This window comes from Ornithorhynchus anatinus, chromosome X1 (assembly GCF_004115215.2).
Source record: "Ornithorhynchus anatinus isolate Pmale09 chromosome X1, mOrnAna1.pri.v4, whole genome shotgun sequence".
In the NCBI taxonomy this organism is placed as follows: Eukaryota; Metazoa; Chordata; class Mammalia; order Monotremata; family Ornithorhynchidae; genus Ornithorhynchus; species Ornithorhynchus anatinus.
This window is the reverse complement of record NC_041749.1, coordinates 36,572,062-36,692,205: the sequence shown is the minus strand read 5'-3', so window position 1 is coordinate 36,692,205 and position 120,144 is coordinate 36,572,062. Positions and strand designations below refer to the sequence as shown.

The following is a 120,144-nucleotide window of genomic DNA, read 5'->3' as shown; positions in this document are numbered from 1 at the left end:
CCAACGCGCGCGGGCGGGCCGGGCCTCGGCGAGGCCAGGCTACCATCCCATGATGCCCTGGGGGAGGGCGGCCATGGTTTGCCCACGAGGCCTAAGTGACCCCTTCACAAGCCACCATTCCCTGGAAATTGGGAATTTCCTGGGTTGTTGGTTTTTTTTTCTCCTCTTATTAATAATGCTGGTATTTGTTAAGCGCTTACTATGTGCAGAGCACTGTTCTAAGCGCTGGGGGAGATGCAGGGTCATCAGGTGGTCCCACATGAGGCTCACAGTTAATCCCCATTTTATTCATTCATTCATTCTGTAGTATTTATTGAGCGCTTCCTATGTGCAGACCACTGTTCTAAGCGCTGGGGAAGATCCAGGGTCATCAGGTTGTCCCACGTGAGGCTCCCAGGCTTCATCCCCATTTTATTCATTCATTCAATAGTATTTATTGAGCGCTTCCTATGTGCAGAGCACTGGACTAAGCGCTTGGAACGGACAATTCGGCAACAGACAGAGACAATCCCTGCCCAGTGACGGGCTCCCAGTCTAATCGGGGGAGACAGACGGACAAAAACAAGACAACCTGATCCCCATTTTCCAGATGAGGTCACCGAAGCCCAGAGAAGTGAAGTGACTCGCCCACAGTCACCCAGCTGACAAGGGGCAGAGCGGGGATTCGAACCCATGACCTCTGACTCCCAAGCCCAGGCTCTTTCCACTGAGCCAGGCTTAATAATAATAATGTTGGTATTTAAGTGCTTACTACTAATAATAATAATGTTGGTATTTGTTAAGCACTCACTATGTGCCGAGCACTGTTCTAAGCGCTGGGGTAGACATGGGGAATCAGGTTGTCCCACGTGGGGCTCACAGTCTTAATCCCCATTTTCCAGATGAGGGAACTGAGGCCCAGAGAAGTGAAGTGTCTTGCCCACAGTCACGCAGCTGACAAGTGGCGGAGCTGGAATTCGAACCCATGACCTCTGACTCCCAAGCCCGGGCTCTTTCCCCTGAGCCAGGCTTAATAATAATAATGTTGGTATTTAAGCGCTTACTATGTGCTGAGCACTGTTCTGAGCGCTGGGGGAGATCCACGGTCATCAGGTTGTCCCACGGGAGGCTCACAGTCTTCATCCCCATTTTCCAGATGAGGGAATAGAGGCCCAGAGAAGTGAAGTGTCTTGCCCACAGTCACGCAGCTGACAAGTGGCGGAGCTGGGATTCGAACCCATGACCTCTGACTCCCAAGCCCGGGCTCTTTCCACTGAGCCACGCTGCTTCTTTATTATTATTACCTAATCTATCTAATCTAACCTAATCTATTATTACCTTTCCGTAGCCAAAGTAGGCCCACGCACACCCCCCCACCAGGGATTTACAATTATTCATCAGCGAGCTATTTGGACATCACCCCGTAGCCTCTTATTAGCTAATGCTCTTTCTTCGCAAGCGAGGAAGCTGAATTGCACAAAGAAACACATTCTTTTGAGGCCTCGCAGAAGTCCCAGGACCAGATCCAGGATGCCAGGCAGCGATGCCATCCAGGGTAACTGGGATCATTCATTCCATAAACATGTAATAATAATAATTATGGTCTTTGTTAAGCGCTTACTATGTTCCAGGCACTGTTCTAAAAATAATAATAATAATTGTGGTATTTGTTAAGCGCTTACTATGTGCAAAGCACCGTTCTAAGCCCTGGGGGATACCAGGTGATCAGGTTGTCCCACGTGGGGCTCACAGTTTTTTTAATCCCCATTTGACAGATGAGGTAACTGAGGCTGAGAGAAGTTCAGTGACTTGCCCAAGGTCACACAGCTGACTAGCGGCAGAGTGGGGATTCGAACCCATGACCTCTGACTCCCAAACCCGCACTCTTTCCACTGAGCCACGCTGCTTCTCTAAGTGCTGGGTAGAAACAAGGTCATCAGGTTGTCCCACGTGAGGCCCACAGTCTTCATCCCCATTTTCCAGATGAGGGAACTGAGGCCCAGAGAAGTGAAGTGACTCGCCCAGAGTCACCCCGCTGACAGGTGGCAGAGCGGGGATTCGAACCCATGACCTCTGACTCCCAAGCCCGGGCTCTTTCCACTGAGCCTCGCTGCGGCATGCTGAGGGGGTCACATACCCTTGAATAATAATAATAATAATAATGTTGGTATTTGTTAAGCGCTTACTATGGGCAGAGCACTGTTCTAAGCGCGGGGGGAGATCCAGGGTCATCAGGTTGTCCCACATGAGGCTCACAGTCTTCATCCCCATTTTACAGATGAGGTGACTGAGGCCCAGAGAAGGGAAGTGACTTGCCCACAGTCACATGGCTGACAAGTGGCGGAGCCGGCATTCAAACTCATGACCTCTCTGTCCTTGATTAATAATAATAATAATGTTGGCATTTGTTGAGCGCTTACTATGTGCCAAGTACTGTTCATTCATTCAATCGTATTCATTCATTCATTCAATAGTATTTATTGAGCGCTTACTATGTGCCAAGTACTGTTCATTCATTCAATCGTATTCATTCATTCATTCAATAGTATTTATTGAGCGCTTACTATGTGCCAAGTACTGTTCATTCATTCAATCATATTTATTCATTCATTCATTCAATAGTATTTATTGAGCGCTTACTATGTGCCAAGCACTGTTCATTCATTCAATCGTGTTCATTCATTCATTCAATAGTGTTTATTGAGCGCTTACTATGGGCAGAGCACTGTACTAAGCGCTTGGAATGGACAAATCATGAACAGATAGAGACGGTCCCTGCCCTTTGACGGGCTTACGGTCTAATCGGGGGAGACGGGCAGAACAAAAACAATAGCAATAACTAGGTGCAGAGCACTGTGCTAAGCGCTTGGAATCCAAGCGCTGGGGTAGCTACAAGGTATTTGGGTTGTCCCACGTGGGGCTCCCAGTCTTCGTCCCCATTTTACAGAGGAGGGAACCGAGGCACAGAGACGTGATTTGCCCAAGGTCACACGGCTAAGCGGCAGAGTTCGAACCCATGACCTCTGACTCCCAAGCCCGGGCTCTTTCCACTGAGCCCCGCTGCTTCTCGCTGCGGAGTTTACCGCCTAAATAATAGTCAACCAGAATAGCAAACGTCCCCATAATGAAAACAACCCAAGCATAAATATGGGGAAATCCGACATGACTCTTGGGGCCCAATTGTCCAGTCCAAGAGCTTAGTACAGTGCTCTGCACATCGTAAGCGCTCAATAAATACTATTGAATGACTATCTGTCCAGTCCTTTGTGGAAAGAACATCCACCCTGGAATCAGGAAGCCTGGGTTGTCGATTGTAAGATCCTTGAAAGCAGGGATTGGTCCTGGACAGGGAATGTGTCGGTTTATTGTTGTCCCGCACTCTCCCGAGCGCTTAGTCCAGTGCTCTGCCCACAGTGAGCGCTCAATAAATCCGATTGAATGCATGCATACCAACTCTGTTGAATTGCACTCTCCCCAGTGCTTCGTACAGTCCTCAAACACAGTAGAAGCAGCGTGGCTCAGGGGAAAGAGCCCGGGCTTGGGAGTCAGAGGTCATGGGTTCGAATCCCGGCTCCGCCACTTGGCAGCAGGGTGACCGTGGGCGAGTCACTTCCCTTCTCTGGGCCGCAGTGACCTCATCTGGAAAATGGGGATGAAGCCCGGGAGCCCCCCGTGGGACAACCTGATGACCCCGTCTCTCCCCCAGCGCTTAGAACAGTGCTCTGCACCTAGTAAGCGCTTAACAAATACCAACATTATTATTATTATTATTATTATTATTAAAGAGGGACAATCCCCGCCCGCGACGAGCTCACAGTCTAGAGAGATTAGAGAAGCAGCATGGTATAGTGCGTGGCTCAGTGGAAAGAGCCCGGGCCTGGGAGTCAGAGATCATGGGTTCGAATCCCGGCCCTGCCACTGTAGGCAAGTCACTTCACTTCTCTGTGCCTCAGTTCCCTCGTCTGTCAAATGGGGATTAACTGGGAGCCTCACGTGGGACGACCTGATGCCCCTGTCTCTCCCCCAGCGCTTAGAACAGTGCTCGGCACGTAGGAAGCGCTTAACAAATACCAACATTATTATTATTATTAATCCCGGCTCTGCCACTTGTCTGCTGTGTGACCTGGGTAAGTCACTTTACCTCTCTGGGCCTCGGGTACCTCATCGGTAAAAGGGGGGTTGAGACTGAGATCGAGTCCCTCTAGACTGCCAGTTCGATCTGGGCAGGGATTGCACTTGCCCAAGCGCTTACCACAGTGCTCTGCACACAGGAAGCGCTCAATAAATACAACAGAATGAATGAATGAGTGAATGACTGGGAGCCCCATATAGGACAGGGACGGGGGTCCAACCCGATTTGCTCGTATCCACCCCAGCGCTTAGTACGGTGCCTGGCACAGAGTATGCGCTCAACAAACACCACGGTCATTAGTATTAGCGGAGAAAACCATCGATACGAATGAACAGACGTCAATACGAATCAATCAAATGGCAGCTCTTCGTGGAAGTGCAGTGGGGGAGGGAAGGGGGGGAAGAAGAAAAGGAGCAAATCAGGGTGACGCCGAAGGGAGTGGAAGACGAGGAAAAGTGGGGCTTGATAGAATAAAACGAATAGATGATATGGCAGAAATGAAGCGCTTTTTTCCAGCAGGCAATGGAGCCGTGGGGCCTTGGGCGAGCCGCCGCCCTTCTCTGCGCCCCGCTCCCCTCGTCGGTCAGATGGGGCCTCCTGAGACCGTGAGCCCTACGCGGGATGACCCGGGATGACCCCGGCGCTTGGAACGGGGCTTGGCACATGGTAGGGTAGGTGCTGCGTAGATGCCATCCTTATTGATTGATTTTTATTTATTAACAAGGGCTGGGGTTGGGCGCAGGCAATCTGGGACGGCCTCTTGGAGGAGATTTTTGGAAGGATCCTTCCGACCCGGTCCGACCGCTTACTTCTATCGCCCGGGGGGTAGAGGTGGAAATATATACCTATGGGTATATATTACATACAGGCACGTATAGATACACATATACCTATATGCATATAAACACCCATGGGGGGTGAGTGTGTGTGTGTGTGTATCTCTATAGGTACCTACCCTATAGGTATATATTACATACAGGCACGCACACACACACACACACCCCTATAGGTATATATTACATACAGGCATACACACACACACACACATATACACACACATACATACATATATATATACACATACACACAAACACACACATATATATATATGCCCTATAGGTGTGTGTATGAATGTATGTGTATCTCCGTATATATACAGATATATATATACACATATGTATGTGTATATATATATGTATATATCTGTATATATATACACACATACACACAAACATATATATGCATACATACATATATACACACACACACACACACGTATGCCCTATAGGTGTGTGTATGAATGTATATGTATCTCCGTATATATGCAGATAGATATATATATATATATATATATAGATATATAGATATATCTATATATATATATATATATATATATATATAGGTGTGTCTATATATATATATATATATTTCTATAGAGAGAGAGAGATATGTGTGTGTGCGTGTATATATATAAGCATGCCTACCTATAGGTAAATATTACCTATAGGTAAATATTACATATAGGTATGTATACCTATATGTATATATATACATGTAGAGATAGAGATGCATATATATATGGTGTGTATTTATGTATGTGTGTATGTATGTATTTATTTGTTTATTTATGTATATATTATTTATATATTTATTTAAATTGAGCTTGTGTGCCTTCACAGATGCCCCCCAAACTGATGTGGGTCTTTATTTCTTCATATATTTATATATTTAAATTAAGCTTGTGTGCCTTCACAGATGCCCCCCAAACTGATGTGGGTATAAAACATGTTTTAGGACCACGTGAGCACAGAGAGCCCATTCGAGGCTCCATAATAATAACAGTAATAATGACGGTACTTCTTAAGCGCTTACTCTGGGCCAAGCCCTGTTCTAAGCGCTGGGGGAGATTCAAGGTCATCGGGGGGTCCCACGTGGGGCTCACGGTCTTCATCCCCATTTTACAGATGAGGGAACTGAGGCCCAGAGAAGCGAAGCGACTGGAGCCCGTTGTTGGGCAGGGATTGTCTTTAATAACAATAATAATAATAATAAAATTATGGTATTTGTTAAGTGCTTACTATGTGCCAAGCCCTGTTCCAAGCGCTGGGGGAGATACAAGGGAATCAGGTTAGTAAGCGCTCAGTAAATACTATTGAATGAATAAATACGATCCAAGGAATGAACTCAGCCACGCTGCTTCTCTTATCTGTTGCCGGAGCGCTTAGTAAAGCGCTCTGCACCCCGTCGGTGCTCAATAAATACGATCGAATGAATGAACCCAGCCACGCTGCTTCTCTCATCTGTGGCCGAAGCGCTTAGGACAGTGCTCTGCACATAGGAAGCGCTCAATAAATACGGCTGAATGAAGGAACCCAGCCATGCTGCTTCTCTGATCTGTGGCCAAAGCGCTTAGGACAGTGCTCTGCACATAGTAAACGCTCAATAGATGATTGCATGCATGAACCGAGCCATGCTGCTGCTTTTACGTCGCCGAAGCGCTTAGTACAGTGCTCTGCACAGAGAAGCAGCGTGGCTCAGTGGAAAAGAGCCCGGGCTTCGGAGTCAGAGGTCATGAGTTCGATTTGTGACTCTGCCACTCGTCAGCTGTGTGACTGTGGGCGAGTCCCTTCACTTCTCTGGGCCTCAGTGACCTCAGCTGTAAAATGGGGATGAAGACTGTGAGCCTCACGTGGGACAACGTGATGACCCTGGATCTCCCCCAGCGCTTAGAACAGTGCTCTGCCCATAGTAAGCGCTTAACAAATACCGACATTATTAAACACGATTGAATGAATGAATGAATGAACTCAGCCACGCGGCTTCTCTGATCTGTCTCCGAGGCGCTCAGTACAGCGCTCTGCACCCCGTAAGCGCTCCACACGATTGAATGAACGGGACCCAGCCACGCTGCTCCTCGGATCTGTCCCCGAGGCGCTCAGTACAGTGCTCTGCACCTAGTAAGCGCTCCAACAAGACGATGGAATGAACGACCGAGCTGGCCCTGGGTCCTCCAGCCGAGAAGGGGCGGGATTAGAACCCAGGCCCCGTGACTCCCGGGGCTGGGCTCCAGCCACCCTTGCCGCGCTGAGTCATTCACGCAATCAATAGTATCGATTGAGCGCTTACTAGGTGCACAGCACTGTACTAAGCGCTCGGAATGGACAATCGGGCAACAGAGAGGGACCAGCCCGGCCCGACGAGGGGCTTCACGGTCTAATCAGTCTGATCGATCAGTCTAATCGATCAGACTGGGAGCCCGCCAGTGGGGCGGGGACCGTCTCTCTCTGTCGCCGATCGGCACCTGCCAAGCGCTTAGCACAGTGCTCCGCACCTAGTAAGCGCTCCACTCCGTACGACTGAACGAACCTCTCTGGGCCTCAGTTCCCTCATCTGTCAAATGGGGATGAAGACCGTGAGCCTCACGTGGGGCGACCTCATTCCCCTTTCTCTCCCCCAGCGCTTAGAACAGTGCTCGGCACAGAGTAAGCGCTCAATAAATACTATTGAATGAATGAATCAAATGGGGATGAAGCCTGGGAGCCTCCCGCGGGACCAACTGATGACCTGCACCTCCCCCAGCGCTTAGAACAGTGCTCTGCACACAGTAAGCGCTTAACAAGCACCAACATCATTATTATTATTCTAAATACTATTAAATAAATGAATAAATCAAATGGGGATGCAGCCTGGGAGCCTCCCGCGGGACCAACTGATGCCCCTGCATCTCCCCCAGCGCTTAGAACAGTGCTCTGCACACAGTAAGCGCTTAACAAGCACCAACATCATTATTATTATTCTAAATACTATTAAAGAAATGAATAAATCAAATGGGGATGCAGCCTGGGAGCCTCCCGTGGCACCACCTGATGCCCCTGCATCTCCCCCAGCGCTTAGACCAGTGCTCTGCACACAGTAAGCGCTTAACAGATACCAACATCATTATTATTATTCTAAATACTATTGAATGAATCAAATGGGGATGCAGCTTGGGAGCCTCCCGCGGGACCAACTGATGACCTGCATCTCCCTCAGCGCTTAGAGCAGGGCTCTGCACAGAGTAAGCGCTTAACAGACACCAACATCATTATTATTATTATTCTAAATACTATTGAATCAATGAATGAATCAAATGGGGATGCAGCCTGGGAGCCTCCCGCGGGAGCAACTGATGACCTGCATCTCCCCCCGCGCTTAGAGCAGGGCTCTGCACACAGTAAGCGCTTAACCAATGCCATCGTTATCATTCATTCAACCGTATTTCGGGAGCGCCGGCTCTGCGCGCAGCCCTGCGCTAAGCGCTCGGGGAGACCCCCCCCCCCGTCCCCCCCCCCGGTCCCCCGGGTCGCACGGATCGTCGCTAAGCCAAGGGGACAAAAGGGGGGAGGGGGCCGCGGGCGGGTCGGGACGGACGGCGCGCGGCCCCTTTAAGAGCGCCCCCTCCCCTCCCCCCCGCGGGAGCGGCCGCGCTCCGTCCACCTAACTTGCTGGGGCGGGCGGCCCGACGCGCCGCCATTGGCCGCGGCGGCGGGGCCGGGCGGCGCCCATTGGCCGGGCGGGCCGTCGGTCGCGCGGAGGTCCCGCCCCCCCGCCGAGGGCGTCGGGGTAGGCTGCGCGGCGGGCCAAGGGCCTCCAGTTCCGGTTAGGCCCCGGGCGGACGGAGGGAGGGAGGGAGGGACGGAGGGGCCGAGGCCGAGGCCGGCGGGCGTTGGAGGCCATGTCCGCTCCCCGCCCCGCGCCGCGCTGAGGGCCGCGCACTCGCCGCCCCCGCCGCCGCCGCCATGCTCATAGACGACGTCGATGCCCTCAAGTCCTGGCTCGCCAAGTTACTGGAGCCCATGTGAGTCCGGCCCCGGCCCCGGCCCCGGCGGGAGGGGGGGAGGGGGGGAGGGGAGCGGGCTCCAGGGGCTGCCGAGCGGGGAGCCTCCCGGGCCTCTGCGCCGCCCGCTACACTTCCCCCCCCCCCCCCCCCCCCCCCATTCTCCTCTCCCACCGCCCTACTTCCCCCCCTCCCCGTCCCACCCCAAATTCTCCCCCTCCCCCTCTCGTCTCACCCCTAGTTTTCCCCACCCTAAATTCTCCCCACCCCCCCCCCAGTTTTCCCCACCCCTAATTCTCCCCCAATTCTCCCCCTCCCCTTCTCATCCCACCCCCCAATTTCCCCACCCCCTTCTCGTCCCACCCCTAGTTTTCCCCACCTTAAATTCTCCCCCTCCCCTTTTCATCCCACCCCCCCCACTTCTCCCCCTCCCCTTCTTATCCCCCCCCAATTCTCCCCCACCCCCTCCCCGTCCCACCCCTAGTTTTCCCCACCTTAAATTCTCCCCCTCCCCTTTTCATCCCACCCCCCCCCCAATTCTCCCTCTCCCCCTCTCATCTCACCCCTAGTTTTCCCCACCCTAAATTCATCCCACCCCCCAATTCCCCCCACTCCTAATTCTCCCCCTCCCCTTCTCATCCCACCCCCCAATTTCCCCACCCCCTCCTCGTCCCACCCCTAGTTTTCCCCACCCTAAATTCTCCCCCTCCCCTTTTCATCCCACCCCCCGATTCTCCCCATCCCCTTCTTACCCCCCCCCCAATTCTCCCCCTCCCATCCCACCCCCAGTTTTCCGCACCCAAAATTCTCCCCATCCCTTTCTCATCCCACCCCTCGATTCTCCCCACCCCCTCCCCATCTCACCCCCCGATTCTCCCCACCCCCTCCCCATTTCACCCCCCAATTCTCCCCATCCCCCTCTCATTCCACCCCCCAATTCCCCTCACCCCCCTCCCCACCCCCAATTCCTCCCATCCCCTTCTTATCCCCCCTCCTCAATCTCCCCCCATCCTCCCCCCCCCCCCACCCCTCTAAGCTCCGAGCTCCTGTCAGACTGTAAGCTCCTGGTGGGCAGGGCACGCGCCTCTCGTCGTCATCACTGATCGTATTTACTGAGGGCTTACCTTGTGCAAAGCGCTCTGTCCATCACAACGTCAAACCCGTTTCCTTGCCCCCTACGAGGTCCCGGGGTACCGTTGTATCGTCCTCTCCCGAGTGCTTGGCACAGTGCTCTGCACGTGGTAAGCGCCCAGTGCACGTGACTGAGTGAAACCTGAAAGTTTGGGCCCCTTCCCAAGTTGGGGCGGGGGCGGGGGGCAAGTGGGACCACCCCCCAGAGAGGGGTGATCTGCCTGGGGGATCATTGGGGGCGGGGGGTGATGAGGAGGAGAGAACCGATGTAAATATCTGAAAGTATTTGTGTATATTAATGTCTGTGAGCTCATTGTGAGCAGGGAATGTGTCTGTTTATTGTTATATTGGGCTCTCCCAAGCGCTCACTACAGTGTTTTGCGCTCAGTAAATACGACTAAGTGAATGAATGAAGTGGCAGGCAACCCTTGTCACTATTGTTTGATCTCCCCCTCCCCCCCCCCTTTTTTTTCTGGAAGAGAGGGTTGTACATGTAGGAAAGACGGGGAAAAATCAAGGATTTCTGGGATGCGGAGTGGTCGGTATCTGGTTCAAGTGGGCGAGCCCGTCATCGTCTCGCTCTGTTGCCTGATCGTCCATTCCGAGCGCCTAGTACGGCGCCCTGCACATAGTGAGCGCTCCATAAGTACCGTCGAGTGAAGGGGGTCGGGGGGGGTATCGAAAGGCTCGGCGAATAGATGTAGTCGGTGGGGCGGGTTTGGGGTTCGGGATGGGAGCTCGGCTGGGAGAGATTCCAGAAAGTGGGGGCAAATGAAATTTAAAAAATGTATCCGATTCTAGTCTTCGAGGCGTGTGTTAAGTTAGGAAATGCTAGTGGGTAAAATAGAGAGGAGGCCCGATGGCTAATTCTCCTCGCGGGCCCCGGCTGGCCGTAACGTAACAGCTGCCGCTCCCGTTGCTCTTCCGTTGACGCTTTTTCACGTTAGCTTTCGTCTTATTGTTTATCGGCCGATTATGGGCCGAATATTAATAAAATCAGACTCACGTGTTGCGGGGGGGGGGGGCCGGGTTTTTTTTCCTTTCCTCCCTACTCCCAGGATGAAGACTTACAGGTTAAAAAGACAGAATTGGCAAGCCAGAACCCCCAAAACCAGAAAAACGACCAATACCCACCCAGATAAAGATACAACCTTTTTCCCGCTGGGGGCCGAAATAACTTTTGAGGCTCAGCTCGGAGATTTCCTCGGAGGGAGTGCTTTAAACGCCGCCGGTGGCCGCGGTTAGCCAGATTGTATGGGATTTCTAAAGTATTTTGCATTTCAGAGTACTTATGAGTAGGAGGTGAATTGTATTACGGTGATTCAAAATGAAATGAATCGCGAAGCAGCGTGGCCTAGTAGGTAGAGCACGGGCCCCGGGAGTCGGGGGGGGGGGACCCGAGTTCGAATCCCGGCTCCGCGACCTCGGGCAAGTCGCTTCTCTGTGCCTCGGCTATCCCGGCGGGGAAATGGGGATTAAGACTGTGAGCCCCGTAAGGGACGGGGACCGGGTCGCCACCGATCAGCTTGTATCTTCCCCCGGCGCTTAGTACGGTGCCTGGCATGTAGTGGATGCTTGACGGATGCCACTTTAAAAAAAAAAAAAAACAACTCTTCATTTATTTGGAGCTCTAAGTGCAAATTTTAACATCTATTTGAATGCAGGAGTTGTTTTCTAAAAGTCAGTTGCCTAAAAATTGCAATAGACGCTAAAGTAGAACTGTTCGCCCGAGAGAAAAATAGACTTGAAGTGAAATGTAGACGTAGATTACGGCGGTGGTGGTTTTATTATTTATTTATTTTTTTCCGCATTTTCAGTTGTGAAAATACAAATGTGCCCGAGCAGATCTTAGAACGGGCATTAGTCATTAGGTCTTTCAAAGTACGTGAGTTGGAGCGGCGGCCGTCCTTCGGAGCGGGCCGAGCGGATCTCGTCGCGAGACCCGTAAGCCCCCTGTGGGTAAGGAACACGTCGACCGGTCCCGCCGGGCCGCGGTCTCCCGAGCGTTTAGCGCTGTGCTCTGCACACGTTAAGCGCTCGGAGACGAGACCCCGTGTTCCTGTTGCATTTCCTCGCCCCTTGCGTCTCGTAGGTCCTCGCGGGCGCGAGTTAGGCCTTCCCTTCAGCCCCCTTTCGATCGAAGAACTACCCGTGGGCCGGCTACGAGGCGAGCGGGACAGGTTGAACTTGTGGTCCGGCACCCTACCGGGTCGTGGGCTCCAACAGGACGGGGGTGACAGCTGTGATTTCTCTTGTGTTTCCCCGCTGCCCTTCCCACACGCCCAACCGTCGTTACTGGTTCAAACCCACCGGATAACCCGCGCCCAGTCGGGTGGGAATGGCGGCCCGAATGGGTTTCGAAGGGGGCCATTTGGAGCGTGATACGCGCGGCCCTTCCTCGGCGCTCGGTTCCCGTCCCTCTTTCGGCCAGAACGGGATTAGGGACGGGGCGGGGGGACGTTCTTCCCCACGCCCGAACCCGTCCGACCTCGGCCTCCGCTGCCTTATCGAAGCAGCCGCTCGCGTGCGTGGCGGCGGCGCGGCCGAGTCCCCGCGGCCCGCGTTGGCGACGCCGAGGCTCCGCGGGCGGATCCGCCTGTCCCGCCGTCTTTGTGGAACGGGAAACGGTCCGTTCTCACCTCGCCGGGCCGAGGGCATCCGGGTCGCCCACCTGGAGCGGGGCGAACCGGCTTCCGCCCTCCGCTCCGCGCTCCGTGTTTTACGGTTGCGTGACTTGGATTTGGAGTCGGGCTGGAGCGGTCCCGCCCAATCAAAGCGGTGATACCCGTCTAGGTAGGGCCTACTGTGGGCGAAGCACCGGACTGGGCATCCTGAGACCGATTTGTCCATTCCAAGCGCTTAGTACGGTGCTCTGCACGTAGTAGGCGCTCAATAAACACTACCGAATGAACCGCGGGCTGAATGTGCGTCGCTGACCGTGGCGGCGTGAGGCTGCCCACTGGAGACGATTCCTAAGGGTGAAAACGTCAGAAGAGAAGTTCTTTAAAAAAAAAAAAAACAGAAAAAGTGGCGGCGTTTCCTGAAAGAGCTTCCACAGATTTAGAAGGAATTTGTTTTATATACAGCTTGGTGGGTGTCCACGGGTATTTCGCCTTCCGCCGGTTCGTTTAAAAACACTCTATTTTTAATTCGCCTGTTGTGATACCCCCATCGCCGGCATTTTTGTCTACTTAGTAACAGGCGTTTTAAAGCGATTATTGGCATTTACCGGTCCATCTGGGCGATTGAATCTGGATTTGATCCAGTGAATATAGGCGAGGACCATGCAGCAGAACGCCTCTGTTCCGGTTCCAGGTCCGTATCCGATTCACCGTTTGACCTCGGAGAGGTCGTCTCCCCTTTCTCGGCCCGAGTACCCGTGTCCGTGAAATAAGGGAATGATGATGTTGGTGTTCGTTAAGCGCTTACTAGGTGCAGAGCACTGTGCTAAGCGCCGGGGGAGATACGGGGTCCTCAGGTTGTCCCTCGCGAGGCTCCCCATTTTCCAGATGAGGTCACCGAGGCCCAGAGGGGCGAAGTGACTTGCCCACAGTCACCCGGCTGCCGAGTGGCAGAGCCGGGATTCGAACCCCTGACCTCTGACTCCCGAGCCCGGGCTCTTTCCACTGTGCCACGCCGCCTCACGGGGTCTGACGAAGTGTCCCAAATGCTTTGCCTCAGAAAGAAGCACCCTGTAAATACCAGGTGCTGTGATTGGGATGTGATTTGGGGAGCTATTATCCGAGTTTATTAAATCATTTTTGACTCTATTCGTGTTAAAGGCCAAAGAGGGGTGTGTGTGTGTGTGTGTTTTGGAATGTTTGCCGGTCCTTAGCCTTCGGGCTCATTATGGGCAGGGAGTGCGTCTATTCTTTTGTGTTGTATTCTCCCGAGCGCTTAGTACAGTGCCCAACTCACAGTCAGCCCTCGGTGGATAAGACTGCGGGGAATGCATCTATTATTTGCTGTTCTCCCGAGCGCTCAGTAGAGCGCCCAGCACACAGTCAGCGCTCAGTGGATGAGCCTGCAGGGAATGCGTCGGTTATTTTGTGTTGTATCCTCCCGAGCGCTTAGTAGAGCGCTCAGCACACGGCGCTCAATGGGTGAGCCTGCAGGGAATGCGTCTATTATTTTGTGTTGTATTCTCCCCAGCGCTTAGTACAGTGCCCAGCGCCCGGTCAGCGCCCAGTGGATAAGACCGCAGGGAGCGCGTCTATCCTTCTGTGTTGTATCCTCCCGAGCGCTCAGTAGAGCGCCCAGCACACGGCGCTCAGTGGATAAGACCGCAGGGAACGCGTCTATTCTTCTGTGTTGTATCCTCCCGAGCGCTCAGTAGAGCGCCCAGCGCGCAGGCAGCGCTCAATGGATAAGACGGATTGCTTGAATCAACAACAACAATCCGAAACGTCCCTTCTGTTTAAGGTCCTTGCATTAGAGCCACAGACCGTGATAAGGTTTTCAACGAGCAGTCTCTGTAGTGTCTAACCCCGTGGCCTCCTGGAAATAATAATAATAATAATAATACTAATAATAACGATGGCATCTGTCAAGCGCTTACTACGCGCAAAGCGTCCTCCTAAGGGCTGGGAGGATACGAGGTGATCAGTTTGCCCCACCTGGGGCTCCCGGTCTTAATGCCCGTTTTCCAGATGAGGTAACCGAGGCACCGAGAAGCCAAGCGACTCGCCCAAAGTCCCACAGCTGACAAGCGGCAGAAGGGGGATTTGAACCCACGACCGCTGACTCCCGGGCTCTGCCCACTGAGCCTCTGCCATTCGTCAGCTGTGTGACGGTGGGCAAGTCACTTCACTTCTCCGGGCCTCGGTTCCCTCATCTGTCGAATGGGGGGATTAAAAGCGTGAGCCTCACGGGGGACAACCCGGCGACCCCGTATCTCCCCCGGCGCTGAGAACGGTGGTCGGCACCTAGTAAGGGCTTAATAAATGCCGACGTGATTATTATTATTCTCTAAAGAGCGCAGGCTTGGGAGTCAGAGGATCTGGGTTCTAATTTGGGTTCCCCCGCTGGCCGCCGAATGTCTCCGTGCCTCGGCTTCCTCATCTGTAGAATGAGTTGTGGTGCTCGTTAGGCGCGTACTGTGTGTCAGGCACTGGGGTCGGCACCTGTTCTCCCTTCCCTTTAGACCGTGAGCTATATCTGGGACAAGGGGTGGTGTCCTACCTGGTTACCCACCCAGCGCTCGGCGCTTGGGAGTCAGAGGACGCGGGTTCTAATCCCACCTCCCCCACTTGTCTGCCGCGTGACCCGGGGCAGGCCGCTCAACCTCTCGGGGCCTCGGCGACCTCATCTGTAAAACGGGGACGAAGACCGCGAGCCCCGGGTGGGACGGCCTGATGACCTCCTATCTACCCCAGCGCTTAGAACAGTGCTCGGCACGCAGTGAGCGCTTGACAGATACCGTCGTCCTTGTTACGGCGTGGCTCGGTGGAGGGAGCCCGGGCTTGGGAGGCGGAGGTCATGGGTTCGAATCCCGGCTCGGCCACTTGTCAGCCGGGTGACCGTGGGCGAGTCACTTCACGTCTCTGGGCCTCGGTTACCTCATCTGTAAAATGGGGATGGAGACCGTGAGCCTCACGCGGGACGACCCGGTGACCCTGGATCTCCCCCAGCGCTTAGAACGGTGCCCTGCACGTAGTGAGCGCTTAACGAATACCAACGTTATCATCACTGTTATTATTACTAACCAAATACCACAGTCATTATTATCATCATTATCCGTATCGCCGTGTGTCACGTGTCGGTCTGTTTAGTCATGTTTTGCGTCCTCGGGATTGGGAAGAAAGATTGCAATTTTTTTTCATGGCCCTCGTTAAGGGCTTACTATGGGCCAGGTACTGTATTAAGCACCAGAGTGTGGGCAGGGTGTCTGTGGTCGTATTCTCATGAGAAGCAGCGTGGCTCAGTGGAAAGAGCACGGGCTTTGGAGTCAGAGGTCATGGGTTCAAATCCCGGCTCGGCCACTTGTCAGCTGAGTGACTTTGGGCAAGTCACTTAACTTCTCGGTGCCTCAGTTACCTCATCTGTAAATGGGGATGAAGACTGTGAGCCCCACGTGGGACAACCCGATTCCCCTGTGTCTACCCCAGCGCTTAGAACGGTGCTCGGCACATAGTAAGCGCTTACCAAATACCAACATTATTATTATTATTATTCTCCCAAGCACTTGGTACAGTGCTCTGCGCGCAGTGAGTGCTCGGTAAATACGATCGAATGAATTAAAGCCAGATAATCGGGTTGGATAAAGTTCCTGTCCCACACGGGGCGCACCGTCGAAGTAGGATTTAAATCCCGATTTTACAGAAGGGGTCACTGAGGCCCAGAGGAGGGAAACGACTCGCCCAAGGCCACACAGCAGGCAAGTGGCGGAGCCGGGATTAGGACCCTTAGGTTCCACTCCCGGCTCCGCCACGTGTCAGCCGTGTGACTGTGGGCGAGTCGCTTCCCTCCTCTGGGCCTCAGTGACCTCATCTGGAAAATGGGGATGAAGACTGGGAGCCCCGCGTGGGACGACCCGATTCCCCCGTGTCTACCCCGGCGCTTAGAACGGTGCTCGGCACATAGGAAGCGCTTAACAAATACCAACATCATTATTCTCTGCCCCCCGCCGGGCCCAGGCTCTTCTCCCGGGCCGCCCTGCTTCCCAATTTGTGTTCCACGGATGGTCCGTAATTAGGGTTAGAGAGAAAAACAGCCCCAGGTTCGGAGTTCCAGTGACGTCGCGGGCCGAGCGGTGTGGCCTGGTGGAAGGAGCGCCGCCTTGGGGAGTCGGAGGACCTGGATGCTCATCCCAGCTCCCCCACCCATCTGCCGTGTGACCTTAGGCAAGGCACTGCACCTCTCTGGGCCTCAGTTACCGTATCTGTAAAATGGGGATTAAGACCGTGAGTCCTCCGTGGACAGAGATCGAGTCCGACCGGATTATCTGGTAGAATGATGATGATAATGTTGGTATTTGTTAAGCGCTTACGATGTGCAGAGCACTGTTCTGAGCGCTGGGGCAGATACAGGGTCATCGGGTCGTCCCGCGTGAGGCGCGCAGTCTTCATCCCCGTTTTCCAGATGAGGTAACTGAGGCCCAGAGAAGCGAAGCGACTCGCCCAGAGTCACCCGGCTGACAGGTGGCAGAGCCGGGAGTCGAACTCATGACCCCCGACTCCGAAGCCCAGGCGCTTTCCACTGAGCCACGCTGGTATCTACCCCAGCGCGTAGTATAGTTCCGCGGAACGTGATGAGCGCCTAACAGATACCACGATTCTTAGTCCCCAAAGCCTAAAGTGATGGAAAAAGGAACGCCGAGAGGAAGGTCGATTTATGTCTCCGAAGGAGCGACCGCTTTGGGGGTAAGGGATCGGGCTGGAGACGTATTAACCCTCGATGCCATTGATGTGCTGGAGATTTAAATGGTTTACTCGGTGGCCTCGTGCACTCCTGCGGAATAGCACCTTCCGAGCAGCAGTCACGGCATTTCTTGTAGGAGTAGAGTTATGTGCCAAGCAATGTGCCGAGTGCTGGGGTAGGCCTGCCGTAATGATAATGTTGGTATTCGTTAAGCGCTTACTATGTGCAGAGCACCGTTCTAAGCGCTGGGCGAGATCCAGGGTCATCGGGTCGTCCCACGTGAGGCTCACAGTTAATCCCCATTTTCCAGATGAGGGAACTGAGGCACCGAGAGGCGAAGCGACTCGCCCACAGTCACAAAGCTGACAAGTGGCAGGGCCGGGAGTCGAACCCATGACCCCCGACTCCGAAGCCCGGGCTCTTTCCGCTGAGCCACGCTGCTTCTCTCCAATCGGACACAGTCCCTGCCCCACGGGGGGCTCCTGATCCAAGAGGAAGGGAGAGCAGATGTCTTTATTAGATGTCTTTATTAGATGTCTTTATTCGATGTCTTTAAGAGAAGCAGCGTGGCTCAGTGGAAAGAGCCCGGGCTTGGGAGTCAGAGGTCATGGGTTCGAATCCCGGCTCGGCCACCTGGCAGCTGGGTGACTGTGGGCAGGTCGCTTCGCTTCTCTGTGCCTCAGTGACCTCATCTGGAAAATGGGGATTCACGTGGGACGACCCGATGACCCTGGATCTACCCCAGCGCTTAGAACGGTGCCCTGCACCTAGTAAGCGCTTAACAAGTACCAAGATTATTGTTTATTTCCATTTTATAGGTGCAGAACCCGAGGCACCGAGAGGTTAGCCGGTCGTATTTATTGAGCGTCCACTGTGTTCGGAGCACTGTACCGAGCGCTCGGGGGAGTACAATACGACAGACGTACTGCCCGCCCGCAACGAGCTCACGGTCTAGAGGTCAAGCGATTTATCTACGGTCATCCCTCGGGTATCTCGCCCGTCTGGACTTGAGAACCCGTGTCCGCCAGCCCCCACGTCGCACTCCCTTCCTAATAAGAAGAGATCCCTTGATTTTTATTCATTTTTTTGGTCCCTTTTGTTTCAAACTTTACACTCCCCGATTTTGGAATCTTTAAATTCTTTAAACTGGGGCTTGACTGGATTTTTTCCACCCTGAGGTGGGAAGACCGTAACGATCACCCGGTTAATGGATGAGCTAAAGGGTCGACCGGTGACGTTGAAATAGTACGTAAAGATTCTTCTTTGGGTTTGTTCACGGTTCATTCACTCGGTAATATTTATAGTGTCGAGTGCTTACTGTGTGCAGAGCACTGTACTGAGTACTTGGGAGAGTCTCTAGACTCTCTGGCTCGTTGCGGGCAGGGAATGCGTCTATTGTTATATTGTACTCTTCCAAGCCCTCGGTAAATGCACACAGTGAGCGCTCAATAAATACGATCGAAGGAATGGAAGTTGATGGGCCCGTCCCCCACCCGCAGAGCGTCGAGCACCGTGCCAGGTGGTTCAGGGGGACCCGTCGAGGAACCCCAAGAATCAAGAATTCGCACCTGATGGTGGAACGTGAGCGGCTGGGCTTCTTTAAATTGCAAGATAAATCAGTCGATCAAAGGTATTTAAGGAGCGCGTGCTGTGTGCAGAGCGCTGTACTGAGCGCCTGGGAGAGTGCAGTACAACAGAGTTAGCAGGCACTTTCCCTGCCCATAGCAAGCTTAAAGTCTAGAGGGTGTTTTGTGTCGCCGAGGAACGTTTCATTTTTTTTTCTAGTTCCGCTAGGCACGCGAGATGGTGGCGTATTGCACAGGAGAAGAATCAGAACAGGGAAGGTTTAGGTGCGAAAGCATATTTTGAGGAATTTCTGCGTTTTCCCTGTCCGGTTTGGCTTAGGATTTTCAGTAATCTTCGGCGGAGAGTCACTCCGGAGGTTCATTCCCAAAGCAGGATATCTTTCCAAAGAGTCCACCGCTCTCCTCGAAGAAATTATCTCTTCCTCAGACTCGTGGGACAGATGTCCCGGTGACTCGACCCAGGCGCTCAACCGTGATTCTGTTGGTTGGAGACCCTCCAACCCATTTTTGGAGGTATATGAAATTCATTTTGATCCAAGGTAATGTGGGAATTAAAATGACTCTACACTGAGCTCTACAAGGCGCATCAGCATGATCCTCGATATAAAATAGCAATCTAACGTTTGGTCCCCGGGGGAAAAAAAAAACCCCAGACATCGCCATTTGGGAAAACCGTTGCTTCGGTCTCCTGGCCAAACTGCATCCGGCTGTCGGATTGGGACCGAAGAGCTCAGCCCAGCATTTGATACCGCAGATGTGAGTGACTCATCCATCCGTCAATCAGTGGCATGTATCGGGCGCTTTCTATGTGCAGAGCACTGTACTAAGCGCTTGGGAGAGGACGATACAACGGCTCGATCGGTGGGCGGCGCTTGTCGGCTCTATCCTTGTCATAAGTAATACGTGATGGGTTATAAAAGAAAAACGTTATGAAAATAGAGCGTCAGGACTCAGGAGCTGGTCAGAAGAGTAGGGATTCAGAAAACTTTACACTTCTAGCAGCTTTCTAGCCGTTTCTGGAGTAGCAAAGCGTGGATTCAGCATTGTCATACCCGATGAAACCGACCACCCGACGAAACCAAGCCTTTGAGAACGGGGCAGCTCGCTTGTTTCGGCGTCATTTTCAGAAGTCGACTGTCCGAGACGGCACCGCGGGGAGCCGGGTCCCCCGGGTCTCCAACGAACAGAATCGTGGTGGAGCGTCTGGGCCGGGTCCCCGTCACCGGGACCTCCGTCCCCACGATTCTGAGGGAAAGAAAATTTCTTCGAGGAGAGCGGTTGGACTCACCGGAAGGAGAGCGAGAGCTATTTCGGTGCCCGTGTTGGCGGCAGGTCTGAAATGCGAAAAAAATGCCAAGACCACATGACCCCCCCAAGCAGAGATGCCTTCTCGGGAGGCACTTCCTCCCACGGTGGCTCGGGCGACAGGCCCAGATTTACTCATCCCGGTCTCTGACAAGGCCCGAGAGTTTCCAGTTGGGGCCGGGAAGGCCCCGAATTAATCAGTGCTATTTACTGAGCCTCTCCTGGGTGCAGAGCAGTGTATTAAACGCTTCAGAGAATACGGTACAACTGAGTTTGCACGACACAACCTGGGTTCTGATCCCGGCTCCGCCGCGTGTCCGCCGTGCGACCTTGGGCGAATTCACTTCTCCGTGCCTCAGCTTCCTCATCCGTAAAATGGGGATCGATCCTACTTAGCCTCCGAGCCCCGTGTGGGACGGGGACCGTGTCCAACCTGATGAACCTGCAGCTGTTCCGGCGTTCGGAGCAGTGCTTGGCGCATCGTAAGCGCTCAACAAGTACCAGATCGTCACACCATCATCATTAATATTATCCAACAGAGTTTGTGGACCCGTTCCCCGCCCACGGCGACCCTAAATACGAGCAGTCTCTTAGTTCCCTGGAGCCTGGTCCCGCCCCGGCCTTCTTCTCCCATCAAATCCTGGCCCCGATTCCCGGCCTAAAGCGCGAAAGGAAAAGTTGGCGCCTATTGTACCGAGTAATCCGATAACAGTTGTCATCTCCTCTTCCGGCCATATGGCGACCACAAACGTGGAACCATCATCTGCCGCCTCCCAAATAAGACATCGCCACGATAAGCCCGCTTCTCCAAATCGTGTGGCCTAGTGGAAGAAACCCGGGCCCGAGAGTCGGAGGACCTGCCTTCTAAGCCCGGCTGGTGCCGCTTCTCGGCCGTGTGGTCTTGGACAAATCACTCGACTTTGTCTGTGCCTCGGCGTCCTCATGATAATGTTGGTATTTGTTAAGCGCTTACTAGAGCACCGTTCGAAGCGCTGGGGTAGACACAAGGGGATCAGGCTGTCCCACGTGGGGCTCGCAGTCTTCATCCCCATTTTACAGATGAGGCACGGAGAAAAGTGAGGGGTCAAGTCCGGTCCGTCCTCCCCCTGAAACTGTGAGCCCCGGATGGGACGGAGAGTGCCCGCCCTGATGAACTTCTCTCTATCCCAGCGCTTACTACGGTGCTTGGTACGTAGTAAGCACTGAATCATAATAATGTCGGTATTTGTTAAGCGCTCACTATGCGCAGAGCACTGTTCTAAGCGCTGGGGTAGACGCAGGGGAATCAGGTTGTCCCACGTGGGGCTCACAGTCTTCATCCCCATTTTACAGACGAGGGAACCGAGGCACAGAGAAGTGAAGCGACTCGCCCACAGTCACCCAGCCGACAAGCGGCAGAGCCGGGGGCCGAACCCGTGACCTCTGACTCCGAAGCCCGGGCTCTTTCCCACTGAGCCACGCTGCTTCCTGTATTCACGTGACCGAATACCGCTATTATTACGGAGGCACAGAGAAACGTCTCGTTAATCGTGTCGTCGTCCAGCTGCGGGATGTGAAGAATTGATTATTGTGCTCGGTGTGAGCTGCTCTGTCTTGCCGTAAACTCAGAAATGTGGAACCGCACAGAGCGGAGATGTTCTGAGCGCCTCAAATAAGCATGATGTCCTAAATGATGCTTGTTGTTGTTTTGCTCTCCCAAGTGCTCGGCACGGCGGTCTGCGCACAGTAAGAGCTCAGTCGATACGACCGATGGGTTGATGAAGTATAATCCCTTTGCCCCGCGGATTCTTTCGAGTTTAATGAGACGGGGAAAGTTTAAAACCTCTCTGTGGCTCCGTGAGAAGCAGCGGAGGCTTAGTTGAAAGAGCATGGGCTTGGGAGTCCAGAGGACATGGGTTCGAACCTCCGCTCCGCCACTCAATAACGTTGGTATTTGTTTAGCGCTTACTACGTGCAGAGCACTGTTCTAAGCGCTGGGGGAGATACAGGGTCATCAGGTTGTCCCACGTGAGGCCCACAGTTAATCCCCATTTTCCAGATGAGGTAACTGAAGCACAGAGAAGTTAAGCGACACTCGCCCACGGTCCCACAGCTGACAGGCGGCCGTGCCGGGAGTCGGACCCATGACCTCTGACTCCGAAGCCCGGGCTCTTTCCACTGAGCCACGCTGCCTCCCCTAACTTGTCCGTGCCTCAGTTGTCTCCTCCATAAAATGGGGGTTAAGATTGTGAGCCCCGCGTGGGACAATCTGATCACCTTGCATCTTCCCCGGCACGTAGAATAGTGCTTGGCGCGTAGTGAGCGCTTAACAAATTCCATCATTATTATTATTATTATTATTAACCCTTTCCTTGTAGGGTGAGCAGTCAATGCCCAGGGGAGTCAAGTTAGGCGTGTAACAGCTGTAGCCTTATTCTACCTAATTCTCCACGGCCAGGTCCGAAGACACGAGGAACACCGAGGTTGGCGCGGCCGGACCGGCTCTGAAATGTTACTGGGAAATCCTGGCCCGAGTGTTCCTCTACTTCCTGATTACTGCACCTTTAGTTGGGTCCAAAAGGCTCTTAGAAGCCGAGAGCTCATAAGGGGCCACCTGGAGCAGCCGTGGCCAGTTAAAATAATCTTCCGGCCAGGGGCTACCCAACGCCGTCAGAGGTCTTCGCAGTGCTCCAGAGCGTGTTCTGAATGTGCCCAGATAAAGAGAGGTGCCTGTGATTGAGCTATTTAAGTCAGCCTTGCACCCTGACGAGACCCTGGAGGCCGAGGAGGTGCCGGTTTGCGTTAGGAAAGGGTGGGCAGGGCACGGGTCTACGTGTTATAGGGTACTCTCCCAACCTCAGAACGGCGCGTTCCGCCCAGCAGGCCCTCAGTAAATGCCGTTCATCGATTGACCCGTCTTCACCCGAAAGAATTTTTTTCACTTACCATTCCGCCACCCAGGCCGTAAGTACGCTGGTCCATCGCCGGACCGGTTTCGGGGAAGTGGAAAAGCGTTTAAGGAAGGGTCGTGTTCTCCTCTGGGGGGCCTGGGACACGCGTGACATCCGGGTTCAGACCAAACTACAGGTCTACGAAGAATGTGCGCGCGTTTCCCTACGACAGAGGTCGCGTGGCCCAGCGGATAGAGCAGCGGCCTGGGAGTCGGAAGGACCTAGGTTCTGATCCCGGCTCTGCCGCTGTCAGCTGCGTGATCTTGGGCAAGTCACTTAACCTCTCTGGGCTTCGGTGCCCTCATCTGTAAAATGGGACTGAATAACGCAAACCCCCTACGGGACGGGGGCCGTGTCCAACCTAACTGTCAGTACAGTGCCTGACACAAAGTAAACGCTCAACAGATACCATAGTCATTAGACTGTAACAGACATATTCCCTGGCCACGGCGAGCTTACAGTCTAGACGGGGAGACTGGACATTAAGAGAAATAAATTACAGATACGGACATCAGTGCGGTGGGGCTGGGTGGGAGGATGAATAAAGGGAGCGAGTCAGGGGGGCGCAGGAGGGAGTGGAAGGAGAGGAAAGGGGGGCTTAGTCGGGGAAGGCTTCTTGGAGGAGATGGGCCCTCAATAGGCTTTGGGGTGGGGGAGAATAATCATCTGTCGGATATGAGGAGGGAGGGCGTTCCAGGCCAGAAGCAGGACGGGGGCGAGCGGCCTGCGGTGAGATAGGTGAGATTGGGGTACGGTGAGTAGGTTGGCGTCAGGGAGCCCTAGAAGTGTGCGAGCTGGTTTGTGGTGGGAAGAGAGTAAGGAGATGAGGTAGGAGGGGGCAAAGTGGCTCTTTGTGAATAGAGGCCTCTATTATGAACTATCAAATCATAAGATAGTTCAGTTATGCAATGTAGACGGGCTGTTGGCTGTTCCCCTTTGCAGCCGACTCCGGCCCCGATTCCTCGTGCCATCAGTTCCATTCATTTCGTTTCTATCATCTCTCCTCCAAGAGGCTTTCTCTGACAAGCCCCTCGTTTCCTCTTCTCCCCACTCCCTGTGCTCTTGCAATTGGATTTACACCCCTCGTTCACCCCTCCCTCAACCCTGCAGCACTTATATGCCTATCCATAATTCCCTGATATTAATGTCTGTCTCCCCCTTAACACTATAAGCTCGTCGTGGACAGGGAAAGCGTCTGCCGGCTCTGTTATATGATACTCTCCCAAGCGCTTAGTTCGGTGACTTGCACGGCCACCGTCAGTCATTCACTCAGTTGAATTTACTGAGCACTTATAATGTGCAAAGCACTGTACCAAACTCTTGGGAGAGAACAATGTATAACAGTAGACAGACACGGTCGATCCTATTTATTGAGCTCTTACGGTGTGCGGAGCGTGTGCACGTAAGTCCTCAATAAAAGCGATTGATTAATAGCAGTCCCCATAATAAGACTTTTTTTTCATTCATTCATTCATTCAGTTGTATTTATTGAGCGCTTACTGTGGGCAGAGCACTGTCCTAAGCGCTGGGAAAGTACAATTCAGCAGTGAAGGGAGACCATCCCTGCCCACACCAGGCTAGTGATGATGCTGATGCTATTTCTTAAGCGCTTACTATGCGCCAAGTGCTGTTCGAAGCGCTGGAGTAGATAGGAGTTGATCAGGTGGTCCCACGTGGGGCTCACCGTCTTAATCCCCACTTTCCAGACGAGGTCACCGAGGCCCAGAGAAGTTAGGCGACTTGCCCCGAGTCACACAGCTGACAAGTGGTGGAGCCGGGATTCAAATCCACGACCTCTGACTTCTAAGCCCGGGCTCTCTCCACTAAGCCGTGCTGCTTCTCTAGTGATGGGGCTACTGAATTTTAGGGACTGTATTAGTTCCAGCCAGCTCCCACTTCTAGTTCCTCTACAAAGTTTACCTCGTTTGAGCACTTCCCTTCCTCTCCCCCCAAGTATTTTGACTGGGCTTGAACAGTGGGATCACAGCCCATCGCAACTGAACGTAAGTGGCAGATCTGTTTAGCACAGATAATGGCCGATCTGTTAACACAGGCATTTCTAATTTCTAGTCCATTAACAGCAGGCGCCGATTTGCTGAGTAGGGAGTGAAAGATGACACCGGGGGAAAAATCAGCTCAGTTCTCCCTGGCTTCCTCGCCAATCTGACATTAAGGAAGACTCCCTCGGCCGCGCTTACCTGCGCCGGTGCGCGCACGCAAGCAGTTTCTTACGTAACGTGACACACCAAACCCCAAACAAGCTCATGTTGCCAGAGGAGCATCCACTAAGTCCCTGACTCTCTTCAATCCGAATCGAAACCACCCTTTCCATCCTGCCTCACGTACGCACGCGAGAAAATATCGCATTTTTGGTTCCTGTTTTCATGCCTGTTTGAGGGAGCTATTGTATCGTCGCTGTTTTTAAATGTGTTTCTTTTGTATGGGTTAGTTTCTTGGCTCTTGGAAACACGCTTTCAAGCACTTTCCATTATCGCTATGGGAAACGAGTCGGTTTTGCAGATTTTCACTTCCTCTCTTTCCATTGCTCCATTTAGGAGTGTTAATCGGGATATAGTAGTAACGAAGAACTCTCATTCTGGCGGCTAAAGAGCCTGAGTTATCAATATCAAATGCTTAGAGAGGAATAGTTTTCCACAGTCTTTATTAACAGTTTTCTGTATTGCATTTTGCCCTCGATATCGGGCCCATTTCTATAGTATGTGCATAATAGTAATAGTAATTGTGGTGTTTAAGCGCTTACCCCGTGCCGAGCCTTGTGCCGAAGGCTGGGGTAGATCCAGGATAATCGGGTCCCACATGGGGCTCACAGTGTAAATTGGAGGGAGAACGGGGATTGAATCCCCATTTTAGGGAACTGAGGCGCAGAGAAGTGAAGTGATTTGCCCGAGGTCACACAGCAGGTATGTGGCAGAGCTGGGACTAGACCCCAAGTCCTCTGACTCCCAGGCCCGGGCTCTTTCCACGAAGCCGCGCCGCTTCCCAATTATTAAAAATACCGCTTCCCGTTTATTAAAACAAAAGCTTGCTCCTCTTTTGTCATGGGCAATGTTTAAAGTTTGGTATCTGTCAAGCGAGTAGGCGTGCTTCATTTCTTCACTATCACTAGGAGTTCTTTTCTTGGTTTTACACTTCTTCCGAGATGGAATAAATGTGTGAAAGCTCAGTTAGTATGAAAGTGCTGAGCTCTCTCCTCCTCTCCGCCCCGCCTCTGGTCTTAACAGAAGCTAGACGAGAGGGTCCCGTCGTCAGCGAGGGATTCGGAAGGAGGAGCCCAATAACCTGTGGTTCGTTCTTTGTTCTTACTGATATAGTTTGATAATAACAAGGGTGGTATTTGGTAAATGCCGGGGTAGATACGAGCAGAATGAACCGGACACAGTCCCTGTCCCACATGGAACTCGCCGTCTTAATCCCCATTTTACAGGTGAGGTCCCTGAGGTCCAGAAAAGTGAAGTGACTTGCCTCAAGTCACGCAAGCAAGCAAAGTGGCGGAGCCGGGATGAGAAGCCAGGTCCCAACTCCCAGGATTGAGGGCAGCAAGCATGCTTTCATTGTGGGTCCTGAAGAGAGAAGCCTTTATGCGTGGTATACAATGTTATGGATCCTATGACCAGTCAATGTTTTAGAGTTTTCTGGCTCACCGTCCAACTCAGGTGAACCAAGAGAGTGGGAAGTGTGGAGAATCCATCAAAGGTTTCTCGTGGCCAGGTTTGCCGCATCCCCAGGTCTGCTGCTTGGGTGGCACACCCGAGCCGGGAGGGGCGGAGGGAACCAGCCTTGGCTGCCAGGCTTTTGGGGCGAGGGGAGAAGGATTTGGGGCCCAGGTGCATCCCCTGCAGCACCCCGGTTGTGATGGAACACTGGAACCGATACATCTCCGGCCTTCGCTCCACCAGGGTGTTGAGCCGGACTGGACACGCCAAGCCCTGGTGGCTGTACAAACCCTACCCCGTGCCCTAACTCCTGTAATAATAATGATCGTGACAATTGTGGTATTTAAGCACTTACTATGCGCCGGGCACTCTACTAAGCGCTGGGGTTGATGCAAGTAAATGATGTTGGAAGCAGTTCCTCTCCCACGTGGGACATGGGTTCGAATCCCAGCTCTGCCACTTGTCAGCTGTGTGACCGTGGGCAAGTCACTTCACTTCTCTGGGCCTCAGTGACCTCATCTGTCAAATGGGGACTGTGAGCCTCACGTGGGACAACCTGGTTACCCTGTATCTCCCCCAGTGCTTAGAACAGTGCTCTGCGCATAGTAAGCACTTAACAAACACCAACGTTATCATTATTATTATTATTATTATTACTATTATTATTATTATTCCAGAACCAGCCCTGACGTTACTGGGCCGTAGGTAAGTCAAAACAAGCTGGAAGGGGAGAAAGATTTCCTTGTGTGACTGGATTTTTTTCTTTTTTTATCCTGAGGTTACAAAATCAATCTGAAAACTCCATAGCATGTGGCAGAATAATATAATTGAACTCTTTTGGGAAGAAAGCTTATGGACTTAAACTTTTTGATTCACTCAGCGATATTTATTGGGCAATTACTCTGTGCAGAACTCTCTACTAAGCCCTGGGGAGAGTATAATAGAGTTAGTAGACACAATCCCTGCTCTCAAGCACTTTGCTCTGTTGCCTGGGAAGATAGGTATTAAAAATGAATTCCAGGTAAGGGAAGCAGTCGAGTGAAAGGGTATGCACGTCAGTACTGTGGGAAGGATTCAGGGGTACAGTGTAAAAAAAAAAAATAAATCGTGGCATAGATTTTACCGGTGTTGCAGAAACCTGCGTTGCATTTAGTTATTTAGATGTGGCTTGTACCTGTGACTTTCCAAAAGTGGGATGCCTTTTAGAGGCTACAACGTAATCAGATGAAGTTATTTTCTGCAGAGTGATTTTATTTTCTTCTTTCCGCTCATACCAGATGCGATGCAGACCCATCAGCCTTAGCAAACTATGTGGTAGCATTGGTCAAGAAGGACAAACCTGAGAAAGAATTAAAAGCCTTCTGCGCTGATCAGCTGGACGTCTTTCTGCAAAAAGGTAATTCGTGTTTCGCGACCTGTAGATGTATTGCAATTACCGGAGCCAGAAACGTCAAGAGAGAAGACCGAAAGAATCCCAACTAATTTGGGAAATTTGTGCGCGGAGTCCTGTGTTTGCAAATGAGAAAGAGGTGTCACTTGGGGGAAAAAGAGAACTCCGTTTTCCCTCTACCCTCTGTACTTACACTAAACTATAAATTGTCCTGTAGTCATTCTACAATACAACGAGCTTGCAGTATTCTTTTAACCCCCTTTCTTTTTTGTGGTAAGGGAGGGGGACAGATAGGGCATCTTTTCTTTCTTTCTTTTCTCTTTTGTGCATCCATTGAAAGGCATGAGGATTGTCAAGTTGAGGAGAACCTCTGGTATCATTTGGGTAATGAAGAGATTGAAATCATTCTTGATCCTGAGAAAGGGGATAGCTGTTTCACAAACACTTTTTTTTTTTTTTGTGTACGTGCAGTCTTCGAGTAGGGAAGTAAATGAAATTTTCAGTTCCGTAGATCCTCTAAGATCCAGAGATGAGCATTTCTCTTCCCGAAACCTTTGGGACAGTGAGAGACGCTGTGCCTCGATACGAAATGGTGATTAAATCTGAACCCCAAAAGAGAGGTGGAACCATGGAAACTTAAATCCAAACACATGTTTCTTAAGACCTTTGGAGGAAGGAAGCAAATCACTCACTGTTTGCTCAACAGGTTGGAGTCATTTCTCAAAGCGTTCGGAAAAGTACGAGTTGATTTGCTGCTTCTTTGGAAAATGCCTCCGGCTGTAATGATCCTCATGAGATCTCCGGTTGCCGCGCTTAAATTTGCTTTCTGGACTTGATGATGATGATGGCATTTGTTAAGCGCTTACTGTGTGCAAAGCACTGTTCTAAGCGCTGGGGAGGATTCAAGGTGATCAGATTGTCCCACGCGGGGCTCACAGTCTTAATCCCCATTTTACAGATGAGGTAACTGAGGCACAGAGAAGTGAAGTGACTTGCCCAAAGTCACACACCTGACAAGCGGCAGAGCTGGGATTTGAACCCATGCCCTCTGGCTCCCAAGCCCGGGCTCTTTCCACTGAGCCACGCTGCTTCTCTAGGCAGCTCCTAGCACTTCAGTGGGGTGCCCCTCGGTACTTCATTTTGGGCCCTTTTTGTATTCCCGCTCGTACACTCTCATCCCAGCGCTTAGTACAGTGCTCTGCACCCAGTCACTTAATACCATTACTGCTACTGCTCTCTTCACGGGTGAGTAAAACCGCTCACCCCTAGATCTGGATCTCCAGCTCTGCCTCCTGACTTGTTTCCAGCTTTGCCGAAGTGTCTTCACCCGGCTGTCTCACCACCACTTCAAACGTAACCTTGTTGAAAAGCGAACTCCCCCTGCCCCCTCCTTAATCGGTGGTATTTGTTGAGCACTTACTGTGTACAGAGCACCGAACCGAGCACTTGGCAGAGTACAGTAGAGTAGGCAGATCTGATCCCTGTCCTTGAGGAGCTTAAACTTCATTTGCGTCTCTCAGTCAGCTCCCCCTTTTACACGGGGATTGGGCCCCACGTGAGACAGGGATTGCGTCCAACCCTATTTGCTTCTATCCATCCCAGCACTTAATACAGTACCCGGCACATAATAAGCGCTTCCCAAATACCATTTGGTATTTACAAGCGTACCCCACGATAAACCCGTGAGTTATTACCGGTACATCTCTGTTTTCATCGAATGGCTGTATCATGGGGTGTATTTTTCCATACGGTTTCATATGAAACCTGTTAGGTTCTGTTCCAGAACCAGCCCCGACGTTACCGGGCCGTAGGTAAGTCAAAACGAGCTGGAAGGGGAGAAATATTTCCTTGAATGAGTGGATTTTTTTTTTTTTATCCTGAGGTTACAAAATCAATCTGAAAACTCCATAGCATGTGGCAGAATAATATAAACGAACCTGTAGCCTTAGAACCCCCTTTGATCCTTCTCATTCACCCAAATTCTGCCAGCTCCTCCTCAGTAATACTTCTCAACTCTCTCTTTTCCTCTCTTCCTTCAGAAACAATACCCATTAAGTCATTTCATGTATGCATTATGACTATCCCCAGCCTGCTTGCCTCCTGTATGTGTCTGTCTCTACTCTTATATGCATATATATAAAATATAAATCTAGCACTCAACAAATAACAGACTTCTAAGCACTGAGAAAGATACAAACTTATCAGGGTGGACACAGCCCCTTTCACATATGGGGCTTACAGTCTCTGTAGGAAGGGTTAGGATTTAATCTCCATTTCACAGATGAGGAAACTGAGGCGCAGAGAATTTAAGCGACTTGCCCAAAGTCACACAGCCGACAAGTGGCGGAGTTGGGATTAGAACCCAGGTCCTCTGATACCCTGGGCTCTTTCTGCTAAGCCACGCTGCCTGTCAGTAGATCCTAAAATAAGCCAAGTTTTTAAACCTGGAGGAATCTTAATCAAGTGCCAGTTTTTAAATAGTTCGGCCTTAAGATAAACAGGTATTCTCCATGATATTTGCAATCCAAATATTAATCCTTGTTGCATTTTTTTTTCCTGTTTTTTCAGAAACCTCAGGTTTTGTGGATAAGCTTTTTGAAAGCCTGTATACGAAGAACTACCTGCCTCCGTTGGAAACAGCAAAACCAGAGCCAAAGCCCACTGTTCCGGAAAAGGGGGAGGTGAAAGAAGAGGTAAAGTTGCTGTTAACCCAGAGTCTCTCGAATCCCACGTGGGCTCCAAAGCCTTATTGCAAATATTGGAACATTTCCCCAGTTGTGCACCTTTGCAAAGCCAAATTGGGGTCCCAAAGACTGCCCAAATACTTCCAACGGTCAAAGGAAATTCTACCGTGGGGTTCCTTTGCCGCTGCTGGCCGTTTTTTGTTCAGATCAGTTTTTACGTCGATTTCGTTCTTCATTTTTTTCCCTCTGGTTGCCCTGAAAATGACGCTGGAGCGTCTCTCGGGAGCCCGGGAAGGGCCTCAGCCCTGTGGCTTCAGGGCCGAGTCCCTTTGCGGAGGAATTGATTACAGCGAGGGTGGTTGGCTCAGCGCCGGTCGGACTCCCTGGCCCCCGCCGAGCCTTTTCCGTCCAAAACCCATTTCCGACCAAGCGGCTACAGCTTAGAGCCGGTAGTTGTGCCGGACGGCCGCCGCAGGCTTTTTCTGCCCCCGTGAGCCAGCTGTTTTTTCAGGGTTTCTGTCAGTCGTATTTATTGAGCACCTACTGTGTGCAGAGCACTGTACTAAGCCCTTAGGAGAGTACGATATAACGGGTGCACCCCGTGCCCACGACGAGCCTACAGTCTATAAGGACTGCTGGGCCTACCCGCCTCGTAAATCACCCTAAGCGGCTCCTGGGTCCAAAACGGTCATCTCGGATGGCCCAGTGGGATGCCAGACCCTGGATTAGAACCCGGGACTCCTGGGTTTTGTTTTTTGATTTTTAATGGGATGTGCTAAGCACTTAACTATATGTCAAACACTGTTGTAAGCGCTGGGGTAGACCCTGGTTAAGTCGGACACTGTCGTCGTCCCGCGGGAGGCTCACAGTCTGAGGTTTGCAGAGCCAATAGCAGGGGTGCTCTAAGAATACGATGTGAGAAGCAGTGCGGTCTAATGGACAGATCCCGGGCCTGGGGGCCAGAAGGACCCGGGTTCTATTCATTCATTCATTCAATAGTATTTATTGAGCGCCTGCTATGTGCAGAGCACTGTACTAAGCGCTTGGAATGTAGAATTCAGCAACGGATACAAGTCCCTGCCCGACGACGGGCTCACGGTCTAATCGGGGGAGACAGACAAAAACAATAGCAATAAATAAAATCAAGGGGATGTACATCTCATTAACAAAATAAATAGGGTAATAAAAATATATACAAATGAGCAGACGAGCACAGTGCTGAGGGGAGGGGAAGGGAGAGGGGGAGGAGCAGAGGGAAAGGGGGGGAAAAGGGGGCTTAGCAGAGGGAAAAGGGGAAGCTCAGTCCCGGCTCCACCACTGGTCTGCTGTGTGACCTTGGGCAAGTCACCTCTCTGTGCCGCAGTTCCCTCATCTGGAAAATGGGGTTGAAGACCGTGAGCCCCACGTGGGACGTGGGCTCTCTCCAACCTCGTCTCTACTCCAGCGCTTAGAACAGCGCCCGGCTGGTAGTTAGCGCTTAACAAAAACCACTCAAAGACATTATGTACGTTATTCTGATTTGAATGATTCGGCATTAAAGTAAAATGCCTATGATTGGGAAGGTTGAATGAGACCTCTTCGTGGCTCAGTGAGAAGCAGCGTGGCTCAGTGGAAAAAGCATGGGCTTTGGAGTCAGAGGTCATGGGTTCAAATCCCGGCTCGGCCACTTGTCAACTGGGTGACTTTGGGCAAGTCACTTAACTTCTCTGGGCCTCAGTTCCCTCATCTGTAAAATGGGGATTAAGACTGTGAGCCCCACGTGGGACAACCTGATTCCCCCTGTGTCTACCCCAGCGCTTAGAACAGTGCTCGGCACATAGTAAGCGCTTAACAGATACCAACATTATTATTATTATTATTAAACCTCTTCTCCAGTCCTCACCTACCCACTTGTGGCGTTTTGTATACTATATTTGATATTAACATTTATAAATGAACTTTTATTGCTATATTCGAGTATATAATGTCAAAAGCTCACTCAGCCGACGGCTTTCAGAGCCCCTCTGTGGGAACGTCTCAAAAAACGTAACTTCCGACCCGAATCTCTTCAGATAATTGATGAGTTTCTGCAACATATTCATCCTATTTTCAATAAATTATAGGCTGGTATGTAGAAATAATTATAGCAGTGACTGTGATTTTGAACAAAGGGGAATAAATCTGATCCCCCTTAGTTTAAAAAGAGATAATGCTAAGTGGTGTAGCTACCCTGCTTTACATATAATTGCAAAATATAATTCAGAGTCACGGCTGATGGTTTTAATTCCCGGAAAAGTATCGGTAGCTCTCCTCGGCGTGCCCGATTCCCTCCAGCGTTTCTGCTGCTCCCCAAGATTTCGAAATGAGCGGAACATTTTGAAGGGTACCAGGCTGACGGGATAATTGTGTTGAATTTATGAGCGGAAGGCTTCCGCTCACTGGAGGAGGGAGGCACAATGTAATAGTGGAAAGACAAGTCTGAGTTCCGCCTGTGACGGGAGAGGAATCGGTCGAAGTGCTGCCGTTTGCAGGGCAAGAGGAAGAATTTCAGTCGTGTGCTGTGCGGATTGTTCCTTCGCCCCGCGGGCTCTCTCTATCATCCGTGGTATTCGCCGAGCGCTTGCTGTGTGCAGAGCACTGTCCTGAGCGCTTGGGGGAATTGCGTGGCTAGAGAAGCAGCGTGGCTCAGCGGAAGGAGCCCGGGCTTGGGAGTCAGAGGTCGTAGGTTCGAGTCCCGGCTCCGCCACTTGGCAGCTGTGTGACTGCGGGCAAGTCACTTCACTTCTCTGGGCCTCAGTTACCGCATATGGAAGATGGGGATTAACTGTGAGCCTCAGGTGGGGCAACCTGATCACCCTGTATCTCCCCCAGCGCTTAGAACAGTGCTCTGCACATAGTAAGCGCTTAACAGATACCAACGTTATTATTATCATCATCAACTCTCCCGAGAGTTCGTGCCACAGTTTGGTAGACACGTTCCCATTGGTCCCCCGTGGACTTGCACCTGCACCACACCGAATCGTTGGGGCCACTTCGGCTAATGCCGATTTGCCGGACGACGCTATCGACACCTGCCTGGAGGAGAACCCTAACTGATGGGTCCCAACCTGGCTAAAGTAGGGGGTTCTCCTGTTAGGCCACATGGCGTACTGTGGCTGTGAAATCTCGTGGCTCAGTGGAAAGAGCACGGGCTTTGGAGTCAGAGGTCATGGGTCCGAATCCCGGCTCTGCCGCTTGTCAGCTGTGTGACTTTGGGCAACTTAACTTCTCTGAGCCTCAGTTCCCTCATCTGTAAAATGGGGATTAAGACCGTGAGCCCCACGCGAGACAACCTCATTCCCTTGTGTCTCCCCCAGCGCTTAGAACAGTGCCCTGCACATAGTAAGCGCTTAACAAATACCAACATTATTAACATTATTAAATCTTGAGCTTGGCAGTGAGCGGAGGAACCTTAGTGTGGTAGATGGTGGGGGCGGGTACTAGTGGACACCGCGGTGAAACCTAGGCCGCGACAGGAGGTAGGGCAGAATGCGCTTTTCGGAGTCCAGGGAAAAAGGAGAATTTTGTATCCATTTTGCTTCAGGGGAGGTGATCGAAAGTCCTCGGGAATTGAGCCGTCCTGGTTTACAGAGGGAGGTCTGAGGACCATTTGCCAAGTGGCACCAAGGAGAAAGTCTTCTTTAAGCATACCTTATTCCGCAGAATAAAAAGGAACTTATTTCCAGTGGAAGCGCTCGACTGCTGTTTACCGCCCGACTGAGAGGAGTATAAATTCCGTCATTTAAATTTGCCGTGATTGTGCTCCATAAAAGAAATTCTCTGAGTAAAAAAGATGGTTCCCCTGAATTTTTCCATGCCAGCGGTGTAACTTTAGTATCCGAATAAATCGATATACGAAAGAATTGAATACGTAAAATGGTTGCCATATTTTGGCTGCCATTTTAGGTAAACCACGTCATAGTAGTAGTATTTGCCTTTTCATTTGGGTGTGTACTTTGTAGGGCCAGAAACATTATGAAATTTATTATTAGAAGTGGTAATATTAAGCACCGGTGGGATTCTGTACCGAGGGCTAGGAAAAAATGGCAGGTTTTATTTATTCATTTTTGGTATTTGTTAATAATGTCGGTATTTGTTAAGCGCTTACTATGTGCAGAGCACTGTTCTAAGCGCTGGGGTAGATACAGGGTCATCGGGTCGTTCCACGAGAGGCTCACGGTTAATCCCCATTTTACAGAAGAGGTAACTGAGGCCCAGAGAAGTGAAGTGACTTGCCCACAGTCACCCAGCTGCCAAGTGGCAGAGCCGGGATTCGAACCCCTGACCTCTGACTCCCAAGTCCGGGCTCTTTCCACGGAGCCACGCCGCTTCTCTAAAATCCTTTACTATGTGCTAGGCACTGTACTAAGCTCTGGTGAGACTGTGTCCAACTCCCTAGCCCTTCAGGAGTCACAATCTAATAATAATAAACGATAAATGATAATGTTGATCGTTATAATTATTAAATTATCTAAATTATAATAATCTCTAAAAATGTGGAGAAGGGTCTAAGCGCCTAGCGAGCACCAAGCACTGTGCTAAGTGCCGAGATAGATGCAAGGTAATCAAATCAGACGGTCTCTGTTCCACACCGGGGTTCACCGTCTAAGGTGAAGGGAGAGCCAGAACTTTATCCCCACTTTACAGATGAGGAAACGCTGAGAGATGATCTTGACAAGCCTCCCCCAGAAGATGTCGTTCCGTCTTCTAATGTTTTGGAAACCACTTTAAGCGATTCGATTGCATAACGGAGCTGAGAATTTTAGGGTAGGGACAGAAGCAAGGACGTCCCAAAGTGTCTTGAGGTGGAGGAAGGTCAAGGAATCCAGTAGCCTCTGAGCAGAGGAGAGATAGAGGCATTTTTTTTGTTGTTTATTGTGGTATTTGGCAATAATTATCATCGTGGTCCTTGTTAAGCGCTTAATATGCGCCAAGCACTGTTCTAAGCGCTGGGGTAGATACAAGGTAATCAGGTTGGACACAGCGCAACAGTTGATGAGTTTGTTTTCTCGGGCAGTTCATTTCCTAGCCGTGGTCATCTGCATGTTGGACCACTGTCATCTAGCAGAGTCCCAGCTAGGCTCCACATCTTCAGCCCAGATATTGCCTTGGGACCTAAAAGGGCGTGTGGGCCTCATTAGCCAAGAAGAGGGAGGAAAGAGCGGTTTTCCCACATTTATAGAGATCTCTGGGCCCTCTAAATCCTGGCATCGAAGCAGAGTGGCCTAGCGGATAGAGCACGGGCTGGGAAACTCAGAATACCTGGGTCCGCCGCACGACCCTGGTCCGGGCACTTCTGTGCTTCAGTTACCTCATCTGTAAAATGGCGATGAAGACTGTGAGCCCTGTGTGGGACAGTGACCTTGACCAACCCGATTAACGTGTATCTACCACAGTGCTTAATACAGTGCCTGGGACATAGCGCTTAACAAGTTCCTTAAAAAAAACAAAGTTGCAGGTGCACAAAGGAACGACAGCCACTCACTGTGCTTTCCCACCGGCCATCCCAGCATTTGGAGTCTGTATATGGGGCCGTGATCAGCCCAGACCCCGGCAGGGTGTTTTTTCGTTTTGTTGGTTTTTTGTTTTCATTTTTTTAATGAAGCCCGGCCCCTGGACCGCCGTCAGGGACCTGTGGGCGGAAGCAGCCTATTTCGGCGCTCTGGCGGATCACTGGGCTCTAAATGAACTCTCAGTACTTAACATCCATTTGCCGGCGTCATGTCCGCGCCGCCAGAGCTCAGATACGATAGGGAACGTGCGTTTGGCTCTCCCAAGCCTCTGGCACGATGCTCCTCTGTTCGGCAGACGCCTCCGAACGTGGCAGTTCCTCTTACAACACGTGGAATCGTTCGGCTTGTTCTAACGGTTATTTCTCTACAGGTATTTCAGGAGGCGGCAGAAGAAGAGCGAGACGTCCGAAAAAAGAAATACTCCAGTCCCCAAAAGATCGTTTCCGAGTCCAGCGAACGAAGGTTTGTATTTCCCTTTAGATTACATAACAGATCTCCCCGCCCCCCGTTCGCCTTGCGGAGGCCTGAAATAGTGGGAATAGCTGACTACCCTCCCTGTCCCCATCAGGAAGAAGGAGACGAGAGTGCTCAATAAATAGCATTGATCGATCGATGCCTCTCCTCAAGTGCCGCTCTCTTGTCTTTGTTCCCGATGACTCCCCTGTTTTCTGTTCCCTTTCTTCTCTGCCGCTAAACACCATTACCGCGAGCCCAGAGGTGGAGCAGTCGGTCTCCTTTGAGAGTAGGATGAAGTGTTCCATCGGTGTGGCCGGGTTAGGGATGCTCCAGTTCAGAGCCGTCCCTATTTAGCCCCTCTTCCTGAAGTGTGAGCCCTGGGCTGCTGTGTCATCGTCGCTGCAAAGATCGTTTTTTAGGGGACGATGTCTCGTTGCAGTTCTCCCTGCGTATCCCTCGTGCCTCCTGCGATTTTTTTTTTTCTCCCCCTTCCCACCCCTCCTCTAATTTTGGATTCGCCTCCGTTCGTTCTTTCACCCCTCCCAGGGAAGTGAAGCTGGGGATATTTTTCTTCCTGTGCTTTCTTTTCCCCCCTCCCCGCCTCCGTAATGGATCAGAGGGACTAGGCGGTCATCTTTTAGGTGCCTTTTGGAAGAGGGCGGAAGTTATGAAGATAGGGAATACGAGGAGGAGAGAGCTTTACAGACCAAACCGGTTCGAGGGCGTGGCTTTCGAAGCCAGGGTATGGCTTATATATCCGTCTATTATAGGACCCGGGAAAAAAAAAGAGAAGATGGGAAGTGGAGAGAGTACGACAGATACTATGAGCGCAGTGAATTATACCGAGATAAGTACGACTGGAGAAGAGGCAGAAGTAAAAGCCGGAGTAAAAGCCGAGGATTAAGTCGCAGTCGGAGTCGAAGCCGGGGGAGAAGCAAAGACCGGGATCCGAACCGAAATGTTGGTGAGTAGGAAGAGCCGCTGCGAAACGTTAATCCAGAAATCCTCCCGCCTGAGGGCACTGGTAATCTGCTGTTTTGAGGCACTGGAATCGGGTGTGTGTGTGTTATATATATCCGAGCGGAGTCAAAATTGATTTATCCATTTTTGTAGGTAATATTAGGCAGAGGAGTTGGACCAGAAATGTATTGATTTATAAAATAGTCTAGTAAAAGTGTAATTTTTTGGTCATTTTGTGCCGGGATGTTTATACTAGGTCTCTTAAGAGTTGATGTGTCTACTACAAATAGGTTATTAGGTGTTTAGAATTCAGAATTGATTAACTGTAAAGAATGCAAAGCGATCAACAGTTATTCTAACCTTGGCTCCCTGGGATTTCGACTTTGCTGTCTTGGGCAAAAGTCGCCGTGAAGGGCTATGACTCTTCAGTAAACGAACCGGGATCGTTGTTGCTCAGGAATAGAGTCCGTCATTCGTCAAAATATGGAGGTCATGTGACGACAGCATCTCCTGCTGAGTGTCAGGTCGATGATTCCGTTGGCTTTTATTTTTGGAAAGGTTAATTGTGAACCCAATGGGCGATGTTTTCATTTAGTCCGTGGGGCCAACTCCAGCCCCGGTTCGGAATGATGTCATTCTGCCCCATTTGAAAAACCAGCCCGACTCATCTCTGCTGTATCTGTTTGTCTGTCTGTGTGTTTGTCCGCTTCTCCCTAAAGCAGAGCACAGGGAAAGATCAAAATTCAAGAGCGAAAGGAACGACCTGGAGAGTTCTTACGTCCCTGCGTCGGCCCCCCCCAGTAACTCTTCTGAACAGTATTCCACCGGGGCCCAGTCTATCCCCAGCGCTGTTACTGTGATTGCACCTGCTCGCCACCCTGAGAACACGACAGAAAGCTGGTCTAATTACTATAACAATCATAGCTCTTCCAATTCCTTTGGCAGAAACCCACCACCAAAGAGACGATGTAGAGATTACGATGGTAAAATGACTTGAATTCTTTTCCCCCCCCTACGCAAGCCACAAAAGAGTCGAACGGCGGTTGAAAACTAAATGTCGCACAGATTACCGCCTACCGTTTAATGACGTGTGAATCTGTGTTTTACTGAGATGGAGACGGAGAAAAAAACTCCTCTCCCAACAGCGTGTTTTCTTGTCGGGTTTTATGTTCCGGGGGCCTGGCCGGGAAAAAGATTTGTACCGTGCTGATTGCTCTTGCTCTCGGTAGTCTCCCGAAGTAAAGATTTCAGAGTGGGCCTGACCCCCTAAAAAGGCTCCTGAAGCTTAAATGAGTCTCCTGCTTTCAAGTGGTTTCCTCGACCTGCCACTGATATAATTAGAGGCAATAAACGTGGGGATTTAATGTCAGTGTTTTTGATTTCACAATGCAGTGCAGATCAACTAGGCGACCCAGACCCGATCTGTGTCCCTCATCTTCCCCCTCTCATCCCGTTGTAGCTTGAAATATCTCTAAGCGTTTCTGGGAATGATGCAGGACGACGATAATTAGACCGCCTCGTGGCTCTGACACGGCACGGTACTGGACAAGACCCTTAGACCAACAGAGGTTCCGTCCGTAACTATGAAGTGTGGACGATCTCACCTGCCAGAATCTGGTTCTTTTTGACTCAGTAATATCAGGAGCACCTTGAAATCTCTAATGAAAATTACCGTGTCAGTGTTAAGTGGTGTTCTGTAGTTAGTTTTAGTGGAATGTAAATGGTTAGTAACGGGATTCTGTTTTTTTTGTTTTTGTTTTCTGTTGTTTTTTTTGGTTGCAGAAAGAGGCTTTTGTGTACTTGGTGATCTTTGTCAGTTTGATCACGGAAATGATCCCCTAGTAGTTGACGAAGTCGCTCTGCCAAGTATGATCCCTTTCCCGCCCCCACCCCCCGGACTGCCTCCCCCTCCTCCTCCTGGGATATTACTGCCGCCATTGCCCGGCCCGGGTCCGGGGCCCGGCCCGGGTCCGGGGCCCGGTCCGGGGCCCGGCCCCGGCCCCGGCCCCGGTCCCGGCCCCGTGCCTGGTCCCGGCCCGGGCTCGGGTCATAATATGAGACTTCCAGTACCCCAAGGACACGGTCAACCTCCACCTTCTGTTGTGCTTCCAGTACCAAGTAAGTTCCACTATTGCTTGTCTTTTTCGCTCCTTAATTAAAATCACATATCTAACTCTTTTGTCCAAGGACTGAATACTTCCAACCGCAGCCGCTCCTCGGTGTTACGGTTCTGCTCTCCAAAAAACGTGACTCTTAAGCAAAATGATTTTCAGAGAGTCTCAAGAAATGACGTAAATGAGGGTCTGTAGGTTCCGGGGAGATTTTTTTTCTGCCCCACCGGAAGGACGTAAAGAACAAGCTTAATGGGAAATCATTAATTCACTTAATGGTAAAATGGGTGTTGCCTAGTGGATAGAGCACGGGCCTGGGGGTCAGAAGGACCTGGGTCCTAATCCCGGCTCTGCCACTTGTCCCCTTCCTGTGTGACCTTGGGCAAGTCGCTTCACTTCTCTGGGCCTCAGTTATCTCAGCCGTAGAATGGGGAGCAAGTCCGTGAGCCCCTTGTGGGATAGGGACTATCCAACCTAATTAGTTTGTATCTACCCCAGCACTTAATACAGTCCCCGGAGCATAGTGAGTGCTTAAAAATACCACTAAAAGATAATCATATATAATAGTGGCACTTTTGCCGTACTATATGTCATTCACCGGACTGAGCCCTGTGGGAAATACAGGATAATCAGATTGTACAGTTTCTGTGTCTCAGTGTGCGGCGGGGTGAACGAACAGGTATTTTCTCCCCCTCTTAGAGATGAGGAAACTGAGGCCCTGAGAAGTTAAGTGACTCGCCCAAGGTCACACAGCAGGGAACTGGTGAAGCTAGGGGAAGAACCCATGTCTCTTGACTCCTAGCCCCGTGATCTCTCCACCGGGCCCCATCGCCTTCCGTACTATATTTTTGAAATGATAGAGTCAGAGCGAAGAAGGAGTTTAATCGTCGTTTTCTTACTGTCGCTACTTGTTACTCCACTATTACCCTCTGGGTATTTTGGACTCACGATGCTAAAGATTCAATTATAATTAGTTAGAACTCAGTGCCGTCTGTCCTTTTCTAATGCAGGAGTTAGTCTTGAGGAACGTCACGCTTAGGAGACTATAAACTCCTCAGAGACAAGGATTTTGTCTTCTGTTTCACTATCCTACCTTTTTTTTCTTTAAAAAAAAAAAAAAGCATTTCATTGCCTACTATGGGTCAGGCACTGTACTAAGCACTGGGGTAGTTACAAGTTAATCAGGTCCCACATTGGGGCTCACAGTCTTAATCCCAATTTTACAGGCGAGATAACCGAAAAGCACAGAGAAGTGATGTGGCTTGCCCAAGGTCACACAGCAGACTATTGCAGAAGGACAACCCAGGTCCTTCTGACTTCCAGGCCCACGTCCTTCCGTAGGCCACACAGCTTCCCGCTACTTAGTACAGTTCCCCGCACGCAGGCATTCAGCAAATACCATTACGGGTCGATTGAGAAATCGAGTTATACTTCTTACCCTCTGATATCCTGCACGTGCACCCCACATTTCTTCCGCCAGCGTGTCGCATTAGGATAGACGCACGTCGTCTGAAGAGAGCCCTCTCATTATCAGTAAGATTTGATCTAAAATGTGACTGGAAAGCAGTCTTTTAGGAGATCTGACTCACGTTCGTAAAGCGTAACTGCTGCCATATTGATGTGGGAGACTTCCTCGTCTTGGCACAGGCGATGGCATTCTAACCCTGGGCGACTTTTAAGTACGATTTCGAACGGATCAGTGACTTAGCAACAGCGTGAACTCCAGGAACTTGCACATTCAAAAACTGGAACTATAACAGAGTCATAATTTTCCTCGTTTCCATTTATGACCTTTCCGATTTCCGAATAGCTGTTACAGCAGCCCTGAAAGAAACCTGAAGATCAGGCTTGACAATGGATTGCCTCGTGCTTAAGTGCCAGAATAGGTTTTGCATTCTAACCGATCACTTGTGATGAGGCAATTAATGAATTCACAGGAAAGCCAAATGCAAATTTCAATGCGAACTAGGCCTGCCAGGATGGACGGGGGTTCGAATCTCGTTAGTTACGGTAGCGTTCAGTTTTATGAACGCCAATTATACTAATGTCTGTCTCCCCTTCTAGACTGTAAGCATGCTGTGGGCAGGGAATGTGTGTTATTGTCGTGTTGTGTTCTCCCAAGCATGTAGTACAGTGCCCTGCACACAGCAAGCACTCAATAAATATGATGGGTTGCTTTGGTCGGAATGTACGCGTTCACGTCGTAGGTATAAGTAATCATCGCCTTTTAAAGATACTAACAAAAACACTAGTGTGAGCATTATTTCCGAGGTGAAAATACTTGGTTATACTCTTGGAGGTAAAGAGTCACTGCTAAATTTGGAGGAAATGGGGAACTGGTTTTCTTGCTTTGTTTAAGTGAAAGACACCTGTGTAAAAACAAAACCACTGCCATTAGACAATCTTTTTAAAAAAGTTTTTCACTGCAAACAGTGAACAGATTTCCTTTTTATTCCCACCTGCTTTAAATGTGGCCCTATTTGGAATGCAATACTTTTATATTTTAAAAAGCTTCCATTGAAACTTCCACTGAAGCACGAATCCTGCCCTTAATGCCTGTGAGGTTAAATCTACCCCCAAAGCCACATAGTTACTCCTGTGTCGGAGATTTCATTTCCTTAGGTCCCCTATGGAAAGCACATCTTAACAAGTGGAAGCTCAGATGAAGGCAAATATGACTCGGGGGAGTTGGCAAAAGGAGGAAGAGAAAGACTAGAGTCTAGTGTGCGTTATCTTAATCTTGCCAAAGAACATCCTCGAGACTATTATGGGTAGACTGAAAACTGCCTACGAAAATGCTGATGGTACTGAAACTTTGCCCAGTCGAGCAGATTATAGCGCTAGGAGCTTCGTGTCGTTCAAGCATGAATGTGCATACCGCCGCTGTGTCGAACGTGCTTGGTATTGGACTGCAGCCCCCTTAACTCCATTGCGCGGTGTCGTTCTAGGACCACCTATCACACAGTCAAGCCTGATAAATAATCGCGACCAGCCTGGGACGAGCGCAGTGCCCAATATCGTACCTGTGGGAGCAAGACTACCTCCTCCGTTACCCCAGAACCTACTTTATACAGTATCAGAACGTAAGGAATCCTCTCTTTCTGGCTTCTGGGCCGGCTGTGTCTTCTGCTAGCAGTAGAGCTTTTTTGTGTCGAATCTGTGGCGTCAAGCTTGGCGGCGGCTGCTCGGAGCACATGTAGAAGGTGGCTCACTCCGTGGTTACTTCCCACGTAATCGCTTTCTATCTGGATTTTTACCTGGTCGGCTGCGGACCGTGGGAGCGTTCATAGGGGGCTCGAGGTGAGGAGAATGGGAACGCCTCACACTCTAACGTAAAACGATCTGAAAAAATACGGCCGCATCCTTTCCGTTCCCTACGGAGAGTTTTATCCCGACAGAGCATGTGTGCAAAAGAATATCCCTGTCGACTGGGCCTCGGGAGATGTTTGCTTTCATTTTCGGTAACTGTAACCTGATCGAAACTGGCCTACCAAACTAGAGACGGGTTGTCAAGCTGTTTTCTGCTCTTTCGCCTTTTTCTTTTAACTCACGCTTAACCGTAAATGTCCATTTTGCTTCTTGTGTCCTCTCTCCCTTTCATTTCTTGAGTAGTTTTTAGTCTGCACCTTCCTAATTGCAGAAAGCTATAGGATTTCATAAGACTGTTTACAAGCACGGTTTTAAATAGTTGGTCAAGTACTTATCACTAGCGAATATGGCAAGTGAAGAAGAAAGACGTTTTCCATTGAAAAATGATTTCTTTAATCATGTGACCAAATTTTGCAACTTCAGTTTTTACCTATTTTAAAAGTTGGAGAAAATCTAAAGATTTTTCCTATTTTTGAACTCTTATTCAGGGATTAGTTTTACATGTAGGTTTATCCCATCTCATTCTCATTACTGTACTCGGGATTCCAGTGACACTCGCATCACTTATATATGACATTATATTATAGATATTATACATGAAATTACTATTTCTGTTATTTTAAAATTCCTTTTGGTTGTAGTTTTGAAATAGTGTAGGTAGAAGAGTGGAATTCTTCAGTAAAAAGTCTGCCTCTTTCAGTGGGTTCATACAGGTCTTCACCTTGATTAGAATTTGACCAGTGGGATTTCCGAATGCTCTGGGCACATTCATCTGAACTTTTTAAGCACCTACTTTGAACTCACCTTGCGACCGAAATGTCTTCTACAGTCACTCTTGATTTCCATGCAACAGATTCTTAAACTCATGGGAAGTGTTTAGCTTCAGAATCCAGGTGGTGGGACTGAGAAGATCCTTAGGGGAAGAATCTTTTAAGAATCAGTCTTTATCAAGCGCAATCGCAGACATTTTGGGAGTCGTGGGAAAGGGCCATCTGGATAGGGGTGTGTGAATTTCCACCTTGGGACATAGACAAGGTTTGGTTTTGGATTTTTCTGTTCATTTTTTTTTTTTTTGGTTGGTTGGTTGCTTTTTTGGTTGGATTTTTTTTAAAGTCCCAAACTTGCTTGTATTTTTTTTTTCTTTAAAGATATTCATTTTTGTTGTTGTTGTTGTCTTCACATCTGGAGAAATTCAGAAGCCTAGAGAATGTCTGCTACCATTCTGGCACATACAGGTCTTTAGTGTCCTTTTGGGAAAAAAAAAAATTCAGTCCCACTGTTTTCATCATCCTTCCTCTGTTACCTGTTTCTTGACGTTTCATACCTGGAGCGTTATAACTTTTTCCAGTATTCCATTCCAACCATCCCAGCAATCTTCTTGGAGCGAGATTTGATTTTCTAATCCAGTATTACCCTAGATACTAATACTAAGATACAGCGTAATTGTATTCCTATGGAAAAGAAAATGGAAATTTATATTTAGAGCATAGCCACGTCATGCTCATTTAGGAAGAGAAATCACTACTTTCCATTTTAAAAAAAGCCCCAAAAGTTGTCCCAATTACCTACCCAAATCAGAATATTTTAGAATCTGATAAGCCAGCAGTGTGATGATCTTATTTAATTAGAAAAACGATGAAGAGCAGGGTGGTCTAGTGGATAGAGAGTAGGCCTGGAAGCCTGAAGGACCTGGGTTCTAATCCCAGCACCACCAGTCTGCCACGTGACCTTGGGCAAATCGCTCAATTTCTCTGCCTCAGTTACCTCATCTGCAGAATGGAGACTGTGAGCCCCTTGTGGGACATGGACTGTGTCCAATCTGAGTAGCTTGCAACTACCCCAGTGCTTAGTACAGTGCCTAGCACATATGAGCGCTTAACAGATGCCGTTAAAAGAAAAGAACCTCAATAACGATTGAGACTTCAGGACTGGAAAGCTATATGAGGGAACTGATTGCAGTAATAGCGGTTTTGAGTTTGACTGGCTACTGGAGGTGGTGCCCGTTTGGAGAGTCTGCTCTGACATCTCTTTGCTATTCAAAGGCCATTTCTTTAAAAACTCGTCGCTTCAAGAGAAGCCAACAGCATGTGCGCCTCTCTTCGGGGTAGACATTTTTTCAAAGAAAGTTTTAATTTTGGCCCAGCTCGGCCCAGGCCGACTGCTGTAATGTCAGTGACGATGGAGCGTTTCTGACAGGTCCGCATAAGGAATTTCCCACTAATCCTGCTTGTGAGGCCACTCCTGGAATCCGGACGTCGCCTCGTCTGTTTAATTAACGGATCACATTTTAGGCTTTTCCAGCCTCTCCTCTCTTCTCAGGCTTCAGAGCAGCTGTCCTTTCCTCCACCATATTCTCATCTCTCCACACTGCTGCTACTGTCGCCTTGAATAGCCCTGGCAGGCCGGGAGCAGCGTGGGGTGGGAGAGGAAGAGGGACCCAGGCCCTCGGTACCCCGAGACCCCTGACTATCATTTGGGTCGCCTCCTAGGTCACAGAGTTGACAGTCACCAAACGCATCCTGTTCAGTTTTAAACCCGCCTCTCGTTTCCCAACCGTTCTGGGATTAAAAAGCACGAAGAGCAAATCCCCGTTTCATTTAGCTAAGCAACAGAACAGGGCACAAAAGAAAGAGGTGGGTTTCCTTGACGTTTTTCAACCTAGTGGGTCACATTCGTCTGCGCACACTTAAGACATGGGTTTGAAACGGAGGAACAGCCACTTGAAATCTTTGCCAAAAGCATTCTCTAAAATGTTTGTAGAGGGGAGTTTAAAAATGGCACCAATTCAACATTTGATTTGGCTAGGTTTTGTATGTAGGCCACTTAGGGATGCCAGAAGCGATCCTTCACCGTTCCAAATGATGTCGGCTTCCGGGCGACGGATAATGGGAAAGACTACTATAATCAGCCTGACCCCTTGCCATTTCCCTAAAGGCACGGAACCAGATTATTTCCCCCAGTGCTGGGTCAGGTAGGGAAGATGCCCAGTCCGTAAAGCGGGCGTCCAAGGGGTTCTGATGTTACTGATTTGTCAGGAAGAGGGCTCCCGGCTCCACTGAGCCTAGAGGTGGGAAATGGGGTTCCTGGGCATACAGTTCCAACCACTTTGATGGCGAACTGAGAATCGGAGTTGGGAAATACAGAGGGAGTTAGCGTTTCAGAGTTCAGAGCAGTGGTGGCCCTTCTCCACAGGTAGTAAATCACGACAGAGGTGCCCTAATGCACTTTCTGACGATAGTCCGGGAACTGCGTGGGGTCCACCCCCATTAGGTTGCAGGAGAGGATCTTAAGGTAGGAGAGCGGTCTTCCCGGATGCAGGTTAGGCTGGGAGGAATAACAACAAAAATTATAACAGTGGCGTGTGTTAATCGCTTAGTGTGGGCCGAGCCCTGTTCTAAGCAGTGGGGTAGGTAATCAGGTTGAACACGGCCCCTGTCCCAAACGGGTAGGAGGGAGGAGGATCCAACCCCCTTTTTATAGACGAGGAAACCGAGGCACCGGGAAGCTAAATGCCTTGCTCAAGAGGCTCTGCCACTTGCCTGCTGCGTGACCTCGTGCAAGTCGCTTCACTTCTCCGCGCCTCAGTTTCCTCAGCTGCAAAAGCTGGATTCAGTACCTGATCTCCCTTCCATTTAGACTGTGAGCCCCATGTGGAACAGGAGCTGGGTCCAACCTGACGTATCTGTCAGTTTCCCAGTACTTGGAACCGTGCTCGACACATAGTAAATGCTTAATAAATGCCATTAAAAAAAAAAAAGCGGCAGAGCCGGAATTAACACCCAGGTCCTGTGACTCCCAGTCGACTCCTTGTTCCTTCCCCTAGGCCAAAACCCAGGGCCTCAATTACCGAAATGCAGCCCCATTTTGTGGTCTCTACACAGAGACACTACGTCATCATCAATGCTATTTCTTGAGAGGCCGGTTCTTGGGAGAGTAGCACGCGGCAACATTGGCAGACACATTCCCTACCCACAGCGAGCTTACAGTCTATCGGGAATCGTATATCTCCTCCCTCCTACTTAGATTGTGACCCGCGTGTGGGACACAGTCCCTGCCCTTGACCCACAGCATTCACAAATACCATAATTATCATTCTCTTACTGATGCTAAGTCAGGCTCTTTAGAGCTTAGGAGATTTGCAGGATATGGACCCCTCCGATCCTGGCGGGGACTGATCTCAGACCCCGTTTTGGGACAAAGCCAGAGTCAGTCCGTGTACACTGTGGTCGCTCAGAAAGTCACTCCACGAGAGCACCATCGCACATCAGAGTCTTTCCTGCGCAAGTACATCCACCCTATCAACTTCCGATGTGGGGCTACTCCCGACTCTGCCCCGTAGTTAATCGGTGGCATCGATCGAGCGCTTACTTGTGTGCGGAGCACCGCACTGTACGCTTAGGAGAGTTGTCTTACAGAGTTTTACACGATTCAGCTGTCCACCAGGAGCTTACAGGCGAGGAGTAAAGGTCAGTAAAGTACGTTACGGCTATGTACGTGAGTGCCGTGGGGCTGATGGTAGGGCGAGTTCAAGTGCTTGAAGGGTGTAGGTGTGACGCAGAAGGGAAAGGGAGAAGAGGAAATGAGGGCTTAGTTGGGGAAGACCTCTCGGAGATGTGATTTTAGTGAGGCTTTGAAGGTGGGGAGAGAAGTAGCCTGTCACTCGTGAAGGGAGGAGGGGGTTCCGGGCCAGAAGGAGGATGTGGGCAAGGGGTAGGTGGTGAGAAGTGAGATCTAGGTACAGTGAGTAGGTTGGCGTTAGATCAGTCGGTCAATCGGCCGTATTTATTGAGTGCTTATTATGTGCAGAGCACTGTACTGAGCTCTTGAGAGAGTACAGTACAACAGAATTACCGTCAGAGGAACAGAGAGTACAGGCTGGGTTGTAGGAGTGTCGCATGGCCAGATAGGAGGGAGTAAGGTAGGATTCGTGTGGCTTGGCAGGAGGGTATGAGGAAGAAGGTTTCTCTGAATGAGGAAGTATCATTTAGGAAATCATTCATTCAGTCGTATTTATTGAGCGCTCACTCTGTGCAGAGCACTTTTCTGAGTGCTTGAGAAGTACATCAAAACATCGCCTAGATCTAGAACCGTTACATTCATCACCAGAAACTTTGGTGTCGTCGGTATAAAACAAGACATTTTCAGGGTGAATTGCTTTGAGATCTCGTCCCATATTGCCATGCTTTTCCAGCTCCATTACTTCGTTCAGCATTCCTGCTTTCGGCAAGTGCGGTTCTGATCATAACGGGCCCCTGAATTAAAAAATGGACTCAAAGGAGTTTAGCATTTGAGGCGTGCAGTCTAGTTCTCGTCTGCTGTTAACTCTCTTTGGGCTTCAGCTTTTTTATCCCCCCTCTATGCTGTGAATGTTTGTTTCCTGGACAACAAAATTCAAAGTTGTTTTTTAGCCAGATCAATCCATCGGTGTATTGACGGAGCGCTATCTGTGCGCCGGGCATCAGCAGCGATGGTATTTACTGTGTGCAGAGCATTTTACTAAGCGCTCGGGGGAGTACAGTACAACAGAGTCGGTAGAGTCGGTATGAGGAGCAGCGTGGCTCAGTGGAAAGAGCCTGGGCTTTGGAGTCAGAGGTCATGAGTTCGAATCCCAGCTCTGCCACTCGTCAGCTGTGTGACTGTGGGCGGGTCACTTAACTTCTCTGGGCCCCAGTTACCTCATCTGTAAAATGGGGATGAAGACTGTGAGCCCCACGTGGGACAACCCGAATCCCCTGTGTCTGCCCCAGCGCTTAGAACAGTGCTCTGCACAGAGTAAGCGCTTAACAAATACCAACATTATTATTATTATTATTATTATTAGACCCATCTGCCCACAAGGAGCATACAGTCTAGAGGACTCTTAGCGGATTTTAAAAAGTGCACATTATTGTTAGAGCCGGTGCGTGTTTAAACATGTTTCAAAATCAGTTGCCCTAAGGGCCTAGTTAATGTATCTCGGAGGCCCATTTAGGCTACACCACCGGGTCCTTTGGGCTCGTACACCTCATAGTCTTTCGCAGGGGACTGTACCACTGAGTTATCCAGTAGTCTAGAATAGCTCTGTGAACAGCTCGGACTGCTGGGTTTACTGTAACTAAATAGGTGACTGAATTCAAAGATTTTATTGTTCCGGAGCGAGGGATGAGTGTCCGGGACAGCATCTTGTCGTCTCCCTCCCCGCCCCCCCCCCCTCCAGACCGCAACACCAGGTGACACGATGTGTGAGCGGGCAAGGGGAAGGAGTGGCCAAAGCCAGCCGAAGCCCCTCGCAGTTCGGAGCCTCCTAGCTCCATAACCGTTCGAATCATCACCCGCACCTTTCGTTCTGCTTCCTGTCGCGCATGCCGTGAAATTATACGTGCAGCATAGCTTTAGAGAGCGCTTGTCCAAGGACCAAACCATTCCAGTTTTGACTCTAGCAACATCCGGCTACTCCCGAGCCCTCTCTTCTCCTGAAAGGAAAAAGTAAAAAGGGTCTCATCTTACCCGTGTGCTGTAACGCATCTTAACCCATTGCATGTCTGTCCTCGCCCCGGAGCATTTCAACGTCGTCGTCCTCATCCGCTCAAATAATTTCCTTCCTCTTGGCTCCAAGTCTCCGTGCCGAACGAAGCCCTTCTGCAACCCTCCAATCCCAGCTGCCCTCCGATTCTTTCTTCTCTAGGTCAGCCCATGTACTCTCGCGAGCATGGTGCTGCTGCATCTGAGCGACTTCAGTTGGGGACCCCGCCTCCTCTCTTGGCAGCTCGCTTGGTGCCTCCTCGCAACCTCATGGGATCCTCCATTGGGTACCATACCTCAGTCTCCAGCCCTGCCCCTCTCGTCCCAGGTAAGCTCGGCCTCGGGTGGCCGTCCTGTGGCCGGCCCGTGGCTTCCCTCTAACTTCAGGTGGCCATCCGAAGGGGTTGCCCGCGCCCTCCCCCGCCCCTCCCCCCCCCCCCGCTTGTTGCCTTAACTCCGCGTTGCCTTGGAAGTTCTCCCCTTCCCTTATATTCTGCTCCTTCCGAACTTCTTGAGTCTGTTGAATGATCTGGACTCCCGTCCCCGGAGGGCGGCCTAGTAATCAGGTCTCTGGGATCTGTCTCCTCTCCAGGGCCATCTGTGTTTATCTTCACTGCTTCTCAGTAAAAGAAGCGAGCGAGAGAGAGAACAAGAGCGGGAGAGAGCTTGAGAGAGAGTGTGTGTGAATGTGTGTGTATATAGCGGGATGAGGGTTTCCTGTTGAGAAAGAGGGACGACTAACAATCTCTGCACGTCTTGGTGTCAGAAGTATATTATGGAGAAAAGAGGTGATCTCTTCCGGCTTGCTTTGCTATGGGAAGGAGCTGGCCTCCGTAATGCAAGGTCCTCTTTTTTTTTCCGTTCTAATCCTCAACTGATTGAGGGATCCTGGGTGATGGGTAGAAAAAGCTGGTGACTCCATTTTGCCACCCATGGCAAAGACCGTTCTTCATTGTATGGTCCCAGAGAAGCTTGATTCCCAACACCTTAATGGAAAGTATTTTTCCAAGTCACATGGCTTGTATATGCAGTTATTAAAACTTTTACATTTCTGCGTATCGCAGCTCTTAGACTGTCTGCCGATGATTTCCCTTGCCACTTACAAATCAAGGTATGGGTTACGGCTGATTCTTCACAACGCCACGCTACTTGGAAATGCAGGGCGTGAGCTTGTGGGTGTTAGCCCAGTCTGTAGCGTTCATGCTTGGACTTGTCTAGAATTATAATTGTCCAGATTTCGTTGAAATACTTTACCTGAAAGAGGCAATAAGAAAGGAATTGTTTCCAATGGAGTTTTAGCCTGCAAATGAAATTCAGCCCTCCAGACAGAGGGAAATTGCGGTCCAGATTGAACGCGGAAAACAGTAGCGTGGCTAAGGAGCTTAGGTGCCCTCCTCCGTGTAGGTGACGAAGGGGTCTCAGCTTCTGGGGGGAGATCGGACAGCTGCACCCCTCCGAACCGGAGAGGGATCAGAGTTGGAGCTCCTGCCCGAAGGAGGAATAACAACGATGACGATGATGGTATTTGTTAAGCACTTACTGTGTGCCAAGCACTGTTCTGAGCCCTGGGACAGGAAGATGACGAGGATGTCGCCGCTGCTCTTCCGGTCATTGCGAGGTTAGGTGTGAGCGGGATTCCTTGTACTTCCTCCCTGGTCCGGTCTTCCAGTCTTGTAGACTGTGAGCCCGTTGTTGGGGAGGGATGGTCTCTATCTGTTGCCGAATTGTACTTTCCAAGCGCTTAGTACAGTGCCGTGTTCACGGTAAGTGCTCAATAAATAGGATCGAATGACTGAATGAATGACTGAATGAATGGTCCCTGTGGGAAGGAATCCTTGGCTTGCCCCACCCCATCCAGGGACTTTTTGGCAGGGTGGAGAGGGGTCTCCCGCTGGGGACGGGACACGGTTTGGCACTGCGGACCGGCTGCAGCGATGGCACCGGCTCCGCAGGCCGGCTCGGGAGCTGCGCGGCACCGGAGCCGGGGTTGACGGGGCCCGGCCCTAGGCTTGACGGCACTCGTGAAGTCGTGCGGGGCGCCCGCGGCGGCCGACCCGGCGGATCCCCGGACTCTCAGGCGGATAGGGTTGAGGATGAAGCTGGCAGGCGTGCCGTTCCTCTTGGTGAAGCTTCGGGTTGTGGTGAGCAACGTTGTCCGGCTCGGTGCTGAGCCAGGACCCCATTGGTAGCGGAGGGGGAAACGCTCTTTGGTATCTTCCCAGTTGGCCTCGCTGCTCCATTGCCTCCCTCTCCTCCTCTCTCCTTCCTCCCCCGCACCTCTCCCCCTGCCCTCTCAAACGTCCAGCGGTGATGCTCGGCCCTCCGAGGAAGTCCCTTTCCAGGGTTGGGCAGAAGCCCTCAACGACCCAAAGACTGATTTTGGAGCCTTGCCTAACCTCCAGGGAGGCCCACGAGGTGAACGGTCCCTCTGGTCATCCTGAAGGCTCAGTCCATCCTCCCCGCAGCCCCCCAACCCTCAAGGTGCAAGTGTGGAAGAGTAGTCGGCCCTTTTTTCGGCGGCCGACTGTAAAAGGCAGCGGGGTGGTCAGATAGATGTGAGGACTGCTCCCTTCTTCAGCGTGATTAACCCAGTAAATGATATGGATCAAACCCTCCAATTTTGTTGCCCGCATTAGGTTTGCGGAGGCTTTCGAGTTAGTGCGCGACAGGCTGCCGGGCCTGGAATTAGGGCGCTCGATCCTTACCAGTGGGATCGGTCAGTCAATCCTATTCGTTAAGTGCTTTACTGTGTACAGAGCACAGTGCTAAGCACTTAGGAGAGTACAATATAACAGACACATTCCCCTTCCACAACAAATTTACCATCTAGAAGGGAGGAGACGTGGCAGTTTACTTCCCAGGGAGCAGCACCCGTGCTCTGTCCTTCCTGAGCTCCAGCCACGTCAATCAATCAGTGGTATCTATCGAGCGCTTAATTTGTGCAAAGCACTGTACAACAGAGTTGGCGGACCCATTCCCTGCCCGCAGTGAGCTTGCAGCCAAGTCTCTGGTGGGGCAGGAAGGTCCGGAGACAAGGGGACGGTGTGTGGCTGTCATGATTCTCTTGGAAAGTGAAAGTTGATCTGTAGGGATTTTCCCTGCAGGATTGCTCCCTGAGGAAAATCCCCAGGGACAATCCAAAATTTTATGAAAAAAAGCCACAATCTCATTTCTCCCTGCCTTTCCCCTTGTGCTGCCTAGGCTGCCCCAACTCCCAGCTAGCTAAGCCAATCCCCAGATCCCAGATCATTGTAAACTGGAATTCTGGAGTGACTTCCAGGGATTCATCACATCATGTGTGGTGTCACTTAAAGGCAGAGACTGGGCTGTCTCTGGCCAAGCTTCTTTTAATTCTCCTCTCCCCATCGTCTTTTCTCCCTTCTTTTCTCCCCCCACCGACTTCCTCTCCGGGAAAGTGAAACCTTCCACTTGAGGTCTCCAGGCAAATGCCCGACTGCTCTCTGGGGAAGTCTGCCTCTGTTTACAAGCAGTGGGAACCAGGTTTTTGTTTTGCTGTTGGGGAACAAAAACTCCTTGTGGACTTCAGACGAACCCTATTGAACTAAAAATTAAAGCATAAATATTTCTTCCCATGGAGAAATTACAGAGTGATCTGAATGTAAAATGCCACGGAGAACTGTTAAATATAAAGGCTAGATATGGCTGGATGGAAATTCTGGGTGGAAATTTGGTTTATGTTGGACGTTCTTGTAAACTCCAGCTTCTGGACTGAATAAACTGCCTTTCAGTTGACCTCTTCAGAAAGTCCAACAGGCGTCCAATTTCTGGCCTATTTGGTATCTGATTGAAATTGCTTTTGCAACCTTCTTATTAACAAATAAAATGGCACTGATGGAAGAAGAGGCAAGTTTCCAGATCCTAAATCCTCTGGGTAGTCAAGAAGCTAGGCTGTAAATGTTCTCAATCATTTCTATGGCTTTAAAGAAGTCAAAGCCAACTCTCAAAAAATGCAACTTTCACAGAGTCCTTTGTGTGAGGGAATGCTTAAGTGCCTTGAAAGAACGTGCTTTTTTACTCTAATCAAGGTAGTGGGAAAACTAGAATTATTAAATAACTAACATGGGCATGATTAGGCCAAATTATATTTGATTCATTTACTTAACCAGGGAGCATTTAAGTCGCTGACAGTTGTTAGGGAAAAATGCTAATGAAATTTAAGTATTCGAACTCTTTTTTACATGGGAAGCTCTCAGGTGTGGAGATTTTTCCACATAGCAAGCATAGGTGGAAATCCTTGAATTTTTGGGTCGCGCAGTTTCTCTCCTTACATTGACAAGAAAGATGCATGGCCACTACTATTTTACTTGAAGAAAAATGTGGTGAAAGAAAGTAAAATAAATGTCCACATGTTTAGCATTTGGAAACTTAAGGGTGGTTTAACCCTCCTCTCTTGTTTTTCTTTCCACTAGATACTTATGAGCCAGATGGCTATAACCCAGAAGCTCCTAGTATTACCAGTTCTGGTAGATCTCAGTATCGGCAATTCTTTTCAAGAACACAGACACAGCGTCCAAACCTGATTGGGCTAACATCTGGTGATATGGATGCAAATCCAAGAGGTTAGAAAACTTTGACTGATTTCTTTGACAGTTTTAAGACTCTTCCTGCCTGAGCCCTTGAGTCCTTTAGCATTCCCATGTCGGAACGTGCTGTAGGTTTAAATGTTGGAAACACAGCAGCGTAATTGAAAACTTGATTCCCTTGTCTCAAACCACGGTAGGTAGCTTTCTGGGAGGTATAGTCAACTCTGCATTGTATTTGCAAGTCCTTGTTGCTTAATTCTCTTTACATTTTGTTCAATGAATCCGAGCTGATTTCCCTTTGAAAATCACAATTTTTAAGATTAAACAAAGGGGCAGCTAGAATACGCAGTCCATTCTCCAAGGTTGCCTGTTTTACTACTCATTTTGGAGACAAAGTGACAGCAGAGTTCAGGAGTTTTTCTTCATTGCACGTCCTCCTATATGCGCATGACATCAGAGTGGGAATATTGTATTGTGAGTTTTCCCTCTCATGGGGTTCGTAAAAGCATGACCCCCCCCCCCCCCCCCCCACCAGTAGTAGAACTGACTGTATTTACTTTTATAATGCCAAGAGCAGCGTTAACGCTTAATTCTTTTTTCTCATCAGCCCTGAAGTCTAAGAATCGCCTTTGCATTTTATTAAAGAAAACCACAAAGCAGGCCACTGTAAAGCACATGTAGGCTAACAGCAAATTTAGTGGATCCCTGTTTTGATTTTTTTGTACAAATCATTTTTGTCACCCCCGAGAAAATTAAATGAATGCAATTAGGCCCACCCCGAGCAATTCCAAGTTCCAGTCATTACTCATCTCTTTACTTGAAGAGGCAGCATGGTCCTGTGGGGGTGAGATCAGGACTTGGACCCAGGAGTCCCAGATTCCGTTGTACAGTAGTGATTTTGGACAAGGCGCTGTAACTCTCTTTACCTCATTTTCCCCTGTGAATTGGGAGTAACATCTCCGTACCCTCTACCGCACAGGGATGATGTGAGGACCAAGGTGAAAATTGAAGTGAATATGTTTTGGAAGTAAAAGTAGTTGGAAGTTGAGGATTCCATGATTTACATATTCTGTGCAATTCAGTTTTCTGTGTGACTTGATCAACAGAAATCTGCATGAGATTCGGTGCGTTTCTCCGTCACAGGCCCATCTTGTCTCGGGGGCGTTATGTGGTGCTTTGGCTCCCAGGCTCTCTGGCTGCTCACCGGAGACCCTTAGGACCGGCTCTGGGCAGTGTCGCCGATGCCGCGAGCCATCGGCAGCTAGTGCTGCAGTCTGTATGGGAGTCCACAGAGATTGCAAGGGAATATCCAGAGTGAGGTGTATCCGGTGTCTTTCCCATTCCTCTTTCTTATGGTTGTGATCAATTAAAGGAGGAAAGGAGCCACCAGCGCCTACCTCTTCTGCGTAAAACCTCATCCCATGGGCTTCAACCCATCAGCTCTGCTTCCTTTACCTCTTCAATTTCCTGCCTATGTGTTGCTTGAGCTCTGCAGAAACTCATGTAGATGCCCCAGATTCTGTTCCGTTTTCACTGTTTCTAACTCCTGTTTCCTTCATTTTTCCATCCCATCTGAAAACTGTATATAGCATATTTGCACCTCTCTAAATTAACAGACTATTTCATAGCTTATTTCCTGCAGTAATACCTTGCGATAGAAATACCAGACATCCCGTGTACCTCCACACAATCTAATTCTACCGTTCTCATCACCTCCCTCTAACGTTCCACACTCATCTCTGAGTTCAGACCCTCCTCTTCCCACCCTCAGCCATTGCACTCTCTCCCTTCTGCCTCCCTGCCTCCATCTTATCACCTGCTCAGCATCAGCATCTCAAACCTTCCTCTCCTCCCATACATTCTCTCCACCATCAATCAACCCTCCCCCCCCCCCCCCCCCAGTCTCCCCAATCGCTTTGTCTCCACTCGGCCCACAATCATCCGCCACAGGCAGCTGCGTAAAGACGCCATCTCACCCGCTGTAGTGTGGATGTATATGGGGCGGTTAGAGATGCTGCTCCTGAGGAGAAGCGCATTATTCCGGTGACTCCTCAGTTGGCATGCCTGCCGGGGTGGCCACCATTTTGATTTTAGGAGCGATGGCTGTTGGGAACAGGATTAGGAGAAGGCTAGGTGCTGGGATCCTCCTTGCTGCCACCTGAATGAATTCCCGACACTCTGCTGGGGGAAAGAAGGGAGATGATTTATCTAGGCGGGTGGTATAATGCACTGTTTTGATGGCCCGCCTCCCCCAGTTCCACTCTTGGCTTCCGCCTTGCTTCCGCCAATCCCAGACTTCATCCCTTTCCTCACGTTTGCCTCTGACTCCTTTCTCTCTGCCCCTCCATTCCTCAGGTGCTCCAACTGTGGGCAACTGAGGGTGGGACAAAATGAAGCCTTATCGATATGAGATTAACCTCTGGGTGGCTCTTTTTCCCCCATACATGCCCGTCCCGGATAGCTCCCATACAGAATAGACCCCAGGGGCCGTACCCACTCCTTAACCTGACAGCATTTGTTAACTAGTGGAACCAAGAGAATTTCCTTTCAAAGTTCACTCAGAACAGTCTTCCAAATAGCCCCTTGCGGATGCACAAGTAGGTCTGGTCGGGCAACTAGCTGGGAAGGCAAGGAATGAGGGAGAATCTCCCCTATTCTGTCAGGTATTTATCCAGGTTGCTAGAGCAGTCCAGGAAGAGATGAGGGATCCAAAGTTCTTCTACCGTGGTGCAGCCTGGGGTTCTCCTTTTGGTCCTAGGTAGGGCTGAGGAATCTGCCCCCCTAGCTTCGAGTTAACAGATATTGTTGGAATAAGGAACCAAGGGAAGGGAAGAGGAATGGTGGAGATGAGAGCATATGGGCCCTGGAAAGAATGTCTTTGATCACACATTTCATGGTCCTGTCCTCACTCGGCTCCTGTGGTCGCTGCGGCTGCCCTTCTGCCGTCTACTGGAGGGTCAGTTGGAAAGCACCTCCACCCTCTTCCTCAGCACGGGTCCGTGTGGTCCTAAACCACTGCTTGATACCGTCTGCCCTTTCCGCCGGAGGAAGGCTGTTCGAGGCCGGCTCCTCCCTCTAGGCCTGAGTAATCCCAACTTTGCCAGTCATGCAGCAAATATAGCAAATACCCATTGTCTGAAAGTGGTTTTTTTTTTTTTCCTTTCAATCTTCCTATTTCCCACTGGAGTTTTTCCTATTCACTTCCCTAAACTAAATAATAGCCCCATTTTACGATTAGTCACAGCAGTTTTTACTCTAATGCTATTCACCAGGTTGTGATTGCTGTGGTGAAGTCTCTCGGCTAATAGTATTGCTAACCGTGTTTTGTTTTTAGTTCCTTTAAAAAAAGATTTCTGATAGGCATGTCAAGAAAATGTTTTCTTTAAGGGAAATGGTGGGGATTACATATGAGGCGCTTCATATTTGCTGTGAATCCAGACATTCTGATGATTTGGACCGTAATGAGCGGCTTGCAGAACGAATGATACGGTGAATTTTATTTCCCGCAGCGGCTAATATTGTGATTCAGACGGAACCTCCAGCTCCTGTTTCAATTAACAGCAACATAACCAGGGTAGTGCTGGAACCTGACAGCCGAAAAAGAGCGATGAGTAGTTTGGAAGGACCGTTGGCAAAGAAGCCCTGGATGGGAAAGTAAGAACTTGGAAGGGGCTGTTCAGTTCCTCAGTACCTTCACGGAGTTGTTTCTCTTGATTGTGAATCCAGCGAAGTAATCTGAGGAAATCAGCAGTGGTGGGTGGGGACATGTCCTTAGGAGTTGGCGTGGTCTTTAGTAGGTCTTTTCAAGAACTGAGTTCTTGGATTTCTTGCCACGTAATCTGAAGCCGAGTTGCCAACTCTCTAGGGGGCTTAAGAACAGCTGCCCCCACCCGCCCCCGCCAACCCCCCGAAACTTTTTAAGGTAAACTCCGAGCCTCCCTCATCGTAGATCTCTGACAAGGCCTAAGAGGTTTTTTTTTCTGTCAGGACTGAAAAACCCCCCAAATGATGACTTTCTGAATTGTTACCCCCTCATTGTTCCCATTCTCCTAAAATCCCTGTCCCCTTTCCTCCCCGATATTCAGAGTGAAAAGTTGGCATAGGATCTGGAGCCATTCATTTCCTTTTGATCCCTGGCTTCACCCCCAGCCCCCTGCTCAATGAGGAAATGGATACCGGCCCCATCCCTGTTTCACAGGGAAGTTGGGAACATTTCCCTCACAGTTTACCTCCTCAGGAAAATGCACCCTACAGATACGAGATGAGTCTCTGCAAAACGGCATTTGAGTAGGTTGCACACCCCCCTACTTGGTTAGGGAAGATGAGTGCTGCCTCGAATGTATTAACCTTTACTCTTTCTAGGCAAGGGAATAATAACCAGAGTAAGCCCGCATTCCTGAGAAAGAATCAGTACACGAACACCAAATTGGAGGTCAGGAAAATCCCCCAGGAATTGAACAACATCACCAAGCTCAATGAACACTTCTGCAAATTTGGAACCATTGTTAACATCCAGGTAAGGCGGCAGTTGGGAGTTGGGCGGTTTCCACTCTCTGGGGCTGACTTGGTGGTAGGGAACATACCCCCTAGATCATGGGTCGGGTTGCTTATCAGATTTCCTTGGCTTGCGAGATGGTGGTATCGTCTACCCGAGTATTGATGTCTCATTGTGAGCGTTGGGACTCTGGCTTTTTGCCTGGAAGAGTTTGATTAACCTTGGTAGGAAGACTCAAAGGGAAGGGTAGCTGCAGGAGTCCTGCTGTAGGATTCCTTTTTTTTTTTTCAGATGAATGTCTTTAATCTTGCTTTGTAAAAGCATTTAGAAAGTGTAGCAAGCCCCCATCTTTTATATTTCCCAGTCTTCCCTTCTCCTCTCCCTTCCACCTAGGAGTTAGCCAGGGAATAAAACTCGTTTAGCGCAAATGGTTACTCACCTTTGCACAAAGAGTTTGGCAACTTCCACCGTCCACTGAGCCGCTTCAGGCGGTGTGGGCCAGCAGATGAAGGAAAGCTCTGTCAGCGCTGAGAGCAGGCGTTGCGACCCAGCTAAGGCTCCTTGCACATAAAACCTGGGGTTTTATCCGCTATTAAATAGTGGATTGTTTATCATGTAGGCTTCTTGCCATTTAGAAACCCGAGTTCAGGGTATGGGGTTGTGCTGCTCTTGAGGGTGTCTCGAGGGTCAGAAACATCGTTGCCTCTCAGAAGCATCACACTTTCTCATCTAGGCTGCCATGTATACTTGATGGTATTCTGTGACAAGACCCTAACCGAAACCTTAATGAGAGTCACTCAGATTAGGAAAATGCTAAATATAACTAGCACTCGTTCTGTCAGAAGATAGTACCATAGTTTGTCTTTAAACAATAAATTGTCTGCGGCCTTGAAACTGTGAGTTCTAATAGTACTCTTGACCCTATTTGCCTCTGCAGTTCTCTACCGTAAAAATGGATTCGCTTAATACACACTCGTGCACACCTCTGGTCATATCCCAGCCCCTCACTTCCTCTCTGTTGCGACAGGGAAAGCTACCTAGAGCACAGTGAGTGGAGGAGGATAGACTGTTGTCAGAGGTCGGCCACATCCAGGGCAGAGCCAATTTTCAAGAGTCTGGCAGAGAACCGCCCGGAGCAACCATTTCTCTTGCTCTCTTTACAGTGAGGTGGTATCTTACTTTCAGAATAAGCTTTCCCCTTTACGCAGCAATGTCAACTGACCGTGCCTTGTTTCCACTGAGCCTTTATGATAATCTGTGATGGGCAAGTAATGATTCAAACCATCACACCCACCGACTGGATCCAACCCTATTCCCAATATTAAAACCTGAAATCTAATCCCTTCCCTAACCTTTGCCTTAACTTCATTGTATCTTATGGGAATTGATTTAGCGAATGATTGAATTTGGATTTCTGGCATTGTTGCCAGAGTATTTTTTTGGATACCTTATTATTAATAGATTTTTGACAATCTACCATCAAACCAGTTTTGGTTTTTTTTAAAGTGGTATTTGTTAAACGCTTACTAGGTGCTGGGCACTGTACTCATCGCTGGGGTAGATAAAAGGTAATCAGGCTGGACACGTCTCAGGGGAGGCTCAGTGTTTTAAATCTCATTTTGCACATAATAATAATGTTGGTATTTGTTAAGCGCTTACTATGTGCAGAGCACTGTTCTAAGCGCTGGGGTAGATACAGGGTAATCAGATCGTCCCACATGAGGCTCGCAGTTAATCCCCATTTTACAGATGAAGTAACTGAGGCACAGAGAAGTTAAGTGACTTGCCCACAGTCACACAGCTGACAAGTGGTAGAGCCAGGATTCGAACCCATGACCTCTGACTCCCAAGCCCGGACTCCTGAGGGAACCGAGGCAGAGAGATGTCAAGGGCTTTGCCCAGGGTCACCCAGCAGGGAAGTGGTGGAGCCAGGAGTAGAACCCAGATCCTGTGACTCCCAGTCCCGTGCTATTTCCACACTCAGGATCTGGAAAACTGTTTCCCTTTACAAATTGAAATTTGTAAATTTCAATTACATTTGAAATTTGGCTTTAACCGTTTGGCTGTAACCATTTTCAAATGCTGACTATGTAGGCCGTAAAATCATGGGCCGGTCCTCGGTTGTACTCCATTTTAAAGCCTCAAAACCCAGAAAGATAGGTGCTGAGATGGGAACTATAGTTAAACCTTAGTTAAACCTTCGAGGTTCCTTTCCTTTCTCTGCATATCTCAGCCCTTCTGAGACAGAACAGTGGTTTACTAGCCTCCTTTTTACATTTTAGGGCCCCGCCCAGGGTGGGCCAAGGACTAAGTTGGGGACTAAATCCTCCTCCCTCCAATTTAGACTCTGAGTCCCCTGCAGGACAGGGGCCATGTCCAACTAATTCATTTGTATCTACCCCAGCGCTTGGAAAAGTGACATATAGGAAGCACTTAACGAATATCATTAAAAAACAAAACCGATGGGATAGACCACAGAGTAACGGAGTTCTGTGCTCCTGTTTGGAGCCTCCTCTGTGCCGGCAGAGTAAAGGAAGCAAGAGAGAGACACCTGGACCCAGACTTGTGGCATTTATTGTAGCATTTCATGTGTGTGAAAGGGTTGCCCATGCTCAGCTGTGCCCCGGCCTTCCCTGGAACTACAAGACCCTGCCACCTTTAGGGACAGCTGGCATCCCTGACTCCACCTCCACCGGCAAACAAGGCCTGCCCTAGCCAGGATTTCATCACAAGATTGTGTGGCAACTCCCGGGACTTTTTTCAGACCGGGCGGGCCCGTACCTCAGGGCTCTTCCTCACCGATAGGCTCAAGGTGAAAGTCCAACTTGTTTGACCATGAAGGTGTTAATGACTGTCTTTCTTGAGGGCAAATTATTCCTTCAGACTCAGTCATATTTATTGACTGCTTATTGTGTCCCGAGCACTGTACTAAGCGCTTGGGAGAGTACAATCAAGTATTCAGTAGTATTTATTGAGTGCTTCCTATTTGCAGAGCCACTGTACTAAGCAGTCGGAAGAACACAGTGCGACAGAATTAGCAGACACGCTCCCTGTCCACAACAAGCTAACAGTCGAGAGGGGAATATTTTTTTAATGATATTTATTAAGCACTTACTAGGTGTCTTGTAGTGTTCTTAACACTGAAGTAGATACAAGATAATGAGATGGGACAGAGTCCCTGTCCCACATGGGGCTCACAGTCTAATTCGAAGGGAGGGGCATTTAATCCCCATTTTACAGATGAGGTAACTGAGGCACGGAGAAGTGAAGTGACTTGCCCACAGTCACAGAGCTGACAAGTGGTGGAGCTGGGATTAGAACGCAGGTTCTCTGACTCCCAGGTCCATGCTCCACTGGGCATTGCCATTTTTCAAAGGAAAGGAAACTGTTTCCATTCCCTGGCCCGAAGGACCTTAAAGCCTAATGGGATAGGTATAAATATATTATTACTTTTGTAGTTCAAGTAATTCAGTAGACGTATTAACAATCTCAAACGTGAGGGAGTTCTTGGATTATGTAGATGTTGACAGTAGACGTATTAACAGTCTCAAATATGAGGGAGTTCTTGGATTATGTAGATGTTGACTTTGATGGGAGAGTGGCTTGTGACTGTCTTGTTACAGCTGAGAGAGTGTACTAGGGGTGAAGAATCTTCCTTAGTAAGCTCATTATGGGCAGGGAATGTGTCTGTGAATTCTGTTGCATTCTCCCAAGTGATAATGATATTAAGCACTTATTTCGTGTCAAGCATCTAAGTGCTGGGGTAGATAGAAGTTAAATGAGTCTGGACACAGTCCCTATCCTGCATGGGGCTCACAGCCTTAATCCCCATTTTACTGATGAGGTAACTGAGGCAAAGAGAAATGAAATGGCTTGCCCAAAGTCACGCAGCAGGCTAATGTCAAAGCCGGAATTAGAACCCAGGCCCGTGCTCTATCCACTAGACCATACTGCTTTCCTCATTACAAGCCCTGCACATAATAAGCCCTCAAAAATTGCCATTCGTTAATTGATGGACATCACGAGGGACGAAGAATCTTCCCTAGTAAGCTTATTATGGACAGGGAACTTATCCGCTAATTCTGTTGTATTGTAGTCTCCCAAATGCTTAGTACCATGCTCTGCACGTAGTAAGCACTCAGTAAATACCATTGAGTGATTGTCTGTGGATACGGGAGAAAGGATTTACCAAAGTCCTCCTCTTCACGGTATGAGCCTTTCTCTTTTCACAGTTATCCTGGTGCGATTCTTAAATCTGCGTATAGTAATAGTATTGGTGTTGATGCCATGCGCTCAGCATTAGGGTAGTCGAATTGGGCCCGATCCCTGTCCCACTTAAGGCTCCCAATCTAAGAGGGAGGGGTAAGAGATATTGTGGTCCCATTAGACAGCTGCGAAATCTGAAGCCCGGAGTGGTTAATAACCGTGGTAACCGCCGCCCGTCGGCCCATCTCCGGCCGGGGAGCCGGCTCGGGGGAGACTGAGGCCGGCAGCCGCTCGACTCCCCGGGCACGCCACGCCACCGCCGTGGCAGCGGAGGGCGGGGAGGGCCGGGGAGGAGCGGGAATTTGCCCACGGCCACCCAGCGAGCCAGTGGCCGGGGAGCGACCGAATCTCCCTCCCCCAAGCCACGCTTCCCTTTTCGTTTCCTCCTCCGTCTGTAATCTGCCTTCCTCCCCCGCCCTCCAGGTTGCTTTCAAAGGTGATCCTGAAGCGGCTCTCATTCAGTATCTCACAAACGACGAAGCCCGGAAAGCCATTTCAAGCACGGAGGCCGTTCTGAATAACCGGTTTATAAGGGTGCTGTGGCACCGGGACAACAACGAGCAGCAGTCGCTGCCACTGGCGCCCCAGCAGCTTCTTCTCCATCAGCAGCAGCAACAGCAGCCTCCATCTCTCCCTCACCTGGCCCAGCAGCATCATCACCTCCAGCAGCACCTCCATCAGCAGCAAGCCCTCGCGGCTCCGTCCCCCACCTCCGCGGCTCATGGAGGCGGCCCCAAGGTACGGACGCTCTCTCCGAACTCGCGAAGGGGGGCGGGGGCGGAGGGCGGGCCGCGGGGTCCGGGAAAGGGGGCTCCACCTGGGCCGACGCCGCCCCTCAGAAAACGGCGTCTTCCTTTCGGTCTACGCAGGTCATGGCCAAACCCCAGGGGCCGGCGACCTACGTTCTCAATAAAGTTCCCGTAAAACATCGCCTCGGGCCGGCAAGCGGAAACCAGGGGGACGGGCCGCATTTGGTGAACCAGTCTGGAAGTACCGGAGATGAGTCCCAGGTAGGGGTTCCCCGGTCCGCATCCAACGGTGTTGGGGGAATCCACGGTAAAAGGACGAGGGGTTAATGAACAGGCTCCTTCCTTGGGGCGGAGAACCTGAGAAGCAGCCTGGAATAGTATAAACCCGTCACTGGGCAGGGATTGTCTCTATCCGTTGCCGAATTGTACATTCCAAGCGCTGAGTACAGTGCTCTGCACATACTGAGTGCCCAATAAATGCTATTGAATGAATGAATAGTGAATAGAGCACAGGCCTGGAAGGCGGAAGGTCATCGGTTCTAAATCCGGCTCCACCACTTGTCTGCTGTGTGGCCTTGGGCAAGTCACTTTACTTCTGGGTGCCTCAGTTACCTCTTCTGTAAAATGGGGGTTGAGACTGTGAGCCCCACGTGGGACAGGGACTGTGTCCAACCTGATTTGCTTGTATCCACCCCAGCGCTTAGTACAATGCTTGGCAAGTAGTAAGCGCTTAGCCAATGCCACAGTTATTAACTCTTAGATGGTACTCTGCCAAGGGCTCAGTACAGTGCTCCACACAGAATACACATGATGAAATCATCGATTCGCTCTCCGATGGGCAATTTTCAGATGATTATCTACAATTTGGGGCTTCAGGGATCCTGGCCATAAAATAGATTGAGGTACTTCTTGGCAGTTTTTCTCTATCCTCCCATGTCAAGTAAAAGTATTATCGGTTTTGACACGTCTTAGGAAAATGCCCAATTTGAACATATTAGCAACTTTTGAATAACTTGGAAGCTAGAAAATTCCTCGTGTTTAGATTTTTTCAGAACATAGATGTCTGTTTTTTAGGAACGTGTTTTTTTTTTAACAACATAGATATTTCAGAACATAGATATCTGTTTTTTAGGAACGTGTTTTTTTTTAACAACATAGATATCTGGTGGATTTTTTTTTTTTTTTAACTGTTGATAAAATCTAAATTTGAGATCAGGGCTGCAAGATGTAGATTTGAGTGTCATCTGCATAGAGTTGGTAGTTGAAACCATGGGAGTGTATGAGTTCTCCAAGGGCGTGGGTGTAGAGGGAAAGTAGAAGGAGAGTAGAAGTCACCTAACCCGCCTGGACCTGTTTGCATGCCTAGAAAATGGGGATTAGGTACCTGCTCTTTGTACAGCTTAGATTGTGAGGTTCACCTGGGACAGGGTTTGTGTCCCATCTAATTATTCTGTACCTATTTCAGTGGTTAGCACAGTGCTTGGCACCTAATAGATGCTTAGTAAATTCCTTAGCTGATTATAACGATCGTAACAGCTAGTTGGAGCACAGGTGATAATTGTCAACAAGAAAATGGCTTATTAAAAGAATGAGGCAAATTCACATATATATATGTGCATATATATATGGGTATATATACTTATTAATGGAGTTTCTTTCTGAATCAAAGTATATTCATACATAAGTTCCTTCTCTGAATACTTTTGGCTCCCTTACAACATACGAAACTTCTTACAAGGCACACAATTTACCAAGTAAAAGCAAAATGATATAGAAATGTCCAATATACTTTTAAGGAACTATTTCTAAGCTAACCCCCAGAATTCACTTTGCCATATTTCTGTATTTTAGACATTTTCCACTTTGGGTCATACAAAAATGGTATATAGCTCCACAAACTTGAAGACATCTTCAAAATCTGGTGCAGGAACCAAATCCCATGATGTACACGAAGCTCTCAAAAAGAAACAGGTAATTTTTTTTTTTGATCAGCACTTCAAAAGTGAGGACTTTTACCTTTGTGCATTGATTTTCAAGGGAAATGAGTTCTTCCAACTTTGTGACACCAATGACACTTGGCAATTTTGAAATAAGATTTGCTCATTCACCGATAAATGGAAGTCATTCTTGTTGAAGGCTCCAAAGCCATTCAGGATTACTGAGAATGAGCGAATAGAAGATGGTTAAAGTTTGGAATTCAGTTTGAAAAAATGATATCAGTAAAAGGCTAGATGTTAAGTGGTAATCAGAAAAGGACTTTGTGCCGAGTGAAGGCTACTTTTTGGAGATTTGATTTCAGGTGAAGTAGAATGGAAGCTTAAAGTTGTACTTTGATTAGATCAAAGATCCACTGGACAGAAATGTGATGTGAAGGAAAGCCCTCTTTAGATCGGAATGTTCCAAACAACGTATTCAGAGATGAGATTCCATTTTTATTTTTGACCGCAAATATTTTTCCCCATTGTCAAGATTATTTCCACTTATTTACACAGGAGGCGATGAAGCTACAACAAGATATGAGGAAAAAGAGACAGGAAATGTTAGAAAAACAAATTGAATGCCAGAAGGTAAGATGAATACCCAATGTGAAGCTGCTTTAGATTGATATTCCGTGATTTTTTTTAAAGCTATCTAATTAGCTTAATCCTTGTTTTAATGTTACATAATTAATAATAATGTTAGTATTTGTTAAAGGCTTACTCTGTGCAGAACACTGTTCTAAGCGCTGGGGTAGATATAGAGTCATCAGGTTGTCCCACGAGAGGCTCACAGTTAATCCCCATTTTACAGATGTGGTAACTGAGGCACAGAGAAGTGAAGTGACCTGCCCACAGTCAGCTGACAAGTGGCAGAGCTGGGATTCGAACCCATGACCCCTGACTCCCAAGCCCAGGCTCTTTCCACTGAGCCATAATTGCTTACTGTTTGTCAAACACTGTTCTAAGCGCTGGAGTAGATATGGTACTTAGGCTTTACGCCATTAGATTACTGTGAATATGAATAATATGTTTATAACACGTATGTAATTTAATTTCGTAGATGCTCATATCCAAGCTGGAGAAAAACAAGAACATGAAACCGGAAGAAAGGGCAAACATAATGAAGACTTTGAAGGAACTAGGGGAGAAGATTTCACAGTTGAAGGATGAATTAAAAACATCATCTACAGCCTCTGCCCCATCAAAATTGAAGTCTAAGACAGAGGTGCACACTTTTGCATGCTTATAGGTCTTTTGTGGTGATTTATTCTTATGTATAACAAAATAGGAAAGATATTTACCCTTTGTATCAATTGAAGAGGGATTTCTTTGAATAGGAGACGCTATTGTTTGTTGTTGAGAGTTTTCTGGTGGTGTGTTCAAACTGAAAACACCACGTGAAATATTCCAAAAATATAATCACAGGTAACAACAGTAAGCGGAAGTGTGGTGCGGTGAGTCAACCTAAAAATAAGTGCACGCACACACTGCCTCAGTCCCCTCTTTAGGTTTTTCCCTTGCAAAGTATTGAATCAGAATCCTGTTGAGTTTGCCTGCAGAAGAGCAGAGACCAATCAGAAAATGAGCGTAATAGAAATGTCATTAGTATTACAGTATTCGTTAAGCGCTTACTATGTGCCAAACACTGTTCTAAGCGCTGGACTCGGGAAAGAGAAGGCTGGGGAGAGGGCAGCCTGTGGCTGCCTGCTGAGGAGGAAGAGAAGAGATGGACACTGCACTGTGGTGGAGGTTGTCTTCTCTCTCAAACTTCTCTTGAAGAGTGAAGCACCTCAACGTGACCCAAACAGGAAGTTTGCTTGTAGAAAAGGAAAGATCAAACAGAAAGGTAGCACCGTGAGGTCAGGCAGGTGGAAATCCTTTGGAGCTTTCGGTTATTCAAGGGGCCCCACTGCCCCTCTCTACTAGAACAGTTGATGTCCCTCTCTACTAGAATAATCGGTGTCCTCCTACGTTTAGAACCGTTTAGAATTTAACTATCTGAGTGCATTAGGGTTCTTCAGTGGAAAACAAGAGAAGAGGAGGGAGGGAGAAGAGAGATTTTTTTTTTTGCCAGGAAAGGTATTGGCAATTCTGATTTCATGTGTAGGAAAGTGGAATTGTCAAGATTGCATTTTTAATAATAATAATAATAGAGATCTGATTTCTTTAAAATAATGCTCTTCCATGATGGAGCGGTGGTACCTTATACAGTTGGCACTGCTGAGCAATTTCCCTCACGACACCGGCAGCGGTGCCAACTTTTCGTGGCTGTGCTTGGCAAGGGTGAACGGGTTTTTAATGGGGATGGTGCTGGGAGGGAACAGGTTTCAAGGAACTAGTAGTCCAGAAAGCCTCTATTTTGGGTCTTTTCTGCCCCGAATGGAAACTCTTGGATCCTTTCCGGGACCAGGGATGAACAAGCCTGGGAATATATGAAAAAAAAAACCCTGTAGGAGCAATCATTCCTGTGGTCCCTACGAGGTGGGCAGCTATGGACACCACCGGCGAAATTCCATTACAAAGAACTTCACCACAGGCTTCTGTTGTGCAGTGTTTTCTGAGCTTGAGCCCCATTTAGACTCCTCCTGTCTTGATAACACTACTACAAATAATATTGATGACGATGGTATTTAAGCACTTACTAGGTGCACTGTTCTGCGCACAGGGGTAGGTATAAGATAGGTTGGACAAAGACCCTGTCCCACAGTGGGCTGACGGTCTAAGTGGGAGGGAGAATAGAGAGAATAACACCCCATTTTACAGATGAGGAAACGGAGGCCCAGAGAAGTGGTGACTTGCTCAAGGTCACCCCAGCAGGCAAGTGGCAGAGCCGACATTAGAACCCAGGTTTTCTGACTCCCAGACCCGTGGTCTTTCAGCTAGGCCGTGCTGCTCCCCGATCCTGATTTCTTGTTCCTTTCAATCCACTTGCCTTCTTTTACCCCCATCCCCCTCTCAGTGTGGATCTTTCCCTTGACCTGTCACATTCACGTTTCAGCTACGTGTGTCTCTTCTCTTTCCTGATTCCCCAGCCTCTTCTCTTCAGTGCCAGGTACCTCTCCTAGTGTTTCCTAAAGCAGGGAACCCCCCTGCTCTGTTTAATCTTCCCAATCCATTGCCTCATCTGGAAATTTAGAAACCTCTTAGCTGTACTGAGTCCTACCATCTACTTGGTTTATTCGGTTCGTCTCGTCCTTCTCGCCCTCCTCTAGCTGCAGCCAGTTTTGGAGGATGCTGAGCAAACTATCCTGACCCCAGCTCTTTGGGGAAGCAGTGTGACTAGTGGGAAGAGCCCAGTCCTGGGACCTGGGTTCTAATTCCACCTCCTCCACTTACCTGGTGTGTGATCTTGGGCAAGTCACTTAACTTCCCTGTGCCTCAGTTACCTCAACTGTAAAATTGGGATTAAATCCTCTTCCCTCCGATTTAGATTGTGAGCCCCATGGGGGACAGGGACTATGTCCAATCTGATTGTGTTCTATCTACCCCAGCACTTAGTTCAGTGTTTGGCACTTGCTTAACAAGTACCACAAAAAATAAAATAAAATAAAAAGCTACCCCGCGGAGCAGGAATGAACCAGAAAAGGGGTTCATTGTACTGGTATTTTTTTCAGTTTATTATATCATTTACAGAGTACTATTGCTTTGGATCCTCAGTCTTGCATTGCTGTAATTCTTTAAGAGATTTACCTGTATAACTATCTAATAGCTTGTTCCCTAATCCATAACAAATGGTGATTTTTCCAAAAGACCATTTTTAATAAATCTATCATAAAACGGATAGCACATAATGATCACTTTGCCCGCTACACTAACTTTGTGGATGTTTTTCAAAAGCCATTTCTCCGTGCGTAGGAGAACCCGAGTTGGTGTATTTTTGGTTAGTTTTGACTCGCAGTATTTATTTTTCTGAAGGCACAGAAGGAGCTCTTAGATGCAGAAATGGACTTCCACAAGAGACTATCTTCTGGAGAAGATACAACAGAATTAAGGAAGAAACTCAATCAATTGCAAGTTGAGGTGAGATGAGGGAGGGGTGGCCCATTTCTCTTGTAGGTGAAGTTTTTTCCCTTCTTCTAAGAGATAACGATAACACCGCACTTCTTCTTCGTTTGGAAACAGGCTGCCCGTTTAGGGATCTTACCCATAGGACGAGGAAAGGCCACGTCTTCCCAAGGCAGAGGACGCGGCCGAGGTCGCGGAGCCAGAGGGAGGGGCTCACTGAACCACATGGTGGTAGATCATCGCCCCAAAGCATTAACCATCGCGGGCTTCATCGAGGAGGAGAAAGATGAATTGCTACAGCACTTCTCAGTGAGTTTCTCGTATTTGATGAATAGCAGCTGGAATCTGCATTCCTTCAGACCTTTCTGTGGCTCGAAAAATGAGGAGACCCGCTCCGTTCGACATTTTATAGCCTACAGATAGAACAGTAGATGATTTCTTGAAATACCATAAATTCACTGGCGGTGACAAGGTCTTCCAGTGAGCATTTAGTTGTGCGTTGCCTTACACGAAACAGCCTTTATTTAATCTGTGCGGCAAGAGAAAGTAAAGCCGTTAAGTCCGAAGGGAACAAAATGACTTGCAGGGTTAAAATCTACAATTGTACCTAAGGAATTGTAGCCGGTTCTCCATAGGCGTTTCACTGTGTGTTGGGGATAGAACACAGTTGAGAAATAGAGGAACGTTCTCCTCCTGGAGAGAACACGATGAAAGCTGTAAGCTCCTCTCTGGACCGTAAACTCCCTTTCCGCTGTTCCGACACCATTTTTCTGCTGCTATGCTTCCAGCCGCCTTGCTTCCGACAGCCTCTTGAGAGACAGGGAGAAGAATTGTGACCCTATCAAAATGCTTTGTTGGCCAAATGAATGCTGTTCATCTTTAAAGTTCACATTCCGAATGATATTTAAATATTCAGCCACAATTCGCTTGCCGAATAAGTTTGGGGTCGAGGTAAAGGATTTGTCAACTTGTCCTGCAAAAGTAATGCTTTGCTGTGAATAGCAGGATTATCACCAATTTCCCCACCATTCATGCCACAAAGCTGCATATGCAGCAGATAGGGAAATTTGTTTGCAGCCTATACTGAATCCAGAGAACAATTAAAGACTGAATGTTTTCCATTTTTAGATCATAAAAGTATCCTCATTCTTCCTACCTTCATTCGGTTTTGAAACACCAAGTACCATTTAGAGTATGCGTGTAAATACAATTATAATTCAAGTTTGTGCACGTGGATTCAACTTGGGAATTAGTAATTAGGAATCATGAAACAAGGCCGACAGAAAGGGGAAACTAAGAACTAGTTTTGACGTAGCCTAAAATCAGGTTGTAATAGTAATGCTATTAAGGACTTATTTTGTGTAAAGCGCTAGGGTAGATAAAATGGTATTAGATCGGTACTTGAGGTTCCTGCTCCCAGACCTCATCGTATAATGTTTTCTTTGGAAAGAGGATGAAAATAGACAAGTATATATAAATATTCAAACTCAACATATTCATCACAGACTATGATGTCCAGTTTTTTCACGTTGCTGTGGTCACCAGTTGGACCTCCTCCTGAAGGCTATTTGAAATTTGTAATAATACTTAATTATATAAAGAATAAATGTGAACTTGGAAAGTAATTTGGATTTAATATTTTAAAAATAATCCTGAGGTTGTAGTTGCTGCCACAATAATTCTGCAGTATCCGTGGCTTATCTCAAATTAGCTATTGAGACTTGGGAGGGAAAAGAACATGTAATTCCAAAAATGTGTGAAGGTGTTGGAAGAATTATTTGTGTCTGGAGTATTTGGCATTTCAAAAGTTTTTGTTTTTGGTTTTTAGTTTTCATACAAATTTGAAGATGCCGTTGGCATTTGTACCCCATTCAGGAAATGTAATTTACTTCTGATTATAGCTACAATAAACCCTTCAAACTGCTAGCTCTTCATCTTTACCTTTCTCTTTTGTAGAAATTTGGTGATATTGAAGACCTACAAGAAGAGGAATCCCCTTTAAGTGTAGTTTTAACATTCAAGTCTCGGTCAGAAGCTGAAAATGTAAGTAGAAAAATAGAGCTTTGTGTGTTTGTTTTCATAGGGTGACCTAGATTATTCTTTGGATAGGAAAATTTAAGAAAACTTATATTAAAGGGAAGCTTTTTAAGGAAATATTTTATTGTCACAGAAATATTTTAGAACATTTTTTATATGTTCCAGAGTAATATAAAAGAGCATTAATATTTGTACCTGACCTTTTCAAATCAGGTCCAGTTAAACATGATTTTTTTTTCCCACTTATTGACATAGCTTAGTTTTATGAGTAGCAGCTATCTAGCCGATATGCTATAATATAAAAAATTTCTCCTTGCCCGGGTGATTTCACTAATTCTTCTCCATCCTCCATGTTGGATATTCTAGAACTTTATAAAAAGCCATCTGAATACCACTGATGTAATTACCGCAGACTTCTCAGATAGCAATCAGCCTTTTCTTACTGCTTTTCCATGTTGACTTGACCTGTTCTCATCTTCCATATGATGAAAAAAGTCCTTTAGCTTCCAGAATGGTTCGTCACTATTTCCCAAAAGGTCATGGAATGTATGGCATGAATGTAATTTTCCTCTTTATTCATCTGACCTACATTTTTATGAGACAACTAATGAGGAAGAGCATATCCTGAATTTAGTGGTCAGGGATGGTCTAAACTCTAATTTACTGTGGTTTGACTATCGCATGAATAGTGTTTTAAGGAATTTTAGTAATGGAAGAGCTGTGATTTGCTTATTGATTTTGCCACTGGTTACTAAATCAGCCATTAAAATTGGAAGAACTCCCTTGGATGCAGCGATTTAGTCTGCAACTTGTCTGTGAGGCAAGATCTAGAAGGGGGAGGCGAAGACTCCAAGTAATAGGCATCAGTCTTTCACTTTGAGAATTGAGGGGCTAAGAAGGGGACAGGGATTTTAAGTGGGGAGTCAATGGGAGCAGGAGGAAGGCTTCAAAGAGCTGACAAGCCAGAAAACCCCCATTTTGGATCCTTTGGATGGTTAATTCTCATGTCTTACCAGAGACTTGGGATGGCAAAGCCTGGGAGACAAGCTTGAACTGCTGCGGGGCCTTGGGAAGGAGTTGTCAACACCCCCATTACTCCATGAGGCTGACATCTACGGCTATGAGTTGCCTATTAATTTTGCTTTTAATAAGGGTGTTTATGTTGCAAAATGAGCTGGTTTCTCTGGGTATTTGTCAGAGTGATTGTCGAGTCTCTTTTTTTTAAAAAATTTTACTCTTTAGGAAAAGTGTAGCTTCTATAAATTCTCAGTCAACTTCTGGTGTTTGTTTACCAGAAGCTCACTGAGAATTTATAGAAACTGCAACTTTAAAGTTAAAAGATTTGAACGGATGGAGATAAAATTGTGAACTTTGCAGGAAGTGTAGATGCATAGTATGCAGTGTACAGACTGACCTGGGTTGTAGATTCAGACTAGAAACCGTTGTGATCCCCTCTTAAATGGAAAAAAAAAATACCAGGGCTTCAGCTGCAAAGACAAGTGGAACTGCAAGAGGACCGACTTTTTGAGGGCATTAAGGTTTCTCTGGCAAGTTCTTTATGCTTATTTAGGCATAGCCATTTCCCTGTACTATTGGCAATTACGCTGTGGTTGTACTCTTTGCGAAACACTGGAAATCTTCCAACTGGAGCGTCAGCTCTTGAGTTAACCGTTTTTCTGGCACACCCAGTAAGAAAGCAGTTTATAAAATGGGAAGCAGCGTGGCCTAGTGGATAAAGGATGGGCCTGGGAGTCAGAAGGACCTGAGTCCTAATCCCAGCTCTGCCAATGTGCTGCTGTGTGACCTTGGGGAAGTCACCTAACTTCTTCATGCTTCAGTTATATAATCTGTAAAATGGGGATTAAAGCTGTGAGTCCTATGTAGGCCGTGGACTTTGTCCAACCTGATTAGCTTTTGCGTACCCCAGCACTTACTACGTGCCAGGTATTATTCTAAGCCCTGAAGCAGATCTAGTGAAATTGAACGAGACACAGTCCCTATCTCACTTGGGGCTCAGAGACTAAAGGTTCCACATTTTAAAGATGAAGAAACTGAGGCCCAGAGCCGTTAAGTGACTTGCTCAAGGTCACAAGGCAGGAAACGGGCGGAGTAGGAATTAGAACCCAGGCCTCCCAACTCCCAGTTCTGTTCTCTTTCCATTAGGCCATACTGCTTCTCACTAAATGCTATGCCGCAGCACTAAGTGAGATTCATCGCGGGCCATTAACAGAAAGACGTGCAGTCTCCTTCAGCCGGGAGTTCCCTTCTCGACCTCCACACACATCTCAGACCACACTGAAAATGACGGGCTTGCCCGTTGTTCTCAGACAGAAGACTCTCACGATTGAGGAAAGAAGCTAGATCTGACTAATAATAGTAATGTTATTTGTTAAGCGCTTACTATGTGTCAAGTACTGTTGTAAGCGCTGGGGAAGATAGAAGGTAATCAGGTTGTCCCACATGGGGCTCACAGTCGTACTCCCCATTTTACCGATAAGGTAACTGAGACACAGAGAAGCTATGTGGCTTGCCCAAGGTCACCCAGCAGACAAGTGGCGGAGCCGGGATTAGAACCCACGTCCTCTGACTCCCAAACCTGGGACCTTGCAACTAGGCCGTGCTGCGTCTCCCCAGGCCGTGACTAGAAATCCCAGAGACTCGACCCCTCTCCTACCAGAAAGATCATTGCAGGAGTTCCCTCTGAATGTATCTTTCTCTGGCCGAGCTGTTCCTGGATCGTCACTTGTGTGCTCTGTGACCTCGGGCAAGTCACTTGACTTCTCTGTGCCTGGTTCCCTCATCTGTAAAGTGGGGATTAAGACTCTGAGCCTCATGTGGGAGATGGACTGTGTCCAACCTGAGTAGCTTATATCTATCCTGGCGCTTAGTATAGTGCCTGGCACATAGTGAGTGCTTAACAAACAACATAAAAAAAAGTGTGTCAGCAAGGGTTTAGAGCAGCGAAGCCCAGTTGATGTCACCTTTCTCTTTTGATGGCTACAACAAAAAATATGAAGAACATGAATCCCTTTATATGGCCTTCCCTTACAATGCGCTACCTTCTAAAATACTTTAAGGTGGAGGTAACTCATTTTTAAATTTAACTTTGAGACACCTAAATGTCTTAGTAAAGAGCACTGTACATTTAATCAAGAGGAAAATGGTACGTCTTTGAAGCGTAAATCAATCTTAAATATTAAAGAGTGAATACTCCACCTTTCAGGATTTAGTAAAGTTTTGGTTATAGGTAAATCTTTTTTTTTTTTTTGACTATTAATGCTAGTTAATGTCATATATATTTGCATCATTGTCCCTTTAAGGCACATTTCATTTTTGAAGGATAAGGAATTCATCTGTGTACATGTTTTGTTTTTTTCTAAAATACCTTCTAGGCTGCTAACCAAGGATCAAAATTCAAGGACCGTAGATTGCAGATATCATGGCATAAACCTAAGGTACCATCTGTATCCACAGAAACTGAGGAGGAGGAAGTCAAAGAAGAGGTAAAATTAGCCCCCCCCCCACCCTTTTCCATTCTTTAAGACAAAGATTATCCGTTTTGAATAGGAATGAAGCAGAATGTCATATAGTCTTGTAAAATTGGCTTCAGGTTTTTTTATTTTAAAGGAGTGGATTCATTTCAAAAAGAAATCATAAAATAAAGTGTATGTTTATTACCTATAAAAGTTAGGTAAGGATGTGCTATCCTTTCTAGAAGTGGTATAGACCTGTCCTAGATTCATAAATGTTTTTAAAATTTGAAATTAGAAATGAACCAGAAGGTGAATGTAGGCACCCCCTCCCCACAAAAGCTCTACACTTAACAACTTAACCGTTCTCTGCTCTAGAGCCAAGATTGTCTAATTGGAAGCTGTTGGAGGGGAAACGTACAGATTTGGTTAACAGTATAGAATGGTTCAGAGCTCTCTTGCCCCTACAGAGTGATGACACCCATAGCCAAGACTATTGGCTATGAATTTCATGTTTTTTCCCTGAAATCCAGCAAGCATTTGAAAATTAAGGACATATGCTTTGCTTTCCTTCTTTTAGATGTAACAGTGAAATTATTAACCCAAAGCTACCATTTTTTATTTTGTTTTTTCCTAGTTAATAGTAATTTTGAGAAGCAGTGTGGCCTAGTGGATAGAGCACGGAGTCAGAAGGACCTGGGTTCTAGTCATTCATTCAGTAGTGTTGATTGAGCGCTTACTATGTGCAGAGCACTGTACTAAGCGCTTGGGATGTACAGTTCGGCAACAGATAGAGACAATCCCTGCCCAATAATGGGCTCACAGTCTAATCCCACCTCTGCTGTGTGACCTTGGACAAATCACTTAGCTTCTGTGTGCCTCACTTACCTGATCTGTAAATTGGGGATTAAGACTGTGAGCCCCATGTGGGACAGGGACTATGTCCAACCTGTTTAGTTTGCGTGTACTCTGGCGTTCAGTACAGTGCCTGGCACATAGTCGGCGCTTAACAGATATCATAAAAAAAAGTTTTATTCATTATATTCATTCATTCATTCAATAGTATTTATTGAGCGCTTACTATGTGCAGAGCACTGTACTAAGCGCTTGGGATGAACAAGTCGGCAACAGATAGAGACAGTCCCTGCCGTTTGACGGGCTTACAGTCTAATCGGGGGAGACGGACAGACGAGAACAATGGCACTAAACAGCGTCAAGGGGAAGAACATCTCGTAAAAACCGATGGCAACTAAATAGAATCGAGGCGATGTACAATATTCATTTTGCAGTGTCTGTGTGATGGAAATTTCTTCCATTTACACGTCTAAAATCATTGCAGTGACGGTTGGGGGATGCTGTGGTTCAGGTTAGATTAGACCCTCATGGCCGAGCCTGGGCTTTGATAGGCTCAGGGCAGACTGGGTGGGGATGGGCTGGGCTTCTGGACCCGAACAGGGCTGAACTCACTAGCCTCTTTCCCCAGGATTAGGACCCTGATGGGACGTTTGTACCATCTCCCGGTCCCCCAGGTCCAGGGCCCATACTGGGAGAAGCAGCATAGCCTAGTGGATAGAGCATGGGCCTGGGAATCAGAAAGACCTGGGTTCTAATCCTGGCTCCACCGTGTGTCTCCTGTATGGCCTTGGGCAAGTCAGTTCTCCGGGCCTCAATTACCTCATCTGTAAAGTGGGGATTAAGACTGTGAGCCCCATGTGGGACAGGGACTGTGACCAACCTGTGTCCAACCTGATTCACTTGTGTCTGCCCCAGTGCTTAGAACAGCGTTTGACAAATTCCATCCTTGTTGTTATTTCCAGCCCCTTGGGATTTGGGCCCCTCTCCCCCTTCCATGCCCTATGTCGCCGGCATCCCGTCATACTTTTTAATAGCAAATTATACCTTCTCTTTCCTAGGAGACTGAAACCTCGGATTTGTTTTTGCACGATGACGACGACGAAGACGAAGATGAATATGAGTCTCGTTCTTGGCGAAGATGAAATCCGATGGGAGCTGTATAGTTTTAAGGATACTGTTTAGAAGAACATCTTTTTAAAATTATTTAAGGAGTCAATGAGCCAAATATTTCTTTTCTATTCAGAACACACAGATTTCAAAACAGCATGCTGCTGTTGAAACACATCTCATAACCACCTGTGATATTAAAGTAGCCAAAGGCCTAGTGACTTTCACGCAGCTCTGAAGAACCATGGGCGTGTTCTGGGTGTTTTCTAGAGCCTTCTTCACCCACACCATCTACTTTTGTTGCTATTGACTGTGGATTGTGATATAGATGACAGGGTGTTTGAAGTTTTATTTTATATTATAAACTATTGATAAAATGACATTAAATATCACAGTTGTCTGGAATCTCCTAATTCTCAGATTCAGTTTTAGTATGAAGGGGTCATCGCACTGTGGGAAATATTTTTGACTGAAACCCCTTTTTTTCGTTTCGAGATTCATCTTGAAAGCAAATTATAATTTGGGTTTTTTTTAACGAGGAGGAGCCTGACATGAATCAATCTGAATTTTTTTCAGGGTTTTTCTATGCACATAAATTGCACAATACGTGTATAATGCTCCACAGTACTCTTTCCATGTAAATCCACCGTATCCTATGTTTTTCTCAAAAATGTTGTGAAACTGATGATGGCGTCATTAGTATGTTTCCAGTCTTACATTGTTCATTCTTTCCGGAGCGTCTGTAAGTTCAGACTCAATTCAGTCATTTTGCATATAACTTTTTTTTAGACATGATTAAATCGCTCTGTTTTAACGTCCTCAAAATATAAAACACTGAACTACCGTTTTTGCTTGCTTTCCAACTCCTTTTCCTCTCTGCTGATCTCCGGTCTCTTTATCAGTAGGCCAGACTTGTACAGTAGTCAAAGATAGTAATTTCATCCACAAAAGCCGGGTCCCTTAATGAAATACTGAGCAGCACTTGGAGAACGGAGAAATACTTCCTAAATAGTGGATTTAGCTCCAGTTTTAGGCAGATTACTTTTCAAGTGCAGTTCTGCTTGGGGGAACCAGAAACATCCATGAGAGATTCCAAGTCGCCCCCCCACCACCGTCCTAAATTTAGACCGTGGCGGGGAGATGGGGGCCGGAGATGGGAAGCGTCAGTAGGAAATGGAGTACGTGTGGTAATAGAAATGGGAAGTAATAGTTGGGTTTTGATCATAGGACCATTCATAACTTTGTGGCTTTCGCTGTCCATGAGCTTAAATGTCCCGTTCAATAAACAGTTTTCTCTCTTAGGTAAATTTATCCAGTAGACTCTATCCGCTAAGTAACTGTATTTGTAAATTTACTGTCTCTGTGTTCTGAGTGCTGAGTGGCAGAATAGAAGAAAACCAATACACTGTACCAACCACTGAGGAAATGAAATATGATCAGCGTAGATATAGAGTGTCTGTTTCGAGTGTGTTCACGCGTTTATTCATATTTTCACACCTTCATTAGTGTGCCGTGAAAATTTTTAAAACTTATTTTCAGAGGATGCTTTGTGTTGACATGCATTCAGAGTGTGTGTTTTTTGAAAATCTGGGGTTACAGATAGAACAGTCGAGCAAGAAACGTAAAAACCGTGAGAGGTCTGGATTTACTTAGCGTCGTGAAGTTAAATCCTAAATTTAGTTGGTCCTTTCTCCTTTACCGCTTTCCTAAGGCAAAACCAGATTTGCTTTTTATTTCCTTTCCAACTAAGAACTCCTCTTTCTAGGTTAGGGCTGGCTTCTAACTAACACTGAGGCTAAAATGAACTTTTGAAGGGAGAAAAAGCACTAGAGTGGCGAACCTAGAAGAATCAAATCTTGCTCCTCTCCCATCACCTCTAATAACATTTTCTTTACGTCTGAGGCTCAGTCAGTATATATTTTGAAAGATCCATTGTTTTGAGTCCTGACTGTTCAAAAACGATAGAGGGAACAAAGGATTTATATATTTTTTGTACAAAGTTTTTTCTTAAAATGTATAATTTTGTAAATAATTTGGTTTTTTGTGTACTAAAACTACCAGCGTATAGATTTCAATAAGAATCGTTGTATTTTTGTATTTGGAAACTGAATTACAGTAAATGAATGGAGCTGTAAGAGAAGTTTTGGTAGACTGACAGTTCGGCAAAGTGGGATTCCTTTTCATATGATTTTTTTAGACCTCTAGTTCAGAGAGTGAGGAGCTGAGGGACCTATCCAAATTTGGGATTTTGTTTCTTGTGAGAGACAAAAGAAAGGAAGAGGAGAGCGTTAGGTTGAAGGGCAGATAAACGTTTTTCTTTAGTAAAGTACAAAATCCTCCCATAAACACATGTCACGGGATCCTGGCGACACTATATGAAGACTCGAGGCGTCTTAAATGTAATTCTGAGAGCTTCAAACCTCAACTGAGTTCAGCAGCAGGCTATCGATACTAGAGAATGCAGGTGATTGGATTTGTTAGAGCTCGTTTTTATTCTGTTATTTTAGAAGCCAAAGCTAAGATTTTTTTTTTTCTGTACTTTGTTGTTTACGTCTTAGGATTTATTTTTAAAGCAGGCAAAGAACATCAGCTCGGTTTTATTTTTTTCTCGCTTTTATGAAACTGTCCACCACCCCGGAAGTATATTTGGTTCTTCATAATTAGCATTCCAGTCAATTAAAAAAATGAAATATTACCACCCCAAGCCGTTTGCCTACACTATCTGCCGATGTTAAAACCCAGGGGTCACTTTCAACTTCCTCATGTTATGACTTGATCTTCTTAGCTGTGAAAATATTTCCTAAATTTGAAATGTCCAGTTAAGGTGAGAGAGATCCACACTCATGGATTGTTATTAAAGAAAAAAAAAATCATGTGAAAAGGAATAGTGGTTCCTCAATGTATAGTATGCCTGTATTATAGTTTTTACAAAATTGTGAACTTGTGTAATAGTATTATAGGAGATATTGTTGAATTTCTAACTGTTTATACATTTAAATTCATATATGTAATGTTTGTTTTACTGATTACAATCTGAATTTCTAAGAAGCATGTTGACTTTTGCAATAAAGATATAATATGGAATGGTTCAAGATTTAAAAAAAAAAAGAAAAAGGTAAAAATGTTGCAAATTAAAAATAATTTGAAAATTTACGAACCATTCCAAAAATTATAACAATCACCAAAAGAGCTGCAATACTTGTTTGGTCTGTAAAGAGAGAAAGAGAGAGAGCGCATGAGAGAGAGAGAGAGAGAGAGAGAGAGTGCTTGAGAGAGGTGCGGAGGGAGGGTTTTGGGGGAGACAGCTTTTCACGCAAGACAGGGAAAGGGAACATGCGTTATAAAACAGCTATTAATTAATAGAATGAACTTTTAACAGTTTTTCCAGTTTTCAGGTGCAATCGTAGAAGCTCTTTTTAGAGTATATGCAAATCTATATTTTATAAGATAGAAGTAAATATCCAAAATGAAAACACAGTATTCAAGGAATCTTGTCAAATTGTGAAAAGGTAAATAGGGATTCATTTTAAGAGATTTCCAGTATTCACATCAACAGTTAGGATGTTTCCTGCCTCAGAGTTAGTGTTTCCAGGAGGATATCATGAACTTCTTTTTCAAGTTTGGTAAGATTCCAAATGTTTTATTCTCTTTAAACTGGCACCGATGGCAACGAAACGGTAGAAGCAGTGCAAAGGTTAATGGAGATGGGATTGCATCTTTCCCACTTGAAAATGTTCCGAAGTTTCAGAGAAATGCACTGGTTTTAAAAAGTCATTCTTTGAGCTTTGTGATTGATTTGTAATGAGAGAACATTTAAGAACTGCCCTGAACATCAGTTTATTTTCATAAAATTTGAATATGAATTGGCAAGTGATAATTATACAAATGATTGAGAGAGTTTTTTGATCAACCCATAATTTGTTGGATGAAAACTATTTTCCTAATGCTTGCGATTTTGCAAATGCGTTCCACACGTTTGTCAGTGGCAAAGCCAGGGAAGTTTGTATGGAGGGTCTTTCTGAATTTTAACTTAATTCCCCTCTGGAAGGTCAGATCAATTCAGGTACATAGTGATGTGTTAAACCCGTCTCAGGAGAACAAAAGAATGGCTGTCTTTCCGGATCAAAAATGCTAATGATGGAATTTTTTATTGGTGTGTGCATGCATGTTCAGTAAGACTGATGAGTAACCAACTGTTCCTCTCAGTGTTTGTGGAAGTTTGTTTTTCTGTGCTCTTAATTACTTATAGTTCCTGGTGCCATATTCTTTCTCTTGTCAAGATCGTCTCAAAACCTCTCTCATAAGAGTAACCCCATATCCAACTGCTGAACCCAAGAAGATCGATCTATTGTGTCACGCGTTGTTATGCCTCTGAGACTTAACTTCCTCTTCTCCTTAAAGCGTTTTTCCCCCTCTATCCTGTTTCATCCTCATTTCAACTCACCATCCTGCCTGCCATCCTTCCTCCTCAAAAGTCCTTCCTAGAGAAGGAGTGATGGGACGAACGGTCCTTCAGTGTTTGAGGTCGCATTTGGCATTTGCCAACCCCCCTTGCCGCTTTCTGTTGAAACCAGGGAGAATGTGTGAAACTGCTCTGGAAGTTGGTGTGGCTTTCGGAAGATTCATGCCCGAGCTATCTTGTTGCCATTTTGGTGGAACACACCGTCGGTCTCCCCGAAATGCATTAGTCTTCTCGATTCAGATTTTTATCACGTTTATCCCTGCGTCATGGGGCAGGGCTGCCTACATCTTGCATTTAGTGACAGCATTCAACTCTTGTTCGCAAATGGAATTCCTTAGTCCCTTGTAAGACTTCAGGAGCAAGATGATACAAACCTGTTTTCCGCAAACTATCTGTAGAACTAGATTCTGAAAAGCATTTTGATTAGACCGTAAGCGCATCATTGGGCAGGGATTGTCTCTATCTGTTGCCAAAGTGTACATTCCAAGCACTTAGTACAGTGCTCTGCACATAGTAAGCGCTCAATAGATACTATTGAATGAATGAAAAACAGTTCTTGATCGTCCACCTTCAATCTTGGATATATGTTTCCAGAGCCCAGTCATCTGCCTTTGGGAACTCCAGTTTGAATGGTTCGAGAATTTTGATTATGCACCCAGCCGTGCAAATTTGAAAGTCTCTCTGACCTCAGCTTCCAGATGCTCTGTTATGTCCTTGAATTTGGCTGCGGTGACAGGTCCAGCCCACGCTTCTGCAGGGTTATGCTTAAGTGGTGGAGACAGAGCTCCGTTAAATGAAGAGCCATAAACCAGAATCGTAATCTGGCTGAGAGCTGCAGAGCAAAAAAAAAGAATTCCTTTATGCAGAATGGTGAGATGTTCCATGGTGGAGGCGGCATGGAGCGATTAACAAAAGATAGGGCAGCAAAATAATAATAATGAAGCTTATGCCACCCGACGTCACTGCAAGCCACACAGTGAAGAAGAGCCACAGTTCATTCATTCAATAGTATTTATTGAGCACTTACTATGTGCAGAGCACTGTACTAAGCTCTTGGAATGTACAAATCGGGAGCAGAGACAGTCACTGCCCTTTGACGGGCTTACCAGTCTAATCGGGGGAGACAGACAGACAAGAACAATAGCAATAAATAGAATCAAGGGGATGAACATCTCACTAAAACAATAGCAAATAAATAGAATCAAGGTGATGTACGTCTCATTAACAAAATAAATAGGGTAATGAAAATATATACAGTTGAGTGGACGAGTGCAGTGCTGAGGGGAGGGGAAGGGAGAGGGGGAGGAGCAGAGGGAAAGGGGGGAAAAGAGGGCTTAGCTGAGCCAACTCTGGCCTAGACGTTGAAAATGCAGCAGAATTGTGAACGGCTATATCGGGGGATATATTTCCTCAAGACTAATGTATCTAAATTATGCCCTGAACACTGAATTCTTATTGTGTTGCCTTGTGCCCATTAGGGTACAGTGTTTCTTGGAAATTTGTAAGGAGTGAAGGAGTAAGGTGGAAAAGCCGTAGGCCAAAAGATCCATCTATCTATCCATACATTCATTCAAGCATATTTGGTGAGCCCTTGCTGTACTGTGTAGTAAGTGTTTGGGAGAGTACAGTATGATAGACACATTCCCTGCCCACGACGAGCTCGTGCTCTAAAGTCCAGCGATCTATCATCTCATTAGAAACTCCTGAAGCCATCAGAGACTTTCGGCAGTTGCTCTGCCCCTATGCTATTGATAAATCTAGCCGTGACAGTTTGTGGGTGGTGGTCGTCTTTTTGCTTTTCCCTTCACTTTTGCAAGGAAATGGAAAAGACCTTCCGGTCCCATCCTTAGAAAAGCGCTGCTGTGTGTCATGCTTGATGACTTGAAAATGGGTCACGGTGTCTGATGGCGCACGGTGTCTGATATGCTGCTGAGGTTTCAGATAGTCCTTTTTATGGACGCAGACAACACCTGTATTCTTTACGAGCCATCTTGGGTCTGAATGTGCCCCAAGAGGCTCACACAGAGGCGAAGAGCGCAAGGTTCAGCGCGAACCATCGCCGCTACTGCCAAGAAAGATTTCAAGCACAGGTCGCGCTGGGCATTAGGATGTACCTTTCTGCTCTTAACAATTGGTGTCTGAGCAGTGTTAACCTAAATGGCAAACTTTCCCGAGTTCCAAACTTTCATGGAACCGATGTGTAAGAAGCAATGTGGCCTAGTGGGTAGAGCACGGGCCCGAGAGTCAGAAGAACCTGGGTTCTAATCCTAGCTCTGCCACTTGTCTGATGTGTGACCTTAGGCAAGTCAGTTCAATTCTCTGGCCCTCAGTTACCTCATCTGTAAAATGGGGATTTTAATTGTGAGCCCCATGTGGGACAGGGCTTTGTCCAATCTGATTATCTTATGTCCCCCCCAGTGTTTAGAACAGTGCTTGGCACATAGTAAGGACATCACAAATACCATAAAAAAAGATTTTCAGATGTATTCTAATGAATACACCCACAAAATCAATAGCATCTTCTTCCAAATGAAGCATAACTCGGTAGCAGTGTCTAAATTAAGAATCAATTCCTGAACTTCTAGAAAAGTAATGAGAAATTCCTTTCCATGCTATGTAAGAGAGCAGCGTGACTTAGTGGAAAGAGCCTGGGCTTGGGAGTCAGAGGTCATGGGTTCTAATCCTGGCTCCACCTCTTGTCAGCTGTGTGACCTTGGGCAAGTCACTTAACTTCTCTGTGTCTCAGTGACCTCATCTGTAAAATGGAGATGAAGATTGTGAGCCCTACATGGGACAACCTGATTACCTTGTATCTATCCCAGTGTTTGGCACTTAGTAAGGGCTTAACAAATACCAACGTTATTATTATTATCACTACAAAGTTCTCTAATTTACTCTTTAATCTTTGTTGACTAAAGCGATTGAGGTTTTATAGGAGACTGCAGAACTAGAAGCTTGTTTTGGTGATCGTGGTTTTCCTACTTTAATAATAATAATCATGATAATGGGAATTGTGGTCTTCAGCACTTACTAAGTATCAATCACTATTCTAAGCGCTGGAGTAAATACAAGATAATCAGGTAATCTCCTGTGAACAATTGGCTCAATTTAAATTGAACAGCAGCTGCCTCTTCATAATGTAGCTTGTAGCTGACCAACTCCTAGACATCTTTTTAAGCTCCTCTCTCCAATAAGGTCGTCTTCAATCATGTAAAAAAATTCATCTTAAAAACGGCTGCAAGACTTCATCATCCCAACACTTTCACTGGTTAGACACCGTCATTTCATCCCATTTGCCATTTTGCAGTGATCCATTGGATTGTGGAAGTTCAGCGAGGTCGTCACAGGATAATGATTACTCAGATTGAGATGCAGTTGGTTTAGCAACACCCGCATCTTTCATTTCTACATTGTTGCATGTTCGGTTCGATGACTTCTTTAGTTACCTGCTCCGGGGGTTCTTCTAGGTTTTGAAAATCAGACGCGAATTGGATGAAGTTTCCTCCGAGATCCATTCATTGTTGACGGTTTAGTCTCGGGCTGTATGGGGATAGATTTATTTATCCAGAATGTTTAGGTGGGAACATTGGGACCAATTAGCTATATGCTTGGGGTACGTCATTAAATGATGCAGGTTGTATCCCTGGAGTGATTATATCCCAGGGTTAGACATCAAACAAAGCTAGTTCTATTGCCTGGGCGATTGTAATACCCAGCCCTGATTCTACCAACTTGGCTAGAACTAATTTGGTTCTAGGAAATCTCCATTTTGCAGATGAATAAATTATGGGTACGTTCATAAGTGCTGTGGGGCCGAGGGTGGGGTAGATAAAGGGTGAAATCCAAATCCTGGCTCTGCTCCTCTGCCGTGTGACCTTGAGCAAGTCACTTCACTTTTCCGGGACTCCGTTTCCTTATCTATAAAATGGGGATTTAGACTGTGAGCCCCACGTGGGACATGGACCGTATCCAACCTGATTAGCTTGTATCTATCTCAGTGCTTAGTACAGTGCCTGACACATAGTAAGCGGTTAATAAATACCATTAAAAAAAGATCTTGGAGGCAGGTAGTGGGAGTTAACTTTGTTTCTAGCAGAATAAATGGATTATCCTGTGGGCAGATTGCCTCCTGCAGGATTATCTTTCATTCTGCTGCTTACCTAGCAGTGCAATCAACCTGAAGTTAACTAATCCATTCCAGCCTTCAGAATCGGCTATCCGATAGGGGTGAAACTCGGGGCAAGATCATTCTTGGTCACGGGAGGAGGCCAATTGCAGTTTTGGCCAAATGTTTTCTTTAAGTTCAGCAGAAGAAGTATTTGGGGCTGTTTAAAGGACCGGAGAAAGAAACTGCTGATTCCTTTTCCCTGGTAGAGATGGAGACTCCTCTTGTTGTCTTGGAAAGATGGGGGTCAAGGAAAATGTGGAGGAATATTTCCAGGCGGCGTTTACAATCAAACACAAAGAAATGCAAAAATGATGAGTCGGGAAACTTATGAGGAAACAATCAATCAATTGTATTTATTGAGTGCTTACTGTGTGCATAGCACTGACTAAGCCCTCGGGTGAATACAATATAAGAATTAGTAGACACATTCCGCCCCCCCACAAGGAGTTTACAGCGTAGAAAGGAATACAGACATTAACATAAATAAATTCTAGATATGTACTTAAATGCCACGGGGCTGAGGGAGGGGTGAATAAGGGTGAAAATCCAAATGCAAGGATGTTGCAGAAGGGAGTGGGAGAAGAGGAAATGAGCGCTTAGTCGCGGGAAGACCTCTTGAAGATGTGATTTTAATAAGTCTCTGAAGGTGGGGAGGGTGAGGTGTCAGATATGAAGAGGGAGAAGGAGTTTCCAGGCAAGAGGCAGAATGTGAGTGAAAGATGATGTGGTGAGATAGAGGAAAGGAGGTACAGTGGATAGGTTGCCACAGCGTGGCTCAGAGGAAAGAGCCTGGGCTTCGGAGTCAGAGGTCATGGGTTCGACTCTCGGCTCTGCCACTTGTCAGCTGTGTGACTGTGGGCAAGTCACTTCACTTCTCTGTGCCTCAGTGACCTCATCTGTAAAATGGGGATTAAGTGTGAGCCTCACGTGGGACGATCTGATGCCCCTGTCTCTCCCCCAGCGCTTAGAACAGTGCTCTGCACATAGTAAGCGCTTCACAAATATCAACCTGATTATTGAGAAGCAGCGTGGCTCAGTGGAAAGAGCCTGGGCTTCGGAGTCAGAGGTCATGGGTTCGACTCGCGGCTCTGCCACTTGTCAGCTGGGTGACTGTGGGCAAGTCACTTCACTTCTCTGAGCCTCAGTTCCCTCATCTGTAAAATGGGGATTAAGACTGTGAGCCCCACGTGGGACAACCTGATTCCCTTGTGTCTACCCCAGCGCTTAGAACAGTGCTCTGCACATAGTAAGCGCTTAACAAATACCAACATTATTATTATTACAGGAGCTAAGTGTGTGGGCTGAGTTGCAGTAGGTAATCAGGGAGGTGAAGTAAGGGGGGCAAGCCTAAAGTAGGAAGTTTGCTTGAAGAGGAGGTGGATGGGCAACCACCCGCAACAGAACAGTTGTATTATCCTCTCGTAGTTTGTCTCTGAGAAAAGGGTAATCATTCCCATTCACATGGGCCACATTTCAGAGATGGGCAAAGAGTCAGGGATGTGCCCTCATTGTCCAGAGATGAGCAGCAAAATGTCTTGAACCTGAAACTTGGAGCTGGGATCTAGAGCCAAGTTAGAGCGTGAATTCTATGGAGCCTGGCACATGGTAAGAGCTTAACAGGTACCATAATTATTATTACGCGATGAATAAAATAGATGCCAATCTTTCCAAAAAGATCCTCTAAGGATAAAGCAGGATAAACAAAAAATGACAAGACTCTCTCTTTAATAACCTAATTTATGGGTAGCACCTAAGGGTCATAGAACAATTAGTTGTTTGCTAACATTTATACAATTGCCATTATCTGGGATTCATCCTGCTTCTACGTCAGGGTAGTGAAACCCAGACTGAAGGCCATCACGCCCTCTTAGGACACGCTACTTTTCTTGATATTTTTTTCCTGTACTTCATTTCAGTCTATACTTCGCTCTGCTGCCTGGATCATTTTTCTACAAAAACATTCAGTCCATGTTTCCCGACTCCTCAAGAGCCTCCGGTGGTTGCCCATCCACTTCTACATCGAACAGAAACTCCTTACCGTAGGTTTTAAAGCACTCAATCATCTTGCTCCTCCTACCTCACCTCCCTGATTTCCTAACACAAACCAGCCCACATACTCCACTCCTCTAATGCCAACTTACTCATTGTACCTCTATCTCAACTCTCTTGCCACTAACCCCTCGCCCTCATCCTGTCTCTGGCCTGGAACTCCTTCCCTCTTCATATCTGACAGACAATCACTCTCCCCACCTTCAAAACCTTATTAAAAGCACGTCTCCTCCAGGAGACCTTCCCCGAATAGGCTCTCATTTCCTCTTCTCTCATCCTTTCTGCTTCACCTTTGCACTTGAATTTGCATCCTTTCGTCTCCCCTTAGTCAGCCACACGCACTCGTGTACCTAGCCATAATTTATTTATGATAGTGACTGTTTCCCCCTCTAGATAAACTCGTGGGCAGGGAATGTGTCTACCAACTCTATTATACTCTCCCAAGCGCTTAGTACACTTCTGCTCATAGTAAGCACTCAATAAATATGATTAATAGATTGATGCACACATCCACACCCTCAACTCTGCTCTCTCATTCATTCATTAAATCGTATTTATTGAATGCTTACTGTGTGCAGAGCACTGTATTAAGTGCTTGGGAGAGTAGGGTATAACAATAAACAGAACCATTTCCTGCCCACAACAAGCATGAAACTCAATTCCCTAGCCATCTTATCCCCAGTGCTTTTTAACTTGGCTATTTGTCCTGATTTTACTTCTCTCCATGTACTTTTTGGCAGAACTCTAGACAACTCTGCTCTGAGATATGACTTTGTGAGGTAAAAGTCATTTCAATCAATAGAGCTGGATGCTTAATGTGTAGACCCCTGTGCTAAGTTTTTGGGAGTACAAAAGTATGAGTAGATATAGTCATTGACCTCAAAGAGCTTACACCCTAGCAGGGAAGTTGGACGTTACAGATTACAGATTGATAAATTAAAGATAGGGTGTAATAGACTATAAGGATATGTACATATGTGCTTTCGGGAAAGGAGTTTGAATAACCAAGTAGGTGGGTGGTGAGGAAGTAGAGAAGTATCCGTTAGGGAGCTAAGAAATTAATCTGGGAGCCCTCCTGGAATAGATGGAATTTCAGAAAGCCTTTGAACATTGGGAGATCAATGGTCTGCTGGATGTGAGGAGGCAGAGAGGTTCCAGGTAGAAGGCAAGACAGGAGGCAAAGTCAATGGTGGGAGAGACCAGAACAAGGTACGGGGAGTAGGTTCCCTGAGAGGAACTCAGCGGAAGCTGAAATATAGTGGGAGAAGAGAGTGGATAGGTAGGAGAGGGAGAGCCGCTTGAGTGTCTTAATGCCAATGGTCAGGGGTTTCTGTCTGATGCAGAGTGGAATGGGCATCTATTGGAGGTTTTTGTGGAGTGGGAAGACATGCAAAATAATGTTTTAGAAAAGTGATCTGGGCAGCAGAGTGAAGTAAGAACTACATGGGGGAGAGACCGGAGGCAAGACGATGAACCAGGAGGCTGATGCGGTAGCCAAGTCGGCAAATGGCAAATGCCTGGACTGGCATGGTGAATGTTTATATGGAGAGGAAAGGACTGGTTCTGGAAATGGGATGGAAGAAGAGATGGATTTGGCTGCTGACTATAAGGGTTGAAAAGGAGGGAGTAGTCAAGAACAGTGCCAAGTTTCTTGGCTTCAGAGATGGGGAGGATGGTGGGAACTCACCTTCGGTTTGATTTTCAACCTTAGAGCACTTGGTGAGGTTACCTGGGGTGAGAAAGTGGAGACTCTGGGGTTTCATAAGAGAGTTAAAGGTTGGTGGGTCCAATGAGGATGTGTGTCAAGAGAGAATTAGGAGGATAAGACAGAGATATTACCAAGTGAGGATAGACACCCAAGTTAGCCTGGTGGCTGGATTTCAGGGAACAGTGCTCTGTGACATGAGCATAGAAGTGGAACAAACGTACAGGGGAGTTGATCCGGCCTGGGCATTAAGCAGCATGAGATCGAGGAGGGGCAGGGTGGCTAGGGAGTTGAATTTGATGTGGGGAGAGGGGTTGAGGTTATGGATTTGTGCGTCAATCAGTCAATCGTGTTTATTGAGCACTTACTGTGAGCAGAGCATACAACAGAGTTGGTAGACACTTTCTGTGCTCACAATGAGCTTACAGTCTAGAGGAAGATGATGGCATTCAACTTGGGTCCTAGTCTGCTGATCTAAAAGCAAAACAAATCCCAAATGGTGATTGCATAAAGATTATAACACTGTTAATTGTTCTAAGATCCTTAGATGCTACACATAAATGAGATTATTAAGGAACAGTCTTGAGTCATTTAACGTTTATTGTGATTAAAACCACTTTTCCTTGGGTCCTTACAGAGTCTTTTATGAAATATTGGCATACATTTTATTCATCTCTGCAGAGTTCATGCTCTAACTTGGCTCCAGACCATCATTGTTTGGTACTTGCATGAATTTTACCTTATTAATCAATTAATCAGTCATATTTATTGAGGGCTTTCTGTGTGCAGAGCACTGTACTAGGCACTAGGGAGGGAATAATGTAAAAGTTGGGAGACAAGATCCCTGCCCACAATGAGCTTACAGTCTAAAGGGGGAGATAGACATTAATATAAATGAAGAAATTATGGATATGTACGTAGGTGCTGAGGGAGAGTTGAATAAAGGTTGCAAATCACAGTGCAAGGTTGACACGGAAGGGAGTGGGAGAAGACAAAATGAGGGCCTACCCAGGGAAGGCCTCTTGAAGGAGATGGGCTTTGAAGATGGGGAGAATGATTGTCCTTCGGATATGAAGAGGGAGGGTGTTCCAGGCCAGTGGCAGGATGTGGGATAGACGAGATCAAAGTATGGCGAGAAGGTTGGCATTAGAGGAGCAAAGTGGGCAGGCTGGATTGTAGTAGGAGAGCAGTGAGGTAAGATAGGAGGGGGCAAGGTGATCGAGTGCTCTAGAGCCAAAGGTGAGGAGTTTGTTTCATGCAGAGGTGGATGGGCAACCAGTGGAGGTTCTTGAGGAGTGGGGAAACACGGCCTGAACTTTTTTGTAGAAGAATGATGTGGGCAACAGAATACAGTGTTGACTGGAGTGGGGAGAGACAGGACAGGGAGGCCAGCAAGGAGGCTAATTCAGTGACCAAGGTGGGAAAAGGATAAGTTGTTGGAGTAACATAGTAACAGTTTGATGGAGAGGAAAGAGCGGATTTTAGTGATGTTGTCAAGGTTGAACCGACAGGTAAGATTGAATATGTGGGTTGAATGAGAGAAATATGTCAAGGATAATGCCAAGGTTATGGGCCTGTGAGATGAGAAAGATGGGGGTGCTGTCTACAGTGACAGGAAAGTTAGGGGGAGGACATGGTTTGGGTGGTAATGTAAAGAGTTCTTTTTGGAGCATGTTAAATTTGAGGTGTCATTGGAATATCCAAGGAGAGACGTCCTGAAGGCAGGAAGAAATACGAGACTGTGGAGAAGGAGAGAGACCAGGGTTGGAGATGTAGATTTGGGAATCATCTGTGTAGAGATGGTAGTTGAGATCTCTCCTGGAAGTTTCAACCGATCAATGAATTATCGAGCACTTACTGTGTGCAGAGCACTGTACCGAGTACTTGGTCTCAGTTTGAGAAGCTTATCGTAGCGGATAAAGCACGGGCCTCGGATCCAAGAGGACCTGCCTTCTGATCCCGGCTCCTCCATTTGCCTGCCCTGTGACCTCAGGTAAGTCACTTCACTTTCTGCCTCGGTTTCGTCAACCGTCGGATGGGGATTCGAAACCTGTTCTCCTTCCTATTTGACTGCAAGCCTCATGTGGGATAGCCCTTTATGGGGCCTTATTTGTATCAATTAAGCATTCAGAACAGTGTTTGACACATAGTGTTTAACAAATACCGTAAAAAATGTCGCAAGACATTCTTCTGCTCTTCTCCTGACAGGGCATATTCCTGACTGTTGTTGTTCTGATCAACCTGGTCTATACTGATGGGAACGAATGGCATTTCAGCCGAGAGAAACTATTAGAGGAAGGACCACAGAACTGTTCTAATGAGAGCTGTTTCCTCAGAAATCTCCTGACTGAACATGCTTGCATTTTTTGCCAATTATTATTTTTTTGCATTCGGTTGGAAATTCTTGTGGCCTGCAGAGGGCTCTGGAACCCAGTGCTTTTCTTCCCCAGCCGCTTTTGAAAGTTTCAGAAAGGATCCTGAATTTTCCGCTTGAACTATGGAGTTATTACGAACGTTTAAGTAAAAAAATATACCCACATAAACAAGCTTTACATTTTTCATCGTATCTTTCGTTTGATCTAATGGTCTGGATTCATTATTTATGGCAGTGATTATCTTTAATGCCTAAAAATGACACACGACAACTCCTGATTTGGCTCTGGAAATTACTGCCCAAAACATGTAATTTTAAAAACCCAATGAAATTTTAAATGATTCTGTCCTTGTTCTTTGTCATGGCCTGTTATTACTATTGCCTGGTGTTTTACGTGAAAGCGAGCTCGCAAGGGGACCCGAAAAACTATTAAAAACTCATATCCGATAAATCGCTCCACATTATTATTGTATGAAATTGCACCTAGCTTGATTGCGGTATTAAGAACTTACTAGTGTCCATGTGCTGTGCTAGATACTGAGTTAAATACAAGATGACTGAAATGAATAACCAAGATAAAATGGCTCTTCGATTTACTTCCCAGTAGATATAGGGAAAGGGTACGTCCTTTATCATTGTTTTAGCCATTTGGTAATTTGAAATGCAATCTTTCTTGGTGGTTGAATTAGAAAAAAAAAAAAGAAACAGATCCATTAGACATCCTGAGATGAGTAAATTTGGTTATAATATTAGTTTTGGGGGACCGAGAATCTCTCTGTGCTAATGTTCAGTCCTAACAAAGCTCAACGGGACCTTCATAGCTGTCTCCTGCCCCTGCTTCCTCCCCAGCCCGACCACATCTTAGAATCAGGGTCAAGGAGGGGGTCGTAGCATGGTAACAACTCAGCAAGTGTCATTAATTGATTAACTGATGGATTCCCTGTTCCCTCCCAGAAGCCCGGTAGGTCACCCAAGGGAAGCAGTGGAGCTCTCCAAAACTCTCGGGCTTCCACTTTGGGTTTCCTTCTTGATAGGCGAAACCACGTTGAGCCCAGAAATGATCTATATAATCAATCAATCAATCAATCAATCAATCAGTGGTATGTATTCAGTCAGTCAATCGTACTTATTGAGCGCTTACTGTGTGCAGAGCACCGTAATAAACCCTGGGGAGAGTACAGTACAACAATAAAGATGCATTCCCTGCCCACAAAGAGCTTAGTGATTATAATAATTACAGTATTTGTTAAGCACTTATTGATCCCTTCCTATGTGCAGAACACTGTACTAAGCACTTGGGCGTAATCAAATGGTAGTAGTCACTGTTTACTCTGTGCAGAGCACTGGGCTAAGCACTTGGAGAAGTACAATCATTTTTTTAATGTTATTTAAGTGCTTACTATGTTCCAGGCCCGGTACTAAGCTCTGAGATAAATACAAGCTAATCAAGCTGGACACATTCCAGGCCCACATGGTACATATAGTCTCCACCCCCATTTCACAGAGGAAGTAACTGAGGTCCAGAGAAATGAAGTGACTTGCCCAAGGTCACCAAGTAGTGGAATTGGGATTAGAACCAGGTCCTCCGACTCCCAGGCCCGTTGCTCTATGATCCCTCCCCTCAAGGGATTTACAATCTAGTGGGGTAGACAGACATTAGCCCCCCTTTTTCCTCAGCTCCCCCTCCCTTTCACGTGACCTCAACTCGTCTCCTTTGCTCTCTCCCCACCCCGCCCCACAGCACTTATGTATCTATGTATTTATAATTCTATTTATTTATATTGCTGTCTATTAACTTGTTTGGATGTCTATATATCTATAATTCTATTTATATTGATGCCTGTTTTCTTATTTTGATGTCTGTCTCCCGCCTTCCAGACTATAAGCCCGGTGTGGGCAGGGATTGTCTCTCCTTGTTGCTGAATTGTACTTTCCAAGTGCTTAGTACCGTGCTCCGCACACAGTAAGTGTTGGTATTTGTTAAACGCTTACTCTGTGCAGAGCACTGTTCTAAGCGCTGAGGTATACAGGGTAATCAGTTTGTCCCACATGAGGCTCACAGTCTTAATCCCCATTTTACAGATGAGGTAACTGAGGCACAGAGAAGTGAAGTGACTTGCCCACAGTCACACAGCTGCCAAGTGGTAAGTGCTCGATAAACATGACTGAACTAATGAATGAACATTAAATGACTGCAGGTAGGGGAAGCAGTGAATATAAATGTTGTTCGAGAAGCATTTATGGGAGGTAGGTAGTTCATTCATTCAATAGTATTTATTGAGCGCTTACTATGTGCAGAGCACTGTACTAAGCGCTTGAGGGTCAAGGACTCAAGTGTATTGGAGATACAGAAGGAAAGGAAATAAGATGGCGACACGAAGGATTAGTCAGGGAAGTCTTCCTGGAAGAGGTGGTATTTTGCTCTGCCACTTGTCAGCTTTGTGACTGTGGGCAAGTCACTTAACTTTTCTGTGCCTCAGTTACCTCATCTGTAAAATGGGGATTAAGACTGTGAGTCCCATGTGGGACAACCTGATTCCCTTGTGTCTACCCCAGCGCTCAGAACAGTGCTCTGCACATAGTAAGCGCTTAACAAATACCAACATTATTATTATTATTAATGGGGCTTTGAAGATGGGAAGAGAAGTGGTATGGCAGATTTAAGTGGGGAGGATGTTCCAGGCAGGAGGGAGGGTGTGAGTAAAGGCTTGACAGCTTTCGGGTGATAGAGAAGCAGTGTGGCTTAGTGGACAGAGCCCGGGCCTGAGAGTCAGAAGGACCTGAACTCTATTCCCGGCTCCGCCACTTGTCTGCTGGGTGACTTTGGGCAAGTCACTTTGCTTCACTGTGCCTTAGTTACCTCATCTGTAAAATGGGGATTAAGATTGTGAGCTCCAGGGGGGGCAGGGACTGTGCTATTTACTTGGGTCCACCCTGTTGCTTAGTACAGTGCTTGGCACACAGTAAGGACTTAACAAATACCATAATTATTATTACTAGTAGATGAGAGCAAGGCACAGGGAGTAGAGTAGAATTAGAGGAGGGAAGCGTGTCGGCTAAGTTGTAGAGGGAGAAGAGCCAAGTTAAATAGATGAGGGTGAGGAAGGGAGCGGGATTAATGTCTTAAAGTGCAATGAAGAGCAGAGTAACCGTCCTGACTCTAGCTACCCCTGATTCTGGAGAAGCCCCCCCAGGAGGTAAAAGGTCTGTCAGTGATGCAGGGCTCCATTATTGACAGTGTTGAGGCAATTATGTTCAATCTATCAACTGTATTTATTGAGCGCTAATTGCGGGGCAGAGTACTGTGCTAGCAGCATGGCTAGAACACAGGCCTGGGAGTCAGAAGGTCCTGGGCTCTAATCCCTGCTCCGCCACTTGTCTGCTGTGTGACCTTAGGCGTGTAACTTCACTTCTCTGTGCCTCAGTTACACCATCTGTAAAACGGGGATTAAGACTGAGCACCACATGGGACAACCTGATTGCCTTGTATCTACTCCAGTACTTAGAACAGTGCTTGGCACGTAGTAAGCGCTTAACAAATAGCATAATAATAACAATGACTCTTGAGAGAGTACAGTGTAAGAGTTGGTAGACGTATACCCTGCCCACGACGAGCTTACAGTCTATGGGGGACTTTGGGAATTTGATTTCAGAAACTGACCAAACTTCAATAAGACTTAGGGACTGGTTTGGAGCAAAGACCCCACTGCGATGGAAGAAAAATGATGCCATTCCCTTAAAAGAGAAATCTAGTTAACAGAGGGGTCGGTTACCCAGGGAAACCCCTGGCTCTCTTCGCAAAGTGGAGAGAAGGGGTATCCCTTGGAAATGAACTATTTATGATGCATTTTAAAATGACCTAGCCTTCCAGATATCCCAGTCCAAAATCCACGTCGATAATAATGACCCCAGCGGAGAAGAAGACTTCTTGACTGCGATAAATTGACTGACAAGGCGACTGCAGCAGAATCAGCATGGATTCATAAGTTAGCGTAAATTCCTTTTGGCAGTGAAAATATTAAGAAAAATATAACTTAAAAGAATTTGTGAGGTAACTAGTACACTTTTTAAAGAGGACCTAAAAACTGGATAAAAATCCTAGAATTCCATCCTTTAGTTGTAACTAAAGGGATTCTGAATTAGAGTTCATTGATGTTCATTTGGATGGCCACCCAGAGGTTTTTTGAATGGTATTTGTTAAGCGCTTACTTCGAGCCTGGCACCGTACTAAGCGCTGGAGAAGACATGAGCTGATCAGGTTGGGCAGAGTCCATGCCCCACATTGGGCTCACAGTCTAAATCCCCATTTTACAGGTGAGGCAACTGAGGCTCAGAGAAGTGAAGTGACCTGCCCTAGATCACGCAGCGGACGTGTGACGGAGATGGGATTAGAACCCAGGTCCTTCTGACTCCCAAACCTGTGCTCGTTCCAGTAGGCCACGCGACTTGCCAGCTTTCATCTGGGCCAGTGATTTGTCTGCTTATACCTGTTTGGGGTTTCAAGGTAAGTAGCCTCCCTCTGTGCCCGAGTTTCAGTTGGTAAACTGGTAATCAAGCTTTAGATACAGCTCCCACAAGAAATGAGAAAAGAAAAATTTTAAATGTCTCCAACTCTTCTCTACCTTTCTGGTCAGGTCATGCCTTGAGCCACCCGTAGCACCACTATGCATATCTATCACTCATTCATTTATTCATTTCTTGCTTATTCTTTGTTTCTATTGTATCTATTTTATCTACAGATAGGGTAGCCTGTGGGTCTGGGAGTCAGAGCAGCTGGGTTCAAACCCCAGATCCACCACTTGTCTGCCGTGTGATCTTAGGCAAGTCACTTCACTTCTCTGTCCCTGAACTATCTCATCTATAAAATGGGGATTAAGACTGTGAGCCCCATGTGGGACATGTACTGCATCCAGCCTGATTATCTTGTACCTACTCTAGTGTTTAGTGCAGTGCCTGGCACATAAGTAAGGACTTAAATACTACTATTATTATTATTACTTTCTCTGTGCCTCAGTTACCTCACCTGTAAAATGGGGATTAAGACTGTGAGCCCCTCTTGAGACAAGGACTGTGTCCAACCTGATTAGCTTGTAGCTCCCCCAGTGCTTAGTACAGTGCCTGGCACATAGTGAATGCTTAGCAAATACCATAAAAAAAAAGAACAGCCCTTGGGGTGCACTCTGGTCCTCCTGCCCTTCACCATCTAAGCTCATCAGCTGGCTGGATATTTCACCCGTCTCCTCAGTTTCTGCCCAGTGTCCTCGTCCACTTCATATGCTAACCCTCCGGCCAGTACCTATATGTACACCGAAGCTAGCTTCCCAAGCACGTAGTATAGTGCTCTGCACACAGTAAGTGCTCAATAAATATGAATGAATGAATGAATGAATGAATGAATGGGAGCTCTGCCTCCTGTAAGACTCCGAAGCCTTGTTGTTGCTCCAAGGGAAAGAACACAGTTTTGGGACTCAGAAAACCTAAATCTCCTTCTGGTTCTTTGAGTAGGGGAATGCTTGCTAGGACCGTGCCATCCCTGATCAAAGTCTGTGCCTGGAGAGCGACCTGAGTGTCCCACGAAGTGGCTGGATCTAGCAAAATTCCTGAAAAATAGCTATCAGATGTGGATAACCAAGGCCACGAGGGTTACCAAAGCAGCCACTTGCTCAGTAATAGTGCATGGCGCCATATCAACACTCCACTGAAGCAGCATGGCCTGGTGGAAAGAACTTGAGCTTGGGAGTCGAAGGACCTGGGTTCTAATCCCAGCACTTCCACTTCTCTGCTGGATGACCTTGGCCAAGTCAACGCGCTTCTCTGTGCCTCGGTTTCCTCAGTTTCCTCAATAGATATTGAAAATGGGGATTCAATATCTATTCTTCCTTCTTCTTAGACTGTGAACAGGGACACAGGGACTGATTTCGACTTAACATGTATCTACCCAGCATTTAGAACAGTGTTAGACACATCATAAGCACTTAAAGAACTACCATAAAAAACACATCAGCTGCAAAGGGTCCTGCACATCGTCATCATTCTTAATCGTATTTGAGTGTTTGCTGTGCAGAGCACTGTACTAAGCACTTGGGAGAAAAGGAAATGTTAGCACTATGATGCACCCCTACCCATCTACTTAGCCCAGAGGAGCTCCCTCCCTTTTCACCTCCTCTCCCCACTGCCCCCCGAGACTGTGTCTGTTTATTGTTGTACTGCACTATTCCAAGCACTTAGCACAGTGCTATGCACACGGTATGCGCTCAATTAATATAATTGAATGATGAATGAATACTTGTTGCACTCCAGAGGGCACTTGACTGACAGAGAGTAGAGAGTGCTCAAATCACTAGCCCTACAATCAATTCCTTCACACAGGTTCTCGGTCCTGATGTCTCACAACTGGAATGGTCCACTGTTCATTCATTCATTCATTCATTCATTCAATAGTATTTATTGAGCACTTACTATGTGCAGAGCACTGTACTAAGCGCTTGGGATGAACAAGTCGGCAACAGATAGAGACGGTCCCTGCCGTTTGACGGGCTTACGGTCTAATCGGGGGAGACGGACAGACGAGAACAATGGCACTAAACAGCGTCAAGGGGAAGAACATCTCTTAAAAACAATGGCAACTAAATAGAATCAAGGCGATGTACAATTCATTAACAAAATAAATAGGGTAACGAAAATATATGCAGTTGAGCGGACAAGTACAGTGCTGTGGGGATGGGAAGGGAGAGGTGGAGGAGCAGAGGGAAAAGGGAAAAATGAGGGTTTAGCTGCGGAGAGGTAAAGGGGGGATGGCAGAGGGAGTAGAGGGGGAAGAGGAGCTCAGTCTGGGAAGGCCTCTTGGAGGAGGTGATTTTTAAGTAGGGTTTTGAAGAGGGAAAGAGAATCAGTTTGGCGGAGGTGAGGAGGGAGGGCGTTCCGGGACCGCGGGAGGACGCGACCCGGGGGTCGACGGCGGGACGGGCGAGACCGAGGGACGGTGAGGAGGTGGGCGGCGGAGGAGCGGAGCGTGCGGGGTGGGCGGTGGAAAGAGAGAAGGGAGGAGAGGTAGGAAGGGGCAAGGTGATGGAGAGCCTTGAAGCCTAGAGTGAGGAGTTTTTGTTTGGAGCGGAGGTCGATAGGCAACCACTGGACTGTTCTTACTGGAAGGCTACAGAATCACATAACAGTGAAGATTTTCTAGAGGAATAGTATGGTTTAGTCTTTTACAAATGTTCTGTAGTATATAGAAAGTCTGGGATTTTTACCTCCTTCATGGATAATATGAGTATTTTCCTGCTGGGGTATAGATTAAAACATGGAAGCCCCTGTTCCTTTAAAAAATTGTATAATAACTGCTCTTTTTCTTTTTTTTTTTCCAATCCATCTGGGTTATTGTGAGAGTATGTAGAATGTCACTACTACGCTTTATTTGTGTCTGTCAAGCATCATTCTTCTGGCTCCATCTATCCCTGCCTGTGAGTTGGATTTGAACTAGGGTCTCTGGGGAAGCCCCCTAGGCTGGTCTAGAGCAGCATATTGGAAGTGCTGGAGAACAATATCTATTTATGCTAATATGTGAAAAACGTTTTGAAGTAATATCTTCTGTGACCTGCACAATGTACAGCCAGCAAATTTGATACATTTTACAATAATTTGGCTATATCATAACCTATGTTTATTTTATTTTCAATTTTATCTTAAATATCTTCACTGTAGGAAACTGGATTATGATAATCTTGCTGTGCTTATACCTTGCATCATTGTGTTTTTCAATATTTGCTATGCCTTCTTTCTTTTAACCTTGGCATTGAAAAAATCAGATACTGCTCATAAATAGGTTTACATACTTCAATTTAATGATGTTTTCGTGTGGTATATAGAACTGTCTAGAGACAAAGTGCTGACAGAAGCAGTTTTAGCTTATAGTTATGTTTATCGCATGGATTTTTTTCCCAGTTTCTTCTATTGGGGAGCAAAACTGGTCTTTATCTCACTTGTGTGGTTGGAGAGTTCCTTGAACCATGTCCACCCTTACAATTTTAATAATAACATCAACACAAAGGTCTGAGGGAATTCCAATTTCCACCATTTGGGCTTTTTTTTATTATTATTCATGATATTTGTTAAGCGCTTACTAGGTGCACTAAGCACTGGGATAGATGCAAGCTAATCAGGTTGTCCCACATGGAGCTCACAGTCTTAATCCCCATTCCCACAGATGAGGGAACTGAGGTCCAGAGAAGTTTAGTGACTTTGCCCAAGGTCACACAGCCAACAAGTGGTGGACCTGGGATTAGAACCCAGATCCTCTGACTCCAGAACCTATGCTCTAACCGCTGGACCACGTTGCTTCGCACTTGCGTGTATGTACCACAGTGCTAGTGGTGCCGTTTTTGTGGCAGCATTTGTGTGACAATTTTGGGGATGTTGTGCTTAAAACACAAAGGTCAACATTTTCCAGGAGGCAAAAGTCTTGGAAACTGAACTGCATCTGGATTGGAGAAAAATTCTCGACTTTGTGGCAGCCTCTAAAATGAAGAGTGGGAAGTGAGGGGTTTTAAATAAGAAATGAGAAATGGTGATCGCTTAATCCGTAAGATGCAGAGTTCTTGGAACATTAGGTACATTGACATAATAGGATTCGATTGTTAATTTATTGGCAATACCCATCGTGGACAGACAAGTTTCTATTTATAGTCTTTTGTTTTTTCCTGACTGCCTCATGTTAAATTGAGCACCGACTTGTTAGAGGCCAAGTGGGTGCTCAACATACGTAATAAATGAATAAATAGGGACGCCACCCAGGACAGAATCAGAAACCTTACTGAAGTCAATAAAAATGGTCCATTCCTCGGTTGTGAAAAATTGCAATTGAAATGCTTGCTGCACCAGACCACAGTCTTTGGCTCAGCCTCATAATAGTAATAATAATTGTTGTATTTATTATTATTCTTTTTAATAATAATACTAATGTGCCAAACACTGTTCTAAGAACAAGGAAATCCAACTGTCCCACATGGGGCTCACAGACTTAATCCCCGTTTTACAGATGAGGTAACTGAGGCACAGAGAAGTAAAGTAACTTGCCCAAAGTCACACAGCTGACTAGTGGTTAGACTGTGAGCCCTCACTGGGCAGAGATCGTCTCTATCTGTTGCCGAATTGTACATTCCAAGTGCTTAGTACAGTGCTCTGCTCAATAAATATGAATGAAGGAATGAATAAATGAATGACCTCTGACTCCCAAGCCCGTGCTCTTTCCACTAAGCCAAGCTACTTCTACTACTAATAATCATGGTATTTGTAAGTGTTTACTATGTGTCAGGCACTGTACTAAGTGCTAGGGTAGATATAAGTCCCTGTCCTACATGGGGCTCACAGTCTTAATCCCCATTGTACAGATGAGGGAACTGAGGTACAGAAAAGTAAAGTGACTTGCCAAGAGTCACAGAACAGACAAGTGACAAATCCAGGATTAGAACCCAGGTCCTCCTGATTCTCAGTCCTCTGCTCTACCCACTAGGCCACGCACGTCCTGCCATTTCTACCATTTGGAAGGCGTGTGGTGCTGACTCCACTCCTCCCACAGGAAGTGGGCTGGTTCCCCACACTGGTAGTCGGGAGTGGGGGTACTCGGGGTACGGTCGGGAGGGAGGGTTGCTATGGCCTTAGGGCAGGCCAGAAAGATGTCAGAACTCAGAGATTGGATGGAAACCCCCATGCCCGAGAGACTCACTTCTGCCGGCTCTGCTTCTCCTCCAGGGCAGAGGCCAGTCGCCCCAGTCATGGTCGGCAGGCATCCTATCCCCAATTTTCAGATGAGGAAACTGAGGCACCGAGAGGCTAGGTGACTTATCCAAGGTCCCAAAGCAAGCCAGTGGAGAATCTGGGACTAGATCCTGAGATCTCCCGATTCCAAATGGGTATCGTTTCCACTAGGCCAGTCTGCCTTTACATTGGAAGAACCAAATGTTTTTGGGACTGCTAACTATGCTGTCTATCAACAGTTGAAATTTACAGCCACAGGTCCAAGCGATCCATCAGTGGTATTTAATGAGCGCTTACTATGTGTGGAGTACGGTATTAAGTGCTTGGGGGAGTACGGTGCAACAGAATTAGTGGACACGTTCCCTGTCAAATGGGTGTAGAATGTTAATGTCGGAGGCTAAAGCGGTCCCCAGAGGTTGGGGACCCCTGCTGAAACGGGGACATCTTTAGCCCAGCTGGGTGATTCTAGGGCCGATTCTGGATTGGGCAGGAACTGGGACGTGTCCCCTGGAAAGTTTTTTACTTCTGGGGTCGTCATTTAAGGAGTGAAACCCTTTACTGCGACAGGAGACCTCTCTTAAAATCACGTCCCACCTCCTCCCTTAGATCGCATCTATCTAGGGGCCCTTTTGACCCTGCACGAGCCTTTTCCTCCCAGACCAGGTGTTTTCGCCACACTGGTGGGGAATAGAAGCACAGGACCTAGACTAGTTATCCCAGGTGGTCCTCCAGGAGGGAGAGTCTTGGAGGAACTTCTTCTTGATAGAAGCCAGAGGTCCTAGAAGGTCTTCCTCTAGAGGTACATCTTTTTTTTTTTTAATGGTATTTATTAAGCGCTTACTTTGTGCCAGGCACTGTTCTAAGCACTGAGATAGATACAAGCCAATCAGCTTGGACACAGTCCCTGTCCCAAGTGGGGTTCCCAATCTTAATCCCCATTTTACAGATGAGTTAACTGAGGGACAGAGAAGGGCAGTGAGGACAGAGAAGGGCAGTGATTTGCCCAGGGTCACTCAGCAGAAAAGTAGCAGAGCCGGGTTTAGAACCCAGGTCCTTCTGACTCCCGGGCCCGTGTTCTATCCACTCGGCCGTGCTGCTTCTCAGGGGCAGAGGGGCAAGTCACAACGTGGGGGTGGGGATGGGAAAAATAAGTAGTAGGGGGAGTAAAGAAAAAGAAATAAAGAGGTTTACCTGGAGGACAGGCGGGGCCGTCGCGGGGGATGCGTTCGGCAGGAGGGAGAAGATGCCAGGCTGTCGAGGAACCAGTCAGCAGTAAGCAGTCCTCTAGGCTGTGAGCTCGGTGTGGGCAGGGAATGTGTCTGCCAACTCAGTTGTATTTTACTTTTCCAAGCGCTGAATACGGTGCTCTGCACACAGGAAATTGTCATTAAATACCATTGATGAGGAGGAGGGTGCCTCCCCCGCCATGGGGTTTCCCCAGTGTTACTTTTAGGATGTTTTCACCCAAACATTGGCCATCTTTCCTTCTCTGAAAGTAACGAGGATTCACAGCCTCTCTTCCATGCCGAGCGGCTTGTTGTCTCTACAGTGTATTAGAAAACTTAGTGACGAATTTGCTTCCACCACACTTAACCTTCTTAAATAATTATGAATCTTTCTCCTGTGCATTTTTTCCGAGGATCCCTAGAGCATTCTTTTTCGTGTGATTTATTTAAATGTGAATAAATTATACATTTCTGGCACTTTAGTAATTCAGGCGGATATTATTGGGAGGCATCACCATAGAATGTATGGTGAGGGCAGCCTCTCAAGGGCCCAAATATGTCAGACAACGATTTCATCCATTTTTCAGTATCGTCTTTTTAAATGAGTGTGAGTTATCTGTAAGTCAAAAATCTGGTAGACAGTTTCCTTTAAAAAAAAATTACTTTTGGAATACTGAAATCCGTTTTATTAAGGATGGGTCTCGTTTTGATAAGAAGCTGTGTGTTTTAATAAGGCAGATCAAGCAGTGCAGTGGTGATGAGAGGGAGAGGAACAGATTCTTTTTTATTCTGGATTTCGGAGGATTTTAAATCCTGTCTCGCATCGCATCTCCTCATGGTTATGTATCGGGAGCGAGGGGAAAGGGAAGAGGGGATGGGGATTCCAGCTGGCTCCAAGATTGCACCCAAAGGATCATCCACAGAGTCATGTCCTTCCGGAGAGTCGTATTTAGCGAGATCCCTGATTGGTCCTCAAACTGCTGCAATTCATCATCTGTACTGATGGCCTGGAAAAAGAAGTTTATTGCATCTTGGATCCCCTAAGTGATCAAATGGTAGTATTTATTGACTGTGTGCAGAATCCTATTCTAAACGCTTGGGAGAGTACACTAGAATTGTTTTTATTTTATGAAATTTGTTAAAGCCCCACTATGCGCCAGGCACTGTACGAAGCGCTGGGTTAGATACAAGCTAATCAGGTGGGACGCGGTCCATGTCCCACATGGGGTTCATAGTCTCCTTTCCCATTTTGCAGATGAGGTAACTGAGACAAAGAGAAGTGAAGTGACTTGCCCAGACAAGTGACGGAGCCGGGATTAGAACTCAAGTCCTTCTGACTCCCGGGACCATGCTCTACCCGCTATTCAAATTGTTTCTAAATAAACCCAATCCCTACTGCAAGGAACTTACAGTCAATCATATTCATTGAGCTCTTATTGTGTGCAGAGCATTGTACTAAGCACTTAGGAAAGTTCAATATAACAGACATTCTGTGTCTGCGCCATGTGCTGGGACTAAGCTCTAGGTTGGATGCAAGATAAAACTGATAATTATGATATTTATTAAGTGCTTACTATGTGCCCAGCACTGTTCTAAGCACTGGAGTAGATGCAAGGTAATCAGGTTGTCCCATGTGGGGCTCAGTCTTCATCCCCATTTTCCAGATGAGGTAACTGAGTCCCAGAGAAGTGAAATGGCTTGCCCAAGATCACACAGCAGACAAGGGGCAGAGCCGGGATTAGAACCCACATCCTCTGACTCCTAAGCCTGGGCTCTTGCCACTAGGCCACGTAATAAACTTGGCTCTGACATACCCTTTTAAACACCAAGCAGAACCGGTGAAATTTTTCTTCCACACTGCCCATTAGACTCTCTCCTCGACCCGACAGAATGGAGTGGGAAAGTTGAGTTGTCTGGGAAGAGGTGATCCTTAGGGCCATTAGGAGAGCTCGCCCTTCTACCGTACCAGTAGTATTTAGTGAGCACCCTCTTGATATGGTGCACTGTTTGTGGTGCTTGGGAAATACCGCTAGATGACTTGTATCCCAAAAGGCTCGTATATCAACTCTGACCGTCACCAGCTTCCGGGAATAAGGTAATGGGAAATGGGCCAGTTTAATTTAGTTTCCGTATTTTCCTTATGTTTGCCACTGGGTCCAGTCGATTAATGGTATTTATTGAGCACTTACTGTATCGGGACCATTGTACTAACTGCTTGGGAGAGTGCAGTATAAGTAGAGTTGGTAGACACGATCCCTGCCCTCAACAAATTCTTAGATTGAGAGCCCCGTTTGGGGACCAGGGACCATGTTTAAATTTCATTCATGTAGTCTTTCCCAGAGCTTAGTACCGCGCTTTGCACTCACTAGGTCCTTAAAATAAATGTGACTTCTATTATTACTATTACTTTCCAAAACAAAGGTCTGTCCAGTTCCTTGCATTCTTTAACTATTACATTTGTCGCCATGGGATCAATCCTGATCATTACTGTTTAATATAAGCTTTAAATACTAGGGCTTAGGAAAGGAGAAGTAGACTCTCAGTTAATACCATTGTATGAGTGAACGGAAACTTGAGAGGAGCTGAGAATTTTTTCTGTATATTTCAGTTTGTTTTATTAAATTTTGTCTTTGGGGACTAGAACGCTTATTCTACCATGATGTCCAACGATGGCAATGCCAGATTTTTTTCTACACAGGCTTCTTTCAGGCCAATTCTATTTTTCAAGATTGTCTTAATAAAGATGCATCTGTTTGGCTTTGGTGATTAGCAGAAACATTAGCAGACCTACTGTTTCAGAAGATGAATAATTTATGCATGTGTTCTCGTTCCTTTCTTCTGAAACTGACTCTTGTTAGACTCCGGTTGGATATATTTCTTGAATTAAGAGCATATGTTCTAAAGTCTGGATCCCAATAATAATAATAATTAATGATTATGGTATTTAAGTCTTATTTATTGAGCACTTACTGTGTGCAGAGCACTGTACTAAGCACTTGGGAGAGTACACTATAACAGACACATTTCCTGCCCACAACAAGCTTACAGTCTGGAGAGGGAGACAGGCATTAATATGAATAAATAAATTACAGAGATGTGCATAAGTGCTGTGGGGCTAGGAGGGGGGAATGAATAAAAGAAGCAAGTCAGGGTGACGCAGAAGAGAGTTGAAGAAAGGAAAAAGAGAGCTTAGGTAGGGAAGGCCTCTGGGACGTTTTGAAGTGGGGGAGAGTAATTTTCTGTCGGATTAGAGGAAGGAGGTTGTTCCAAGCCAGAGGCAGGACATGAGCAAGAGATCAGCGGTGAGAGTTACAAGATGGAGGTACGGTGAGAAGACTAGCCACGTGTGCCAAGCACTGTTCTAAGTACTGGTGTGGATACATATGAATCTGATTGGACACAGTCCCTGACCCACATGAAGCTCACAGTCTAAGTAGGAGGGAAAATGGATATTGAATCTCCATTTTAAAGATGAGGAAATTGAGACATTGAGAAATTAAGTGACTTGCCCAAGTTCACATCACAGATTCAGGATTAGAACCCAGGTCCTTTGACTCCCAGGCCCAGGCTCTTTTCACTAAGGCATGGCTCCTCAGGCCTCAGTCTATTCTGGCTTCCAGGGAGGGTTTTCTTCTCTGATCCACCTGTCCCAGCAGAGATGTTAGTTTTCCTTTTATTTTTTGCCACCCGGGTCGGAATCACAGAATTCATTTCATTCGAAGGGGCAGGAAATGAGCTGTCATGGGGCTTTAGCATGGAGCTTTAACATGGGGCTCTGGAAGCACCTACCCTGTGTCCCCGGCTTCTATTCGCTCCTGGGAATCTCCGCTCCCACCTCCCACTACAGGAACAGATGGCTTAAGTGGATAGATCAAGGGCCTGGGAATCAGAAGGTCACGGGTTCTAATGCCATTTGTCTGCTGTGTGGCCTTCATTTCTCTTGTGTTTCAATTACCTCACCTGCAAAATGGAGTTAAAGATTATCACCCTCTAGGGGAACAGGGACTGTGTCTAACTCCACTTGCATGCATCCACCCCAGGGCTTAGTACAGTTCCCGGCATACAGTAAGTGCTTAACAAATACCATAATTATTATTATTATTATTGTTATCCCAAGTGCGGCAGTGGTCCCCATTGCCTTCTCCGGTCTCTCCCGCTCCCTCGGGGAAAAGCCGGGTCCGGTTAGCCCCGTCCAAGTTCTCTTTCCTTGGCAGGACCGGGACATAGAGTGCTCTTCACTTTGTTTATTGGTTTCTTCTGGGATGTTTGCAAGCGCAGCATATTTTTTTTATAATCTGCTTGGATTCCTGGATGGGAATTCAGGGGAACTGTGCATTCAGCGGAATTCACCTGGAGGTTCCTTTCTTGTTTCTCCATCAGCTTTCAGACCTTCCCCAAAAGAAGCCCCCTCAGTGCTCACTAAGTCACCCCGCAATTCAAGGGCCTTTTTGAGCATTCCAAGCCCCACCCCTTCAAGTTATAGAGCAGAGCCTTCTTCATTTACTGAGCACTCGGGGGAGCCCAGCTGGGGTAAAGGACGTGATGGAGCATGCTTTCTCAACCTGAAAATGTAGAGAAGTTGCGCTCTACCAGGAATGGCTCCTGGACACTGAGGACTGGGGATTGGAAGCTGTGGTCACTCAGGCTCAGGAACTGGAAGCTATGGTCATTCAGGAGCAGGAATTGGAAGCTGTGGTCATTTAGGACCGGGAACTGAAAGCTACGGTCATTCAGGACCAGCGGTTGGAAGCTGTGGTCATTTAGGACTGGGAACTGGAAGCTGCGGTCACTCGGGACCGGGGACTGGATGCTTCGTCCACTCGGGCCCAGAGACTGGAAACTGCAGAACTTCACCCTGACCCTTTGCTCACAACGTTCCTGCCCCGCCACTTCTCCCAAGCACCCTAAGCTACCCATTGTCACCACTGCAGCCCGTCAGATAATTCTCATTCAGCCTCCCCCGCCTATCCCTTCCCAAACCCCTCTCCCCCACAACCCCAGCTGAATGTGGCTTGTGGAAACACCACTCCATCTTGGGCAAACCTCCCCTTTATTGTTCACCCAGTCACTGCTCCTCCTTCCAGAGGCCTGATTCACGCCAGTTGACACTGTTTCCCCTGCCACACACTGTCCTGAGAGGGCTTCACCTTCTCCCGCTCCCCTCAATTCACCAGGAAAGGGCGAGGGTTTGGCCCGCTTCTTACCCCCCAGTTCTGCTTTCACACCATCCCCGCAATGTCCATCCCTCATCTTCCCTTCCTTTGAAGTCCAAACCAACTGCTTCATTTATCCACTACAATGGCAAGTCGCTGTTACCCACCTCCCCGCTGGGCCCATCTCCAACTTTCTTAGCAGTTTTCTTGAAGCCTTTCTCACATCCCCTCCTTTCTTTCTGCTCCCCTCTATTGACCCTCGTGGAAAACAATATCCGTGTGGCTGTTCCTGATGATTCCACCAGCCCTCATCTTCCTCTCACCCCTCACCTCCACTGACCTCCTGCTCTACCCCACCATACCCACCCACCAACTTGGTCATTGCTGGATTTCATGTCACTGTTCCATTTCTAACCTCCTCAATTCTGAAATCCCACTCCTTGCAAAACTGCTCTCTCCCTGAACCAAGACCTCCAATCTCTTGACCCCCTCCAGTTATCCCAGGCCATCATGCCTCATTTGAACTCCGTGACCAGCCCTCCCTCTCCTGATCAATGGTATTTTTGAACACTTACTATATGCAGAGCGTTTGGGAGAGTACAGCACAACTGAATTAGTGGCACGTTTCCTGCCCATAATGAACTTTCAATCTAGAGGGACTGTTCTCATGCACAAATCTCATATCCGTCGATGCCATTTATTGGGCGCTTACTATGTGCACAGTACTATACTAAGACTTGAGAGAGTCCAGTACAGTAAGTTGCCCTCAACTTTATCTTGTCTGCCAAACACCATTCCTCCACCCCCTTTGTGTTAGATCAATTTGCACTGCCAATTCCAAGCACTTGGTCCCCCCACAGAGTTTTCCTCTAGATTGTAAACTCGTTGTGGATCAGAGAAGAGAACCCTCCCTGGAAGCCAGAATAGACTGAGTTCAGAAGACCCATGCCTTAGTGAAAAGAGCCTGGACCTGGGAGTCAAACACTGAACTAAGCCCTGGGGTAGATACAAGATACAAGACTGTATCAAATTTGATGCAGTCCCTGTCCAACACGGAACTCACAGTTAGAAAGGTTGGAAGAAGAGCCACTTTGATCCTTATTTTACAGAAAACTGAGGCACAGAGAAGTTAAGTGACTTTGCCAAGGTCACACAGCAGGCAAGTGGCAAAACCGGTATTAGAACTTGGTTCGTGGCAAAACCAGTATTAGAACTTGGTTCTGTACACAGTAGGCATTTGGTATAGGATTCTGAACACAGCAAGCACTCAGGAGGTAGGCTTGTACACACTAGACACTTGGTGTAGAATTCTGTAAATACTAGGCACTTGATACAGGGCTCTGTAAAAAAAAAAAATGGGAACTCAGTAAATGTCTCTGCATATAGCAGGCACCTGGTACAGGATTCTGTATTCAGCAGGCACTCAACGCAGGGCTCGGTAACCAGTAGGCACTCAGCACAGGGCAGTGAAATGTGTTAAGTTGGAAAGGTTAAAAAAACATGGAACCTAATAATGGATTTGGAACATTATTTGAATTATTGTTGCTGTTTCGCTCCTGCCAAAGAATTTTTTTAAAAAAAATTTAAAATATTTCAAAAGACAGCAGGGAATGGAGCAAAGCCGCATGTCTGTCTTTGGAAGACACAAAGTAAGTAGGAAACCAAGAGGAAGCTATTAGATTGTATTGTCCTTGAGGGCAGGGAATGCCTTGCTTCTGCTATATTCACCCACTTTGTGCTTTACCCTCAGTAGAAGTTAAATAAATAAAAAGCAGCATGGCCTAGTGGAAAGCGTATGCTCCTGGAAGTCAGAGGACCTTGGGTTCTAATCCCGGCTCTGCCACTTGTCTGCTGTGTGAACTTGGGCAAATCACTCAACTTCTCTGTGCCTCAGTTTCCCCATCTGCAAAATAGAGATTCAACACCTGTTCCCTGCTTGTACTTTGACCATGAGCTTCATATGGGAGCTGATGACCTTATATCTACCCCAGAGCTTAGTAAAGTGCTTGGCACATAAGCAAGCATTTAAAAACCCAATTATTATTAGGGAAGAGGTGTGGCCTAGTGGAAAGAGTACAGGTTTGGAAATCAGAGGACTTGGGTTCTAATCCAGGCTCTGCTGTTGTTTGCTATGTAACCTAGGTCAAGTCACTTTATCTTGCCTCAGTTTTCTCATCTGTAAAAATGAACATTAAATCCATGTGGGATGGGGACTGTCTCCAATAACCTTGAACCTATCCCAGTGCTTAGAACACTGCTTGGCACACAGTAAACAGTTAGCAAATGCCAAAAGAATAATCATTATTATAACTTCTAGGTTTGTAAGCTCCCTTCTAGACTGTAAGCTTCTTGTGGGCGGGGAATGTGACTGCCAACTCTGTATTGCACTCTCCCAAATAGCTTAGTACAGTGCTCTGCACACCATAGGCACTCAACAGATATGATTGATTGATCCAATGTTCCCAGCCCAGCTCCAATATTGTTTTCTTGACGAATGGGGTCCTACAGTTACTAGAAGGTGAACATTCATTATCAGTATCGCCTACTAGGTTTATGATGTGCTACACACCAAAGTGACATAAAACACAGAGTTAGCTCCAGATAATATCCAATTGCTCATCAAATTTTAATTCACACTTGCTTCTCACTGATTGATACATCTTTCATACCAGAGAGGCCCTGTCTCTTTGTAGCATACGTTATAATTCAGGGCCCCCGGCTTTAACCACTTGGCAAACCACTGGGAAGCAGCATGACGTAGTGGATAGAGCAAGGGCTTGGGAAGTCAGAAGGTCATGGGTTCTAAGCCCAGCTCCACCACTTGTCTGCCAAGTGGTCTTGGGCAAGTCATCTCACGTCTCTGTGCCTCAGTTACCTCATCTGGAAAGTGAAGACTAAGACTGAGACCGCTGTAAGGGACAGGGGCTATGTCCAAACCGATTTGCTTGTATCCACCCCAGAGCTTAGTAGAGTGCCTGGCACATAGTAAGCACTTAATAAGACCATAGTTATTATTAGTTCCCTACTTCACCAGGATCATATCTGAAGAGTGTGAAATTATAATGACAGAAAAGGCAGAGCTGTGGGTTTAAAATGCTTGAAGATGCTTACTGGGTGATAAGATCACTAGTTGCCTAGAACCTTGAGTAAATCTGTTGAAGACTAAAACGTTAGCTTTCTGAGAGGGAGGTTGATTTCCTATTCACACTTCCAGATCCCTCTACAGAACAAATAGAACCTAATGAAGGAAAGAAAGGTCAGTTTCTTAGCTTTTGGCTATTTATTGGTCAACGATAGAAAAGTGATCTTTGCCCCAATACAGTGGGTTTTTTTTTTTTTTTTTACAATCACTTGGTCTGTTCACCTAGGAAAAGATGTACATTGGAACAAGGATTCCATTCTTTAATTTATTCCACTCTTTAATTTATTTTAATGTCGGTCCCAGCCCCACAGCACTTATGTACATATCTGTAATTTATTTATTTATATTAATGTCTGGCTCCCTCTCTAGATGTAAGCTCGTTGTGGGTAGGAAATATCTGTTTACGGTTATATTGTACTCTCCCAAGTGCTCTGTGCACAGTAAGTGTTCAATTAATGCCATTGATCGATTAACTCCTTCACTTAGTACAGTGATCTGCGCACAGTAAGTTCTCAATAAATGCTACTGATCGATTGATTAGTTTCCAGGGTGCCACCTGAGGGTAAATGTTTGTAGGCTGCTGATTGAAAAAGAGTAGATTGTTCAAGAATTCTAGCCCTTTAATTCATTAGCTCTTTAATTCACAAATTGGACCCTCTAGAGCTTAGCCCATTAGAATGCAAGCTCTCTGTGGGCAGGGTTTATGTTTCATTTTCCTAGTCTACTTTCCCGGTGCTTAGTCCAGCACATTGCACTCAATACATAACTATCCACTGAAGCCCAATTCTTTCCTTAGATGCCCATGAAGCTAGTAGATCAGCCCTGACTGGATTTGATTCTAGCTCACATCCCTCCCCATTATGACTGACACACCCAAGCTTCAAAATGCAGGTGGAATAGAGCATAAAAGATTGCAACCGATAGCGTAAATGTATATGAAATGAGATCAATTAAAAAATACAACCGAGACGGTCTCGGGTGAGTCAGGGACCCTAGGTAAGCCCTAGGCAGTGATTGCGGGGAACCAGGAGAGCGTGTTTGTTCGAGTCCAAGGTATCTGAGAGTGGTCCCAGTAGAAGCCTGGTTCACAGGAAGCAGCGTGGCCTTGAGAATAGAGCACGGACCTGGGACTCAGAAGGACCTGGGTTCTAATCCCAGTTCCGCCCCTTGTCTGCCGTATAACCTTGGGCAAATCACTTAACTTCTCTAGTGCCTCAGTTCCCTCATCAGTAAAATCAGGATTAAGACTGTGAGTCCCATGTGAGACATGGATTGAGTCCAACCTGATTACCTTGTACCTATCCCAGCTCTTGGAAAATTATTTGTTAAGCGTTTACTATGTACTAGGCACTGTTCTAAGCACTCCGGTAGATACAAGGTAATCAGGTTGGACGCAGACCATGACCCACGTGGAGCTCACAGTCTTAATCTCCCTTTTACAAATGAGGGAACTGAGCCTCAGAGAGGTGAAGTGACCTGCCTAATGTCACATCTGGGTCACCAAATGTGCTCTGCACCTTCCTAATTCTCTAACTGAGATTGGCTCCAGAACAAGTTGTGGTATTCGTCAAGCACTTACTATGTGTCAAGCACTGTACTGAGTGCTGGGGTAGAGTCAAAATAATCAAGTCCCACATGGGGCTCACAGCCCAAGTAGGAGGGAGAATAGGTATTGAATCCCCATTTGGCAGATGAGGGAACTGAGGCACAGAGAAGCAAAGTCACTTACCTAATGTCACAAAGTGGCAGATGGGAATTAGAACCCAGGTCCTCCGACTCCCAGGTCATGCTGCTTCTCATTCCTTCTCCATGAATTTTATGGATATTCTTTGAGGTCCTAATAGAATAATTGCTTTCCAAAAGATGGAATATTTTTGCTTAAGTGTTGTAATCCAGAAATGACAGAGCTAAAACTGTGGTTTCCTAATCCTGAGTCTGTGGATGGATCCATCTTCCATTTTAGCCCTGATTTAAAAAAATTGGAATCCCTGTTGAGTGTACCTCATTTGAATGGTTATTTTAATGTCTACATCCTCAGGTTCACCTGTCATCCGTTTTAGTACGAGGAAGCAGCGTGGCCTATCGGAAAGAGCATACAACGCGGGATCAGGAGACCCGCGTTCTAATCCCACCTCCTCCACTTGTCTACTGCTTGACCTTGGGTAAGTCACTTGACTCTTCTGAATCTCAGTTTCATCATCTGTAAAATGGGGATAAACTGCTTGTTCTCTCTCTCCCTTAGACTTTGAGCCATCTGTGGGGCGAGACTGTGACAGATCTGATTGTATTGTATTTATTCCAGTGCTTGGCATACAGAAAGCACTTAACAAGCACCACGATTTATTATTATTACTTCAGTATTGCCCTGATATTCTGTCTCGTCTCTTCCGGCCCCCGATGCAGACTCATTTTCATGTTTACTGCTTTCTTCTAGCTTTGGACAAGATGCAATTAACTTTAGAAAGACAGAGTTCTGCTGAGAACAATCTCAGGTCTTAGAAGCTCAAACTGAGACCATCCTGGACCATGGTGGGAGGCAGAGCGCAGTTTGTTCATTAAAAAATTTCTCCCCCAAATGCCTGTGTGCATTTCCAGAGCCTGTGAAAGTTTCTCCAATGTCTTAGGCTGCAAAATTTCTATAGAATTTCTAAATGAAACTTCATCTTTCAGAATCCTGTATGATAACCTGAGAAGCAGCAGAGCCTAGTAGAAAGAGCACGGGCCTGGAAGTCAGAGGACCTGGGTTCTAATCCCAGCTCTGCCACTTGCCAGTTGTGTGACCTTGGGCAAATCACTTAGCTTCTCTGTGCCTCAGTTTTCTATTCTGTAAAATGGGGATATTCTGTAAAATACCCGTTCTCCCTCCTCCTTAGACTGTGTACGCTAAAAGAGACGGGGACCTGATAATTGTCTATCTATCCCAGAGCTTAGTACATAAGCAATAATTACACAGGGAAAAGCAAGCAAAATGGAACTTACCCAGCAATTCCTTAAGGCATGTTCGGGGTAACTAGCTCCTGCACCGGAGCGTGGCCGTTACCGAAGCAGTATGGCCTAATAGAGCATGTTCCTTGGAATCAGAAGGACTTGGGTAATAATCCTGCTCCCAAACCTGTCTGCTGTGTGGCCTTGGGCATCTCACTTCACTTCTCTGTGCCTCAATTACCTCATCTGAAAATGGGGATTAAGACTGAGAGCCCCATGTGTCAGACCTGATTAGCTTGTATCTACCCCCCTTCTTAGAACAGTCCCTGGCACATAATAAATGCTTAACAAATATTATTTGTTTTAAAAAAAGATTAAAGAACCTCGAACTTGAACTGCTGCTTTGGGTGTTTTTTTAATGGTATTTTTTATGCATTTACTATATGCCAGGCACTTTATCAAGAGCTGGGGCAGATACAAGTTACTCAGGTTGGGCATAGTCTATATCCCACATGGGGCTCACACTTTTAATCCTCACTTAGCAGATGAGGTAACGGAGGCCCAGAGACGTGAACTGACTTGCCCAAGGTCACGCAGCAGTCAAGTGGCGGAGCCGGGATTAGAACCCGTGACCTTCCGACCCCCAGGTCCACACTCTATCCACTGGGCCACACTGGGGTGATGCTTCTGTTTCGGCGACAGGAAGAATGAGGTTTCGGAGGGCTCGTTAACCCCATGCTGCTCTTTCTGAGCCGAGGCCGGAGAGACGGGGCTGCCCTCAGACCAAGGCCCGATTGGGATTTGCCATTCACCAGTCCAGACGGCATCCAGAGAGCCCCCAGACAAGCCAGCTCTCATTTAAGAGCGAAAGCTCGTTAGGCTGACCACGGCCCATTGATCCGTTTCCACAGTGACTCCTGCCTGATGCTGCCCTGGATTACTTGCTGCCAGGACAGATCTATACCTCTGAGCAGATGAGTACTTACTGGAACGGGCCCCCCTCGGGACCGCGGCCGTTTTGTCTCAATGAAAAGTCCAACCGGCCCCTCCGTCCGTGCCTCGGACGTGGTTCTCCCCTCTCTGCTTTCTCACCCTCACCTGATCCACGGTGTCTTAATACTAACTGTGGTATTTAAGCGCTTACTATGTGCCGGGCCCTAGACTGAGCGCTGGGATGGACATCAGGTTGGACACGGTCCCTGTCCCACACAGGGCACGTAGTCTTAATCCCCATTTTACGGATGAGGTAACTGAGGCACAGAGAAGTTAGGTGACTTGCCCGAGGTCACACAGTAGATAAGTAGCAGAGCCGGAGTTAGAACCCAGGTCCTTCTGACTTCTGGGCCCATGTTCTATCCACTAGAACACCCTGTCGAGTCTGGTTTGGACACTATGGTGGTAAACTGCATATCCTAAGCCACTTAACCCTAGTGGCAAAGGCACAGGCCTGGGAGTCAGAAAGATTTGGGTTCTAATCCTGCTCCGCCACTTGCCTACTATATGACCTCGGGCAAGTAACTTCACTTCTCTCTGCCTCAGTTCCCTAATCAGTAAAATAGGGATTAAGACTGTGAACCTCGTGTAGGATATGGACTGTGTGCCACCTGACTAGCTTGTATCCACCTCAGTGCTTAGTACATGTAGTAAGTGCTTAAATTCAAATACCATAAAATAAAAAAACCCCCAAAACTGTGTTTTTCAAGTGACAGAGCTAGGGAGCCTTGACACCTCCAGCCCCAACCCTGCTGAGTAGGGTTGATGTGGTACTTATGAATCAGTCACTCGATCGACGGTATTTACCGAGCGCTTACTGGGAGCCGAGCACTGTGCTAAGCAGTTGGAAAAGTACAGTACAACAGAGCTGGTAGACATGTTGCCTGTCCCCAAGGAGCTTACAGATCATTAGGTATTTATGAAGCACTTACTAATTCAGCCCGCATTCTTCGCTCCTCCAACTCCAACCTACTCACGGGACCTCAATCTCGTCTTGCTCACTGCTGAATTCCCTCCGACTTCACACACGACAGACCGCCACCCAGCCCACCTTCAGAGCCTTATTAAAATCACATCTCCCTCACAAGCCCTCTCCGTTTAAGCCCTCATTTCCCCTAATCCCTCTCCCTTCTGCACCACCTATGCACCTGGGTGTGTATATTTTAAGCCCTTGATATTGACTCCATCCTCAGCCCCACAGCAGTTTTGTTTATTTCCCCAATTTATTTATGTCGTCTGTCTCCCTGCTAGACTGTCAGGGAACGTATCTGCCAACTCTGTTCTATTTTACCCTTCCAAGTGCTTAATACAGTAGTCTGAGCACAGTAAGCACTCAATAATAATAATAATGTTGGTATTTGTTAAGCGCTTACTATGTGCAGAGCACTGTTCTAGGCGCTGGGGATACAGGGTCATCAGGTTGTCCCACGTGAGGCTCACAGTTAATCCCCATTTTAATAAATACATTGATGGATCGATTGCCAAAAGCAGTCTTAAGGACCAAGTTAAGAAAAGGATAATCATATCAGCCACAGTGTCTTACCCACACTGGGCTCACAATCTACGTGGCAGCTCTATTTTGTAAGCGGGGCAACTGATTCATAAAGAGGTCAAGTGACTTGTCCAGGGTCACTCAGCAAGCCAATGGCGGAGGTGGAACTGAGTTCCAGTCCCATACTTTCTCCACTAGACCCAGGTACTGAGAGGGCAGATTTCAGCTAGATTTTTATCTGATTCATCATTGAGGATTTTGGGTTGCAAATGGGGTTTGCCAAGAGAGGCTCAGGCAGGACTTGTCCCACATCTCACTCTGGCTTTGTGTCAGCCAGGAGCACTTTGCGGATGGAGTTGATCATAACCCAACTGGCAGCAGTGCGCTTCCTCTGGTTGCTACAAAGGTTTCTGGGTGGGGAGGAGAGCAGCTGAGAGAGAGAAGAAGAAGAAGAAAAAATCTTCCCAGCTGGGTTCAAGTTCATTGTTGAGTTTTGTTTAGGTTATTTTTATTTGTTTTAATGGTATTTGTTAAGCGTTTACTACGTGCCGGTCTAGGTGCCAGTCATTGTGCAAAGTGCCGGCGTAGATACGAGCTAATCAGGTTGGACATAGGCAATGTCACACATGGGGCTCAGTTTTAATCAAGTGGCGGAGCCAGGATTAGAACCCAGGTCTCTGTGATTCCCAGGCTCGTGCTCTATCCACTTGGCCACGTAAACAGAGCTGGGCTGTGACAGCACAGAATGAAAAGTGCAGCTCAGCGCATCTCAAGAGGTCCAGTGACACCTTCTATTTAGTGGGGAGCATTAGGACCCCAGTGCTTCGACACCCCATTTAGGCTGTTCATTGAGCTGATGCAGGTGGGATGTGTTTTAGAGGCGCAGTGTTCTCTCCCATGAGCTTCTTTTCTGGTCTGGGATGGACCAGTCAACCACATCTGCCTGGTGGTGTAAGGTGCTGCACTGACATCCCCCATCTCCCTCCCCTGACCCCCCAGTGCAGCCCCCAGGCTGCCCTAAACCCTAACCCTAACCCTAACCTTAACCCCAACTCAATCCTAATCTAAACTCTTTAGCTCCAAACTGAGCTGTCATCTCCATCTCCAGCTGAGAAGCATCATGGCGTAGTGGGTAGAGCACGGGCCTGGGAGGCAGAAGGTCATGGGATTAGAACTTGATTGCTGTGTGGCCTTGGGCGAGTCACTTTGCATCTCTGCGCCTCAGTTATCTCATCTGTAAAATGGGGATTAAGAGTGTGAGCCCCACGTGGGCCGGGTACTGTGTCCAACCCCATTTGCTTTGTATTCACCCCAGAACTTAGTACAGTACCTGGCACATACTAAGCACTTAACAGATGCCATTATTATTGTTATTATTATTATTGTCATTAGCACTGGCTTCCAGATTCTTGATGGAGGCAGGGAAAAATTGGAGGAAAAATAGTAGCAGCGTGGCGTATTGGAAAGAGTACATGCTGAGAGTCAGAGGATCTGGATCCTAATCCCAGGTCTACCAGCTGCCTTCTGGGTGACCTTGGGCAAGTCACTTCACTTCTCTCAAATACCAGTTAACGTCTCTGGGCCTCAGTTTCCTCATCTGTAAAAAGGGGATTCAAAGTAAGGTCCCAATTACTTGGACCGTGAGTCCTATGTGGAACAGGGACCGTGTCCAGTCTGATTAACTTGTATCTACCCCAGTGTGTAGAACAGTGTTTGAGAAAGAGTAAAAGCTTACCAAGTGTATAATAGTAATAATAATAATGATAATCCATTACCCACTGGTTTTAATGCATTATTTGTGTAATGTGGATTATTCAGAAGGACAAGAAAATATGTGCAGACCAGTGAGAAGTCTGGCAGGTTTGCAGTTTTGAAAACCTACTCTCAATCTGTGAGAGTGCCCACCCAATTTGTGAGACTGCCCGCGCGATATTTTAGTCTGGAGACCCAGACTTACTACAGAAGACATATCTGACTTCTTGAACGGCTTCTCCCTTGTCAACCTAGAACCATATTCAAGAGCCAGTAGCTAGATAAGATTACCAGCAGTGAGGTGCAGGAAATGCGAGCCCAGAAGCCGTGCTCATTGCAATATAGCTCTGCTGGATGGGCTAGGTCAGCAGGGTGGATGACAGCAGGGTACCCAAACAGTTGCCGAATGGTGAAACAAGATAGGGTAGACGTCAACAGGAAGGACAGAACAAAAGTTTTCAAGACACGGGAAAGTCCAGTGTCAGCCATTGTGGAATTGCAGAGCGTCACCTCATGGAAAGAGCTCAGTCCGGGGAGGCTGGAGATCTGGGTTCTTCTAGTCCCACCTCTGTCGCATTCCTTGCGGCTCGACCTTGGGCAAGTCACTTAACTTCCCTGTGTTTCAGTTTCTCCAGCTGCGAAATGGGGATAAGATGCTTGTTCTTCCTCCTCCTCACACCTTGAGCCCCATGTTGGGCAGGGACTGTATCTGACCTGGTTGCCTTGTATCTATGCCAGCAGTTAGTAAAGTGCTTGGCACAAGGTAAACATTTAACAAATATCCTACCATAATAATACTAATAATAATGAGTAGCAACATGGACTGTGGAAGGAGCACGGGCTTGGGAGTCAGAGGTCAGGGGTTCTAATCCTGGCTCCGCCACCTGTCCGCTGTGTGATCCTGGGCAAGCCACTTAACTTCTCCGTGCCTCAGTTACCTCATCTGTAAGATGAGGTTTAGGAATGTGAGCCCCACGTGGGACAACCTGATTACCTTGCAACTACCTCACCACTTAGAAGAGTGCTTGGCACATAGTAAGTGCTTAACAAATGCCCTAATTAGTATTATTATTACTATTAGTATGGCATTTGTTTATTAGTATTATTATAGTACAGCAGTAGGTAGACCAGTCTGGTGAGTGACTATCAGGAGAGGGGCTACTCTCCTTGAGTGGAGGCTTTGGAGAAATTGGAGCAGCAAAGAGGCAGAGGAGAAAACAGGGATCAGCACTCCAAGCATCAAAAGCCTCAGTGCAACAATATGCTCTCAGTCCAGACTCACAGAGTGCAGTGAATTATTACCCAAACTCCTGACTTTTCGCCTTCCCCCATGCTCCCTTCCACACATTACTGTCATACTTCCAAAACAAAAGACCACTCTTTATATATATAAATATATATTTATATAAATATAATACAAATACACATTTAGAAGCCCCTTGTGTTAGAAATTCAAGTGCTTAATACAGTGCTCTGCACACAACAAGCACTCAGTGAATATGATTGAATGAATGGAGATGAGAGTTCAT

The 120,144-nt window shown here is 47.2% G+C and overlaps 1 protein-coding gene across 3 annotated transcripts; it reads left to right on the top strand.

Moving 5' to 3' along the window:
* Positions 1 to 8,775: 8,775 nt before the first annotated feature.
* On the top strand, positions 8,776 to 80,608 carry RBM27 (RNA binding motif protein 27). Of its 3 annotated transcripts, none has more exons than XM_029051058.2 (22): positions 8,776 to 8,948; positions 28,190 to 28,308; positions 30,871 to 30,995; positions 36,888 to 36,979; positions 37,744 to 37,937; positions 38,656 to 38,916; positions 39,716 to 40,051; positions 42,993 to 43,127; positions 50,078 to 50,242; positions 54,345 to 54,494; positions 57,968 to 58,112; positions 58,821 to 58,974; positions 63,643 to 63,957; positions 64,089 to 64,229; positions 65,820 to 65,939; positions 66,461 to 66,535; positions 67,008 to 67,172; positions 69,863 to 69,967; positions 70,070 to 70,261; positions 71,909 to 71,995; positions 75,382 to 75,492; positions 77,373 to 80,608. In XM_029051058.2, the coding sequence occupies exons 1-22, from the start codon at positions 8,890 to 8,892 to the stop codon at positions 77,454 to 77,456; spliced, it is 3,330 nt and encodes a 1,109-aa protein (XP_028906891.1). In that variant the 5' UTR covers positions 8,776 to 8,889; the 3' UTR covers positions 77,457 to 80,608. The 3 variants fall into 3 exon arrangements, with proteins under 3 accessions (XP_028906891.1, XP_028906892.1, XP_028906893.1); XM_029051060.2 differs by having other exon boundaries at positions 8,778 to 8,948; positions 38,653 to 38,916; positions 39,716 to 39,799; XM_029051059.2 differs by lacking the exon at positions 50,078 to 50,242 and having other exon boundaries at positions 8,777 to 8,948.
* The last annotated feature ends 39,536 nt before the right edge of the window (positions 80,609 to 120,144 follow it).

Coding starts and splice junctions, on each gene's coding strand:
- RBM27 (XM_029051058.2), top strand. CDS start 8,890: ATGCTCATAGACGACGTCGATGCCCTCAAGTCCTGGCTCGCCAAGTTA. Junction 43,128..50,077: donor ACTTTATACAGTATCAGAAC/GTAAGGAATCCT, acceptor TTTCTTCTCTAG/GTCAGCCCATGTACTCTCGC. Junction 58,975..63,642: donor GAACCATTGTTAACATCCAG/GTAAGGCGGCAG, acceptor CCCGCCCTCCAG/GTTGCTTTCAAAGGTGATCC.